The 128,494-nt window shown below is 46.4% G+C and overlaps 1 protein-coding gene across 1 annotated transcript; it reads right to left on the reverse strand.

Moving 5' to 3' along the window:
* Positions 1-12,389: 12,389 nt before the first annotated feature.
* Positions 12,390-109,907, reverse strand: LOC137532589 (cathepsin K-like). The gene is made up of 8 exons (XM_068253255.1): positions 109,753-109,907; positions 98,273-98,399; positions 84,310-84,432; positions 66,762-66,917; positions 49,858-50,076; positions 37,422-37,587; positions 24,575-24,680; positions 12,390-13,259 (listed from the first exon to the last, which is right to left on the reverse strand). Exons 2-8 carry the CDS (start codon positions 98,393-98,395, stop codon positions 13,160-13,162), a joined length of 993 nt encoding a protein of 330 aa, XP_068109356.1. The 5' UTR covers positions 98,396-98,399; positions 109,753-109,907; the 3' UTR covers positions 12,390-13,159.
* Positions 109,908-128,494: the final 18,587 nt, after the last annotated feature.

The raw sequence follows: 128,494 nt of genomic DNA on the forward strand, positions 1-128,494 counted from the left end.
TTGCTGCCTCATCACCTCAGTCTCCATGGCTACTTGACTCCTCCCCCTCACTAGCCTTCAACTGTAAAACTCAACTGTTACTTCCTCCCTGCACATGCCCAGCTTCTCTCTCTTCTTTCCTGCTCATGGGCTCCACCTGACAGCACCTGCAGGTTCCCTTTACAGCAGCACTTTCACAAAAAGTAAATGCATCTGTAACCCTTGGTGTGTGTGTCTGTTGCAATGACACACACACAGGGTTACATTCACCCCCTTTTTTTCAAATTGTAGTCCCTACAATTTTTCTTTTAACCAAGTCACAGTGTCTACATATAATCCGAACTGTTCAGGAAGTGGGGAATGTTGAGTATTTTTCCATTTTGACTCGTGGTCTAGTTCTGTTTGTGTAGAGCACCTTTGCTCTCCCTTCTCTGACTTCTCAAACTCTTTGCCTTGAGCTACCTTGACGTTTGTAAGCTGAATGGTTTCCGATGAACACTGTGTCCGTTTAGAACGCTTGAGCCGTTGAGGTTGTAGCATCGGTTGCCAATACGATTCCACTTCCTTTCTTCGAGAAGTATCTGTTCTATGTTGTAATACTTCATCTCCTACTAAGAAGTCGTTAATCATTACTTGCTGACTAGGTCCTGGTATTTCTCTATTTATCCGACTACTTTCACAGTCTTCAGCCTTCTGATGGCCTAAATCTTCTGGTGCTCTACCCTGAGCATGAATAATAGGTTCATCTGGATTCTTACTTTTGTTTCCTTCATTAGTTCCAGCTTCCAGAAAACTTTCAGTATCACTTGTTGTTCTTCCTGGTTGAGGAACAGATGAATCTGGATCACACCTCTGTCTAAATTCTTCATATAAAGTAGGTTGTACAGGGTATTTTGCTCCTCCTTGTTTCTGGCTGTACAAGAAGCTCTTCAAGTGATAATCACCATAGTGTCCCTGAGGCTTATATGGTCTCCAACGTCTTGCATCCTTGCTACCTTGAACTGGAGTTCCACCAGGGCCAGTTAAATTAGCGGCTTCTGTACCTTTCCGTCCTTCCACAACGTCAAATTCAACCAAATCTCCATCTCTTAGACTGCAAAGATAATGCCTGGGGTTGTTCTTCTTCATGGCAGACCAGTGCACAAACACATCTTCTTTGGTGTCATTCCGATTTAAAAATCCGTATCCATTTCGCACATGAAACCATTTGACAATGCTTAGAACTTTGGTTGCGATGACCTTATTTTTTCTCTTTAGCTTATCTTCCTTCCATTTCTCTGAAGCCTTCATCTTTTGTCCTGCCATGCGGACCACCACTGCAGAATTCCTTGATTTTCTCTGAAAACCTCTTCCACAGTCTCTTGCAGTGTGATCACTATGGTGACAGATCCAACATCCTGATTCCTCCGTGTTTCTATATCTCCACCTTGAATGTTCTGTTCTGAGTTCAGTTTTCTCCATGTTTTGTTTCATTTTGGCTAACTCTTCACTTAGTTCTTTGAGTGTTGTTTTTATTTCTCTCAATTTCCCCTGAGTATTATTGGTTATGAATTCAACTGCTGAATTTGTATGAGTAATCATAGTGGTGTTTTGTTGCAGTGTTCCCAGCTGATTGGTTTCTTCCTCCTGACTGAGCTTGATAGCTAAGCTTTGAAGTGTCCGGAAATTCAAACTTGGAGAATATTCTACTTTCTGTTTTAAGGATCTTTTAATAAAGTTGCTCCTTAATCCCCATATAAACTGATCTCTCAGCCACACAGCAGAATCTGTGGTAGTTTGTCCTCTTTCCTTTTCCTCTTTTATCTGTAGTCCACTCATTATTTCTTGTAAGGCATTGGCGAACTGAGGAATATTTTCGTTATCCTTCTGAATTCTGTCAACAAATCTCTTTCTCCATAAATGCAGCTCTGTAGGATCTCCATATATGTCTACCAATACCTCGATAATTTGTTTCAGCGATACTGGTGTGGGCAATTTAGCATTAATTACTGTTCGTTGAGCATCTCCCTCCAAAGTTATAACTGCTATTTCCATATGCAGCTCTATGGGCACTTTATAAGCCTGCACAGCACTCTCTATTCTTTCACTCCACTCTCTCAGGGCCATATTATAACCATTGAACCTTGGTAGGTATGCAGCTAACATCCCAATAGCAGTCATGGTCAACACTGATGTGTAGCTTGCTGACCATTCTCCTGCAGCCTGAGTAGCTGAAGCATCATTTCTGGTGGGTAGTGTAGGCTGAGACTCCATCTTCCAGTTTTAAGGCACTTAGGTAATATCCTGCCGACTGTACGCCAAATGTAACACCTCTATAATGCTTTAACTGTAAAGAAATCCTCCAGACACCAATCAAGTTCTTTTTAAGAAATATTTGTATTAAATGATATGGATAAAAAAATAGTTTAGTGACAAAACATTCATAAACTTCTTATCTTCAGCCTGTTAGGATCAGGGCTAGTTCAGGAACCATATAAGTAATTCAGTTTATTAGCATTTACTTGCCAGAATTTTCCATACACAGCACTCTGCTATTTGTCACTTCTTCACTGCTGTCTTTTAAAAGTGGATCTGAATTCTTGCATAGGACAGAAGGGAAAGTAGAGAAATGTCTGGTGGTTACCTAGCAACATCCAGGATGAGACAAATATGTTGAATTGATAATTGTGAATGATCACTTAATGTATAAGAAGCACCGCTGTATTCTCTGTATTTTGTCTGCCAGCTGTTGTCACACAATCTCTTCAGACACTGCACTGCAGTCTTCACTCCTTTTCTGTAATCCTGTCACTTGTTGCTCTGTGTCACTCTTGTATGCATTGCTGTCCTGTTGTCTCTGTGTCACTGTAATGTCTCTGCTGTTTTCTGTTATCTCTCTCTGTTACAGGTACATTTTGATATCCTGGTCTGTCTTTCTATTTTGCTTACTGTTTCTCTTCTGGCTTATCTCTCCAGTATTGCTGCTCTTTACTGGCCTGTAGCTGTGAGTGGTCTCTCTCCTCTCATGTAATGTCTGCAGCTCTTTTTTTCTTCCTTAGTTCAGTTTCCGGTAAGTGCTTACTTGTCTGTGCCTCTGCCTTGCTCAGACCGTCTCACCAATGGCTGGTCTCTTCCCGTGTCTCTACTCTATTTCCTCACAAATCAAGCGTATTTCTTGCTGCAGTACAGTATAGTATCGTGACACACTTTATTTCTTGCTGCCTCATCACCTCAGTCTCCATGGCTACTTGACTCCTCCCCCTCACTAGCCTTCAACTGTAAAACTCAACTGTTACTTCCTCCCTGCACATGCCCAGCTTCTCTCTCTTCTTTCCTGCTCATGGGCTCCACCTGACAGCACCTGCAGGTTCCCTTTACAGCAGCACTTTCACAAAAAGTAAATGCATCTGTAACCCTTGGTGTGTGTGTCTGTTGCAATGACACACACACAGGGTTACATTGGCACAAAGTGGCGGACCTGTTACCAACTCAACAGAAGGCGGAAAGGATGCAGCACTTGCAGAACAAGCTGTCGATGATGCTTTACAATGCGTTTAAGGGTGATGTGGCTGCACAACGCAATCAAGGTACCACTGGCAGTAACCCTCCTCCTCCCAAGTCCACGCAGGCAAGGACAGGACGCTCCAGCGATCTCAGGGTGATGTCGAACATGCGGACATTCTTTAGTCCAACTCCTCGCCGTAGTCCTTCTGGATCCACCCTCCACCAACGCCTGGACCGGCAGGTAGCCGACTACCTGGCCTTGAGTGTGGATGTAGACACTGCAAGCAGCGACGATGAACCCTTGGACTACTGGTTGCGTAGGCTTGACCTGTGGCCAGAGCTGTCCCAATTTGCCATACAACTTCTCTCTTGCCCTGCCGCAAGCGTCCTGTCAGAAAGGACCTTCAGTGCAGCTGGAGGCATTGTCACTGAGAAGAGAAGTCGCCTAAGTCACGACAGTATTCAGTACCTGACCTTAATCAAAATGAATGAGGAATGGATCACGGAGGGCTACTGCATGACCGAAGACTAAGTCAGTCCCCACACACAGCATCTCTGCCTGCAGGCCGCTTGACTGCCTTCTCCGCCACCACCAACAGGGTCCAGGACTCTAGGCGGATTCCTGAATTTTTAAGGCCGCTACACTAATTTTTCTGGTGCGTGTACATGCCTGCCTAATTTTTGTCACTGCGCTGCACTGCGGGCGGCTGCAACAAAAAAACAAAAGGCATGTACATGTGCCCATCCCCCTTTGTGATCATTACCTTGCCGCTGTGAAGGGGCTTACGTATAACAATGAAGCAATGACCGCCGGCTATTTGAGTGTCTCGGGTGGGGCTGGGACACAAAAGATAATAAGGTCGTTGCTTCATTGTGGTCAGACCAAATTTGATCAGCTGGACAGTCACTGTTGTTCTATCATTGAGCTACCACAGCCCGGCGACCACATGGGCTTGAAAACCGCCACGGCGTACACTCTCGCCACGGCGCGCACCAGTCCAGCACGGCTGTCACTACGCAAACAGCTGTTTGCGGTGCGTTACACAGTGAGTTTGGTGTATCAGTGTGAAGCAGAACTCTAATTACACTCCCTGATTGATGTATACACATGCAAGATGTTTGAAAGCACGTTAGGCCTGCAATTTAGCATTCAATGTGATTTCTGCCCTTAAAACGCTGCTTTGCGTCACATCCAGATTTTTCCCCGGGACTTTGGGCATGTATCCCACTCCGCCATGCCCCCCTCCAGGTGTTAGACCCCTTGAAGCATCTTTTCCATCACTTTTGTGGCCAGCATAATTTTTTCTATTTTTCAAAGTTCGCATCCCCATTTAAGTCTATTGCGGTTCGCGAACTTTTCTGCGAACCGAACCTTCCGCGAAGGTTTGCGAACCTAAAATCGGAGGTTCGGCCCATCTCTACTCCCTGCTTGCCATCGGTCACCAGGTTGACGCAATGGGCTGTGTAAGTAATGTACCTGCCCTGACCGTGCTTGGCAGACCAGGCATCCGTGGTCAGATGGGCCCTTGACGCAACACTGTGTGCCAGAGATGACACCACTTGCCTTTCTACTTCACGGTACAGTTTGGGTTTCGCCTTTTTAGAGAAATAATTGTGGCCTGGTATCTTCCACTGCGGTGTCCTAATGGCCACAAATTTTCGGAAGGCCTCAGAGTCCACCAGCTGGTATGGTAACAGCTGTCGGGATAACAGTTTCGCCAAGCCAGCTATCAGACATTGGCTTCTTCCGCTCAAAGATTTCCCTCACGGACACCTGGCTACTGCTATCGGCAGAGGAGCTGGAGCCACCCAAGGTGAGAGGCGGAGTGGAGGAGGTTGGCTGTGATTGTGAAGGTGCAAGGGAGAAAGTGGCTGAAGAAGATGATGCACCTGAAGGAGGGAGAGGAGAAGGAGGGTGGCTTTGCTTTTGTGTGCTGCTTTTGCTCAGGTGGTCTTCCCATTGCAGTTTGTGCCTTTTCTGCAAGTGCCTTCGTAAGGCAGTTGTCCCTACATGGGTGTTGGCCTTTCCACGGCTCTATTTTTGTAGGCAGAGAGCACAGATGGCATTGCTCTGATCTTTGGCATGCACACTAAAAAATTTCCACACTGCTGAGCCACCCTGGGGTGTGGGCACTATGGTGGCGTCAGCAGCTGACGTTGAAGGGCATGTTGGCTGGCTGTCCATAGGTGGCGATACATGGCGCCGGACACTGCCACCAGCTGTTTCTGATGATGAGCTCCCCATGCTTCTTTCAGCAACTCGTCTCCTCCTACTCCTCTCTGACTCCCCCTCTGAACTGTCCCCTTGGCCATCTTGTCTCTTAGGATCCCACGTGGCATCCGTATCATTAGGGATGCTCATTCGGAAATGCAATTTCTGAAATTCCGATCGGAATGCAAGTGTGTTAGGCGGATTTCCGCCAGAAATCGCGGAAATTCTGCCCGACTTTAACATTGATTTTCTCAAAAACTATAAGGTATTTTTGAAAACTTTTTTTTTTCATCTTGTTTACAAGATTCAGTTTAATAAACCCTGAAAATTTGGTGCTTCTAGGACTTACGGGGGCTTTGCTATTAACCGCTAAAGTCGGCTGATTTTTACTGTAATGTAAAAGGCAGAAAATCTGCATCTGCCTATTTTCTGCATTTACATTACAGTAAAAATCCGCCAACTTTAGCGGTTAATAGCAAAGCCCCCGTAAGTCCTAAAAACACCAGGGTTTATTAAACACAATCATCTGAACAAGATTCAAAAAAAAGTTTTCAAAAAGACCTTATAGTTTTTGAGAAAATCAATGTTAAAGTCAGGCGGAATTTCCGCGATTTCCGGCGGAAATTCCGCATTGGAATGCGAAAAAATTGGTAGCGGAAAGCGGAATCGGTATTTGGCAATGATGGAATGCGGATTTACCACGGAATCAGAAATTGGCATTTCTGACCATCCCTACGTATCATCATAATCATCCTCCCCAGCTTTGCTTGTATCAAACACCGCCAAAACTGCATCAACAGCAGGTACTTCATCATCCTCCTCCTCACACGTTACGTCCATAGTGTCGCCTAACGCAGACATATGAGGAGGTGTAACTAGCTTAGCGCCTTCATCTTGTTGTAACAATAATGGCTGTGAATCAGTGATTTCCCCACCAAATAACTCCTGCAAAGTGTCAAATGTAGTGGATGTGGTACTTGGAGTAGTGCTGGTGACTGCGGAAGATGAGGTGTTCTGTGTTAAATAATCAACCACGTCCTGACAATCTTGGGAGTTAATGGGACGTGCCTTCTTCTGAGCACTGTACTTTGGGCCAGGGCCGCACGAAATCAGGTCAGCACAACCTCGAACAGACCTGCCAGGTGGCCTGCCTCTGGGTCTGCCTCTGCTTGTTGTTTTGTCCATATCGGGGAGGATGCAGTGAAAGGTATGCACTGACTTGACTAATACAATGTACAGTCACGCAGGTGCAGTGAAAGGTATGCAGTGACTGGTATTACAATATAATGTGCAGCTGTTACACAGGTGCAGTTGACAGGTATGCATAAACTGATATATTACACAGCGTGCGGTCACACAGGTACTGTGAACAATTATGCAATGACTAGAATTACAAATTTGCAGCTGTCACACACACAGGTACCATGAACAGGTGCAGTGACTGGTGGTATATAACACTGCGTGCGCTCACGTGTGCAGCTGTCACACAGGTGCAGTTAACAGGTATGCACGGACCGGTGTACTAAACAGCGCGCGGTCACATACCGGTGCAGTAAACAGGTATGCAGGGATTGGTATTACAAATGTTCAGCTGTCACACACAGGTCCCGTGAATAGGTGCAGTGACTGGTAGTATATTACACTGCTTGCGCTCATGTAGGTGCACTAAACAGGTTACAGGAATGCACTGCAGTGATTGGTATTACAAATGTGCAGCTGCCTGTCACACACACACACAGGTACCGTGAACAGGTGCAATGACTGGTGGTATTAACAATGCGTGCACTCACGTAGGTAAATGGGAATAGGATTACAAATGTGCAGCTGCCTGTCACACACACAGGTAGTCACTCACTGAATGTGCTGGGCCTGGCAGTGGCACAGTAGGAATTACCACCAAGGGGGCAAAGGCCAGCTGTGACTGACTGACAGGGCTGTATATAATGCAAGTGGGCCACAAAAAAAAAAATAGATCACAAGAACAAGATTAGCTCTCAAAAGAGCTGTTGAGGGGTGAGTCCAATGCCTGATGCTGCCTGCCTTTTATAAGGGAGGGTGGGGCTCCAGGAGGGAGTCTAGCCTGATTGGCTACAATGTGCCTGCTGACTGTGATGTAGAGGGTCAAAGTTGACCCTAATGATGCACTATGGGGGCGAATCGAACTTCTGGAAAAGTTCGCGGTTCTCCGCAATCACGAACCCTGAAAGTTCGCCGGTTCACGTTCGCCGGCAAACCATTCGAGCCATCTCTACCTATGCAGAGGGAAGGTTCTGGGTCCTAATGAGCCTTCCCTCTCCTCTCCCGGTGCCCTCTGTGCAGCGCAGAATCTCTCGTTTGAATCCCCCGCCGCGGGGGACTTTGGAAGTCTTAGGGAGCCAAGTCCTGCCGAAGACAGGCGGCTCTATATTGCGCATGCGGGAATGTGCGAGAGAGGGCACTCGCGCGTGCACAGTATGGAGCAGCCCTAGTGCTTTCAAAGACTTTCCAAAGCCTCCTTTGGCAGCGGAACGAGCAGCATTTGACCAAATTAGTCAAATACTGCTCCCGGAGACTGCGCTGCACCGGGAGAGGGTAGGGGAGGCTCATTAGGACCCAGAGCCTTCCCTCTTTATAGGTAAGTATCTGGCCTTTTTTAGTAATGGTCCCCAATGATTTTAAATTCAGTGCCTGGGCTAACCCACAAACTTTAACACCTCTTTCTACTGTTTTTTGTTAGAAACCTTGTACAATTCTTATGCTTTATATGCACGTTAAAACAAAGCTATCAAGTTGAAAAATTTTCTTGACATTGGTCCATTCAATACATATAGATAAACTACAACACAGAGTTTTTTTAGAATAAAAGAGTAATTTTCCTGTAAGGAGACCTAAGCTAAAATCGATCCATATATTTATAGGTTTTTAATTGGCTGAAAATATTTCCAAACTTTGTAAGGTTGCAATTCAGGGAGACAGCACCCAAGTGTGACTGCCTGGGAGTATGTCAGTGCCTGGCCTTGACCAGATTGCTCCGACGGTCACAGACCAACCAAAGGTAAGAAAGTGGTGTCACTCCACTGGCTGCAAATAATTGCTTTATTGCGGAACAGTGACTCTACATGTTACGGACAATCAGGTCTTTTATCAGGTGCACCTGATGAAGGACCTGCATGTCTGTAACATGTACATGGGCGTCCGCACTTCGGGTAAATTGGGGCGGCTGCACCCCCCCTGGCCGGCCGCTGCACCCCCCCTGCACCCCCCCCCTACCCCCCCCCCCCCCCCGCCGAATCAGTGGCGGCACCCCTCGGTAATCTCCCCACCCGACTCAGCGCAGTGAAGGGGGAGCATTTCTGTACAGTGGCGGAGAAGGGAGGACGTCTCCCCCTTCCCTCACCTTGGGGCTCCTGCTTATTCGCTCCCACTCCATCATTGGGCGGCGGACCGGGCGGCAGCGGAACACTTCCTCTACTTCCTGCACGCGAGAAAGGCTCTGTGCGCAGCTGGTCTTTTCTAGGCAGTGACGTCAGACCAGCGACGGACAGATCTCCCTCTCGTGCAGGGAATAGAGGAAGTGTTCCGCTACGCTGCCGCCCTCTGCCAGCCACTTAATTATGGAGGGGGGATTGCCGAGGAAGGGTGAGCCCCAAGGTGAGGGAAGGGGGGGATGTCCCCCCTTCCCCGCCACTGTCCCTACCGGCCGCTGCCGCACGTCACTAGACTCACTACCTAAACTATGGGGGTCCCTGTCACTACCTAAACTGGGGGGTCCCTGTCACCTGAACTGGTGGGTACCTGTCACTACCTAAACTGTGGGGTCCCTGTCACTAGTCACTACCTAAACTGGGGGGCTCCTGTCACTACCTGAACTGGGGGGCTCCTGTCACTACCTAAACTGTGGGGTCCCTGTCACTACCTGAACTGGGGGTCCCTATCATTACCTGAACTGGTGGGTACCTGTCACTACCTGAACTGGTGGGTACCTGTCACTACCTAAACTGTGGGGTCCCTGTCACTAGTCACTACCTAAACTGGGGGGCTTCTGTCACTACCTGAACTGGGGGGCTCCTGTCACTACCTAAACTGTGGGGTCCCTGTCACTACCTGAACTGGGCGGCTTCTGTCACTACCTAAACTGTGGGGTCCCTGTCACTACCTGAACTCAGGGGCTCCTGTCACTAACTAAACTAGGAGGCACCTGTCACTATGTAAACTAGGAGGCACCTGTCACTACCTAAACTGGGGGGGCCCTGTCACTACCTAAACTGGGGGGTTCCTGGAGCTACCTACACTAGGGGGAACCTGTCACTACCTAAACTATCCAGGCTAGCCAGCCCAGCATCACCGCCACCAGGCCAGCCCAGCATCACTGCCAACCAGGCAAGCCCAGCATCACCGCCAGCCAGGCCAGCCCAGCATCAACGCCAGCCAGGCCACAGCATTACTGCCAGGCCTTTCAGCTCACACATCATCCCCAAGCCAGCCAAAAACAGTATTGCCAGGCCAGCCAAGCACAGCAGCCAGTAGAGGAGAATGCAGAAGCCAGGTGAGAGGTGTCTACCATATTAAGGGGCATTCTGCCTATTTATTTGAAATGTTGTCTATTTATGTGCCTCATGGCTGCTGAATTTATCTTGTTAGGGGCCTCATGGTTACTGAATGTGTCTTGTTGTGGCCTCATGATTGCTGAATTTGTCTTGTTGGGGGCCTCATTATTTCTGTATTTGTCTTGTTGGGGGCCTCATGATTTGTTGAGGGCCTCATGATTGCTGAATTTGTCTTGTTGGGACCTCATGCTTGCTGAATGTGTCTTGTTGGGGGCCTCATGATTGCTGAATTTGTCTTGTTGGGGGCCTTGTGTTTGCTGAATTTGTCTTGTTGGGGGCCTCATGATTGCTGAATTTGTCTTGTTGGGGGTCACATGAATGCTAACTGCGAGACTATGGGAACAGCTGAATCATCATCATATGAGACAATAGCATTAAACCTACTTTTTTAGCTTTTTAAAACAGAAAATTAAAACTGGGAGGTTCTAAAAAGATAAACACATTTTTCAGGAGTAGGATGGATGAAATTGTTTATCTTCACAGTTTATTTTCAACTTGAATTTTCCAAAATGTTCATGTATGAGTTAAAATGTTTGTATTTAGTCTATCGTGTTGGCACTTTGCGATAGATAAGTGACTTTTCGGTGGCAGTTTGGGCACTCGGCCTCCAAAAGGTTCGCCACCACTGTCCTAGTCTAATGTCCCACCATTCCACAGTTCATGTAAATTTGGCTTCACCCACAACCACACCCACATTCTGGTCCATGACCACACCCATTTTTCGGCACGGCGTGCTACACGCGCCACACAACATACCCCCAATTACTTACGTGGCGCTCGTAGCGCACCGCACCGCTTCCCCCCTCCTTTTTGCCCCCCCTTGGAAAATTTTCTGTGGACGCCCATGAACATGTCCGCAGTTGAAAACATTACCAACCTGTTGGGAGATCTCAGTAAGATTTTCTTACTCTTGAACACAGAAGCCTGTGCAGTTAGTTGTATAAACAAGAGTCACATAAAAAAACAACAAAGAAACTGTGACATTTTGAAAAAGAAGCACAGAGAGAACAGGTTCACAAATAGCGCAATATGTCACCAAATGGAGTAATGTTTGGTAAAAGGAAAAGGGTACCCACAAAGGTAGGTTGCAGAAGAGGCGACCAACCACTTAAGGCAGGTGGAGATTCACAAACTCGACTCCAATCGGGTGTCTAGAAGGTACTGGATGCGGTCGCTTTCTAAGGAAAAACAGCTGGTATTAATTGTGGCTATGCGACGTAGGACCAATAACACCCCTCCGAAGGAGGGTGAAAAGCGCAACAGGAGGCACTCAGCTACACAGACTATTGTGGCACTACATTTGACTTGAGGAAGTGGGCTGAGACCTACGAAACACATTGCAAGTGCCTATTAAAATGTATTTGTTCTATGAAGTTGTCATCATTGAGGTAAGCCACATCTCTTTTTTTTCCCTTCTAGTTGGTTTCAACTCAGTTTTATACACTTTTGGGCGCATCTTACCTCCTGTTGTGATTTAATAAAAAATCTGGACGCCCAACATTTCAAACCAATTACTTTAAAGTACCGGTAGCTTTATTTAGCAGCACTCAGATGTTGCTACTTATCACAATTAGGATGATAAGTGAAACTGAATTAGTACAAAGGTGAAATGGAGATAAAGAGATTAGAACAATTCAAACATGTTTGTCTTTTTTCTTTGTAGTGCCTCTAAATGTATCCCACAACTACATATTTGGGGCAGATATAAAGGGGAGTTACACCACCAGCTACACAGGGGCCCAGGGCTGTGGGGAAGGGCCAACTTCTTATCCTCCTTTCCTCTGACACAGGATCTGCCCTCCTCTCAAAGCAAGTGTTAATGTGACCACACTTGTTATGTGAGGAATTGAACACACCAATTATGGGAGGGGTTATGGTGACCACACCTATTATGGGAGGGGTCATGATGACCACACCTATTATGATTCCAGGTAGATAGGCATACTAGCTATGGGAATAAAGAGGGGATAAAGAGGGTTCCATCAAGGTTTTGGTGGAGGGCCCTGTGGTTTGAAGTTGATTACCCAGTTTGGGGCATATTACCAGGAGGCCAATAAATACTACTAATGCTCTAATCTGCTTTAAAAGCAACTCTACAACAGCAAATATAATAACGAACAAACACAGTCTTATTTGTATTCTTCTTTAATTTTGCACAAGTTCTGTAATCCGTGATCATACAAAATTCATAATGGAGAAAAGAAATTCTAATTGTCTTCAGCATTTGGTAACCCTCAAAATTATAAAATCTAAGAGTTCCAGACTCTTAAGGCAAAGACGACCGTGTACAAAAATATAACACAAAAAAATGTATAAAAAGCTTAAAAAATTTTCCTTTTGAGATATTTAGTGCTTGGGTAAGGCAGCAAGCATAAATATATTCTTACTGAACTTCCACTTCCCCGAGCCAGAGACATTTTACTGAATTACATACATTTTCCATATACAGTATATGTAGGAAACTTATTTTAAAAAATATGTTCTCAAGCTTTTAGCTATTTACTTGGAAATGTGTCATATTTGTTCTAATTCTGGCAGTTAGGGCAGTTAGTACATTTTAAGTAAGATTGTGATTTTTCATACAACATATACATGTTTATAATACATGTCGCTTCAGGTATCCTTTAAATACTCTGATTGAGTGGAATTCTATGATTATATTATATAACTCTTGATTGCAGTTTACGGTGAACACATTCTTAACTCTTTGAAAGGATGGCATCTCTATGTAGTGATTCCTAGTTTGTTTAAATTTACAATTTGTGAGAATAACCATATAAAACCATTACAGAGAAAAATGTACATTGTGAGTTAAGAGAGGAGGCTTGTATTGACATTGGAGGAACCCCAAAGTTGACCAGCGTAGATTGACGTCCTCTTCAAGTATGCAGTGTTCAGATCACATGATCGGGTAGCTGGCAAGGCTAGCAATGCCACAGGCATTATTCTTATCTCTGGCCATAAGGATATAGCCTTTATCACCCCAGTCCTCACCCCAGCTGCAGAGAAAAAACAACTACAGTCAGTTTACATATAGGAGCATATCACAATTACTGTACATAGGTGTTACTTGGGCGCCTATGGCACCAGGGAAGTTTGGATGCTGTCATAGGCACCAATTTTAATAGCGAAATATCAGCTATTTGTAGGCGCAATTTGTATAGCGGGCAGCCCCGGCTCCCAAATATCTAGTTATAGCTACTGATTGCAGCTATTAACCTCCTTGCCGGTTCAATTCCTATTTCAGGCAGCGCAGAAGGTTTTTTTAAGTTTTTTTTTTTTTAAAATCATGTAGCGAGCCGAGGGCTCGCTACATGATAGCCGCTGAGCGGCGGCATCCCCCCACCCACTCCGATCGCCTTCGGCGATCAGAGTATGCAGGAAATCCCGTTGAGAACGGGATTTCCTGCAGGGCTTCCACGGTCGCCATGGCGACGGGGCGGGATGACGTCACCGACGTCATGGACGTCGGGACGTCATAGGGAATCCCGATCCGCCCCTCAACGCTGCCTGGCACTGATTGGCCAGGCAGCGCAGGGGTCTGGGGCGGGGGGGAAGCGGCTCGGCGCGGCGGATTGCGGCGGATCGGCGGCGAGCGGCGGCGATCGGAAGTTACAAGCAGCTAGCAAAGTGCTAGCTGCTTGTAACAAAAAAAAATTATGCAAATCGGCCCAGCGGGGCCTGAGCAATCCTCCTGCGCAGGTTACCCCGAACTGAGTTCGGGATAACCGGCAAGGAGGTTAACATGGGTGCCTTTGGTGACACCCAAACCTCCCCAGCACTCCATATTGGCATGAATTGTGAAGGGAGGAGGATAGTTAGGGTTGGGGATCAGTTGCAGGGTTCTGTTACGTATTGGTTTGGATCGTCATTTGGGTTAGGCTTCAAATGTGGGGTTCGGTTAGGCATTGGTTGGTGGGTCAGTTAGTGTTAGGCATCCATTAGGGAGGTTAGCTATGGTTGGGCATCCATAGAGGGAGGGTTCAAGTGGGAAAGGGGCCAGGTTAGGTGATAGTAAAATATCTGGAAAAATTACTGATATTTTACTATCCAATTTACCGATACATTGAGCCTAATAGTAGAATATCGGTAATTTACTGATATTCTACTAGCGGCTTTCTCTGGCACCCAAATTACCACGGCATCCTTTTACATGTACGTGTGTAATACAGACATTAGGGATGTGGTAATAAAATGGACAGAGAGCAATTCTCCTGAAGATACATACACAGCACAGCACTAAATTGGACGTGCATGAAAAAAGGGTGCCGTGAAAAAAGGGCCCGACTTGATAATGAAATGGATAACGAAATATGATAATGATAAACTTAGTTGTCAAGCTTTGTTAACGATAAATACCGTTGTAAAAACAGACGAGAAATAATAACAAAAAGATATTAACATTAAATATCGTTACGTGATCCAACAATACGGCTTAGCCCAACCCTACCCTCACACAGAACCCTCCCCTGGTGGTGCCTAAAACTAACCACTTCCCTGGTGGCGCCTAACCGTAACCACCCCCCTGGTGGTGCCTAACCCTAACCACCCCCCACAGTGGTGCCTAACCCGAACTCCCCGGTGGTGCCTAACCCTAACCACCCCCCCGCCAGGTGGTGCCTAACCCTAACCACCCCCCTGCCAGGTGGTGCCTAACCCTAACAACCCCCCCGCCAGGTGGTGCCTAACCCTAACCACCCCCCCCCTGGTGGTGCCTAACCTTAAACCCCCCCCCCCCAGTCTTGCCTAAAACTAACCGCCACCCGGGTGGTGCCTAACCCTAACCACTCCCTCTGCAGAAATACCCTTTTACACATAGTAACGATAATATCTTTGATAACGTTAAATCTGTACATATACACAAAATAATATGACAAAAACTATAATGTTGCAAGCTTCTAAAACGATAATAACATACTTCAAAAGCTATAATGTTGTAATATTTATCGCGGCACCCTTCTTTCAGCTTCTTTCACCGTATTAATGATAATTTATTAGTCTATGGTCTATGGCGGGCCCTTTTCGTCCACCCTCAGCCAGCGCCCTTTTTTTCTTGCTACTATTGGACCTGTTCATTTTCTAGTGTTTAAACATACGGAATGTAGCTGACAGATCACTGATGCATCCAATAACATAACAAGTAAAAAGTAACTAAGCAGTTCGGGCTGACCCAAAACCACTAGGAAAGTATAGGGGACTAAAAGAGACTGAAAAGCCCTCCTACTAAAAAGAGATGCTTAGTGTGATGTGCCTTCTTAAAACAGAAGTTACTTGCGATAATTCAGCTTTAAGTGAACATCTGTGGTTACCCACAATGCACCGCTACTGAATATGCAAACAGGCAGTCTGCATGTGGGGTTGATGTGGCTCTGTAAAATTGAAACCTATAGGCTTGCTGTACACCATTGGTTCTGGATGTAAGCCTGGCTTCAGGGGCATAAAAAGAAAATTTGCATATTCAGCAGTGGTGCATTGTGGGTAACCACAGATGTTCACTTAAAGCTGAATTATCGTAGGTACCTCCAATAACATAAGTTTCACTTTTGCTATAAGTTTCCAGTCCCTTGTACAGCCTCCCATAGTCCCATTGATTTCTGTTCACTATAGTAAATGCAAAGTTATTTGCATTGCATGTCGGTACTTTTTGCATGGCATATAGAAAACTATCGCACATTTGTTTTCGCAATAAATTTATTCCTAACTGGCTCCATTCTGTAGCTCCTTGCTGCCAGGAAAGTGGGATTTGCTTCCGCAACAGAGAACTGTCGTGCAACTGACTGTGCCCACCTCCTCCCTCTGCTGAGAGCGGTTAACCTTTTGTTTCCAGGACTGCAGCTCAGCAGTTCTTCCCTGTTCAGCGTGTAATAAAGGATTTAAATCTTCCCTCACTTTTTCCACTCTGTTTATAAAAGCCATGTGCATCTTTCACCACCCTGCCTGCAATAAAGTAAACTGAATTTTAATGCTTTATGTTTAAATCTTTTTCAAAGACACTGGGGAGGTTGTGGGAAGGAACAAGAAATAACACTTAGGTGTGGTCTCAGTGCTGGTCACAAAGAGTTATGGCCCGTACTCACGGGCTGCAGAAGTGGCCTGTCGCCAGCACACGTGAGCGTGCTAGCGACAGGCCGGCGACAGCTTCTCTCCAGGTCCCTCCGCGTACACACGCGGAAGAGGGACCAGCGGCGAGACGGAAGCTGTCGCCGACGTTCCTCCTCCCCCCGCCGGAAGCTCCATTAACCTCTATGGAGGTTGCTGTCGCTAGTCCGCGTACTCACGCGGACTAGCGACAGTTGCGGCGGAGGTGCGGCGGCGACTGTTGCCATGCGATTGAAACTTTCAATCGCATGGCGACAAGAGCGACGGGCGACAGTTCGGGGTGCGCGCGCGTGCAACGGCCCATACTCACGGGCGACCTGTCGCCGCAACACGCGCGCGCCGCGTGTTGAGGCGACAAAAGTCCCTCGTGAGTATGGGCCATAAATCATTGTTGGTCAAAATGATTAAGAATGATTGTTTCAATTCGCAAAGGTTTGGTGGTTGAAGGTGGGCGGGGCATGATGGTATCTATGCCGGGGGCCTAGATCAGTATAGCTGGAGGGAGACCTGGGAAAGCGGCTCTTGTGGAATGGTGTAGTATGGATTTTTAATAGATTTCACGATGAAATCTATTAAAAATGGAGGTGCAGTGTAAGGCAGTAATAGAGCGTAGGCAGGGCCGGCCTTTGACCTGAGCGACCGGTGCGATCGCTCAGGGCGCCGGCTTCCAGGGGGCGCTCGTGCCACCTGACCTGGCCGCATGTGTTTTAATAACTGCAGGGCCCCGGCTGGGTCCGTCTCGCTCCGCCCCCTGGTGCGCTGCTGGGGGTGATGGTGCAAACATGCCCGTGTGGCCGCCGTGATGGAGGGGGGAGCCGCGGGGAGGGCAGCCCGACCTCTCCCTCCCTTCCTCTCCGGGCACCCTCCGTGCTCCCCCCCTCCGATCCGATGCAGACTGCTAAGGGAACAACTCACCTTCCTGGTTCCGATCGCCGGCTCCTCTCACTTGCTGCTGGTCGCCTCTTCTACCTAGCCGCTGATGCACAATAAGCTTCCTGCTTAACAGGAAGTTTATTGTGCATCAGCGGCTATGTAGAAGAGGCGACCAGCAGCAAGTGAGAGGAGCCGGCGATCGGAACCAGGAAGGTGAGTTGTCCCCTTAGCAGTCTGCATCGGATCGGAGGGGGGGAGCACGGAGGGTGCCCAGAGAGGAAGGGAGGGAGAGGTCGGGCTGCCCTCCCCGCGGCTCCCCCCTCCTCTATGGGGGGGGGGCTACCTACCTACCTAGGGGGGGGGGGGGGTGTTACCTACCTACCTACCTAATCTATACTGGGGGGCAGCTACCTATCTAATCTATACTGGGGGCACCTACCTATCTAATCTACACTGGGGGCACCTACCTATCTAGCCAATACTGGGGGCACCTACCTATCTAACCTATACTGGGGGTAGCTACCTATCTAATCTATACTGGAGGCACCTACCTGTCTAGCCAATACTGGGGGAACCTACCTATCTAACCTATACTGGGGGGCAGCTACCTATCTAATCTACACTGGGGGCACCTACCTATCTAGCCAATACTGGGGGCACCTACCTATCTAACCTATACTGGGGGCAGCTACCTATCTAACCTATACTGGGGGCAGCTACCGATCTAACCTATACTGGGGGCAGCTACCTATCTAACCGATACTGGGGGCACCTACCTATCTAATCTATACTGGGGGCAGCTACCTATCTAACCTATACTGGGGGTAGCTACCTATCTAACCTATACTTGGGGCACCTACCTATCTAATCTATACTGGGGGCAGCTACCTATCTAACCTATACTGGGGGCACCTACCTATCTAACCTATACTGGGGGCACCTACCTATCTAATCTATACTGGGGGCAGCTACCTATCTATCCTATACTGGGGGTAACTACCTAACTAATCTATACTGGGGGCAGCTACCTATCTAATCTATACTGGGGGCAGCTACCTATCTAATCTATACTGGGGGCATCTACCTATCTAATCTATACTGGGGGCAGTTACCTATCTAATCTATACTGGGGCAGCTACCTATCTAACCAATATTGCAGGTACCTACCTATCTAACCTATACACTGGGGGCAGCTACCTATCTAACCTGTACTGGGGGCACCTACCTATCTAACCTATAGCTGGGACAAGTATACTGGCTACCTATACTGTGGGCACTCATCTGGCTAACCTATACTGGGGGGGATCTGTAGCTGGACACTTACACTAAGGGGGGGGGGGGGGGGATCTGCTGCTTAAATACACTATAAGGGGATCTGCGACTGCAAGACTAGTAGCCTAAGCCCATATACACTAAGGGGGGGATCTGGTCTTGCATATGTAGGCAGATCCCCCCTTTAGTGTATATAGGCTTAGGCTACTAGTCTTGCAGTCGCAGATCCCCTTTTAGTGTATTTAGGCAGCAGATCCCCCCGCCATCCCCCCCCCCCCCCATTAGTGTATGTGTGTGGTGCACTCACACTCGAAGAGGATGAATGTGGGGGGGCACCAAAATCTGGTTACGCTCAGGGCGCTGTGAAACCTAAGGCCGGCCCTGAGCGTAGGTATGTGCGCGCCGCCGGTGGGCTGGGCGCAGGGTGAGCCGAAAGACATCTCACCCTGCTGCCACTCAAATCCCCAGGGAAATACTATTCCCTCTCCGAGTCGTCGTGTGTTGGAGGGAGGTGTAAGTCAGGGTCCAGTGATTGCCGGAGACTTGAATTACCCCGCAGTCTAATATTACTTCTATGGGGTGACTCATTTCGGTGCTGAAGGCAATGCACCGAAACCACCTGCTTCGATGATAGATGCCTCTCTGATCAGAATTGGTTATCCTGTTGAAATGCTTTAAAGCGGTATCGTCACCATAAAAATCAAATTTCAACAGCAACTGGTCTGAGTGTATTAAGTGATAAAGATGCTAATCCTGCATTCAAAACTTTCAAAACTATTTCTGCTGTTATGATTTGGAGTTATCACATACTTAAGGAACAATGGCCCTTTAGTAGTCCGTGCCAAAGAATTGCATGCTGGGGGTTCTTTTTATCTATAATCTATTCCTCCTCTTCCCTTTAGTTCCCTGCCTGCTGCTTATCTGAAACCTAATCCCCTACTCACTTGTGTTTCCAAGCCAGGCTGAGGCGACTCAGCGATTGGAGGAGACAAGAAAAAAAGTAAAGGGCAGAAATGACATCACGAGTTAGTCTTAACTGTGGGCAAAAGACATGGCCCCCACTAGGAACAGAATTCTCGTCATCTATATACAGGATCTTCTCAAAAAATTAGCATATTGTGATAAAGTTCATTATTTTCTGTAATGTACTGATAAACATTAGACTTTCATATATTTTAGATTCAAATACACACAACTGAAGTAGTTCAAGCCTTTTATTGTTTTAATATTGATGATTTTGGCATACAGCTAATGAAAACCCAAATTTTCTATCTCAAAAAATTAGCATATTTCATCCGACCAATAAAAGAAAAGTGTTTTTAAAACAAAAAAGTCAACCTTCAAATAATTATGTTCAGTTATGCACTCAATACTTGGTCGGGAATCCTTTTGCAGAAATGACTGCTTCAATGTGGCGTGGCATGGAGGCAATCAGCCTGTGGCACCGCTCAGGTGTTATGGAGGCCCAGGATGCTTCATTAGCGGCCTTAAGCTAATCCAGAGTGTTGGGTCTTGCGTCTCTCAACCTCCTCTTCACAATATCCCACAGATTCTCTATGGGGTTCAGGTCAGGAGAGTTGGCAGGCCAATTGAGCACAGTAATACCATGGTCAGTAAACCATTTACCAGTGGTTTTGGCACTCTGAGCAGGTGCCAGGTCGTGCTGAAAAATGAAATCTTCATCTCAATAAAGCTTTTCAGCAGATGGAAGCATGAACCCACTTTTGAACCAGAAACAGAGGCAGAAGCGCCTGACCTGGGCTACAGAGAAGCAGCACTGGACTGTTGCTCAGTGGTCCAAAGTACTTTTTTCGGATGAAAGCAACTTTTACATGTCATTCGGAAATCAAGGTGCCAGAGTCTGGAGGAAGACTGGGGAGAGGGAAATGCCAAAATGCCTGAAGTCCAGTGTCAAGTACCCACATTCAGTGATGGTCTGGGGTGCCATGTCAGCTGCTGGTGTTGGTCCACTGTGTTTTATCAAGGGCAGGGTCAATGCAGCTAGCTATCAGGAGATTTTGGAGCACTTCATGCTTCCATCTGCTGAAAAGCTTTATGGAGATGAAGATTTAATTTTTCAGCATGACCTGGCACCTGCTCACAGTGCCAAAACCACTGGTAAATGGTTTACTGACCATGGTATTACTGTGCTCAATTGGCCTGCCAACTCTCCTGACCTGAACCCCATAGAGAATCTGTGGGATATTGTGTAGAGAAAGTTGAGAGATGCAAGACCCAACACTCTGGATGAGCTTAAGGCCGCTATCGAAGCATCCTGGGCCTCCATAACACCTGAGCAGTGCCACAGGCTGATTGTCTCCATGCCACGCCGCATTGAAGCAGTCATTTCTGCAAAAGGATTCCCGAACAAGTATTGAGTGCATAACTGAACAAAATTATTTGAAGGTTGACTTTTTTTGTTTTAAAAATACTTTTTTTTATTGGTCGGATGAAATATGCTAATTTTTTGAGATAGGAAATTTGGGTTTTCATGAGCTGTATGCCAAAATCATCAATATTAAAACAATAAAAGGCTTGAACTACTTCAGTTGTGTGTATTTGAATCTAAAATATATGAAAGTCTAATGTTTATCAGTACATTACAGAAAAGAATGAACTTTATAACAATATGCTAATATAAAATCGTGTGTGTGTGTGTGTGTGTGTGTGTGTGTGTGTGTGTGTGTGTGTGTGTGTGTGTGTGTGTGTGTGTGTGTGTGTGTGTGTGTGTGTGTGTGTGTGTGTGTGTGTGTGTGTGTGTGTGTGTGTGTGTGTGTGTGTATGTGCCGCGATCACGCGAAAACGGCTTGACCGATTTGAACGAAACTTGGTACACAAATCCCTTACTACCTGGGGTGATATGTTCTGGGGGTCTCGCGGCCCCCCTGCACACGTGGGCGGAGCTACAAACAGCAAATCAGATTTCACCCATTCAAGTCAATGGAAAAAAATGTGAAAGGCTGCCATTCTCACAGTAATCAAGCCAGAGTCCCCACACATGGCCCAGTTGGTCACTTGGTGACCGAGGTTACAAATCCAGGAAAAGTGGGTGGAGCATAAAACTGCCAATCAAATTTCAGCCATTCATTTAAATGGGAAAATGTAAACTGCAGCCATTCTTAGACTGTTAATCGCAGGCTTCTCAAACTTGGTACACTTGGTCACTGGGTGATTACGCTTCAAGAAAATGGGTGGAGCCTACAACAGCCAATCAAAATTCACCTATTGATTTTCAAGGGGAATATTTAAACTGCTGCTATTCTTACACTTTTAATGGCAGAGGCTTCAAACCTGCTACAGTCGGTCATTGGGTGACTGGGGTCCAAATTCACTAAAGGGGCGGGGCCAAATACAGCAAATCAGATTTCCTTGGTGAATAAACTGCTTCCATTCACATATTTTTTTATGCCAGGAAGTGGAACCTGAAAGCTCACAAACTTGGTCATTGAGTGACTGTGTGTGTCAAGGTAACAAAAAGTGGGCGGAGCCCAAACAACTTTTATTGGGAAAATATATACTGCAGCCATTTTTACACCGTTAATGGCAGGGTTCTCAAACTTTGCACAGTTTGTCACTGGGTGACTGAGATTAAGATTTTGGAAGGTGGGTGGAGCCTACAGCAGCCAATAAAAATTCACCTTTTGATTTTCAAAGGGAATATTTCATCTGCTACCATTCTCTTATACTGTGAAAAACAGATTCCTCAAACCTGGTACAGTTGGTCGCTGGGTGACTGGGGTCCAAATTCCGAAAGGGGCGGAGCCACAAACAGACAGATTTGTTTATTTTTCAATGAATATACAAAGTATTGATACCAAGGACCCCAAAGCCGATAAACTTGATAATTGAGTGACTGTATGTCAAGGTTAGAAAAAGTGGGCGGTGCCAACAACTACATTTTTAACATGGCAGGGTTCCCAAACTTTACACAATTGGCCACTGGGTGACTGGGATGAATATTCAGAAATGTGGGTGGAGCCTACAACAGCCAATCAAAATATACCTATTGATTTTCAAGGGGAATATTCCCATTGCTACCATTCTCAGAGGCCTCAAACCTGATACAGTCAGTCATTGAGTGACTAGGGTCCAAATTCACTAAAGGGGTGGAGCCACAAACAGCCAATCAGATTTGTTAGATTGATTTCAGACATTCTGTTATTGGCAGGGTTTTCAAACGTGACACAGTTGGCCACTGGGTGACTGGGACTAATATTCAGAAAAGTGGGTGGAGCCTACAGCAGCCAATCAAAATTCACCTTTTGATTTTCATGGGGAATATTTACATTGCTGCCATTCATGCACTCTTAATGGCAGAGGCCTAAAATCTGCTACAGTCAGTCACTGGGAGACTGGGGTTTAAATTCTGAAGGGATCAGGCCAAAAACAGCCAATTAGATTTGTTTAATTTCAATGGCAAAATGCAAAAATGTTCAAATTCAGTAAAGGTGCCGAGCCAAAAACAGCCAGATTTCTTTGCTGGATAAACTGTTTACATTAGCACAATTTTGATGCCAGGAACCCAAAAGCTCACAAACTTGGTCATTGAGTAGTGACTGTGTGTCCAGGTTACAAAAAGTGGGTGGAGTTAAAAACAGATTTTTCTGGGAAATTGTAAACTGCAGCCCTTCTTCACTGTTAATGGCAGGGTTCTTAAACTTAGCATAGCTGGTTACTGGGTGACTGGGATTAATATTCAGAAAGGTGGGAGGAGCCTAAAAATGGCAATCAAAAATCACATGTCACTTTTCAAGGAGAATATTAAAATTGCTGCCATTCTTGCACTTATGGCATAAGCCTCAAACCTGGTACAGTTGGTCATTGGGTCACTGGGGTTCAAATTCAGAAAAGGGGACAGAGCCACAAACGGTGAATCAGATTTGTTTCATTTCATGGGAAAATACAAATTATTGATGCCAAGGACCCCAGAGCTCACAAACTTGGTCATTGAGTAGTGACTTTGTGTCCAGGTTACAAAAAGTGGGCGGAGCCAAAAACAAATTTCACTGGGAAAGTGTAAACTGCAGCCCTTCTTACACTGTTTATGGCAGGGTTCACAAACTTTGCCCAGATGGTCACTGAGTGACTGAGATTAATATTCAGGGAAGTGAGTGGAGCCTATAATAGCCAATCAAAATTCACCTGTTGATTTTCAAGTGGAATATTTAAATTGCTGCCATTTTTACACTGTTAATAGCAGATGCCTCAAACCTGCTACAGTTGGTCATTGGGTGACTGGGGTTCAAATGCTGGAGAGGGGCTGAGCCACAAATGGCCTATCTGATTTGTTTAATTTCTATGGGAATATACAAATTATTGATGCCAAGGACCCCAAATCTCACAAACTTAGTCATTGAGTGTTTGTGCGTTAGGGTTAGAAAGTCGGCGGAGCCCACACCAGTCAAATACATACCCGGGCAATGCCGGGTCATCAGTGGGTGGAGACAAATACAAATTTCACTGGGAAAATGTAAACTGCAGCCATTCTTACATTGTTAATGGCAGGGTTTTTAAACTTTGCACAGTTGGTCACTGGGTGACTAGGATTAATATTCAGAAAAGTGGGTGGAGCCTACAAAATTAGGCTCCACCTATTGCTTTTCAAGGGGAATATTTAATTGCTACCATTCTTGAACTGTTAATTGCACAGGCCTCAAACCTGGTACAGTTGGTTATTGGGTGACTGGGGTTCAAATTCAGAAAAGGGTGTGGAGCCACAAACAGCCAATCTGATTTTTTCATTTCAATGCAAATTATTGATGCCAAAGACAGCAAAGCTCACAAACTTGGTCATTAAGTAATTGTGTGTTAGGGTTAGAAAAAGTATGCAGAGCCAACACCAGCCAAATACATACCCGGGCAACGCCGGGCAATCAGCTAGTTTACTATATAACATTCACTGAAATTAAAACGTGGACAGTATAATACATGTGTTATGTAAGTAGATCAAGTATTCATCTACTTATACATGTGTTTTTCCCCTGGCATAGTATGACTGATCCTACTGCTTTAAAATAACTATTTTTTTACAGCTGTACAAATGAGTAATTAGCAGCAGTCTGGTAAATACCTATTCTTCACTATCCAGTGCTTGGATTTCTTCTGTGCACCATATCCTACAGCTAGGACAGCGTGGTTTATCTCTTCAGGACTACATTCTGGATCATAGTATACACCTGTATGATAGGTACAGAAACAAAACACATGTCAGGCAAGCATGAGTTACAACAGCAGACATTTTAACTTTAACCTCCTTAGCAGTAATCTCGAGTCAGGCTTGGGACACAAATCCCCAGCTCAGACCAGTACTCCCATGCCTGATTGAGTTATATGCAGGAGCTGCTGCAGATCTCTCTGAGGTATGTTTTTGTTTCTTGTTTTTAAGGTCTAAAAGCTTGTTAAAAAAATTGCATGGCTTTTAGACTCTAAGGCCCGGTTCACATTAGCGGTTGCTATCCGGAATCGCCGTGCCGGAGCCGTGCCGGAGCCGGACCGCATGCGGACCGGACGAAACGGACGCACGGCATAGCAATGAAAGTCTATGCGACCGTTCACATGCGTCCGTTTCGTCCGGACCGGAGCCGGACCGGATCCGGACTCCGGCGTCCGTTCCAACATGCGCTATTTTTTGGTCCGGCTGGTCCGGCTGACGTATCCGGACCGGAGCCGGAATGTTGCATCCGGCCAATGGAAACCAATGAGAACCGGAGAGCGCACAACACACTGGCTATAAAAACCGGATGTTGTACCACACTTCCTATGCAGACTCTATGGTATGGTGGCCATTTTGGATGGGGACCACATGGCACCAGCGTTCACAGAGTGGAGCAGCAGTGACTTCATGCTGGAGCTGTTTGGCAGCAATATGGAGCAGGATCAGTCTGATAGCGAGGGGGTGAGGCCCTACACATCAGAAGACCTCATCCTACAGGTGCAGCAGGTACCAGCCCTGTGGGACAAGGGGGATGCGGACCACAGCAACATCAAAAAATGCAGAGGCCTGTGGAAAAAAATTGCCAAGCTGTATGTGGAGGACTTTGAGAACTTGAGCAAGAGACAGCAAGGCACAGAGGGTATGTTGACTAGAAGTTTTTTTTTTGGGGGGGGGGCTTGTGGTTTAAGCTTGTGATGTATTCAACTTTTGCTATGGATTTGTGTCACCCACGTGTTGCCCACCCACCCGTGGCCCACCCACCTGTTCCCCACCCACCTGTACCCCACCTGTGATGTATCCCACCCACCTGTACCCCACCTGTGATGTATCCCACCCACCTGTACCCCACCTGTGATGTATCCCACCCACCTGTACCCCACCTGTGATGTATCCCACCCACCTGTACCCCACCTGTGATGTATCCCACCCACCTGTACCCCACCTGTGATGTATCCCACCCACCTGTACCCCACCTGTGTTGTATCCCACCCACCTCTACCCCACCTGTGATGTATCCCACCCACCTGTGTTGTATCCCACCCACCTGTACCCCACCTGTGATGTATCCCACCCACCTGTACCCCACCTGTGATGTATCCCACCCACCTGTACCCCACCTGTGATGTATCCCACCCACCTGTACCCCACCTGTGTTGTATCCCACCCACCTCTACCCCACCTGTGATGTATCCCACCCACCTGTGTTGTATCCCACCCACCTGTACCCCACCTGTGATGTATCCCACCCACCTGTACCCCACCTGTGTTGTATCCCACCCACCTGTGATGTATCCCACCCACCTGTGATGTATCCCACCCACCTGCGATGTACCCCACCTGTGTTGTATCCCACCCACCTCTACCCCACCTGTGATGTATCCCACCCACCTGTGTTGTATCCCACCCACCTGTACCCCACCTGTGATGTATCCCACCCACCTGTACCCCACCTGTGATGTATCCCACCCACCTGTACCCCACCTGTGATGTATCCCACCCACCTGTACCCCACCTGTGTTGTATCCCACCCACCTCTACCCCACCTGTGATGTATCCCACCCACCTGTGTTGTATCCCACCCACCTGTACCCCACCTGTGATGTATCCCACCCACCTGTACCCCACCTGTGATGTATCCCACCCACCTGTACCCCACCTGTGATGTATCCCACCCACCTGTACCCCACCTGTGTTGTATCCCACCCACCTCTACCCCACCTGTGATGTATCCCACCCACCTGTGTTGTATCCCACCCACCTGTACCCCACCTGTGATGTATCCCACCCACCTGTACCCCACCTGTGTTGTATCCCACCCACCTGTGATGTATCCCACCCACCTGTGATGTATCCCACCCACCTGCGATGTACCCCACCTGTGCACATAAAACATACACAATGACCAATTATTATACATCAATTTATTGTAAAAAATTAATACATTTAAAATCACTCAAACTTGAAACTCCAAAATAAACACATTTCAACAAAACATATTAAAAACCAAACATTCACCCTCGTCCAGGTGGTGTGGTAAAATAAAGTCTCAGTTGGTCCCTGTTCCGCAGTGACACTACCCTTGGCCTGGTTGCATACCTCCGCAGGGGCATTAGTGGAAGCACATTCGGGGGTTCCGGAGTCTCTCTTTCCTCCTGCCGCACAAAGTTGTGGAGGATGCATGCTGCCTTCACCACGACAACTGCGTTGCCCGGTTTCAGCAGCATGGGCGTGTGGAACACCCTCCACTTTGACACCAGGATCCCAAATGTGCACTCCACCATTCTCCTTGCACGGCTCAACCGAGCATTGAAGTGTAGCTGGCTGGCATCAAGTCCCCTGTCTGGGTACGGACGCATTACATGGTCGGACAGGGCGAAGGCCTCGTCCCCCACAAACACATAGGGGTAGGCCGGTGCCCTTGTCCCAGGCCAGGGTCTGTCACGGGGGAGACGCAGTCTGCCTTCCTCCATCAGCCGGCAAAGGGTCGTACGCTGGAAAATTCCAGAGTCATTGGAACTACCGTACGACCCCACATCCACGTACACAAACTTGTAGTCCGCATCTGCCACTGCCATTAGAACAATGCTGAAGTATTTTTTATAGTTGAAATAATGGCTGCCACTCCCCACGGGTTTCTGAATCCGGATGTGTTTCCCATCCAGTGCGCCAACACAATTAGGAAACTTGCACTCGGTCCAGAAGCCCTGGGCGATCTCCTCCCATTTCGTGGTGTCCGGCACAGGCATGTATCTGGCCCTCAGTCGCGTCCAAAGGATCCTCGAAGTCCTCACGACGATGCCTGCCACCGTGCTCTTCCCAATATGAAATGTGACATGTAGCGATGTATATGTTTGTCCAGTTGCAATGTACCTACAAGAGAAATAATCGAAATCAATTTTTCATGTCGTTACAGGAGAAAGGTACAAGACAAGGTGGCGCAATATACGGGATGCATATGTGAAATGGCTACGGAAGAAAAAACTTGCCGAACGAAGTGGCAGTGGCGGGGGAAGGCGACAAAAAGACTACCAATTTGCCAAGCAATTGTCTTTCATCAATGCAAGCCTTGAACCTAGACTGTAAGTACCACTACTGTGGGCAGGAACTGAGAGCTCATTTACCATGACTTCGGCCATGTATTGCTATGGCCTCAATTCCCATGGCTAGCGAACTTTTCTCACAAGCTTTATCAAATGTTGGGTAGAAACGGGTGATAAAGTGATTGCTAGTGTTTGCTAGCTCTGTGAATTGACGCCACATGCTGTTTGGCACACCAATAAATATTTTTTTTATCTACAGGACTGAAGACAATTTGGAGCAAGAGGAACCGACCCAGGAGGCACGGTTCAGCAGTGAGGAGAGCTTGGTGGATGATGACGTCGCCGATGTAACCTATTTCCCCGAGGCGAGGAGTAGGAGGAGGGAGTCCTTCATCACAACTCCGTCCTTTGATGATGACTTGGCAGAAGAGAGCTTGGATGTTGAGGTTGCAGGACCGAGTGTGGAAGAAGCTGAACCTCCACAATCGACCGCTATGGAAGCTCCAGGGGAACAAGAACAAAGTGAGGAGCACCGAGAGACTGCAGCACAACCAGCGCGCAGGGCAACCCCGACACAGGCCAGAGGACGGGAAGATGCTGCCACACCACCAGTGAGGACCACCACACCAGTGAGGCGTCGAGGTACCCTCCCCCCAACAAGGAGAGAGACAGAGTCCGAGATGTCCGGGGCTGTCTCCGGACTTCTCGGGATTCTTCAGAGCCACCAAACTCTCATAACCCGGCAGTTGCAAGATGAGGACAGGGGCCATATCATGGAGCAGTACAAGTCCCACATCACTTCACTGCAATGTGAGCTCGACGCTGTACATGGGCACTACAGGGACGAGCTTAAAATGATGCATGAGATGCACAGAGGAGAAATCGACCAACTGCGTGCGCAGCATCATCAGTCGGTGGGCCAGCTGCAGAACATGATGCAGCAAATGCATCAACAAAGCAAGGAACTACTGAAATTGCAGGCACACCCGTGTTTTCACACTGTGATGTCTCTAATACCATATCTTGAAAAGGTGCCTTCACAAAACCTGATGGCGTGCCATTCCAATTTGCTGGAGGTGATTAAACAGCACATGGACACGCCATTATTGCAACCACCAATTTTTAGACCCCCACAACCAACAGCGGTGCCCACCTGGCAATCATCACAGATGTACACCGGCTACAGAGGCAGTCAATATGGGCCACCGCTGTCAGGGTCCAGCTCAACCCAGACCAGCACCCAAGAGAGTCCAGATTTCCAGGCAGCAACTCCCACCTTTTCTAGTAGTGGTGCCGATACAATTTGAAAAAAAAAGTCAAATTGTTCCTGGACATGCTCCTCTGAATACCTCCGATCCTCGGAGGAAGGATACCATCACAGGGCTTTTTAACTTTTGGTTTTGCTGGACTTGAACTTTAGGGCCTGGTGTCCCCAAAAGACACTACCTGGGTCACAACCTTGTGCCTGTTGCACTGCACCTGTAGTCCTGCACCTGTGCCTTTGATTCCTCTTGTTCCTTACTTTGTTGATCCTAATCACTTGCACAAGACCCTTGGAGCCATGGGTGAAGGACACCTTCACTGGTCGGTGAGAGGCCTAGCCTTTTCACTGACCTGTGTCCTTCATCCATGGCTCAGAGGGTCCTGTGCCAGTCGTTAGGTTTTAGAAGCACTAACTAATTTAGGGCCTGGTGTCCCCAAAAGACACTACCTGGGTCACAACCTTGTGCCTGTTGCACTGCACCTGTAGTCCTGCACCTGTGCCTTTGATTCCTCTTGTTCCTTACTTTGTTGATCCTAATCACTTGCACAAGACCCTTGGAGCCATGGGTGAAGGACACCTTCACTGGTCGGTGAGAGGCCTAGCCTTTTCACTGACCTGTGTCCTTCATCCATGGCTCAGAGGGTCCTGTGCCAGTCGTTAGGTTTTAGAAGCACTAACTAATTTAGGGCCTGGTGTCCCCAAAAGACACTACCTGGGTCACAACCTTGTGCCTGTTGCACTGCACCTGTAGTCCTGCACCTGTGCCTTTGATTCCTCTTGTTCCTTACTTTGTTGATCCTAATCACTTGCACAAGACCCTTGGAGCCATGGGTGAAGGACACCTTCACTGGTCGGTGAGAGGCCTAGCCTTTTCACTGACCTGTGTCCTTCATCCATGGCTCAGAGGGTCCTGTGCCAGTCGTTAGGTTTTAGAAGCACTAACTAATTTAGGGCCTGGTGTCCCCAAAAGACACTACCTGGGTCACAACCTTGTGCCTGTTGCACTGCACCTGTAGTCCTGCACCTGTGCCTTTGATTCCTCTTGTTCCTTACTTTGTTGATCCTAATCACTTGCACAAGACCCTTGGAGCCATGGGTGAAGGACACCTTCACTGGTCGGTGAGAGGCCTAGCCTTTTCACTGACCTGTGTCCTTCATCCATGGCTCAGAGGGTCCTGTGCCAGTCGTTAGGTTTTAGAAGCACTAACTAATTTAGGGCCTGGTGTCCCCAAAAGACACTACCTGGGTCACAACCTTGTGCCTGTTGCACTGCACCTGTAGTCCTGCACCTGTGCCTTTGATTCCTCTTGTTCCTTACTTTGTTGATCCTAATCACTTGCACAAGACCCTTGGAGCCATGGGTGAAGGACACCTTCACTGGTCGGTGAGAGGCCTAGCCTTTTCACTGACCTGTGTCCTTCATCCATGGCTCAGAGGGTCCTGTGCCAGTCGTTAGGTTTTAGAAGCACTAATAATTTAGGGCCTGGTGTTCCCAAAAGACACTACCTGGGTCACAACCTTGTGCCTGTTGCACTGCACCTGTAGTCCTGCACCTGTGCCATCGGTTCCTCTTGCTCCTCACTTTGTTCTTGTTCCTAACCACTTGCACAAGACCCTTGGAGCCATGGATGAAGGACACCTTGACTGGTCGGTGAGAGGCCTAGCCTTTTCACTGCCCTGTGTCCTTCATCCATGGCTCAGAGGGTCATGTGCCAGTGGTTAGGTTTTTAAAGCACTTCAATTTATTAGGGCCTGGTGTCCCCGAAAGACACTACCTGGGTCACAACCTTGTGCCTGTTGCACTGCACCTGTAGTCATGCACCTCTGCCATCGGTTCCTCTTGCTCCTCACTTTGTTCTTGTTCCTAACCACTTGCACAAGACCCTTGGAGCCATGGATGAAGGACACCTTGACTGGTCGGTGAGAGGCCTAGCCTTTTCACTGCCCTGTGTCCTTCATCCATGGCTCAGAGGGTCATGTGCCAGTGGTTAGGTTTTTAAAGCACTTCAATTTATTAGGGCCTGGTGTCCCCGAAAGACACTACCTGGGTCACAACCTTGTGCCTGTTGCACTGCACCTGTAGTCATGCACCTCTGCCATCGGTTCCTCTTGCTCCTCACTTTGTTCTTGTTCCTAACCACTTGCACAAGACCCTTGGAGCCATGGATGAAGGACACCTTGACTGGTCGGTGAGAGGCCTAGCCTTTTCACTGCCCTGTGTCCTTCATCCATGGCTCAGAGGGTCATGTGCCAGTGGTTAGGTTTTTAAAGCACTTCAATTTATTAGGGCCTGGTGTCCCCGAAAGACACTACCTGGGTCACAACCTTGTGCCTGTTGCACTGCACCTGTAGTCATGCACCTCTGCCATCGGTTCCTCTTGCTCCTCACTTTGTTCTTGTTCCTAACCACTTGCACAAGACCCTTGGAGCCATGGATGAAGGACACCTTGACTGGTCGGTGAGAGGCCTAGCCTTTTCACTGCCCTGTGTCCTTCATCCATGGCTCAGAGGGTCCTGTGCCAGTGGTTAGGTTTTTAAAGCACTTCAATTTATTAGGGCCTGGTGTCCCCGAAAGACACTACCTGGGTCACAACCTTGTGCCTGTTGCACTGCACCTGTAGTCATGCACCTCTGCCATCGGTTCCTCTTGCTCCTCACTTTGTTCTTGTTCCTAACCACTTGCACAAGACCCTTGGAGCCATGGATGAAGGACACCTTGACTGGTCGGTGAGAGGCCTAGCCTTTTCACTGCCCTGTGTCCTTCATCCATGGCTCAGAGGGTCATGTGCCAGTGGTTAGGTTTTTAAAGCACTTCAATTTATTAGGGCCTGGTGTCCCCGAAAGACACTACCTGGGTCACAACCTTGTGCCTGTTGCACTGCACCTGTAGTCATGCACCTCTGCCATCGGTTCCTCTTGCTCCTCACTTTGTTCTTGTTCCTAACCACTTGCACAAGACCCTTGGAGCCATGGATGAAGGACACCTTGACTGGTCGGTGAGAGGCCTAGCCTTTTCACTGCCCTGTGTCCTTCATCCATGGCTCAGAGGGTCATGTGCCAGTGGTTAGGTTTTTAAAGCACTTCAATTTATTAGGGCCTGGTGTCCCCGAAAGACACTACCTGGGTCACAACCTTGTGCCTGTTGCACTGCACCTGTAGTCATGCACCTCTGCCATCGGTTCCTCTTGCTCCTCACTTTGTTCTTGTTCCTAACCACTTGCACAAGACCCTAGGAGCCATGGATGAAGGACACCTTGACTGGTCGGTGAGAGGCCTAGCCTTTTCACTGCCCTGTGTCCTTCATCCATGGCTCAGAGGGTCCTGTGCCAGTGGTTAGGTTTTTGAAGCACTTTAATATTAGGTACTGGTGTCCCCGAAAGACACTTGGGCAGCTATGCCCTGCAACTCTTCCAGCACAAAGTTGGTGGTTGGTGTTCCTTAAAACTGACCGGGCTATACCATTGATATGTTATTTTTTTGTCTTCCATGTTGGAAGAATGTTTCCATGTTGGAAAGTGGTTGTTTTTGCAATAAAAAAATTTGTTTTTACATACCTCAGTGTGATGAGTAGTTGTTCTTGTGGTGTGACTGCTCTCCTGAACGTGGTATCCTTCTTCCTAAGGTCATCCTTCACCATCTCCAAAAGGGTATCAAACCTGTCAGGAGATGTAAAGGAAGAAGCTGTAAAGTATGTTGTGGGACAAGGTGTTGGGTGGAGGATGGGGGAGGTGTGTTTACAGAGGTTTGGGAGTGTTGTGGAGGGTGGGGGTGTAGTGTATAGCTAGGTATACAGGGGTGTGGGGGTCAGGGTGGTGTGTTTAGCTAGGTATACAGGGATGAGGTGTTGTGGGGGTGAGGGTGGGGTGTTTAGGGATGGTGGGGGTTGGTGTATTTAGGCCTAGATACTTTCAGGGGAATAGACATCCGAGTGTAGCTGTAGAACTTCTGTGGGTGTCGTCTGAGGTCCCGGTAGAGGGCCTGGAACTCTCCCTTCCTCTGCCTCCTGGCTAGTAGAGGGTGCACCCACCATCTCCTGCGAGGAGCACGCCTTCTCCCCACATAGTAGTAGGTAAACAACAGGAAGGAGAGAATTCCCAGGTAATAAGCGTAAAAAATGACTGGATCCATGGTCCCAACTGCTGTCTCTGTATCCAAGGATGGTCTCCACACGTCCAGCTGTCTCCAACAATGACCCCAGAGCTTCTGCTGACCTCCCAGAACCCCAGGTATTTATACAGGTTGTTATCTCTTTAAGAATCCGGATCCGGACCGCAACCGTGTTCATACCGCACGGAAACCGTATGCAACCGGACCGGATCCGGACCGGATCCGGACAGGAACCGTACGGTTCAGGTCCGATCCGGCTCCGGTGCGGTCCGGACATCCGGTGCGGTTTTCGCAAAACCGCAAGTGTGAACGGGGCCTAAATCTGGAAATAACCATAAGCCAGGGAGGTTAAACTGCCGAATGATGAATGAGATCCTCTTGTCCTAAGTGTTCCTCCACTGTTGCAGATTTCTGGAATCTCCTATGGGCATGCCCCTCAATTGCCAATTTCTGGAGGCACAGTGTACACCTCTTTTCAGAGATGTTGGACAAGCCCTTGGACTGCCACCCTATGTGTTGCCTTTTGGGTGTTTTTGGGGAGAACCAATTCACTCAGGGTCTGGGAGACTGTAGAACTATCACTCTACAATGGCTGGCAACAACATCTCCCCAGTTCGAAGATTGGATTAAAAGTGTTCACGTAATCCCGCTTCTGGTTAAACTGGTATTTACACATAGAGGATGTCCTCAAAAGTTCTCTAAGGTATGGTCGGGTTGGCAGAATTTTCCATTCACAATGCTGGACTGCCCTACTGGGTAGAGCCTGGTGCATATACTACTAAACTGCAAGATTATGCTCCTATTGCATTAAATCTTATTCAGCCTTTACTTTTCTACTATTTTACCCTTTTTGTGGAATGTGCTGTTTTGTGTTTGTCATGTTTTTGTTCAGTTTTTAGGATTACTGTGGTTAGAGGTATATGGAAGCTGCCATATTTATTACCTTTTAAGCAATACTAGTTGTCTTACGGCCCTGCTGGACTATTGCTAGGTGCAGTAGTGTCTGAATCCCACCAGAAACAAGCATGCAACTAATCTTTTTAGATCTGACAATAATGTCAGAAACTCCTGATCTGCTGCATGCTTGTTCAGAGTCTATGGGGTGGATTCATCATTAAGCTGCACTGCTACAGCAGCTGCCATAGCGTGCACTTCTAACTAACGCAATGCTCCATTAGTTTAACGAGCACTCAAATTCATTTAACGCTCGCTCCACTGAACCTGCGCTGAGCCCCGGCGGGTCCAATGGCTTAAAAGGACGAGATTCTTGCACTTTGATTGGCCCAATAGGCTGACTGTCACAGGCAGCCTACTGGGCCAATCAAAGTTGAGTTAATGGATCGCTCGTTAAACTAATGGAGCATAGCAGTGGCAGTGCAGCACACACAGCTTAATGAATCAACCCCCATGGCTAAAAGTATTAGAGACAGGATCAGCAGGACTGCCCGCCAACTGGTATTGCTTAAAAGGCAATAAATATGGCAGGCAGCCTCCATATACCTCTCACGACAGTTGTCCTTTAATCATATTGGATATGCTCGTCCAGTGTTTCTCAAATCTGTCCTCGTGACTCCCTAACGGTGCATGATTTGCAGGCAACCTAGATGGATTCCATGTAGCTGAGACACTAATTACCCCACCTGTACATAGGCAAGGTTGTCTGCAAATCATGCACCATTGGGGAGTCACAAGGACAGGTTTGAGAAACACTGTGCTAGTCCCTCAATAGACAAGACAAGACACAGAACATTAATATCCCACTTTTCTTCTGGCGGACTCAAAGCTTCAGCCACTATGGTATTCTCTATAGCAGGGCTTTTCAACCCTGTCCTCAAGTACCACCAACAGTGCATGTTTCTTGGAAATCCAGAGAGGTAGTTAATCAGCTCTGCTGAGAGTCTGAGACACTAATTACCTCACCTGTGCATGTTTGGGGTTTTCTGCAAAACATGCACTGTTGGTGGTACTTGAGGACAGGGTTGAAAAGCCCTGCTCTATAGGCAGCAGCAGTGTTAGGGAGTCTTGCCCAAAGGTCTCCTCACTGAATAGGTGCTGGCTTACTGAATAGGAAAAGCCAAGATTCAAATCCTGGTCTTTTGTATCAGACGTAGAGCACTTAATCAGTACACTATCCAGCCATTATTTTATGCTGGTATCCAGATGCACCCTTCTTGTGTTTTGTGATAACTTGCTATACCTGCAAGGACTATGCAAATTCCAATTGTATATTTCAATTGTGCTCACCCGCTCATCCTATTTGTTGAGTACTATGACTATGTTTCTTACCTTTTGCCAATAAATGTGTTTAAAAAAAAGTAACGAATGAACCCATTTTGAGGAGCGTTCCAGAGTGAGGCCTGACCCACTTTCCCCCGACATGTGGCAATGCTGCAAGCCACTGGCCACGGCTCGTTGAGGAGAGACTCGCATTAAATTGGTTTATGAGAATTTATTTAATATGCATTTTATAAGCACGTTTACACATTAAAAGGGTAATTGCACCAGGGGAACTCCTTTTACTTTCTTTTCCTATTTAGCACCCTGTGATATTCCCATCCCATGAGGCCACATACTAGAGGCTGCCCTTTACTACATAGAGCTGTTTACTATTGTCAGGATCTGACTGACTATCCTTTGTATGCATGAGGTATTTGACTTACTGTTTTTCATTCAACTATAAAAAAATCTTCCTCCCTTCACTGGCCTGCATGGCTTTGCCACTGGTGGCTATCATGTGAAAGGGGGAACATTTATTGTAGAGAGGGTGTGTCAGGAAATGATCAGCCCTCTGAACCTGAGCCCCCCAAAAGGCACCTACAAGCAGGGCTGGATTATTGGAAAGGCTACAAAGGTCCAGGCCTTGGGCAGTTGTAGCCCCAGGGGGCACCTGGATACGGAAGAGGGGGTGCTATATAAGAAAGAGGGGGCAGAAAATGAGAAGTAATAAATGAAAAGGAGAAGCTGAAGCCCAATGGAGCAGTTTATGAAAGAGTAGGGCAGTACATGGATGATACACATGGAAGACGGGCTGCACAAGGAATGGGAGGGGCATTGCTGCACATGAAAGGGAAGTTACAATCTACTGGGCGTTGGAGCAGAAAAAGTATAAATATGGCCTTGCCTGCAAGGGCTGTTACTCTGGTAGTTATTCTTCTGCCTACACATTTGTATGCCTTAAAAGGGATTTGGCATCACAGTACACCTTTTTCTCTTTTTATATTAGTCATAATAGTTGTATTACATCACACTAGGTTGGTCATGTGTCCTTTAACCACTTAAGTACCAGCCGTCTCTGCCCCCTTAAGGACCAGAGACCGCTGGTACAAGAACGACGGCATACCGTCGAATCGCTGTGCATAGCCGCCGCAACCGCCATCATAGCCGCACGCCGGGATCCTCAGGACATAGACTCTGCCATCTCTATGACGGCAGAGTCATGTGAGCCGGTCAGGAGCCGTTTTCAATGGCTCCTGACCGTGTCTATCAATGTGAGCCAATGGGAGCGGCTTACATTGATAGACACGGCCAGGCGTCAATGAAATCGGCTCCTGCCCGGCTCACATGGCTCTGCCGTCATAGAGACGGAGGCGGGAAATGTAGGGTTTGAGCGGCGCAATTGGCGGGGAGCGACAGAAACGGCGAATGTGCGCTGCGGACGGCGATTGAAATCTGTGCCCTGCCAGCCAGGAACCCACCAAAACAGGGCGTAGATTTCAATCAAGGTGGTCCGAAAGTAGTTAAGGACTTGGCAGCAGGTTATGTAATAACCTGGCAACAATCTCTGGAAGCAGAGATGCATAGGAAGCGGAAGTCAAGTAACTGTTGCACTGATAAGGAGAGGTACCAATATGTCAGACAAGCTATGGCCAAGATTGTCAGTGTTTAGTCTGGAAAGCTGCAGCTTTATGATATATGTACCATGAAAGAATGAAGTACATTAGTTCAAATGTCCTACTCATTAGAAGCAATCAAATTTCAAGGTTATTTTTCAGAGTGCATGTTACATGATGAAGGTTTGAATACTGTGCTTGCCTGATTTTTAGAAGTTTGCTTTTCCATTAGGAACACTTACCTGTACTGTAAAAGTGGAAGGTGCTCAGACTGGCATCAATACCCACAGATACAGGCCCAACGCTGCACACTGCCTTCTTCAATGCCTTCTCATTGCCCTCCGGTACTTCTTTGAAGGATTTACATTTGGCAGCCTTGCCTTTGGCAGTGTAGTTACAAGCCTGATCCTAAAAGCAACAAAAAATTGAATGTGATTTTATAAAGTGTACATTCATGGGATCAGAAGTAAAATCTGCTTAGCACATGCTCAGATTAACAAAATCTCTGTAAAGACACTAAAAGCACTTAGTACTTATGTATATACTGTAAAATATACATTTATTTTATTTATTTATTGTATTTATAAAGCGCCAACATATTACGCAGCACTGGACATTAGGTTATACAATACAATACAATACAATAACATTTGTAAAGCGCTTTTCTCCCATAGGACTCAAAGCGCATAGTTGTGTCTCAGATTAACCTGCTGAGCGGTCTGGACGAGCTCAGCTCGTCCAGTACCGCCGGAGCCTGCCGCTCAGGCCCTGCTGGGCCGATTTGGCTCAAGTAAAAAGCAGCACACGCAGCCGGCACTTTGCCAGCCGCGTGTGCTGCCTGATCGCCGCCACTCTGCGGCGATCCGCCGCGAGCAGCAGCGAAAGAGGGTCCCCCCAGCCGCCTGAGCCCAGCGTAGCCGGAACAAAAAGTTCCGGCCAGCGCTAAGGGCTGGATCGGAGGCGGCTGACGTCAGGACGTCGGCTGACGTCCATGACGTCACTCCGCTCGTCGCTATGGCGACGAGGGAAGCAAAACAAGGAAGGCCGCTCATTGCGGCCTTCCTTGTTTATTCTGGGCGCCGGAGGCGATCGGAAGAACGCCTCCGGAGCGCCCTCTAGTGGGCTTTCATGCAGCCAACTTTCAGTTGGCTGCATGAAATAGTTTTTTTTTTTATTAAAAAAAAACCCTCCCGCAGCCTCCCTGGCGATCTTATCAGAACGCCAGGCAGGTTAATACAGGGTTGCAGGCTGGGTTGTGTTACAGAGGAGATAGTCAGATGTTCATGAATGCCAGACTAAAGAGGTAGGTTTTCAGTTTAGACTTCAATGCTTCCAGGGATGGAGCTGTCCTGATTGGGTGTGGCAGGGAGTTCCAAAGTGTAGGGGCAGCATGACAAAAGGCTCTGTCTCCATAAGTTTTGAGGTGGACTCTGGGGGTGACCATGGTGTTGCGTCCTTTTGATCTAAGATTGTGGGGGGTGTGATGCAGTTGCAACAAGTCCTTCAGGTATCCAGGGCCCAGATTGTGCAAGGATTTGAATGTCAGTAAGCCAATCTTAACCACTTGAGGACCGTGGGCTTTAACCCCCTTAAGGACCAGGCACTTTTTTCCATTCAGACCACTGCAGCTTTCACGGTTTATTGCTCGCTCATACAACCTACCACCTAAATGAATTTTGCCTCCTTTTCTTGTCACTAATAAAGCTTTCTTTTGGTGCTATTTGATTGCTGCTGCGAGTTTTACTTTTTATTATATTCATCAAAAAAGACATGAATTTTGGCAAAAAAATGATTTTTTTACTTTCTGTGCTGACATTTTTCAAATAAAGTTAAATTTCTGTATACATGCAGCGCGAAAAATGTGGACAAACATGTTTTTGATTAAAAAAAACCCATTCAGTGTATATTCATTGGTTTGGGTAAAAGTTATAGCGTTTACAAACTATGGTGCAAAAAGTGAATTTTCCCATTTTCAAGCATCTATGACTTTTCTGACCACCTGATATGTTTCATGAGGGGCTAGAAGTCCAGGATAGTATAAATACCCCCCAAATGACCCCATTTTGGAAAGAAGACATCCCAAAGTATTCACTGAGAGGCATAGTGAGTTCATAGAAGATATTAATTTTTGTCACAAGTAAGCGGAAAATGACACTTTGTGACAAAAAAAAAAAAAGTTTCCATTTCTTCTAAATTGCGACAAAGAAAAATGAAATCTGCCACGGACTCACCATGCCCCTCTCTGAATACCTTGAAGTGTCTACTTTCCAAAATGGGGTCATTTGTGGAGTGTGTTTACTGTCCTCGCATTTTGGGGGGTGCTAATTTGTAAGCACCCCTGTAAAGCCTAAAGGTGCTCATTGGACTTGGGCCCCTTAGCGCAGTTAGGCTGCAAAAAAGTGCCACACATGTGGTATTGCCGTACTCAGGAGAAGTAGTATAATGTGTTTTGGGGTGTATTTTTACACATACCGATGCTGAGTGGGAGAAATATCTCTGTAAATGACAATTTTTTATTTTTTTTTACACACAATTGTCCATTTACAGAGATCTTTCTCCCACTCAGCATGGGTATGTGTAAAATATACCCCAAAACACATTATACTACTTCTCCTGAGTACGACGATACCACATGTGTGGCACTTTTTTGCACCCTAACTGCGCTAAGGGGCCTAAAGTCCAATGAGTACCTTTAGGATTTCACAGGTCATTTTGAGTAATTTCGTTTCAAGACTACTCCTCACGGTTTAGGGCCCCTAAAATGCCAGGACAGTATAGGAACCCCACAAATGACCCCATTTTAGAAAGCAGACACCCCAAGGTATTCCGTTAGTAGTACGGTGAGTTCATAGAAGATTTTATTTTTTGTCACAAGTTAGCGGAAAATGACACTTTGTGAAAATAACCAAAAAAAATCAATTTCCGCTAACTTGTGACAAAAAATAAGTGACCCCATTCTGACAAAAAACAAGTGACCCCATTTTAGAAAGAAGACACCCCAAGGTATTCCGTTAGGTGTATGGTGAGTTCATAGAAGATTTTATTTTTTGTCACAAGTTAGTGAAAAATGACAGGGGGAGTACACTGGGGGGGGGTCTGAGGGGGGGTCTGGGGAGAATCTGAGGGGTGGGGGGTGATCAGGAGGGGGCAGGGGGCAGGGGGGGATAAAAAAAAATAGCGTTGACAGACAGTGACAGGGAGTGATTGATGGGTGATTAGGGGGGTAATTGGGTGCAAACAGGGGTCTGGGGGGTGGGCAGGGGGGAGGGGGGTCTGAGGGGTGCTGTGGGCGATCTGGGGCAGGGGGGCGCTTCCGTATGGCCGGCGGGATGTTGCGGCGGGTGAGCGGAGACAGGCGCCGGCAGAGGATCGCGTCACGGATGACGTGAGCGCTCCGCCCATGCCCCTAAAAGGGCCGCCGCCTCTGTGGGTGAGCTGGTCCTTGCGGGCTCCACTTCCCGGCCGCCCCTGTGCGTTAGGCGGTTGGGAAGTGGTTAAACAGAATTCTCCATTTTATCGGTAGCCAGTGGAGTGAGGTCAGGGTTGGTGTTATGTGGCAATGGCGGGGTTGGCTCGTTAACAGCCTTGCGGCGGCATTCTGTACTATTTGCAGACGGCGTAAGTCTTTCTTATGCAGGCCTGTGTAGAGGGCGTTGCAGTAGTCTAACCTTGATGTGACGAAGGCATGGACTAGGGTTGGAAGATCCTCTGAAGGAATTAGGTGTTTAATCTTGGCAATATTCCTTAGATGAAAGAAGGAATGTTTCACAACAGCTGAGATTTGATTCCTGAAGCTTAATTTCCTATCAATCAGTACTCCCAGCTGCGCACACAGTCTGAGTTTTTCAGGTCTGAGCTCCCTATCCTTAGCGGTGTTGGTTGAGACTGGGGCTGCTTTGCTGTTGAGCCCTGGCCCTCGATAACAAGAACCTCAGTTTTGTCAGCATTAAGTTTTAGCCAATTAATATTCATCCACTCCTGAAGCTCAGCTAAGCATGAGTTTATTTGTGGAGTAGGGTCTGTGATGCCAGGTTTGAATGACAAATATAGCTGGGTGTCATCAGCATAGCAATGATATGTCAGGCCATGTTTTTGTATGATTTCTCCAAGTGGCAGCATGTATATGGTGAAAAGTAAAGGGGATAATATTGCGCCCTGAGGTACACCGTATTTTAGTGGTACAAGGTTGGAGAGGAAGGGCCCTAAGGCTACCCTTTGTGTTCTGCCAGCCAGGAAGGAGTTGAACCACTGGAGTACAATGCCATCTATGCCACAGTACTCTTGTAGCCTGTTGAGCAAGATTTCATGATCGACTGTGTCAAAAGCCGCTGAGAGGTCGAGCAAAATCAGGATGGAACATTGACCCTTGTCTCTTGCAATGAGCAGATCATTGCAAATCTCGGTGAGGGCTGTTTCACAGCTGTGATATTTCCTGAAGCCAGATTGAAGAGGGTCAAGGATGTTGTTTCTGGAGAGCCTGTCTTCAAGTTGGAGGTAGACAGCCTTTTCAATAACTTTTCCCAGAAAGGGGAGGTTAGAGACAGGTCTGTAGCTGTTTAGAGCATCTGGGTCTAAGGATGGTTTCTTGAGTAGTGGCCTGACGATTGCTTCTTTCAGAGTAGAGGAAACCACCCTTCTTGTAAGGAACCGTTGACTATTTTGTGGAATGCCGGTGTAAATAGGTCAGGGCATTTCAACATGAACTTAGTGGGGCCAGGGTCCAGATCGCAGGTAGTATGGCGAAAGTTTGAGAGGATGTCCAAGATGTCTTTTTCAGTGATTACTTTAAAATCAGACCATGGTGGTAGGCTATTTTTGCACCTGTTATATGGCTCTGCATGGGTTTCTTGGGCTGTGAATTGAATGGCAGATCGTATGGAGGAGACTTTGTCTGAGAAGAAGTGGGCAAATTTTTCGCACAGTTCCTGTGAAGGTCTGATGCTGGATTTCCTGCAAGATGGATTGCAGAGACTGTCAACCGTGCGGAATAGTTGGGCAGGTCTGTTGGCTGCATTTGCAATTTCGTGAGACAGGAATAAGGACTTCTTTTTGCTAATCGCCGTTTGATATTTTTTCAGGTGAGCAGTTAGGGAAAGTTTGTCATCAGGGGACTGGTGTTTGCGTCACCTTCGTTCCAATCTGCGTCCCTGTTTCTTTAGTTCCTTTATAGAGTTGTCAAACCAGCGAGCGTGATGTAATGGTGCGGAACGTTTTATCTTTAATGGAGCTATGGCGTCAAAAGCGGCTGAGACATCGTGGTTATATTTAAGGACCATGGGTTCAAGGCCCAAGTTGTGATCTGTCAGTCCGCCTAGATTGAGGCTGTTCTGCAGGTGTTGGGGTGTCAAACCTTTCAAGGAACGATATTTTATTAGTTCTTTCACTTGGTGTTTTGTAGCCGGTGCTGTAAAGGAGAAGTGGACAGTGTGGTGGTCTGACCAAACTACTGGATCAATTTCCACATTGGATATTAGGAGTTCTGAATGGAAAATGAGGTCCAGAGTGTGTCCTTTTTTGTGGATAGGGAGGTTGATGGCTTGAGAGAAGCCCAGTTCATTCATGGAGAGAAGTAGCTCAGTTCCAAATTGGGAAGAGTGTGTATCGAGTATCGACCCATGCGTTAAAGTCTCCCAGAATTATCCACCTAGGGTGTTTCAGTGTTATGCAAGATACAAGTTCTGCTATTTCCTTGAGAAAAGCTGAGCCACCATTAGGGGGTCGGTAGACAAGCAGTATGTTTATTTTTTTCTCAGCTGAGAGTTCGGCTGCCAGACATTCAAAAGAGTGGGTGGGGGCAACAGCAAGGTTAGGTTACAGGCAATATTTAGGGGTGACATACAGCCATATGACAATACAGGAATACAAGAAAAACCAGATCACACAGTACAAGGTAATGCTGCTTAGTCAGTCACTGGATGGGAGCATGGAGATTAGGCAGTTTGAGTTCATGGGTGCACAGTAATGGAGGTATGTGATCAGGTAGGACACAAAAGGAGGAGGACCCTGCCCAAAGGCTTACAATCTAGAGCATACATATGCTAAACTTAGAAATCAAGCAGCCGAAAAGTTAAAAGATACAGTCAGCTCACCCTCATTGGTTTCTGCTTATCTGATCTGCAGGTTTAAAGAGAGTCTGAAGCGAGAATAGATCTCGCTTCAGACCTCATAGCTAGCAGGGGCATGCGTGCCCCTGCTAAAACGCCGCTATAGCGCGGCTTAACGGGGGTCCCTGTTCCCCCAAACCCCCTCCGTGCAGCGGGGGAGCGCTTCCTGGTTGGGGCAGGGCTAACCGCCGCAGCCCTGCCCCATGCGCGTCTGTCAGACGCGTATCTCCGCCTCTCCCCCGCCCCTCTCAGTCTTCCTTCACTGAGAGGGGCGGGGGAGAGGCGGCGATGCGCGTCTGATAGACGCGCTGGGAGGCAGGGCTGCAGCCGTTAGCCCTGCCTCCAGGAAGGATATCTCCAGCGACCATTTTCCGACCAACATTTGCGGGGGGTGGGTTGGGGGTGAAGGGACCCCCGTTAAGCCGCGGGATAGCGGCGTTTTAGCAGGGGCACACGTGCCCCTGCTATATATAAGACCTGAAGCGAGATTTAGTCTCGCTTCAGTGTCTCTTTAAGTACAGTGACTCATGGCTATACTTTAAATCGATATCCTTTAAATGTATACACTTATGTATACACTGCTGACCATATGGTCTGCAAATATATCCCTGGCGAGACTGATGCTGACAGGCAAACTAGTATCTCCCTATTTAGAATCTCTATGAAATGTTTATTAAAGAATGCTGCTAGAGAATACAGAGGCCCAGCTGCCAGATACAGAGAAGCTACCATCTATTAGAGATGGCTCGAACCTCCGACTTTCGGTTCATGAACCTCGAACGCGAACTTCTGCAAAAGTTCGGTTCGCGCAAACTTTTGCGAACCGCAATAGACTTCAATGGGGAGGCAAACTTTGAGAACTAGAAACATTTATGCTGGCCAGAAAAGTGATGGAAAAGATGTTTCAAGGGGTGTAACACCTGTAGGGGGGCATGGCGGAGTGGGATACATGCCAAAAGTCCCGGGGAAAAATCCAAATTTTATGCACAGCAGGGTTTAAGGGCAGAAATCACATTTTATTACTAAATTGGAGGCCTAACGTGCTTTAAAACATCTTGCATGTGTATACATCAATCAGGGAGTGTAATTGGTGTACTGATTCACACTGACAGACCAAACTCACTGTGTAGCGCACCGCAAACAGCTGTTTGTGTAGTGACGGCCGTGCTGGACTGGTGCGCACCATGGCCAGAGTGCAGGCGATTGCGGTTTTCGAGCCCATATGGTCGCCGGGCTGAGGTAGCTCAAGGACAGAACAACAGTGACTGACCAGCTGATCGAATTTGGTCTGTCCACAATGAAGCAACGACCTTATTATCTTGGGTGTGCCGCCACCCCCCGAGACACTCATATCACCATCGGTCATTGCTTTATTGTTATACGCAAGCCCCTTCACCGCGGCAAGGTAACGATCACGAAGGGGAATTGACACATGTACATGCCTTTTGATATGTTGTTACAGCTGCAGTGCAGCCAGAAAAATTAAAAAGAAATTTTAAAATTAAAAGCAGGCATGTACACGCACCAGAAAAATTACTATAGCGGCCGCTGCTAGCAGCGGCCTTAACAATTAAGGAATCCGTCTGGAGTCCTGGACCCCGTTGGTGGTGGCGGAAAAGGCAGTCAAGCGGCCTGCAGACAGAGATGCTGTGTGGGGACCGACTTAGTCTTGGGGCAGGCAGTCACACGGTGTGCAGGTAGAGATGCTGTGTGTGGGGACTGACTTAGTCTTCGGGCAGGCCTGACTGTGCTTTGCAGACCAGGCATTAAGTGGTTAGATGGACCGTTGACCCAACGCTGTGTGCCAGAGCTGACACCACTTGCCTTTCAACATCACGGTACAGTTTGGGTATCGCCTTTTTTGAGAAATAATTGCGTGATTGTATCTTCCACTGCGGTGTGTGGCTTTGCTTTTGTGTGCTGCTTTTCTTCAGGTGGTCATCCCATTGCCCGTTTGTGCTTTGTAATCATGTGCCTTCGTAAGGTAGTGGTCCCTACACGGGTCTTGGTCTTTCCACGGCTCAATTTTTGGTAGCAGAGAGTACAGATGGCACTGCTCTCATCTGAGGCAGACACACAAAAAATGTTTCACACCGCTGAGCCCTGGGATGATAGCACTTTGGTGATGGCTGCCAACAGAGTGTTAGGTGGGGTGCCAGAATCAGAGCAGGAGGAGGAAGATATGTCACGCTTCCGTGCGGAAGTTGAGGAAGATGAGGTGTTCTGTGTTAAATAGTCAACTACGTCCTGACAATATTGGGGGGTGATGGCACATGCCTTCTTCTGAACACTGTACTTCGGTCGAGGGCCGCACGAAATCACGACAGCGTGACCTCGAACAGACCTTCCGGGTGGCCTGCCTCTGGCTCTGCCTCTTATTTTGTCTAATACGATGTGCGGTTACACAGGTGCAGTGAAAAGGTTGCAGTGACTGCTGGTACAACAAAGTTGCGGTTACGCAGGTGCACTGAACAGGTATGCAGTGACTGGTATCAATACAATGTGCAGCTGTCACACACACAGGTACCATGAACAGGTGCAGTGACTGGTATATAACACTGCGTGTGGTCACATAGGTAGGTGCACTGAACAGGTATGCAGGTATTGGTATTACAAATGTGCAGCTGTCACACACACACAGGTACCATGAACAGGTGCAGTGACTGGTATATAACACTGCGTGCGCTCACGTATATAGGTGCACTGAACAGGTAGGTATGAAGGGATTGGTATTACAAATGTGCAGCTGTCACACACACACAGGTACCGTGAACAGGTGCAGTGACTGGTAAATAACACTGCATGCGCTCACGTAGGTAGGTGCACTGAACAGGTAGGTATGCAGTGATTAGTATTACAAATGTGCAGCTGTCACACACACAGGTAGTCACTGAATGTGCTGGGCCTGGCAGTGGCACAGTAGAAATTACAAAGGGGCCAAGGGCCAGCTGTGATTGACTGACAAGGATGTATAGGTGTCTGTGGGACACACACACACACAAAAAAATAGATCACAAGAACAACATTAGCTCTCAAAAGAGCTGTTGAGGGGTGCTTTTTAGTAATAAGCATCAGCAAGGAGCAAGCTAACAAGCCTAACAAGAGCCTAACTAAGCTTTCCCTATGTCGCTCTGCAGCAAGCTCTCCCTTCTCTAATTACTGCAGCCACACAAGTGAGTGAAATGGCTGACGCTGCCTGCCTTTTATAAGGGAGGGGGGCTCCAGGAGGGAGTGTAGCCTGATTGGCTACCCTGTGTCTGCTGACTGTGATGTAGAGGGTCAAAGTTGACCCTAATGATGTAGTATAGGGGGCGGGTCAAACTCGCATATAGTTCGCGGTTCACCACGAACGCGAACCCCGAAGTTCGCGTGTTCGCGTTCGCATGCGAACCATTCAGGCCATCTCTACCATCTATTTACACCACGGTAATAGCATTATATGCTATTTAGATGTTATTCAAAAACCTGTGTGCTTTAGGTGGGGGGAGTGGGGTAAGCTTTCTCCACCTATAAGTATGCCAAAAATGTCAGTCAAGGCAGAACAGGAGGATGTAAGTGATACACCAGTACTGGCCCACACTTAAGAAAAAAATCAAATGTGAATTTATTTTTTACACTGCCTTAGCATTCATTTAATATTTTAGCAACTCCTGGGGAGATTTTAAATGTGATAACTGCACTTCCGTTTTACTCACTGGCATTTATTTTAAAAAAAGACACTTTGCAGATTTTCTGGCAACAATGCCAGTAGTACAGGAATTCCAAAATATTCCCCTATTGTTGCTCATAACTGCCACAGAGTAGATTTTGGCCTCACTTTTGTTTTCCCCACTTCTATACTTTATGGACTTATTTCAGCCAATCATCAGTCACTCCCTTGCATCAGTGTAGTTCATTGCTGACCACACGCACTATGCCACCTCACTTTTCAATGGGCCTTCTGGCTTTAAACGGCACTCCTGAACCCTTTAATCTGGAGCTAGCTTCCAATACAACTGCTCAGTCAGATCTGAGACTTGGGTTGTCTGAAAGTGCCCTACAGATTCTCTACAACTCTGCACTCCAGCACCATAACCATCAACTGGGGCAATAGTACACCTCTCAATCTCCCCTGCATAAGAAACCAGTTCTCCTTTACCATGCACCATTTCTGCCCCAAGGACAACTTCCTTGTTGCTTCCTATGCATGTGTGAAAGCACCCCTCCCATTCTATCTGCACCACCCTCCTCTGTTCGTAACATCCTTGTACAGCAGCCCTTCTCTTTCATGTACAGCTCCCTTGAACAGCATCTTTCCATTTCCATATGTTGCTCCCCGTTTGCAGCTGCCCCTTTTTATTTGTAGGCTTCTCTTCCATAATCAGCAATCTCTTTTCCATGTCCAGCTGTCCCATTAGGCAGCAGCTGCCCAAGGCTCGGTGGCCTTTCCAGAAATTCAGCCCTGATGCTTACATTTCCACCCATCTCCCGGCCTTGAAGATAAATTGATCACTTGGTCCATCCATTCCCTTCCAAACACACTATCACAAATAACCACACAGAAACAAAATGCAGGACTGCAACTGCCTTATGACATTTTATGAGTCATTTATCTCCTCCTAAAAATAAAGTTATGGCCTTGCACTCAGATATCAGATCTGCTCTTCACTCCTACTGGTGGTTCAGATCTGCATAGAAGGTGTATGTCTCCGAAGCAGTTCAGACACAGGGAAAGTCAGTCACAGTCCAGCATTACTGCTTATCAGTACACATGGAGGTCACACTAAATTATTAATTTCCAGTGTTAATACAGTGCCAACATATTTTGCTGTACTTTAACAGTTCACATCACTGGCTGTCTCTCAGTGGAGCTCGTAGTTTTCATCAGCTCAATGGCTACATGAGTTACCTGATCATAATAACTAAAGCTGCCCACAAATATTAGTTACACAAATGTATTGCCTCAGCTCTAGTCAAACATCAAGGATCTGCCTCAAACACACTTTAAAGTGCAAGCTTACCATGCAACAAATAAGACTCAGATTCTCTAAAGTGTATTCCGCTTTAAAATGAATTCAAGTTTAATTTCTCATAAAAGCAGGTAAACAAACGGTAAAATCATCAGACAAGGCCATCACTTACTTCTGGGCCCTTATGACAGGGACCCTATTAGCAAATGCACATACAAATGTAAAGGACACCCTCACCTTGTCCAACTGCCATTCACCCGATCAGTTTCGCTATGGCATCATCAGGGGTGTTTATGATGGCGTCATCAATACTAGCTGATTACCTCTGAATCTAGTCAGTGACAGCTGAGGTGTGAAATGGGTTTATTATTTTGGCCAGTGTTAGACCTGTGCAGGCATCCCATGACTGAGCTTGAAAGTGTTGATCAGATCGAAATACATTTTCATGGTCCAGCACAATCAACCTCAAGGCATTTAAAAGTGTATGCTTGTTACAGAACCTATTTTTTTATTTGCCTTCACTTGGGGTCAGAACCTTGGAGACCCACACCAGTTGTTTAACATATGTCCTGTCCCTACAATAAAGGGTGACAGCTCTTGCCCTATGTGTAAACATATACAGAATAGCTTTCTGTATAGCAAGTGGCATAGCCACAAAGCTATGGGCCCAAATTCATAATATAAACTTGGTCCTTCTGCATCTTGTCCCCTGACCCACTACAGCAGCTCTCCTTCTCCCTCCCACCACATGTTGGTGGTTTTGTGGTAATGATTAGCACTATTTATGCTTCAAAATGGCAACCATTAATAAACTGCTCCTTATTCCCTTCTTGCACCTCCCTAGCCTCACAGCTGTCCTCTGGCAAAGGATTCCACTGCTTTGTATATGTGAAGATGTAAACACGAAAATGATGCCAAATTTCAAAATCAACTTTCCAAGCAGAGCTGTGGGGTCTAACCAGGGTGCAGGGAAAAGTTTATAAACAACTGTCACAATGCAAAGCACACATTGTAGTAATTATTACCAGTGTAGCCAGTGGCGTAGCCAAGGAACTATGGGCCCCAGTGCAGGTTTTACATTGCCCCCTCCCCCCAAGCACTTATGCATAACAATTGATAGGGCGCACCAAAACCTGCTAAGGGCAACCACAGTGTCAGAGGTGCAATAAGGGTATGGGGAACAGTTTGTCAATGATCACTACTATTCCAAGCATCTATAGAAGTGATTATTACCAGCACATGACCAATAGAGTGCTAATACTGTGGTTGAGGGAGGCCAAGGGCCCCGGTACGGACGCAACCTCTGCACCCCCTATTGCTACACCACTGAGTATAGCACCAAATAACAACTGATGCAGTGGCAGAAAGAGGATCCCTGCCCTGGGACCCACAGGAGCCACACTTCAGCTGCACTTTGGTGACTCATCAATCGCGATTCGCAATTTACAGTGGGCCCCAGGCAGCACTCTGAAGCCACCGCACAGCTATAATTGCAAATTCAGCAACCAGCAGTCCCTACGTGGTTGTGTACAGTCAGTCAGATTATTTAATAGTTTCCCTGCATCCTGAATCTGACTGGTTGCTCTGAAAAAGCACAAATTGTTATTTGTGTTGGAAGAACTTACCACACCAGTGTATGGATATGCTTCTTCAGAGTCAATGCCCTTATTGTCCCTCACATATTCAAATGCGTTTGTCATGTAGCCTCCTCCACAGCCGTCATTCTTCTTCACACAGTCTACCAGGTTTTGGGGACTCAACACCACCAGCCTCTTGGTTGTCTTCTTCAATTGACCCTCCAGAGCCCCTACTGAGCTAAATGCCCAGCACGACCCACAATCACCCTGTAGATGAGAAGACAGAAGCATTCCATTAGCATGCATTAGATTAGACCGTTGTGGTGTGAAACTCTTCATTATGCTTCAAATTGTATAAGTCTTGATCCCTCAGAACAAGGGCTGGATTTACAGCTCTGGAGCCTATAGGCACAGAAGTTCTGGTGCCTTTAACTCCGCCCCTCCGCTTAGGCCACACACCCCAAGTCAAGCACCCTATTCTTAGGAAATAAAACCACACAAGGTAATGCAAAAATTACAAATTTAAGTAGAGAATGCCGACAATATGCAGATTTGACTATATATACGCCGATACAGTATTACCAACACATCACAATTATTCACAAGGACGTGGTTGGTAGATTTTAGTGATCAATAGATTCTAGTGATAGGAAGGTGGTGGTAGTACTCAATATGGATGGTCACAGAGTTGATGCAAATGTGGTTGTTACTAGTCTGGTTGTTATTAGTCTGCAAATTGAGAGTGAACCCAATCAAAACCAGCTGCAATTACATTTGATTCATTCCAATTTTAATTCGGTGTTGGAGGATAGGTCAATGACATTGGTGTACACCTGTACAAACTAGTTTTTAATCGATCACCAATGAACATTTCAGCTGAGATAAATCAATTGCACAGGTAGCTTTATAAGGGACTATACCACTACTCTGCATGTGGCAAATCAGATTCAGACAGCTTATAACTATGTACCTGACTTGACTATCTTGATTAATTGTTCCCAGGGCTTGATTTACCGTAAGGCACTATAGGCATGTGCCTACATGCACCTGATGATGGAAAGGCAGCTCACTCCCGTCCCTGAGTACCTCCCTCCCTCCTTCCCTATGCAGAGTCTTGCTGAGAGTATACATGGTTACTCACCCAGCTCTCAGCATTCCACTGATGAGATCTCCCTTCAGTCAGGGGCACCTCTAGCTACTTAGTAATGAAGTTCCTCTAGCTCCCTAATACTAAGGGGCACCTCTATCTATTTAATTCTAAGGGTACCTCTGGCTAACTAATACTAAGGGGCACCTGTAGCTACCTATGGTGGGCAAGGAAAGTAAGGGAGAAGTGGCAGCTGGGACAGCCAGCACACTTATGGTGCAATTTGGTGTGTGTTTGTAGGTCCATGAAGGGCAAAATCTAAGGTGCCAAGACATCTGTGCCTATAAGCTCCTGTGAAGTAAATTCAGCCCTGGCTATTCTAATGGCAAGTTGGTAGCCATCAGTTGATTCTAGTGCAGGCTGGTAGTGATTGGTCAATTCTAGTGGCAGGCTGGTAGTGATTGGTCAATTCTAATGTCAGGCTGGTAGTGATTGGTTGATTCCGATTCTTTTGGCAAGCATGCAGTGATCGGTCAATTCTAGTGGGAGGAATGAAGTGATTGGTAGTTTCTATTGCCAAGCAGGTAATAATAGTTAGAAAGGTAGAAGGTGACAGATGACAAGCAGCGATTGATAACAATAACATTTCTATAGCGCTTCTCTCCCATAGGGCTCAAAGCGCTTAGGATCTCAGATTCAGTAATTGGTAGTAGGATAAAATGGTTAACACAATAAAATTATATTTCTACAAATACCAAACTTAACAGTGGGTTTGGTCTGGATTTAAACACGTCGAGAGATGGAGCTGTCCTGATCTGCTGCTCTGCTGATAGTGAGTAGACGACTAGTAGGTAGGTGCTGCCCCGCCAACTAAGTTCCGCCACTATAAAAATCTAGAACTTCCCTAAGTGTGATCAAAATAAAAATCCTCCACCGCCTTTTTGGTAAGTGTTACCAGAATAAAATTCTCTTTCATCCACAGTTTGGTAAGCAGACACTCACACTCACTGTTGCTACTGAATTAGGCACAACTATGTTTAATTGACCTGAGGAAGCGGGCTATTACCCTTGAAACACGTTGTCGTACCTGTTTGTGTTGAAATAAATATTTTTCCTATATGTCAGTGTCTTGTCATCTGGAGAGCTAAGCGTTTGCCTCTTCAGATCCATTGCGGGCATATATTGCACATAGCTTGTAGATATACCAGGGCGCCACAGTCCACCACCACAGTCAATAGTATAGTCAATAGTATAGTCCTAGACCTCCAGAGGAGGTATTATAACCTTGCAGTCCTGAACTATAAAGTTTTTTGAGGAGAGCGACCATCAAGCATCCAGCTTGATAACCCAAACGGGGATGGTTATTTCTCCCGCAAGCCTATATGGTGGTCGCAAGGATTGCAACCCAACTTTGTGAGTATAATCAGAATCAGAAACAGAATCATTTATTTTGCCAAGTACAAACGGGGGGTTGTACCCAGAATTGTATTGGTTGGCTCATACAGGTTCTGGAAGGATGGAGGGATAATGTCCAAAAGCCAAGAGCTGAGGCTACCATGCCAGGGTGCCAGCAGTCACACTTGGCAATCATCTGTCATCCCTAAGGAGACATGGGGGGGGGAGGCAGAGGGAAGCGAAGGCACAGCAGTGATGACCCAGTGTTTCATGAAAGAAACCTGTGGTAATGGCTGATGCTGCTGAGAATCCTACACAATAATACACTACACACTATTCCTGTTCCCTACACCTAATGGTACTGCCCCATTGAACTCCCAGTCTCTATCATTTTCTCTAGGGGGCACAATACAGTACCCTTCATAGAATCTTCCAATCCTTTGGTAAGCAGGACCAGTATTAAGTTCAATTCCCAGACTCTACGGGGAAGGGAGTTTAAGGGGTGTCACTCCCCCCCCCCCACACACACACACACACACACATCTGAATAGCAGAGCACAAATACCTACTCAAAGTCTGGGTACTCTGTTCTCCTCTTCACTGCAGCCATTCAGCAGGCAGCAATGTTCTTACATGGGCTGCCTATGTTACATGACATGCATTCAGGAGCCTGATGGAGGATTGCTGCTGCATGCTAAATGGCAGCAATAAAGAAAAGGCAGGGGGGCCCAGAGCTGGAGTTGGTATTTATGCTCCAGTACTCTGCTATTCAGATGGGAGAGGGAGGTGGGCTCTCAATCCCCAGTCCCTTCTGCAGTTACAGTAGTGGGGGCTATGGTCAAACCATTGCATACCTGCAGCCTAGACAACAACCCCCTCCCTCCCCTGACTTTATGAAGTACAGGGTGGCACACAACCTTATGTGCCTCTTACTCTATATCTGTTGTGTGTGTCTTCTCCAGCTTTACTGAAGTCTGTATCCCCTGCATTCACATATGAGAGCATTACCCATACAGCATCAAATTCAGGCAACACAGGCTTTAACCTCCTTGCCGGTCTAAAAAATCCGGCAAGGAGGCAGCGCCGCACTTTTTTTAAATTTTTTTTTTAAAATCATGTAGCGAGCCAAGGGTTTGCTACATGATAGCCGCTGAGCGGCTGCATCCCCCCACCCACTCTGATCGCCTTCGGCGATCAGAGTATGCAGGAAATCCCGTTGAGAACCGGATTTCCTGCAGGGCTTCCCCGGTCGCCATGGCGACGGGGCGGGATGACGTCCCGACGTGGACGTCGGGACGTCACGGGGAATCCCGAACCGCCCCTCAGCGCTGCCTGGCACTGATTGGCCAGGCTGCGCAGGGGTATGGGGCCGGGGGGGGGGGCGGCTCGGCGCGGCAGGGAGCGGCGAATCGGCGGCGAGCGGCGGCGATCGCGTACTACACGCAGCTAACAAAGTGCTAGCTGCGTGTAGGAAAAAAAAAATTATGCAAATCGGCCCAGCGGGGCCTGAGAAATCCTCCTGCGCAGGTTACCCCGAGCTGAGCTCGGGATAACCGGCAAGGAGGTTAATAAAGCCGTAGAGGACACACACAGCAGAGACTGAGCAAGAGATGCATGGGGATCATGGTGCTGCCTGTAAACTTGTGCCTGTGACAGGTAGCAGGGTCGGTCTTTTGTGAATCACCCTGTATAAAGCTAGCTTGCAGCCTAAATAAGAACACCCCTCCCCATGAGCGGCTTTAACCACTTCACTACTGAGGGGTTTTGCCCTTCTGTACAAGAGCAATTTTCACCTTCCACTCATTCACCTATAACTTTATTACTACTTATCACAACAAAACAAACAATATCTTGTTTTTTACGCCACCAATTAGGCTTTCTTTGGGTTGTACATTTTGCTAAGAAGTATTTTATTGTAAATGCATTTTAATAGGAAAAATAAGAAAAAAAATGAATAAAATTCATAATTTCTCAGTTTTCGGCCATTATAGTTTTAAAATAATACATGCTACCGTAATTAAAACCCACACATTTTGTTCGCCCATTTGTCCTGGTTATGAAAGCATTTAAAATATTTCACTAGTGCAATGTATGGCACCAATATTTTATTTCAAAATAAAGGTGTATTTTTTCAATTTTGCGTCCATCACTAATTACAAACCCATAATTTTATAAATAACATTAATATACCCTTTTGACATATATATTAAAAAAGTTCAATCCCTAAGGTAACTATTTATGCATTTTTTTATTATATGTATATCATTTATTAGGGTACTATTGGATCGTGTGGAAGAGAAGGAGTTAATTTTAAATGTATGTGTGTATGTGTGTGTGTGTGTGTGTGTGTGTGTGTGTGTGTGTGTGTGTGTGTGTGTGTGTGTGTGTGTGTGTGTGTGTGTGTGTGTGTGTGTGTAGGGGTGGGGGGGGGGGGTTAAAGGACCTCTATTGCCAAAATCATAAAATTTAAAATACTTGTAAACACATAAAAATAAGACGTCTGTTTCTTCCTGAGTAAAATAAGCCATAAATTACTTTTATTGTATGTTGCTGTCACTTACAGTAAGTAGTAGAAATCTGACATTACCAACAGATTTTGGACTAGCCCATCTTCTCATGGGGGGGGGGGTTCTCAGGGTTTTCTTTATTTTCAAAGGCACTTAGTGAATGGCAATTGCTAGGTCCAACTGCCAAATAAGTGTGCAGCGAGCAGGGAGGCTGGACAACATTTTTATACAAATCTTTTTCAGGGAATGTCTTTAAAAATAATAAAGGCCATGCTGAGAATCCCCCATGAAGAGATGGACTAACCCAAAACCTGTCGGTAATGTCAGATTTCTACTACCTACTGTAAGTGACCACAACATAGGAGAAAAGTAATATATGGCTCATTTTACTCTGGAAGAAATGTACTTCTTATTTGTATGTGTTTTAAATTTTAAGATTTTCGCAACAGTTCCTCTTTAAAATAAATGAATGTAGGTGTAATTTTACTATTTGGCCACAAGATGTCTTGTGACTGTAAGTAAGCTAAACAGGAAGTAATGCGTGGACGTGTTACTCCGGAAGATACAATGATTGAGGCATCTCATTGATGCCGGCGATCACTTACACGGGGACTTATATTAATGAATGGGAACTTTGTAGCCATTAATTCATCATCCCGCTAATGGGCCGCGTCGAGTACCTGTTCCAGAGCAAACGGCAGCCATCCACCACAACAGACGAATACCTATGTCCCTGGGCAGGAAATGAAGTCCTGCAGGACGTAGATATACCATCTGTAACCACTTAAGTGGTTAGTCGGTTGGCGGGGGTTAAAAATAGCATTGTGCTCGACCAAGTTCAGGCATCAGGGTTCGTTAAGGTTCCAACAGGATGGATCTTTAACGATGCTCAAAAAAGACTTTCAGCCACAGTACTCACATAACAATCGTTAACTGAAACGGATGTTTCGACCAACGGTTACAATTACTGCATGTGTGTACATAGCTTAACTCGAGCCCCCTCCCCAATGGCACCCAAGCAGACACAAAACACACACACACACACACACACACTGCAGACACAAAACACACACCCTAAGAGATAAAAAAAATACTTCTCCACAGCCTTTCACTAGCATCTTCCAGAGTATCACTGCAGACGTAACACATACACACACTTACACACTGAACTCACAACACACACACTGAACTCACAACACACACACTGAACTCACAACACACACACTGCAGACACAACACACACACAATGCAGACACAACACACAGCAAACACTGATTAGCAGGAAGTAGAGAGAGTAAGCGGCACATGGATGAGGCCAGCGGCAAGTGATCGACTCTTGGAGCGGGAAGGGAGGTGAGTTACTCATACACAACTTCCCACTGCGCTTACTCTGTCAAAAGGGGGGGGGGACATGGAGGGGGGCCCCAGGAAGAGGGACGGAGGGAGGGAAGCTACCTATACTGAAGGCACCTATAACTAGCTACCTATACTGAAGGCACCTATAACTAGCTACCTATACTGAAGGCACCTATAACTAGCTACCTATACTGGAGGCACCTATACCTAGCTACCTATTCTGTGAGCACCTATACCTAGTTAACCTATACTGGTAACACCTATACCTAGCTACCTATACTGAAGGCACCTATACCTAGCTAGCTTATACTGGAGCCACCTATGCCTAGCTAACCTATACTGGTGGAACCTATACCTAGCTAAACTATACTGGCAGTACCTATACCTAGCTAACCTATACTGGGAGCACCTATAGCTAGCTACCCATACTGGGGGACACCTACAGCTGGCTACCTATACTGGGGACACTTATGCCTGTCTACCTATACAGGGGGCACCCATTCCTGTCTACCTATACTGGGGACGTAGTATGGGTTCGCGAGTCCACAGCGGGGTGAAGGGGGGCACAATTTTTACACCCTCTTCCTGGGTGCAATTTAGCCTAGAAACTGCCCTGGTTATGCTCCTGATCACTACCTAGCCTCAAGCTCTCCTGACACGTGGTTCCTGAGAGCAGCCTTCACATAGGGACAGAAATAAAATGTCAGCTTGTTAAGTTAGGTTCACCGTATAGCAAGTAGACAGAAGCACAGGATGGAAAAGTGAACCAGCTATACTTAAAAGAGCACCACCAACTCAAATTTCCAGCAGTCTGCATAAAGATTTTTTTCTCTAAATACAATGCAATAATTTTGTTATCCAGGTATATCCAAATTAAAAAATACGCTATCTTTTCACTTGATTATTTTTTTTTTTAGAAGACATTTTCAGATCTTCAGGTCTTCAGATCTGCCAGGGTCAAAGAGCATGATGTTTCTTAGTACTGTGCAGGTACTCCATTGTCTCTAGCCTATACTCTAGCTACGCTAAAAACTCATTATTCAAATCTCTCTTTTTCTTCAAACTCAGAAATACACTAAAGAGAATTTTATCGATATTCTACTAGCCGAAATCGGGCACCCAAATTTCCTTGCACCCCTATTTCATGAGCGCCCTTTATATACATCTACCTCTTTTGCTTTTTGATTTAATATTGTTTTTTTTTCATTTTTGTTTCTTTGGGTTTTTCAAAAAAAACAAACAAAAAACTAAAACTAAATCCAAAGCTGAATAAATGTAAGAATATTTTTCCAAAGATGTCTCTCATATTTAGGGATACATCTTTAACAACCATCTTACATGAGGAGGATATGTGGGGTGAGGTGGTGGTTTCATCCTTGATAATGAGCGACATCTGTGGAAGGAATATTGTAACATTATATGTAGTTGCATTGATTTTGGTGATCATATCCTAGTTTAAGATGCATGTGACATAGGTCACAATGGTGGGTGAAGGTATTCCCTTCTTCCTCCTGCTTTCTTTTCTTCTGTTCTTCCTTCTCCTCTTCTGTCCCCACTCATTCCATTCTTCCCCTCTCCCCTTCTTTATCCCCCCCCCCTTTCCTTCCCCTTTCTTTTTTAATCCCTACCTTCTTCAGGAGGTGTTTGGCCCGTAAATAGGCAGTTATTTTACCTATAAGGAGAAAAGGAGACATCTGGTAAGGGGTCGCGCCTCTCAGCCGCAGTATGGTCTGAGGCGGCGACAGAGGTAGAGTCAGCTGACACTTAGGCAGGGGTTTATGAAATAAATAATAATGTATAGATGCTGGCCCTGGCTGGGATTGGGCCCTGGTCTCTCGCGTCGGTGGCGATGCTCTTGGCCACTGTGCTATAGTTGATACAGTCAGGATGTTTTGCTGGTTAGTACTGGTTACTCAGCTGACATGTATTGCCACCCGTGTCAGCTGATCTCTCTCTCAGCTGATACTTAACAAGAATAACGCCTGCGTGTAATTGGCTGTTGTGTGCATGTGGCCGGCCACTGATTGGATGCTGTCAGTATTTAAACCTTGCTGTGAAACTTGCATCTTGCCCGTGATAGCTCTAGCTTGCTGGTTGCTGGGTGCTCTATACTGCACTTTCTTGTTGTATTGGATTACCTGTCTGTTATTGGACCTCTTTCCTGGATTATCGTTATGACTGTTTGCTGCCTGGTTTGACCTCGGATACGTTTTTGACCTCTCTTTGCTTAGCCCTTCTGTAATGCAATATATCTGATCACCCGTGTATGACCCTGGACTGTTACTGGACTTTGCTAACTCTGCATCCTTGTTTGGCCTGGAAGTTTATTCGCTCACCCTGCATTCAGCTCCAATACCTTGCACACTAAAGGCCTGGGTGTAACCGAAGTCGGGTAGGTGTTGTCTCCTCACCTCCCGTTCAAGCAGGGACGCGCCACATGGGGTAAAGCGTGTGGAGGTAGATTGGGGCATTGGAGCTGATTCGTGGATGGATATTCCTACAAATCTGACACATCTAAATAATTACATGTCTATATTTGAACCATATTAGTGGTAAGTTTGGAGTGGCAAGGCTATCCGTAGTTGTAAGTGGTGCATAACCTGGGTGTCAAGCCACACCCTAAACCTTTTGCTTTATTTGAATCATAGGAAAAGCCTCAAGTGGGCTTGAGGGAATTGGGATGGGGGCATCCCTATTCCCTCAAGCCCACCTGATGCTTTTCCTATGGTTCAAATATAGCAAAGGTTTCAAGGTGTGACTTGAAACCCAGGTTATGCACCCACTTACGACTAAGGAAAGCCTTGCCACTCCAAACTTACCACTAATATGGTTCAAATATAGACATGTAATTCTTTAGATGTCTCCTTTTCTCCTTCTAGATATAATAGCTGCCTATTTACAGGCCAAACACCTCCTGAAGAAGCAGAGTTGACTTCACGAAATGGGTCAAGCCAAGTGCTTGTCCCTGCAGAATATAATTAATATTGTCTATATACTATATTCTGTGAGCCTAGATTCAGAGACAAAATATTTTCTTGACCACATGAAAAGTAATCTGTTTTTCCTTATATGGATTGCAAATAAGTGTTGATATACTTGATGTTCAATACCAGGACCAGATCATCTGGTTCCTTTTTAGGATGATATTTGTTTGTAATATAATCCACTGTTTTTTTTTATTATTTTAAATAGAATTGAAGTTTACTGATGAATGACATATGACTTTATGATATCAATATTCATTTACACAATCCATCCCCAATAAACTTCCATATACCTACTAATTTATTTACTAAATACTGCCGGGGAGGAGGAAATATACACTCAACTACAATATATGTATTTGGGGTGCAATGAAAATAGGTCTATTTAAAAAGTATAATTATTTAGTTTTATTATAAGTGGTGCTGGATTTAGTTTTATACCTCATCTTTAATGACTGAGCATTATTTGACCGTCAGTTTGGTTTTAGAATTTAGAATTTTTGACAACAACACATGGGCCTCAATTCACTAAGCTTATCTCCTGTCTTTAATAATGTTTCTGGAGTTATCACCATGATGATAAGGCACGTAGAATTCAGGAAACATTTTACCTCAGGCAAACCTTAAGTTAACTCTTCTGTCTTTAAGTTAAGGTGAGATCTCTAAAGTTAACTTTTCAATCCCTCAATCCTTAACTTACCTCCAGAATTCTGAACATAACTACAGAGGAGGTAACTTAACTACAGAGGAGGTAACTTCAGGAATGGAGAGATAAGATAACTCCCTCACTGTGTGGAAGTACGTTTTCTCTTGCCTTATTATCTCCAGCATGCTCTTAGTGAATTGAGGCCATTGGTTAAGTTACCTCCTCTGTAGTTAAGTTACCTCCTCTGTTGTTATTTTCAGATTTCTGGAGTTATTTTAAGGATTGAAGAGTCAACTTTAGAGATCTCACCAAAGACAGAAGAGTTAACTTTAGGTTTGCCTGAGGTAAAATGTTTCTTGAATACTACATGCCTTATCACCATGGTGATAACTCTAGAAACGTTATTAAAGACAGGAGATAATCTTAGTGAATTGAGGCCATTGACTATTTTGCTCTGGATTGTAGTGTAGTGGGGCTCAAAAAGATGAACTTAATGGATGCATGTCTGTTTTGAGCCTAAGCAACTATGTAACGAGAAAGTACACCCTTTTGAGAATAGTGAGGTGCACATTTTGGATACAGAACAAAACTATTTCACAAGAGTGGTAAAAGAGGCAATCAATGTCAGAATGTACAACCATTCCTAAATAAGAAATGAGGCATTTGACACCATTTATCATCAACATGTAATGCTATTTTATGATCTCTACATGGGCATTTCAAGACAAATAAACCACTTGAGCCAAGCTAGCCAAATAGCTAGGCCAATGGCTGGAATAATTAGACTAATTGTACTTAGAAGACTCTGGTTATCTCCTTAAGGTGCCCATACATCAGGCAACTTTAGCGGCCGATCGACCAACCAATTAGATTATTATTTTAGAATTGGTTTGAAATCGGTGCCGCCAAGTGCAGGCCAAGATCAACGGCCGAAATTGGTCACGTTAGTTGATCGTGCTTGGTACAAAATGTCAGGCCAAAGTTGGTTGATCGGGTGTGCGGCGGTATGGCGGCCGATTTCAGAGCGAGCTACGAAGCGATGAAACCCCCACCACTGCCACCATAATGTATTAATGTGCCCCCGTATGTGCATTTATACATTTCCTGTCCAGTGCCTGACTCCACACGGTGTCCGTAACCTCCAGGCGGCCTCGGTACACGCCACTGGCGCATAGTGTCTAACGTCGGCGCATAGCGTCTGGCCTGTACGCCTGTACGGAGTGCCGCCCAGATGTTACGGACACCTAGTTGAAGGCTGACACAGAACAGGTAATGTATAAATGCACACACGGGGGGGTACGCATTTTTACATTAGGGGCAGCGGCGGAGTGGAGGCAGCGGGCTCAGCCGTTTCCCTTAAGGGCCCATTCACACTAGAAATCGCTAAATGCAATCGCAAACGCTGAGCGATTTCTGGAGTTTTCCAGCATTTTTTCCTAGAGATTTACCAGCGGTTTTTCACTGTACAGAAAGCGCTTTTTTCAGCGATTAGCGTTTTGCGATTTCTTTCTAGTTCAATAAGCTGGTGGGCTGCTTCACTTCACTGCTGGGAATTGTGAGCACTAATTATATTACATTGCTGTTTGTATATTGTTTTTTGCTGCTGCAATATCTGGTGGATTGTCTGTGTGGTTCATCTGATATTAAACAGCAAGTGTCAGTTTTTAAAAGTACAAATTTTTTTTTCTTTTCCCTCTAGTTTGTTTTGCAGCAGGCAATTGGCTAGGGGGAGGGACTAGCTGCAACAGGAGGTATTTGGTCAGCTTCAGGACTCAGTACTGAGCTTGCTCAGTCTGTGGCTTGCTCACTAAGTGGCTGCGACACAAGTGGCATAGGCGTTACAACACAGGCACAAAGAGAGTGGTGAGAGGAAGTAGGTAAGGACAAAAAAAAAAAAAAAAAACCTTCAATCAATATTGTGGTTTTTTGCATTGGTTAGAATGTGCTAGGCACGTTGTGGTGTAGTCTTTAAATTTTGAGGACTCCACCCCAACTTCACTCACTCCACCTCCACTCCTCCACCCCTCCCGCCCCTCCTCCTCCCCCTCCTCCCCCCCTCCCCCTCCTCCCCCCCCCCCCCCTCTTCACTCACTCCCCAACTTCACTTACTCTCCCTTTCCTCCTCCCCAGCTACACTCACTCTCCCATTTCATCTTTTACCACCACAGTTTACTTTAAATAATTTTTCCCCACACAAAAGTCATCATGTTGGACTATGCTGTACAGTGTACATCCTGCAACATGTATGCATGCCTTGATCAGCGGATTGAGGGTGTTTACTGTTGCCCTGGGTGTGTGCGTGTTGCTCAGTTAGAGGCGGAAGTCGCAGAGCTAAATAAGCATCTCGCAACACTGAGAAGCATACACAACATGGAGAAGAGCTTGGATCTCACGATCCAGACACTGGATGGAACCGTTGAAGATGAGGAGGGTGGAGTACAGCCGGACCAAGAAGCAGAGGCAGCCGCTAGTTGGGTCACAGTTAGAAGGGGTAGGGGAAAAAGTGGCAGGGAGGCTAGTCCCGAGTTGTCCCTCACTAATAAGTATGCTTGTTTGCGTAATATTGGGGAGGATGATTCAGGAGTAGCAATGCTGCAGCAGGATGTGCTCCTTAGCAACCAAGGGGCAGACTGCTGTAACGAGAAAGGGAATAGGAGTGCAGCTAAGGCTAGACAGGTACTGGTGGTAGGGGATTCAATTATTAGGCGCACAGATAGGGTAATCTGTCGAAGAAACCGCGAATGCCGTACAGTCTGTTGCCTCCCGGGTGGTCGGGTTCGGCATGTAGCGGAAAGAATTGACAGATTACTGGGTGGGGCTGGGGAAGACCCGGCTGTCATGGTACACATTGGCACCAATGACAAAGTTAGTGGGAGATGGAAGGTCCTCAAAAATGATTTTCAGGTACTTGGAGATAAACTTAAAGCAAGGACCTCCAAGGTGGTGTTTTCTGAAATACTGCCAGTGCCACGTGCTACATCTGAGAGACAGAGGGAGCTTAGGGAGTTAAATAAGTGGCTGAGAAATTGGTGTAGGAAGGAAGGGTTTGGGTTCCTGGAGAACTGGGCAGACTTTGCAGTCGGCTACAGGTTCTACAGCAGGGATGGGCTGCACCTTAATGGGGAGGGTGCAGCTGCATTGGGGGAGAAGATGGCTAAACGGTTGGAGGAGATTTTAAACTAGGATCTGGGGGGAGGCGGGAGGATAAAGTCTCAATACGTAGACAAGATGAGGTAAAAAGACAGTGGGAACCTATCATTATGGAGGGTGGAGAGGGGGGTGGGGACAGTGTAAAGATTAAGGAGGTTGGTAAAAATTCAAGTAGCCAATTTCATGTAAACAAAATTGGTAAATGTGGTGGTAAAAATATAAAGTGCATGGTAACCAATGCTCGGAGCCTTGCAAATAAAATAGACGAACTAGAGTTCATTCTGAATGACAAAGGCTATGACATTGTGGGAATAACCGAGACATGGATGGATGAAAGCCATGACTGGATAGCTAATTTAAAAGGATACAATGTGTTTAGGAGGGATAGAACAGGGAAAAAAGGTGGAGGGGTTTGTCTCTTTGTTAAGAATTCTCTTACAGCTGTCCTCAACGATGAGATGGAGGAAGATTGCGAAGATGTGGAGTCCGTTTGGGTAAATATTCATGGTGGAAATAAAAGTTGCCAATTGCTTATTGGGGTATGCTACAGGCCACCTCTTATTAATGAAGCTGCAGAACTGCGATTACTACAGCAGATTGAAAAAGCTGCAGGTAAAAATGAGGTCATAATTATGGGCGACTTCAACTTTCCAGACATTGACTGGAGTATTGAGGCTACCCATTCTGGTAAAAGCAGCAGATTTCTGGCAGCACTACAGGACAATTACTTGACTCAAATGGTAACTGAACCAACTAGGGGGAATGCGTTACTGGATCTGATCATTTCTAATAGACCAGATAATGTATCAAATGTGCAGGTTCAAGAACATTTGGGAAATAGTGATCACAACATGATAACGTTTGAGCTGGTGACTGATAGGCCACGGGGCAGCGGGACCACTAAAACTATGAACTTTAGAAAAGCAAAGTTCACTCAAATTAGGCAGGCACTAAGTTTGGTGAACTTGGATAATGTACTACAAGGGGAAGACACTGAAGGGAAATGGCAAGCTTTTAAACTTATACTCAATCAATACTGTAGTATGTATATCCCATATGGAAACAAAATGTCTAGGAATAAAAAAAGGCCTCTATGGATGAATAGAAAGGTTAAAGATAAAATGAAGAGGAAAAAGAATGCCTATAAGGTCTTAAAACAGGAGGGGACAGAGGCTGCACTAAGCAATTATAAGGAGTGCAATAAAAATTGTAAAAAAAGAAATTAGGCAGGCAAAGATTGAAGCTGAAAAACAAATCGCTAAGGATATCAAATCTAACCCAAAAAAGTTTTACAAGTACATTAACTCTAAAAAAAGAAAGGTTGACTGTATAGGACTCCTAAAGGATGAGGATGGGAACTCAATGGTGGATGACCAAGGTAAGGCAGAGTTATTAAATGCTTTCTTTGCTTCTGTCTTCACAAAAGAAACAGCACTGTTGCAAACTACAGAGGCGGAAGAGTCTCAATCTTCTAACTGTAATATTAAATACTTAACGCAGGAAGAAGTGAAGGCAAGACTAAATAAATTAAAAATAGACAAGGCACCGGGCCCGGATGGCATGCATCCTCGGGTCCTAAGGGAATTAAGTTCAGTTATAGATAAACCCCTTTATCTTATCTTTTGTGACTCTCTTGCAACTGGCAGAGTCCCAGTGGATTGGCGTACAGCCCACGTTTTCCCATTATTTAAGAAGGGCAAAAAATCTGATCCAGGAAATTATAGACCTGTAAGCTTAACATCAGTTGTATGCAAACTATTTGAGGGGTTACTAAGAGATACTATACATGACTTCATAGTAGAAAATAATCTTATTTCTCAGCATCAACATGGGTTTACTAAAGACAGGTCCTGTTTGACTAACATGCTCAGCTTTTATGAGGTAGTGAATGCTAATATGGATATTGGGAATGCTGTAGATGTGATATACTTGGACTTTGCAAAGGCCTTCGACACTGTTCCCCACAAAAGTCTGGTGCAAAAGTTGAGGATGCAAGGACTGGGGAAGAGTCTGTGTTCATGGATAGGGAACTGGCTAATGGACAGAAAACAAAGAGTTGTGGTCAATGGATCATACTCAAAATGGGAGACTGTTAGCAGTGGGGTCCCACAGGGGTCTGTTCTGGGTCCAGTGCTCTTCAATTTATTTATTAATGACCTAGTAGATGCAGTAGTGAGCAATGTTGCTATTTTTGCAGATGATACAAAATTGTGCAGAATCATTAACTCTCAGGAAGATAGTGTCATATTGCAACAGGATCTGGATAGGATGGCTATATGGGCACATACATGGCAGATGAAATTCAATGTTGACAAATGTAAGGTCATGCATTTTGGACGTACTAATGGTCTAGCACCATACAAAATAAATGGGATACAGTTGGGGACATCAAACTTGGAGAAGGACTTAGGAGTACTCATTGACAACAAGTTAAATAATCGTACTCAATGCCAAGCAGCTGCAGCTAAAGCTAACAAAATTTTGGGATGCATTAAAAGGGAAATAAAAACTCGAGATGCTAGCATAATATTGCCCCTGTTTAACTCTCTAGTAAGGCCACATCTGGAATATGGAATTCAGTTCTGGGCACCACATTACAAAAAAGATATTGCAGTTTTAGAGCAGGTGCAGAGACGAGCAACAAAATTGATGCGTGGGATGGAAGGTCTCACTTATCGAGAAAGGTTAGATAAACTGGGTTTATTTAGTCTAGAGAAAAGACGCCTTAGAGGGGATCTAATTAACATGTATAAATACATCAGAGGGCAATATAATACCTTGGCGGATGAGCTTTTTGTCCCTAGGCCTTCTCAAAGGACTAGAGGACATGATCTGCGCATGGAGGAAAAACGTTTTAGCCATTTATTTAGGAAAGGGTTCTTTACAGTAAGAGTGATTAAGATGTGGAATGCATTGCCACAGGAAGTCGTTATGGCAAACTCTATACCTGCATTTAAAGGGGGCTTAGATGCTTTCCTTGCGTTGAAAGACATCCATGGCTACAATTACTAGGTAATGCCTAATGATGTTGATCCAGGGATTTTATCTGATTGCCATCTGGAGTCGGGAAGGAATTTTTCCCTTTAGGGGCTAATTGGACCATGCCTTGTAAGGGTTTTTTCGCCTTCCTCTGGATCAACAGGGATATGTGAGGGAGCAGGCTGGTGTTGTACTTTATACTGGTTGAACTCGATGGACGTATGTCTTTTTTCAACCAAAATAACTATGTAACTATGTAACTATGTAACTATGTGTCTAAGTCTTCCATAAACAGGAAATGGCATCTGCAAAGGAAAAAGAGGAGTTTTGTGGGTAAACTGCAATGTTTGATGGGATAATTGCTGGAAAAACTCTGTTGATTGTGAACAGGCTATCGCTTCCAGAGCGATTTACCAGCGCTCCTATGCTTAACATTGAAACGCTAATCGCTCAGAATCGCTCATAAAATGCTGCAGGCAATGCATTTGCATTTCAGCAAATCGCTTAGATGAGAACACTTCCATATACTCTTCATTGTACAAGCGTTTTTCAAAACAGGAATCCACATGCAGTATATGGGCAGCTTCGACAAAGAGACAAATTTATCTCTAATCTGATTCGAATCGAAGTTATTTGTCTCTTTGTTGAATCTGCCCATAATCTTCTGATGTATGGGCACCTTTAGGCTCATTAGATCTGAAGACGTCTCCTGTAGAAGTAAGTAGACAATCTTCTACACCACAAAAAGTGTCCAAATGAAGCTACCTTATTTTTCCTTTAGATAAATAAAAATAAGACAGCTGCAAATATCTGCAGATACATGGGAAGCCATGGAGTCTTGACAATACCTGATTCCGAACAGGTGTAACATAACCCTTCTTCCTGTAGTCTACAGAGTCTGCAAGCTTCTCTAGCTCATTAGTCTCATCTTCTGTGGCATTCCTTATTCGGTTCCGTGCTGGAACTTTGAGACCCGTCATCTTCCTCACAATCTCCTCACGGGTCTGCCAAGAAAAAAAACACAGGTTAAGACCTCATAGCACAATAGAGCAATATACATTGGGGTACTAAGCTGCCACTTAAAGAACTGGGGCTGGGTTCACACATAAAAGGTGTGCAGTGGTTGGATAGCGTACTGGTAAAGGGCACCGCCTCTGACCTAGGAGACCTGGGTTTGACTCTTAGCTCTTCCTGTTCAGCAAACCAGCAATTCAGTATGGAGTCATTGGGCAAGGATCCCTGCTACTGCCTACTGAGAGTACTACTAGTGGCTGCAGCTCTCAAGAACTTTGTGTCTGGCTGGAGAAAAGCACTATACAAATGTTGGAATTATTATTAGGGCCCTTTTACACTTAATGCATTGGTATGCGGTAGTGTGCGTTGGTACGCAGTTTTTCCATAGCAGTGCATTGTGAAAACGATTTCAGTTAAACTGCGTATAGTGGGAAACATGGGCAATACTTTGAAAATCATTTTTTTTTTTTTGGAGGCTGGGTGCACACATAGCAGAGGTCACATTTTCTGTCATATGCGGGGGGGTTTTGTGTGCGTTTTTAGTGCGTTTGCATTTATTTCTGCATATAGATTTTTCTAGTATTTTGCTTGCGTTTTTATGCATTTACAGTTCACATATGCAAAACGTATATGCGCTTTGTATGCATTTTAATATTTTGATTTATGCAAATCACTAGGAAGACAACAGGAAGAGGAAATACATCACAAAACAATAAAAAAAATGCATATAAAAATGCATGGAAAACGTATGAAAAACGCATGAAAAACGCATACCATTGCATTCGCATTGACTTTTATTATGTACGGTATTGATTTGTTTTTGAACAACATGCAACAAAACCAGCGTTTTTAAAAACACACGCATACAAAACGCATATGCGTAAAACTATACGTAAAACTGACAGGACAGGACTGGAACAGAACGGTACATATGCATGTAGGAATCCAGTCTTATGGTGCCCAAAACATAGTACAATTTTTTAAATTTTTTCAATTAGATAATTTTGTTTGATTATTCTGTGAGACTGAATATAAAGATTTTTCCAACATGTCCAAAAATCGTTTGTTCATTTTTCTTAATCTAAAAAAATGTTTTATTTTATTTTTGACTTTCCCTCGATTCGATCGTTTTGGTTTAATAAAAGGGAAAATCAAAGTGTTTTATTGTAACAGGTATGGGCACCATTAGCTGTGGCCTGGCTGAACTGCAAGCACAGTAAATATTTACCATATATTTCCTTAAATGCCCCAGGTAGCAATAGTATAACACTTATCCTTGAATTGCTTGCCATTTGGCTGCAGACGGAATGCGCAACAAAAAACCCTTGTTCCTAATATGCTGAGGAATTGTGAGTGATTTGCATTGTAAAGCATAATTTTCCACTCGATGACCACAACTTACTTGCATCCACTCTTCTTCAATCTTGTCTGATTAAAACTCTACTTCTCTACTACTCTCACACAGGTATGCAGAGATATCTGCAACCTGTATCTCCAGTCTCTACCAGTCTCCCTGCATCCCTGCTCACTTTTCCCTCTTTTTGTCACCCAGAGCTAGCAGCTCCACACTATCATAACACATTACTTTCTGCTTTTGATTCTGCTGCTCCTTCGTTTATGGCCTGTAGTGATTGCCCGAATGGTTCGCATGCAAACTTATTCACATGAACACCGCGGGTTCGCGTTCACAATCGAACGCAAACTTTATGCGAGTCCAACCCGCCCCCTATACTACATCATTGGGCTAAACTTTGACCCTCTACATCACAGTCAACAGACACATGGCAACCAATTAAGCTGCACTCCCTCCTGGAGCCCCCCTCCCCCCCTTTATAAAAGGCAGCATCGGCCATTTTCTCACTCAGTCTGCTGCTGTGTTAGTGAGATAAGGGAGAGAGGTTGCTGCAGAGATAGCGAAAGCTTAATTAGGCTCTTGTTAGACTTGTTAGCTTGCTCCTTGCTGATACTAATTTCTTAAAGCACCCCAAAACAGCTCTTTTGAGAGCTAATGTTCTTGTGATGTGTTTTTTTTTTGTGTGGCCCACTCACACTTGCATATACAGCCCTGTCTGTCGCAGCTGGCCCTTGCTAATTGCTATACTGTGCCAGGTCCAGCACATTCAGTGCCTACCTTTTCACTGCACCTGTGTGTGTGATAGCTGCACATTTGTAATACCAGTCCATGCATACCTGTTCACTGCACCTGCATGACAGCACACAGTTTTATATACCAGTCACTGCATTCCTGTTCACTGTACCTGTGTGTGTGTGTGTGTGTGTGTGTGTGTGTGTGTGTGTGTGTGTGTGTGTGTGTGTGTGTGTGTGTGTGTGTGTGTGTGTGTGTGTGTGTGTGTGTGCTACAGCTGAACATTGTGTTAGTCAAGTCAGTGCATACGTTCACTTCTTCCCCCCCAACATGGACAAAACAACAGGCAGAGGCAGACCCAGAGGCAGGCCACCCGGCAGGTCTGTTCGAGGTCATGCTGACGTGATTTTGTGTGGCCCTGGACCAAAGTACAGTGCTCAGAAGACCTCCCAAGATTGTCAGGACGTACTTGACTATTTAAAATAGAACACCTCATCTTCCGCAGCCACCAGCGCTACTACAAGCACCACATCCACTCCATTTGACACTTCACAGGAGTTATTTGGTGGGGAATTAACTGATTCACAGACATTATTGTTACAACAAGATGAAGGCGCTAAGCAAGTTACACCACCTCATATGTCTGAGTTAGGCGTCACTATAGACGTATGGTGTGTGGAGGATGATGACGTACCTGCTGTTGGTGCAGTTTATGAGGTGTCTGATACAAGCGAAGCTGTGGAGGATGATTATGATGATGACGATGATGATGAATTGATGATACTGGCATAGATGTCACGTGGGATCATAGAAGACATGATGACCAGGGGGGAAATTCAGAGGGGGAGTCAGAGAGGAGTAGGAGGAGACGAGTTGCTGAAAGAAGCAGGGGGAGATCGTCACCAGAAACAGCTCGTGGCAGTGTCCGGCGGCATATATCGCCACCTATGGACAGCCAGCCAACATGTCCTTCAACGTCAGCTGCTGACGCCACCACCAAAGTGCCATCATCGCAGGGCTCAGCGTAGTGGAAACATTTTTTGTGTGTCTGCCTCAGATAAGAGCAATGCCATCTGTACTCTCTGCCACCAAAAATTGAGCCATGGAAAGACCAAGACCCGCGTAGAGACAACTGCCTTACGAAGGCACATGACGAAAAAGCACAAACTGCAATGGGAAGACCACCTGAGGAAAAGCAGCACACAAAAGCAAAGCCACCCTCCTTCTTCTCTTCCTCCTTCAGGTGCATTATCTTCAGCCGCTTTCTCCCTTGCACCTTCACAGCCACCCTTCTCCACTCCACCTCTGACCTTGAGCGGTTCCTGCTCCCCTGCCCACAGCAGCCAGGTGTCCATGAAGGAAATCTTTGAGCGGAAGAAGCCAATGTCTGCCAGTCACCCCCTTGCCCTGCATCTGACCGCTGGCTTGGTGGAACTGTTAGCTCGCCAGCTGTTACCATACCAGCTGTTGGACTCTGAAACCTTCCGAAAATTTGTGGCGATTAGGAGTGGAAAGACCAAAACCTGTGTAGGGACAACTTCCTTACACATGATGACAAAGCACAAACTGCAATGGGATGACCATGTAACAATTGTGGAATACTTTCTGTGGTCAGTGCACAGGACGCGCGCTGACACTGCGGAAATCCTCCACAAGCGTATAATCTGAGAGAACCCAGCAAAAGTTGCAATGCACCTGTAGAAGGGAATTCCTTCCGGCAGATGGAGCCATGGAGTGCAGAGGAACAGATCCTCTGCACAGCCACAGATCCCAGTGGAATTGTACGAAGGGAAGCAATGCAGGGCAAGATAGCCCTTAAAGAGAGAGAGTACAGCGACAGGGTGTATGTGTGTCCACCAATCTAGTCGCCATCCAGCGACGATGAACACACAACCATGAAGATCAGGTGGGAAAGCAATCGCAAGAGATGGCGATTGCTAACAGCGACACAAGACTGAATAAGCACAGAGAAGGAATGTATGTATGTCCACCAATCTCGTCGCCAACCTGCAATGGCGAACACACAACAGTGGAAACCAAGTGAGAACGCAATCGCAAGAGTTGTGATTGCCAATGAGAATGAGCACAGGAACAGAATGTATGCACCAATCTAGTCGCCAACCCGCGACGGTGAACACACAACAGCAGAAACAAAGTAGGAACGCAATCGCGAGAGAGGCGATTGCCAGAAGTGACACAAGACTGAGCAAGACAGAGCACGAGAGTACCAAAGGCACAGCAAACAACAATGAGAAGATAAGGAAAATAACAAATGCTAGCTAAACGCGAACACCGCACTCATTCGCAACAGCGAATGCGTTCATGGCGCGGTCTCCGCACGTTAAGCGCAACAGAGACAAGCACGCCACCCTAACTAACCAACGCCACACAAACACGAAACAGAGAACGCGAACGCTTGCTTAATGGTTACCCCACCGAGCCTACAGCAAGCGTTCGTATCAGACAAGACAGAGAGAAGGAGCAGCCAGCAGCAACCGCAGCTCTGGCCTACACTCCCAGACAGAGTACAAAAGGAACCACCGCTGCTACCGCTAGAGCGAGTGCGATCCAGACAGACGAACAAACAGAAACAGGAATAGGTCAGATAAGATCCACCGCTCTTCCGCCAGAGCGAGTGCGATCTAGGTTCAGGGACAGGACAGGAAGGATCCACTGCTCTTTCCGCCAGAGCGAGTGTGAACCAAGTAGGGAAACAGAGTTAACAGGATCCACTGCTCTTTCCGCCAGAGCAAGTGCGATCCAAGTACAGAAACAGAGCTTAGTAGGATCCACTGCTCTTTCCGCCAGAGCAAGTGTGATCCAAGCACAAAAACAGGCTAGCAGGATCCAATGCTCTTTCCGCCAGAGCAAGTGTGATCCAAGTACAGAAACAAACGATTCACCATCGCCAACCACTGGCGACAGTGTAATCGCAAGGACAAACAGAAGAAAGAACAGGCAATACAATAATACAACCTGACTGTGCTATAGGGATGCCTAATGCAATCCCCAGGAATGCTCTAAGATAATCTTTAGCAGACAATAGCAAGGCTGACACTCCAGGAGTGTTTCAACAGTAACAAACCATGACCAGCCAAGGTTTGTGGGATCACATGGTATTTATGCTGCAAGCCTTCAAGGGAGGCGACTAGGCAATTTGCATAATCAGTATATGCAAATTCCTTAGCAGAGCAGGTCTGAAGCTTGCAAAGCAAAGACAGGTCTCTTATCCAGAGACCTGCATCCCACAGACTTAAGGAATGGTCAAACAGCTGTCTGCCTGTGCAGCCAGCTGAGCAGATCATTACAGACCACCTGAGGAAAAGCAGCACACAAAAGCAAAGCCACACACCGCAGTGGAAGATACCAGGCCGCAATTATTTTTCAAAAAAGGCGATACCCAAACTGTACCATGAAGTTTAAAGGCAAGTGGTGTCATCCCTGGCACACAGCATTCTGTACCATGAAGTTGAAAGGCAAGTGGTGTCATCCCTGACACACAGCGTTGGGTAAAGGGTCCATCTGACCAGGTCTGCAAAGCACAGTCAGGGCAGGTACATTACTTATACAGCCCATTGGGTCAACCTGGTGACCGCTGGCAAGCAGGGAGTACGTGGCTGTGCAGCGGACCTAGTTGTGACACCTCCACGGCTTGCAGGCAGGCCTGCTGCCACCTCCTCTCCTTCTCCTCCTACTCCTCCTGCTACTTCCTCTTCGCTGTTATCCTCCTCCTCCTCCTTGGCTGAGTGGCAGTGCTACTCTACTGGTGCTGCGATCTCCTCTCCAGCTACACACCCCCAGCTCCCCAGGGCCTATGCTGAATGCCAGGTACAACGCAGTCACGCCATCTTGGACATGTCTTGCCTCAAAGCCAAGAGTCACACTGGAGCAGCTCTCCTGGATGCTCTGAACAAACAGGTGGATCAGTGGCTGACCCCGCACAAACTGGAGATCGGCAACGTGGTGTGTGACAACGGCAGCAATATAATTTCGGCTTTGAGTTTGGGAAAGTTGACACATGTACCCTGCATGGCACATGTGCTGAATCTAATAATTCAAAGATTTGTGTCTAAGTACCCAGGCTTACAGGAGGTCCTGAAGCAGTCCAGGAAGGTGTGTGGGCATTTCAGGCGGTCTTACACAGTGATGGCACACTTGGCCAATATTCAGCAGAGAAACAACTTGCTGGTGAGGTGCTTGATTAGCAATAGCCCGACTCGCTGGAATTCAACGCTCCTGATGTTTGACTGACTGCTACAACAGGAGAAAGCCGTCAACCAGTATCTGTACAACTACAGTAAAAGGACATGCTGGCCGAAGTACTGGACACTCATGCAAAATGTCTGCAGGCTCATACAGCCGTTTGAGGAGGTCACAAACATGGTGAGTCACAATGAAGGCGCCATCAGCGACTTAGTCTTCGGGCAGGCCTGACCGTGCTTTGCAGACCACGTCGTCAGATGGACCCTTGACCTAACGCTGTGTGCCAGAGATGACACCACTTGCCTTTCAACATCACGGTACAGTTCGGGTATCCCTTTTTTTTAGAAATAATTGCAGCCTGGTATCTTCCACTGCGGTGTGTAGCTTTGCTTTTGTGTGCTGCTTTTCCTCAGGCGGTCATCCCATTGCAGTTTGTGCTTTGTCATCATGTGTAAGGAAGTTGTCCCTACGCGGATCTTGGTCTTTCCACGGCTCAATTTTTGGTGGCAGAAAGTACAGATGGCATTGCTCTCGTCTGAGGCAGACACACAAAAAAATTTCCACAACGCTGAGCCTTAGGGTGATGGCACTTTGTTGGTGGCGGCCGACTGAGTGTTAAGTGGGGTGCCAGAATCAGAGCAGGAGGAGGAAGATATGTCACGCTTCCGTGCGGAAGCTGAGGAAGATGAGGTGTTCTGTGTTAAATAGTCAACTACGTCCTGACAATCTTGGGGGTTGATGGCACACACCTTCTGAACACTGTACTTTGGTCCAGGGCCACACAAAATCATGACAGCATGACCTCGAACAGACCTGCTGGGTGGCCTGCCTCTGCCTCTGCCTGTTTTGCCAATATTGGGGGGGATGAAGTGAAAGGTATGCACTGACTTGACTAATACAATGTGCAGTCACACAGGTGCAGTGAAAGGTATGCAGTGACTGGTATTACAATACACTGTGCAGCTGTCACACAGGTGCAGTTAACAGGTATGCCCGGACTGGTATATTAAACAGCGTGCGGTCACACAGGTACTGTGAACAATTATGCAATGACTAGTATTACAAATGTGCAGCTGTCGGACACACAGGTACCGTGAACAGGTGCAGTGACTGGTGGTATATAACACTGCGTGCGCTCACGTAGGTAGGTGCACTGAACAGGTAGGTATGCAGTGATTGGTATTACAAATGTGCAGCTGTCACACACACAGGCACCGTGAACAGTGATGCTCATCCAGATTCCAGATACCCGAACTATCCAGCTAGCCGAACTTTTTTCTGGTATCCGAACCAGGATACAGATTCCATATACCTGGATAAATCCGGAATGCACTATCCGAGCTAACTCAGATACCTATTAGGTATCTGGAAATCAGTCCAGATACCTAGTTCGGATACCCAGATCTGGATAGCGTAACCACCATTGAACCATTGAGCCAATCAGAGGGCTTCCAGCCGAAGCCCTAGCAACCAATCACAGAGGGGAACCCTGGTCAGCCCCTCCAGTATATAAGGCAGGCGCCATGATGAGAATCTCGTCCTTGCTTGTGACTGCTCACTGAGAGACATCTCAAGTGCTGTTGGCTAAGCAAATGCTGTATTACTGAGTTAAACCGTTTTTGCTCCTAAACACTTGTACTACACCAGTATTTTATTGTTTTTTAGTTAGCTAGCTTGTATTTTGATTTTAGCCAATGTGACAGTCAGACTCAGTGCTGCTGCTGCTAGGCTAGGTTAGGGCCTGCTGTGTGCACAGGCTAGACCTGCTGCCAGCCTTAGCTACAGTATAGCTTGAAGGTTATTAGGGATTAGATTACTGTACTACTACTAGTCTTATAATGTGTTGTTAGTTGTTAGAGAGAGTACTACTACTGTGTTAGCTTTATTTACTACAGATAGTTACTGCAGTGCTGCTGTTAGAGTCAGTCAGTGTGTGACAGATAGACAGTTAGTGTGTGCTCCAGTCACTCTGTCAGTTGAATTTCTTCTAGTACTGCTACAACTATTCTACTACTACCAGTTATATATAGTTAATTTGTATTGAGTTAGCATACTTTAATTGCAGTGCTGTTACAGTGTGACACATAGACAGACAGTTATGTGGCAGTGTGTGCTACTCTGCTGTCACTCCATTAGTTGAAGTTCTACTACTGCTACTATCTACTAGTACTACTGATTTGAATAAAGTACAAGTACCCCACTTCATTTGGACACATATAAAGTTTTACTATGTCTGCTGGCACTGGCAGCCGGGGGAGGGGCAGCATGAAAAGCAAGGGCAAAAGGAGAGGGAGCAGCATTGCCGCCATCGTCGGCAGTTCTGCCGTGTCAGTGTCCATTCCGCCGCTAGCCACTGGCCGTGGACGCACTGGATGCCCAGCTGTTAGAGGGAGTCACATTGCAGAGGTGCAGCAGCGTGTAGTGGCCATTCTCCAGCAGGGTCGTCGGCACACATTGGAGGAGAAAGACACCGAGTCTGTGATGGAGCTGATGGTGCATGAGCAGGCCACCACCAGCTCTACAACAGAGATCTCTACCCACCACACAGAACAAATCTTCTGCTGCCAGTCTGCCACTGTCACTTTGCGCCACTTCAATAGCTGTATTTTGTTGAAAAAAAAAAAACTGTTTAATTTTTTTGAGATGTCTGGGCTGCAAACTGTGATGTCCCAGTTGTGCATTGGACACAATGTGGGCTACACGACTGCTGTCTGAAACCTCCTGATGTTAATTTACAGCCATTTCGGTTCGTATCCAGATATCTGGATTTATCCAGCTTTTTACTAGGGGTGGGACGGCGAATCCGGCGAATCCACGAATCCCTCGAATATTGAGAAATATTCGAGATTCGTGGATTCGAATCCCGACGCAATTTCCCCCTAAACGAATCCGCCGAATCCCGCTGCATCCCCGCACCACCGCCAATCCCCCGCTCGTCCTATTCCGACCCCCCCCCCCTTCCCGCGCCTCCTCCGCTCGCCGCTTGTATAGATGTGAGCATTGGCTCACCTAACACCTGCCCTGGATTCCCTACCTGCCGCCAGCGCAGAGCCGCAGACCTCTTGCTTCCTCCTCTGTTCCCCCTAGTGATCCGCTTTTGCATCGCGTCATCACTGAAGCGCCGGGCGGTTACTAGAGGGAACAGAGGAGGAAACAAGAGGTCTGCGGCTCTGCGCTGGCGGCAGGTAGGGAATCCAGGGCAGGTGTTAGGTGAGCCAATGCTCACATCTATGCAAGGGGCGAGCAGAGGAGGCGCGGGGGGGTCGGAAGAGGACGAGCGGGGGATCGGAAAAGGACGAGCGGGGGATGCAGCGGGATTCGGCGCTGGATCCCCTTGTTAGGTGAGCTGATGCTTTTTTTTTCTTTGTAGGGGATGAGCAGAGGAGACGCACAGAGGGAGGGGTACCCTAGCTAGCTATACTCAAGGCGTCTATACCTAACTAGCTACACTGAATGCGGCTATACCTAACTAGCTACACTGAATGCCCCTATACCTAACTAGCTACACTGAGGGTCCCTATACCTAACTAAGCTATACTGAGGGTCCCTATACCTAACTAGCTATACTGAGGGTCCCTATACCTAACTAGCTATACTGAATGCCCCTATACCTAACTAGCTATACTGAATGCCCCTATACCTAACTAGCTATACTGAGGGTCCCTATACCTAACTAGCTATACTGAATGCCCCTATACCTAACTAGCTATACTGAATGCCCCTATACCTAACTAGCTATACTGAGGGCCTCTATACCTAACTAGCTATACTGAATGCCCCTATACCTAACTAGCTATACTGAGGGTCCCTATACCTACCTAGCTATACTGAATGCCCCTATACCTAACTAGCTATACTGAATGCCCCTATACCTAACTAGCTATACTGAATGCCCCTATACCTAACTAGCTATACTGAGGGTCCCTATACCTAACTAGCTATACTGAATGCCCCTATACCTAGCTATACTGAGGGTCCCTATACCTAACTAGCTACACTGAATGCCCCTATACCGAACTAGCTATACTGAGGGTCCCTATACCTAACTAGCTACACTGAATGCCCCTATACCTAACTAGCTATACTGAATGCCCCTATACCTAACTAGCTATACTGAGGGTCCCTATACCTAACTAGCTATACTGAATGCCCCTATACCTAGCTATACTGAGGGTCCCTATACCTAACTAGCTACACTGAATGCCCCTATACCGAACTAGCTATACTGAGGGTCCCTATACCTAACTAGCTACACTAAATGCCCCTATACCTAACTAGCTATACTGAGGGTCCCTATACCTAACTAGCTATACTGAATGCCCCTATACCTAGCTATACTGAGGGCCCCTATACCAAACTAGCTATACTGAATGCCCCTATACCTAACTAGCTATACCGAGGGTCCCTATACCTAACTAGCTACACTGAATGCCCCTATACCGAACTAGCTATACTGAGGGTCCCTATACCTAACTAGCTACACTAAATGCCCCTATACCTAACTAGCTATACTGAGGGTCCCTATACCTAACTAGCTATACTGAGGGTCCCTATACCTAACTAGCTTCACTGAATGCCCCTATACCTAACTAGCTATACTGAGGGTCCCTATACCTAACTAGCTATACTGAATGCCCCTATACCTAGCTATACTGAAGACCCCTATACCTAGCTAGCTATACTGAGGTCCCCTATACCAAACTATCTATACTGAATCCCCTTATACCTAGCTATACTGAATGCCATTTTAACTAGCTATACTGAGGGCCCCTATACCTAACTAACTATACTGAATGCCACTATACCTAACTAGCTATACTGAATGCCCCTATACCTAACTAGCTATACTGAGGGCCCCTATACCTAACTAGCTATACTGAGGGCCCTTATACCTAGCTATACTGAATGCCCCTATACCTAACTAGCTATACTGAGGGCCCCTATACCTACCTAGCTATACTGAATGCCCCTATACCTAGCTATACTGAATGCCCCTATACCTAGCTATACTGAATGCCCCTATACCTAGCTATACTGAAGGCCCCTATACCTAGCTAGCTATACTGAAGGCACCTATGCCTAGCTAGCTATACTGAAGGCACCTATACCTAGCTAGCTATACTGAAGGCACCTATACCTAGCTAGCTATACTGAAGGCACCTATACCTAGCTAGCTATACTGAAGGCACCTATGCCTAGCTAGCTATACTGAAGGCACCTATGCCTAGCTAGCAATACTGAAGGCACCTTTACCTAGCTACCTATAGTGTGAGCACCTAGCCTGCCTACCTATACTGTGGGCAACCATTCCACGGAACGCAGGATTCGTTAGATTCGGGATTCGAAAGGTTCGAGATATTCGAGAACCTTTTTAGATTCGGATTCGTATTCGGATTCGAAGAAATTGTGGATTCGTCCAATCCCTACTTTTTACTATCTGGATCTGGAACAACCCAGATATCAAAGAGAGGTATCCAGATATCTGGATGTATGCAGATTTTTTACTATTTGGATCTAGAACAAACCAGATATCAAAAAGAGGTATCCGAGCACCACTAACCGTGAACAGGTTCAGTGACTGGTGGCATATAACACTGCGTGTGCTCACGTGGGTAGGTGCACTGAACAGGTAGGTATGCAGTGATTGGTATTACAAATGTGCAGCTGTCACACACACAGGTACCGTGAACAGGTGCAGTAACTGGTGGTGTACAACACTGCGTGCGCTCACGTAGGTAGGTGCACTGAACAGGTAGGTATGCAGTGATTGGTATTCCAAATGTGCAGCTGTTGCAAACACAGGTAGTCACTGAATGTGCTGGGCCTGGCAGTGGCACAGTAGGAATTACCAAGGGGCCAAGGGCCAGCTGCGACTGACTGACAGGGCTGTATATGCAACACAAGTGTCTGTGGGACACACACACACAAAATAGATCACAAGAACAACATTAGCTCTCAAAAGAGCTGTTGAGGGGTGCTTTTTAGCAATATATATCAGCAAGGAGCAAGCTAACAAGCCTAACAAGAGCCTAAAGGTGGCTACACACGATACAATAAAATGATCCGATTTTACAGCAATTCGATGAAAACGATCGTATCTCTCAAAAAAATCGAAAGCTTTTTTTTTTCATTCGACTGAAAAATCCGATCGGAAGTCCCGTTTTTTTCGATTTAAATCGATCCGGAATGCCAGATATTTGTGTTCAATTTCTCTAAAGATTGTATGGTGTGTGTTGGATTGTAAGTTTATTATTTCTTCCCTTGGAAATCAGAACCTTGAGGTGTCTGGAATCTCAGAAGGGTGGTTTAATCCCCCATTTTCCAGACATCTTGGTTCAACATAGTAGTTTTGATAAGATAACTGATATGTGGATATACTCTTCTAGTTGAACATCTATTTACTGAAGAATTATAATAAAATGAGCCATTTTATAAGCACTCAGAAATCTAATTTAATCCAAATTCAATCTTACTGAAGTAAATAGCACCTAGCTGAAGAATTATTTAGACTCTACAATGACATAGAATTGCTTTCTTCATCGAACTTATTAAGAAATCCAAATATTATTGTAGACAGACCTACCTAATAGATGTTGTACTGTATTGTACTGAAAGTGTTATTTTGATATAGACTATTATAAACTATGGTATGACTTATATTACTATGTAAACATTGTTTTTAAATTCTATTTTGCAACTATGTATATCCGTATATTGTATGTATTTGTATACATACTATGTGATGTTAAAGTTGACGCCTTTGCATATTGTCATTGTTATTATGACTGTATATAATTTTGAAAATCCTTTAATAAAAATTATTGAAACCGGATTGTAAGTTTATTAATATACACACCCTAGCAATTTTCTCAGAGTTTCCAATCATTTTTATCATAATTGGGGAAAAATTGAACATAGGTGTGTGGTACATTGGTCATATTTTTTAATTTGTTGCAATCAGTCAGAAAAATTGATTGCAATTCTTAAATTGAACAGATATTTAAAAAATTGTATGGTGTGTGGCCACCTTTACTAAGCTTTCCTTATGTCTACAGCAGGTTCTCTCCCTTCTCCCTTCTCCCTTCCCTGCCTGCCTTTTATAAGGAGGGGGAGTCCAGGAGGGAGTGTAGCCTGATTACATCATAGTCAACAGACACAGGGTAGCCAGAGGGTCAAAGTTGGCCCTAATGATGTAGATGTAGTATAGGGGCGGGTCGAACTTGCGTATAGTTCACGGTTCACCGCGAACACGAACCACCGAAGTTCATGCAGAATGTTTTGCGGTCGAACCGTTCGGCCCATCTCTACTCAAGAAACCTGCTAGTACTAACCTATCTCTTATTCCCTTCTCTTCCAAAGTTAAATCACCCCTCATCCATAGCTTATGACACATTACTAAAAATTAGCTGTGTAATTAGAGGCTCCTTTAACCACTTCAGCCTTCAGTCGTTTTCACTTTATGCATCCGAGCAATGTTCACCTCCCATGCATTATCCTATAACTTTATCACTACTTATCACAATTAACTGATCTATATCTTGTTTTTTCCGCCACCAATTAGGCTTTCTTTGGGTGGTAGATTTTGCTAAGAGCTACTTTACTGTAAATGCATTTTAACAGGAAAAATAAGAAAAAAACGGGAAAAAATCATTATTTCTCAGTTTTCGGCCATTATAGTCAGGGTCGGTGCTACCATAGAGGCAAAGGAGGCAGCTGCCCCAGGGCCCCAGAGCTTGTAGGGGCCCCCAGTGGCTACAAGAGGAAAAAAAAATTCAAATTGACCTTATAGTTTTTGAGAAAATCGATGTTAAAGTTTCAAAGGAAAAAAAATACACATTTAAAAACCTGCCGACTTTAACGGTTAATAGCAAATCAACCTTAAATTCTAGAAACCCTAAATTTGCAGGATATGTTAAGGAGATCATTGGGAATAAGAGGAAAAAACTATTTTTCAAAAAGACCTTATAGTTTTTGAGAAAATCGATTTTAAAGTTTCGAGGGGAAAAAGTATACTTTTAAATGCGATAAATGTCACTTTTAGTAGCAAAGCTAGCAGTGTAATTTTACATGTATCAAAAGAAAGAGCCATAAATTTCCTGACGGGGTTTCCAGGGGGTCCATACGCAGCCGCAGCGCTTTGGCCAGGGATCGCTATACAGCCGCAATATGGCTGTATGAAGATCCCTGGCATTTTTTTCCTATTTTCCCAATTTTTTTATGTTTAGAGTGTGGGAATTTTTTTTAAAAAAATTATGTGGGGTCCCCCCTGAAACTTTTTAACCCCTTGTCCCCCATGCAGGCTGGGGTAGCCAGAATGTGGAGCTCCGACCGATTGGTGCTTCAAACGCTGACTATACCAGCTGCAAAAAAGGTCCCTTAATGCCGATTTTTGTTCCGGGGTATCTGTTGGGGTGGGCCTCCCAGGTTTATTTTGCCTTGGGGCCCCATTGTTGTTTAAACCGGCCCTGATTATAGTTTTAAAATAATACATGCCTCCATAATTAAAACCCCATGTATTATATTTGCCTAATAGTCCCAGGTATTACACCGTTTAAATTATGTCCCTATCGTAATGTATGGCGACAATATTTACAAGCTTATAATAAAAAAAGAAATATTTCATCTTTACATGGATATTTAAAAAGTTTTAGACCCTTAGGTAAATATTTATGTGTTTGTTTTTTTTATTGTAATGTTTTTTTATTATTATTATTAAACATTTTATCTGGGTATTTTTGGGAGGGTGGGATGTAAATAGTAATTTTTTAATGTAAATATGTGTTTGTTTTTTGTTTGTTTTTTACATGTAGATGTAGTTTTACTTTTTGGTTGCAATGGCAACCTTGAGTTTGTTTACATGATGTCACTCTAAGCATAACATGTATGCTTAGAGGGACATAGGGGGTCGTAGGAGGCAGAAAGTCGTAGGAGGCAGAAAAAGCGAGGCTTCCAAGAGAAGCGGTCGCTTTTTCTGCCGGGAAAATGAATCAGTGATCGGGCACCATGTCCCGATTAATTGATTCCTGGGCTATCAATCCGTGGCCCGGAGCGTGCGTGCACGTGCGTGATCGGCCACGGGAGCGCACATGGCCTTCTGGACGTAGCCTCTAAGTCCAGAAGGCTTAAATGGTTAATGTGTATTTTGGGACACTGGGCATTCTTCACTTTTTCCAGTAGCAAAAAAGTTTCTGTACTGTGTTAGCCAATCAAATTAAGTAGGTAGAATTAACAAAGTTTTGTAAAAGCAATACCTTTTTAACGACTAACTGAATAGTTACAGTTAGAGTTAAATTATGCAAGCTTTCTAGATCCCTGAAAGCTTGCATAATTTATCTTTATCAGTAAGCCATTAAAAGGTATTACCTTTACAAAACTGTCCCGGTGGCATGCATGCCATGCTTCACACCGCAGCGGCAACCTGCAGTTCAAGTTGCACAGTAACAGCGCTGGCCGTATACAGGAAGTGATCTCTGTTTACCCTTCTGTATAAGGCCGGCGCTGTTACTGTGCTATTCACACTGCCGTCACCACTGCGGTATGAAGCATGGCATGCCGCTAGGGAGTGAGTGGAGCACACAGCACGGGGATCCAACTTTGCGAAGGAGGGGACCAAGAGGAGGAGATAATACAGCCGTGTGTGTGTGTGGGGGGGGGTGTCTGGCTATATACACCGGCTATATGGAGGGGGGCTGGCTATACATACTGGCTATATAGGGAGTTTGGCTATATACACTGGCTATGTGAGGGGGGTCTGGCTATATACACTGACTATATGAGGGAATCTGGCTATATACACACTGGCTATATGAGGGGTGGGGGTCTGCCTATATACACTGGCTATATGGGGTGGGTCTGGCTATATACATTGGCTATATGAAGGGGGGTGTCTGGCTATATACACTGGCTATATACAAGGGGGATCTGGCTATATATACGTTGGCTATATACAGGGGAGATCTGGCTATGTACACTGGTTATATACAGGGGGATCTGACTATATATACTTTCTATATATACTGGCATATCTTCCAGCTGCTCTGTACTCTGCATGGCTACCTATACTAGGTGCAACTATTCCAGACTACCTATACTGGGGGCAAATTTTCCAGGCTACCTATACTGGGGAACAAAGGCGCCAAAAGGATAAAACAATACAAAAAGTTTAAAACATGGACGTGGTAGAGGTGGATTCTTAGCCACTCCAAAGGACTCGACAATAGGCACGTGTTGACATATAACACTACATTTTTTTTCCACACTCCACAATATGGCAACGCGTTTCACGGGCATGACCCCGCTTCCTCAGGAAGTTCAGAAAGGAGTATATAGCGATTGCTGTCCGGGTCTGTACTAAGCGCCTCTTGGAGTGTGTAAATAAAATTTTGTGTTATCTGTCAACACGTGCCTATTGTCGAGTCCTTTGGAGTGGCTAAGAATCCACCTCTACCACGTCCAGGTTTTAAACTTTTTATATTGTTTTATCCTTTTGGTGCTTCTGTTCTCCAGCGACATATACCAGCCCACCCTTGGTGGAAGGGCGGAAAGCTTTATCTTTCTTCCTATCTACAGAGAGTGACTTCTTACTCCTGAGTGGGAACAGTCTTGTTCTCCCCACCTATTAGCACAGTGGTTGCCTTGAGGTAACCCTGGTTTGTAAGTTCTATGGGAGAAAAGCGCTATAGAAATGTTATTGTATTGTATTGTGTTGTACTGTACTTATCTCAAACTTATCTCCCTCCCCCATTCCAATACATACTACACTATATTGGGCTCTCGTGTCCCTGTGTTTATCTTCCTATACTGGGGGTTACTATTCCAGGCTACTCCTTTGGTGCTTTTTCATGGCAGATTTGAGCAAGGACTAGCTTGATAAATGTTTCATAGAGAATTAATAGGCTCAATATGCTGTGTGGACTCTTTGTTTTGTTGGGTTCCTACAATCACAAAAATAGACTATAGTGTAATAGTACCTCCTTATATTTTTTCTTTATAACAGGTTTGCTTTAAAATGGCCGTGTGTGTACTTGATTTGACCAATCAAAATATTATTGTAAATGGACAATCTCCCCCCTTATATAATTTTGGTAACTTACCATGTCTCCCAGACGATTCATGGCCAATTCATACGTGTGATGGCCTTGCAGAAACTCTTGATTATGGGTGGTGATCAGTTTGTAGTTCTTCTCCCAGATCAATCGTCTCATTACCTCTTCCAGCTGCAGGACAGCAAGAGAGAAAAACTGAAAATTAGACGTATATAGCGACTGACACTCCTCCATGTGCAAAAACCACCAGATTATTACATGGTTTAATGGGCTTATTTACTAAAAAAGAATCATAGTGTGCAGCAGAGGAATTAAGTTGTATTAATGGTAAAACTCCAGTAATAGTCAGGGGATTTTCAGAAAGGAAAACAAATAGCAGCTTGGCTGATTGTTTGACCACTTCACTGCAGCAAGCTAATAAATAGCAAAATACAATCTTTGTATTTTAGTATAATGTGTTAACTCATAGTCAGGGTCGGACTGGGCTACAGTAGTACAGTTTTTTTTCCCTCTGTGGGCCCCCCCCCCTCCAGGTCTCTGGTGCCCCCCCCCCCTCCTTGTCTGACAGACCTCCAATTGCTGCCTGCAGAATACAAATTCTCTTCTCAGTGCTGTAATCACTCATGCTGAGAGCAGTAGCATAGCTAAGGAACTGTAGGCCTAGATGCAAGTTTTACATTGGGGCCCCCCAAGCACTCTATACATAACAATTGATACGGCGCACCAAAAACTGCCAATGGCAACTACAGTGTCAGAGGTGCAAGAAGGGGATGGGAAATAGATTGTTAATGATTACCACTGTTCAAAGTATCTATAGAAGTGATTATTATGAGCAAAGGACCAATAGAGAGGTAATACTGTAGTTGAGGGAGGGCCCTTCGGGGCCCCTTTGGCCCAAGGGCCCCGATGCGGTCGCAACCTCTGCAATCTCTGCGGTTGCAACCTCTGCAAAGTAGGACATTACTTTATATTGATGGAGGGGACTCTATGCAAAGTTTCGCTGGGCAGCAGTGTCTCTGAATTACAATGCTGCTAAGATCATGTACATTTGGCCCTGTCCATAATACATCATGACCATGCCCACCTTCCGGTGCATGGTCACGCCCTTTTTCCACCGCAATCTTGGGATGTGTGGGCCTTAGGTTGAAATGTCTTTGGTGGGCCCCCAGTGTCCCAGTCCGACCCTGCTCATAGTTATCATGGGTGTTGCTAAGTGCTCAGGAAGCAAGTAAGCTCCTGCTCCCATGCAGGTGTCTGATTATAACTGCACCTATGCCAGGGACAAATTTACCATAAGGCGCTGTAGGCACATGTCTACAGATGCCTGATGATGGAAAGGTGGCTCACTCCACTCCGAGTGCCTCCCTCCCTCCTCCCCCATGCAGAGTCCCGAGCAAAGCGTAAATAAGAGGTTACTCACCCAGCTCTCGGCATTCCACTGACCAGATCTCCCTTCAGTCGGGGCACCACTAGATACTAAATATTGAGGGTACCACTGGCTAACTAATGCTAAGGGACACCTGTAGCTGCCTATGATGGGCAAGGGAAGGAAGGGATAAGTGACAGCTGGAACAGCCAGCACACTTGCAGTGCAGTTCGGGGGGGTTTGTAGGTTCATGGGGGGGGGGGTGAAGTCTAGGGGGCCAGGACATCTGTGCCTATAGGTTCCAGTGATGCAAATCTCTGGACCTGACCTGTGCACTCACTACAGAAGTAAAAATATCCAGATTGTAGACTCTGGACGGGAAAGCCACCCTCTGGTTTCTGGTCATCTCCACGACCAAAAATCAGCTTTTGCCAAGCTTCAAAGAATAGCCATTAACAAGGAAAAACATTCTGTAGCCCTAATTTGTAAAACATTCGTATCATTCTAAGAACCACGTATATACAGTGAGTATACCATCTGTCACGGAACAGCCGTGAGAAACGAGAACGCAATCGGTTTATTGCGCCGATTGCCATTGATTGTAGTCGGGCAAGCAATTAGAGACTGACATTCCTGTTTTTTTAAAAAGGCAGTTCCCCCCCCTTTGCCAGCTGGTAGGAAACCTGGCCCTGTGACTTGCTAATTAAGCCAGAGGTGTAACACTCAGATGTTAATTAACAAACCAGGAGTCTTTTCAGAGCCAAGGAAGCTAATTCCAGCAGGAGGCAGACTTAGCGGAACCATTCAGCCAGGATAGGGAAACATAGAGTTATGATCTTTACGCATGTTTTAGAAGTACCATACATCGGAGAGCTGTGGAAGTTATCTCATTCTGCTGGTCCGGATCTTGTGAGTATTTTGATATTAAATTGGGGCCACTGGCATAACCAGAACTCGGGGGATTCCACTGTTTTTTAACCGGGCATGCAAACATGCCCAAGTTGGGTATCATATGAACTGGCCTAGTCTGAGAAATATGAATATGTCCGACACACACAAGCAAGAGAACACAGCAATACATGCATCCAGCTACATTTAAGTCGTCAGCAGGTGCTTCAGTTGGACGCAAATCGCAAGATTGCGTCGCTTGCAGGACCGCCCCGTGCAGGCATCCCTCCCACAGGGGTCCCTCCCTAACCGCTCACCTGTCTGCCATGTCCTAGAGCTGAAAAAAACGTTTAAAAACACACAATTGGTTCGCACGATGGCCAGGGGCCCCAGACAGGTGAGCGGTTAGGGAGGGACCCCTGTGGGAGGGATGCCTGCACGGGGCGGTCCTGCTAGCGACGCAATCTTGCGATTTGCGTCCAACTGAAGCCTCCCACCTGAATGCTAATGGCTGCTAGATGTGGTATGGCAGGTAAAGGGTGTATGACAGTGCATCCTGATTGGCTGACGAGCACCTGCTGATGACTTAAATGTAGCTGGATGCATGTATTGCTGTGTTCTATTGCTTGTGTGTGTCGAATTTAGCATTCAGTATGGAGGCAGTGTTGGTGGGTTTTCTGGATGTGAGAGGTCCAGAGCCTGGGTGTGAAAGGTCCAGGCCCACCTGCACTCCCCTCCAGGTATCGCGCATTGGCCTTGGGGCCCCGGCCAGTGAGAGAGGTCCGGGGCCCCTGGCCATCGTGCGAACCAATCGTGTGTTTTTAAACGTTTTTTTTTTCAGCTCTAGGACATGGCAGACAGGTGAGCGGTTAGGGAGGGACCCCTGTGGGAGGGATGCCTGCACGGGGCGGTCCTGCTAGCGACGCAATCTTGCGATTTGCGTCCAACTGAAGCCTCCCACCTGAATGCTAATGGCTGCTAGATGTGGTATGGCAGGTAAAGGGTGTATGACAGTGCATCCTAATTGGCTGACGAGCACCTGCTGACGACTTAAATGTAGCTGGATGCATGTATTGCTGTGTTCTATTGCTTGTGTGTGTCGAATTTAGCATTCAGTATGGAGGCAGTGTTGGTGGGTTTTCTGGATGTGAGAGGTCCAGAGCCTGGGTGTGAGAGGTCCAGGCCCACCTGCACCCCCCTTCAGGTATCGCGCATTGGCCTTGGGGCCCCGGCCAGTGAGAGAGGTCCGGGGCCCCTGGCCATCGTGCGAACCAATCGTGTGTTTTTAAACTTTTTTTTTTCAGCTCTAGGACATGGCAGACAGGTGAGCGGTTAGGGAGGGACCCCTGTGGGAGGGATGCCTGCACAGGGCGGTCCTGCTAGCGACGCAATCTTGCGATTTGCGTCCAACTGAAGCCTCCCACCTGAATGCTAATGGCTGCTAGATGTGGTATGGCAGGTAAAGGGTGTATGACAGTGCATCCTGATTGGCTGACGAGCACCTGCTGACGACTTAAATGTAGCTGGATGCATGTATTGCTGTGTTCTATTGCTTGTGTGTGTCGAATTTAGCATTCAGTATGGAGGCAGTGTTGGTGGGTTTTCTGGATGTGAGAGGTCCAGAGCCTGGGTGTGAGAGGTCCAGGCCCACCTGCACTCCCCTCCAGGTATCGCGCATTGGCCTTGGGGCCCCGGCCAGTGAGAGAGGTCCGGGGCCCCTGGCCATCGTGCGAACCAATCGTGTGTTTTCAAACGTTTTTTTTTTCAGCTCTAGGACATGGCAGACAGGTGAGCGGTTAGGGAGGGACCCCTGTGGGAGGGATGCCTGCACGGGGCGGTCCTGCTAGCGACGCAATCTTGCGATTTGCGTCCAACTGAAGCCTCCCACCTGAATGCTAATGGCTGCTAGATGTGGTATGGCAGGTAAAGGGTGTATGACAGTGCATCCTGATTGGCTGACGAGCACCTGCTGACGACTTAAATGTAGCTGGATGCATGTATTGCTGTGTTCTATTGCTTGTGTGTGTCGAATTTAGCATTCAGTATGGAGGCAGTGTTGGTGGGTTTTCTGGATGTGAGAGGTCCAGAGCCTGGGTGTGAGAGGTCCAGGCCCACCTGCACTCCCCTCCAGGTATCGCGCATTGGCCTTGGGGCCCCGGCCAGTGAGAGAGGTCCGGGGCCCCTGGCCATCGTGCGAACCAATCGTGTGTTTTTAAATATGAATATGTGATGGTCATGTGTGTGAGGAAAGCGTAAGCCGAGATATGACAAATGTCATATTTGGTGGGCATAGAGCACCCAGCCAGGGGGCACACCGCCCCTGTCCAACCCCTGGGCTGTACTTGAGGCTCCACCCAAAGATGGGCATTGTTCAAAAGTGGTTGCAAGGGACTCCTCCCTGAGTCCTCCAAATTCCACCTTCCTGAGAGCACATTGCCAGCCAGAGGACACATGGTTGGCGGCCATCTTGTCTAAACTGAAAACAAAGGACGCATGGCTAGCGGCCATCTTGATTGGCCATCTTCTGTAACCTGGAACAAAGGACATTTTCCATGTTTGCGTGGATTTTAAACTTTGCTGGAACTGAACAAAAGGAATTCTACAAGTTTTCCCAGAACGGACATATTTCCACAAATCCTAAGTATTTTCTCCCTTTTATTTCATACTGGCTATTACTGTTTTAATAATTGTTGATTTTAATAATTGTCTGTATATATTAATTATTTATATTGCTTTCAATAAACCGACGCTATTGTCAGTTGTTGTTCTAGCTACCCTATTATTCAGCATACACAGAAACTGATCCCAGGTCTCTGAAGAGACGCTACTATTGTTTGTTGTTGGCTAGACAGAATACAGCGTGTTTTAACCGTTTTTATTTGTAGATCTAGGCACAGACAGTCGGCGGGCTCCTCTGTCCCATGGTAACGGAGGTGGTGGCAGGTATACCCTGGAATAGTGTGTAAAGCTGTAATTACCCTACCTCACAGGCTCCCTTCTGGTTTGTCTGTGGCCAATTCCCAACGGTTCCTGCGCATTGACTGTGACCAGAGTTCGCACGTTCCGTGTGCTGGCACCGTTTGGAAGGCCATTTGTGGTCTGACCACTTGGCCTCCTGTGACACCATCTAGTACTTTTCTCACCAACCTGTTGTACACCCGGTCAGACCCAAGCTTTGGGATCGGCTATAACATGTTTAATTAAGTCAGTGCATCTGGGTAAGTCCAAAAACTCGTACATGTAAATAAGGCGCACAATCAAAGGGGTGCTGGAGATGACCATTAGTAGATTATCGGTAAAATAACCCGCCCTAGTGGTGCACAACCTAAACCCTATCCCTCCCTGGATGCCTAACCCTAACCCTAAGATCCCTGTGGCGCCCCTAAGCCTGAGATCCCTGTGGCACCCTTGAGGGCAGTGGAAAGTCGAAACTAGTCGGGACAAGAGCAAAAATGCTGTATTGACACCAACCAGAGGGCTGTAGTACCACACGGGTGGGAAGCAATTTGTACCAGAGAGGGTGCTAAATTGGGTTAGGACCCTCATAACACCTTATGGTGTTAGCTGAATTTTATTATTGAATAAAGTGGATACAGTATATACTGCAAATCTACTGAGAGTACCCTCTCTGATCTTTCCTGCACTGGGTTTTGTGCATATAGGTCATGGTTGTGAGTCTTGTGACCAAGAGGGACCTCTGGAGTGGAGTGATACTCATACTTGTGTTGATCCTTGAATTATCAGCGCTGTGGCATACATATTTGTATAGATGCTTTTCAGGGAGTGTTTTTGAAAACAAACAAAAGATGCGTTGATATTCCACCATATGGAGATGGACTAATTCAAAATATGAGAGATTAGAGCTTTCAGATTATAATACCTATTGTAAATGACGGCTACTAGAGATGGCCCGAACTGTTCGACCGCTAACTTAGTCGCATGAACTTCGGTGGTTCGCGTTCGCGGTGAAACTCAAACTATATGTGAGCTCGACCCGCCCCCTATACTACATCATTAGGGTCAACTTTGAGCCTCTACATCACAGTCAGCAGACACAGGGTAGCCAATCAGGCTACACTCCCTCCTGGAGCCCCTCCCCCCCCACACACACACCTTATAAAAGGCAGGCAGTGTCAGCCTTTTCACTCACTCATGTGGCTGCAGTAATTAGAGAAGGGAGAGAACCTGCTGACATAGGGAAAGCTTAGTTAGGCACTCCTCATCCTCAAAAGCTAATATTGTTCTTGTGATCTATTTTTGTGTGTGTGTGTGCCTCACAGACACTTGTGTTGCATATACAGCCCTGTCAGTCAGTCGCAGCTGCTTGACCTTGGCCCCTTTGTAATTTCTACTGTGCCACTGCCAGGCCCAGCACATTCAGTGACTACCTGTGTGTGACAGCTGCACATTTGTAATACCAATGACTGCATACCCACCTGTTCAGTGCCCCGACCTACCTACCTACGTGAGCGCACGCAGTGTTATATACCACCAGTCACTGCACCTGTTCACGGTACCTGTGTGTGTGACAGCTGCACATTTGTAATACCAATCACTGCATACCCACCTGTTCAGTGCACCTACCTACCTACGTGAGTGAACGCAGTGTTATATACCACCAGTCACTGCACCTGTTTACGGTACCTGTTTGTGTGACAGCTGCACATTTGTAATACAAATCACTGCATACCCACCTGTTCAGTGCACCTACCTACCCACCTACATGAGCCCACGCAGTGTTATATACCACCAGTTGCTGCACCTGTTCACGGTACCTGTGTGTGTGACAGCTGCACATTTGTAATACCAATCACTGCATACCCACCTGTTCAGTGCACCTATCTACCTACGTGAGCGCACGCAGTGTTATATACCACCAGTCACTGCACCTGCTCATGGTACCTGTGTGTGTGACAGCTGCAAATTTGTAATTCTAGTCATTGCATAATTGTTCACAGTACCTGTGTGACCGCACGCTGTGTAATATACCAGTCCGTGCATACCTGTCAACTGCACCTGTGTAACAGCTGCACATTATATTGTAATACCAGTCACTCCATAACTTTCACTGCACCTGTGTGACTGCACATTGTATTAGTCAAGTCAGTGCATACCTTTCACTTCACACTGGCCATGTATCGCCACCTATGGACAGCCAGCCAACATGCCCTTCTATGTCGGCTACTGAATCTGATGCCACCATAGTGCCCACACCCGTGGGCTCAGTGGTGTGCAAATTTTTTTTGTGTGTCTGCCTCAGATTAGAGCAATGCCATCGGTTCTCTCTGCCACCAAAAATTGAGCCGTGGAAAGGCCAACAGCCTGGTAGGGACAACTGCCTTACGAAGGCACATGGAGAAAAGGCACAAACTGCAATGGGAAGACCACCAGAGGAAAAGCAGCACACAAAAGCAAAGCCACTCTCCTTCTCCTCCTCCTCCTTCAGGTGCATCATCTTCAGCCGCTTTCTCCCTTGCACCTTCATAATCACAGCCACCCTCCTCCACTCCGCCTCTCAACTTGAGCGGTTCCTGCTCCTCTGTACACAGCAGCAGCCAAGTGTCCGTGAGGGAAATCTTTGAGAAGAAGCCAAAGTCTGCCAGTCACCCCCTTGCCCGGCGTCTGACAGCTGGCTTGGCAGAACTGTTAGCCTGCCAGCTGTTACCATACCAGCTGGTGGACTCTGAGGCCTTCCGAAAATGTGTGGCCATTGGGACACTGCAGTGGAAGATACCAGGCCACAATTATTTCTCAAAAAAGGCGATACCCAAACTGTACCGTGAAGTTGAAAGGCAAGTGGTGTCATCTCTGGCACACAGCGTTGGGTCAATGGTCCATCTGATGACGGATGCCTGGTCTGCCAAGCACGGTCAGGGCAGGTACATTACTTACACAGCCCATTGGGTCAACGTGGCGACCGCTGGCAAGCAGGGAGTACGTGGCTGTGCAGAGGACCTAGTTGTAACACCTCCACGGCTTGCAGGCAGGCCTGCTGCCACCTCCTCTCCTTCTGCTACATCCTCTTCGCTGTTGTCCTCCTCCTCCTCCTTGGCTGAGTGGCAGTTCAACTCTACTGATGCTGCGATCTCCTCTCCAGCTACACAGTCCCGGCTCCCCAGGAGCCACGGCCTATGCTGCATGCCAGGTATGACGGTGTCATGCCATGTTAGACATGTCTTGCCTCAAAGTGGAGAGTCACACTGGAGCAGCTCTCCTAGCTGCTTTTAACAAACAGGTGGATTAGTGGCTGACCCCACACCAACTGGAGATCGGCAACGTGGTGTGTGACAACGGCAGCAATCTCATTTCGGCTTTGAGTTTGGGAAAGTTGACACATGTACCCTGCATGGCACATGTGCTGAATCTAATAATTCAGAGATTTGTGTCTAAGTACCCAGGCTTACAGGACGCCCTGAAGCAGTTAAGGAAGGTGTGTGGGCATTTCAGGCGGTCTTAAACGGCCATGGCACGCTTTGCCGATATTGAGCGGAGAAACAACTTGCTGGTGAGACGCTTGATTTGCAATAGCCCGACTCGCTGGAATTCAACGCTCCTGATGTTCAACCACCTGCTACAATAGGAGAAAGCAGTCAAACGGTATCTCTACAACTACAGTCAAAGGACAGGCTCTGGGAAGATGGGTATGTTCTGGCCAAAGTACTGGACACTTATGCGAAATGCCTGCAGGCTCATGCGGCCGATTGAGGAGGTGACAAACCTGGTGAGACGCAGTGAAGGCACCATCAGCGACTTGATCCCATATGCTTTCTTCCTGGAGTGTGCCGTGCGTAGAGTGGTGGATCAAGCTGTGGAGGAGTGTGAACAGAAACAGGAAGAAGAGTTGTGGGATCAATTCTCAGCAGAAGCAGATGATTCTTCAACACCTGTGGCAGCACAGAGGGGGGAGGAGTAGGACGAAGAGTCGTGTGGGGAAGAGGAGTCAGATGATGAGGAAGGTGTTTTTTTTTTTTTTTGAGGAGGAGGCGGAAGAACAACCGCAGCAGGAGTCGCAGGGGGCTTGTGCTGCTCAACTTTCCCGTGGTATTGTTCGTGGCTGGGGGGAGGAGGAGAACATCACTGAGGAAGAGCAAGAGGAGATGGATAGTACGTCTGCATCCGAATTTGTGCAGATGGTGTCTTTCATGCTGTCCAGCCTGTTGAGGGACCCCTGTATAAAAAAACCTCAAGGGGAATGAGCTGTACTAGGTGGCCACGCTACTTGACCCTCGGTATAGGCACAAAGTGGCAGGGATGTTTCCAAATCACCAGAAGGCAGAAAGGATGCAGCACTTGCAGAACAAGCTGGCAACTATGCTTTACAGTGTGTTTAAGGGTGATGTCACAGCACAACGGAATAAAGATGCCACTGCCAGTAATCCGCCTCCTCCCATGTCTACGCAGGCAAGGACAGGACGCTCTAGTGATCTCATAGTGATGTCGGACATGCAGACATTCTTTAGTCCAACGTCTCACCTTAGCCCTTCCGGATTCACCCTCCACCAACGCCTCGACCGGCAGGTAGCCGACTGGCCTTAAGTGTGGATGTAGATACTGTGAGCAGCGATGAACCCCTGGACTACTGGGTGCGCAGACTTGACCTGTGGCCAGAGCTGTCACAATTTGCCATCCAACTTCTGTCTTGCCCTGCCTCAAGTGTCCTGCCAGAAAGGACCTTCAGCGCAACTGTAGGCATTGTCACTGAGAAGAGAAGTCGCCTAGGTCACAAAAGTGTTCAGTACCTCATCTTTATCAAAATGAATGAGACATGGATCCCAGAGGGCTACTGCCCGCCCGAAGACTAAGTTAGTCCCCAAACACAGCATCTCTGCCTGCACGCCGTGTGACTGCCTGCCCAATGACTAAGTCGGTCCCCACACAGCATCTCTGCCTGCAGGCTGCTTGACTGCCTTCTCCGGCCACCACCAACATGGTCCAAGACTCCAGGCGGATTCCTGAATTTTTAAGGCCGCTGCTAGCAGCGGCCGCTAACAAAATCAGTGACAATTTTTTTTCTGGTGTGTGTACATGCCTGCCTAATTTTTCTGGTTGCACTGCAGCTGCAACAACAAAACAAAAGGCATGTACATGTGTCAATTCCCCTTCGTGATCATTGCCTTGCCACGGTGAAGGGACTTGCATATCACAATAAAGCAATGACCGCCGGCTACATGAGTGTATCGGGGGGGTGCTTGGGGCACACCCAAGATAATAAGGTCGTTGCTTCATTGTGGACAGACCAAATTCGATCAGCTGGACAGTCACTGTTCTGTCATTGAGCTACCTCAGCCCGGCGACAATATAGGCTTGAAAACCGATATCGTCTGCACTCTCGCTATGGTGCGCACCAGTCCAGCACGGCCGTCACTACACAAACAGCTGTTTGCAGTGCGTTACACAGTGAGTTTGGTCTGTCAGTGTGAAGCAGTACACTAATTACACTACCTGATTGATGGATACACATACAAGACGTTTTAGGCCCCATTCATACTGCACCCGTTTCCAACCGCGTTTTGGAAACGCGTGCGGGAGGCCGACATGCACGACATCAGACAGTGCATAGAGTGCACTGTCTGATGTTCACACTGCATGCGTTCTGGACCTGTGCGTTCCGGGAACGCATGCTGCACGCATTTTTTGCAAAAACGTGCGGCTGTCCCATTCACTTTTCAGTGATGGGATCAGCCACGCAACGTATACAAACGCGGATGGAGTGCGTTCGCATGCGTTGCGTTCCGCACGCATGGCCGTCCGCGTTTGTAATATGAACCGGGCCTTAAAGCACTTTAGGCCTCCAATTTAGCATGCAATGTGATTTCTGCCCTTAAAACGCTACTGTGCATCAAATCCAGATGTTTCCCCTGGACTTTTGGCATGTATCCCACTCCTCCATGCAAAAACTCAGATGTTAGACCCCTTGAAATATCTTTTCCATCACTTTTGTGGCCATTGAAGTCTATTGTGGTTCGAAAAGTTCGCGTGAACCAAACTTTTTGCGGAGGTTCGTGTTTGAGGTTCGCGAACCGAAAGTCGGAGGTTCGAGCCAATTCTAACGGCTACAGAGGAGGTAAAAGAAAAATAAACACTGAAAAATAACAGTGCATTTACTATAGGACAAGTGTATGTATGTGTACATATGGTTTTTGAATTTTTAATTTTAATATGTATAACATTAAAACGGTTGCAACTATTCCTGTGGAACAGATCCTGAGGAGCCCACCTCACAACAGTGCCTTCCAGCTGTCCCAGGAGCAGAGCGATGGACAGACAGAGTGGTGGGGACCAGGGCAGCCATCAGGGGCATAGGCAAACGCAGGGGGGATTACAGCTGCCCGGAATCCCCCTCAGACCAGGGCCGGTGCAGTGTCTGGGGACAGGCACAAGTTGAGACACCAGAATGTATGCAGGTATCCTGCAGCCTAGAGCACCATGCTGCTTCCTGCACTATGTGCCGCCCCCTTTCTTCCCCGGCTACAGTTGACTTTGGATGTAGCAGCAGCATATGTACAGGAACTAAACAGAGCACTGAGCCAGGTATGAGCACACCCCGTGCCCTGCTGTGTGAATGCTTCACTTTCCCCTTCATTAGCAATGTCGGCTGTCCTCATTATTATCTGTATCCAAACTGCTCCTAATCTATCCCGTTGCTGATCGGGAGCAGATTGGACATTTAGGAAATAATCGTCAGATCCTGTCAGTCGGACGGGAAATTGCATTATATGTACCCAGTATGTGTCATGTCACCATATCATTATACTGTAATGTGCGTGGCTGAGGGAGACCTTTCAGGAATCCCCCTCTTGAAAATCCTGGGTTTGTCCCTGAGGGGGGGCCAACTGACTCTGCAGTGAGGGGCCCAGGGCTTCTGGTGCACCACCCATACCAGGCTACCTATACTGGGGGCAACTATACCAGGCTACCTATACCGGGGCACCATCTATAGATGAATACCTATACTGGAGCACCTGTATCTTGCTGGCCTATACTGGGGCACCAGCTATACCAGGCTACCTAAACTGGGGCATCTACACCAGGCTACCTATACTGGGGCACCACCTATAGCTGGCTACTTATATTGGGGGAACCTATACCAGGCTACCTATACTGGGGGCAACTATACCAGGCTACCTATACCGGGGCACCATCTATAGATGAATACCTATACTGGAGCACCTGTATCTTGCTGGCCTATACTGGGGCACCAGCTATACCAGGCTACCTAAACTGGGGCATCTACACCAGGCTACCTATACTGGGGCACCACCTATAGCTGGCTACTTATATTGGGGGAACCTATACCTGGCTACCTATACTGGGGGCACCTATGCCTGGATACTTATACTGGGGGCACCTATACCAGGCTAGGGCAGGGGGACGAGCTGAGACAGAAGGGGACAAGAGGTAACACAGGGGGATAAAAGAGGCACAGGGGGAACAGAGGCGGACAAAAGAGGCACAGGGAGAAAAGAGATGAGACGGGAACATGAGGTCCCACAGAGGGAGACAAAAGAGGCACAAACTGAGGTGAGACAGAGGGGGACAAAAGAGGCACAGGAAGAAAAAGAAGGGGGCAATAGAGAACTGATAAAGGATATGAACGGACCTACAAGTCTCTATCTCATTTGTTAACTGGGGATTACCTGTATTTTGCTAGTATTTGGCTCCACCCACAACATGCTATGATCACGCCCACTGTTTGCTGCATCACAATATGCATGCCGCTTTCTTTAGTGTCTGAGCCATGCACATTTTTCGCTGCAGCGCACGGAAACGGGGGTGGGGTGGCTAGTGGGTGGGCCCAGGGAGGGGAGACAGGCCTGATGATGTGTGAGGGGCCCCAACAGTTCTGATGGTGGCCCTGGTGGGGACAGGTGAGCAGGGATCAGAGAGGAACTGACAGAAGGTGAACCGAGGTGCAGACCAGGGGGGCACAGGGGTGAACAGATCTAAGAATAAGGGGGGAGGGGGAACGGAGAGTGGAGGGGGAGGAATTTTGGACTTTGGCCGATTAACTTCAGCCTTTTTCCAGACTGACTGGCTAATCAAAAGTTCCCAGCATGTTGGACTTTAGTTGACCTCAACATGGAACATGCAAAGAGCTTCTCAAAAAATACCACCCTGAAAAGTACTCTGTAAATAATGTGCAAGTTTAAGCTCTGTAGAGCTCAGTAGGACTTCTCTGTAGAACTGTATTCTTAAAACTCTGTGCAATCTAGAGTCAAATGTATATGGAGAGAGTGCTTTCATGGACTTGTAGTTTTGGTCCAGGTCTCTGGACGTCCCTTCACAATGGTAGTGGAGATCCTTAGGCCTGTAGAGAGGGGAAACCGGGAGACCAATAGTGCAGTATCATTAGATAGATAAATCGGTGGGGAATTGTGGGTAAATTATACTCACAAGGATGGGTTGCAGTCCTGCAACCACCATATAGGCATGAAGATAACTATTCCCGTTTGGTTTCCCGGAACCTTCTGGAACAGGGTGGTTGTCTATCCTTCTGTGGGCCTTTCCACTGGTGAACTCCATGCACGAGTGGGAAGTGCTAGTTACGCCCTTTGGGGGTGTGGGTAATAACTGGTTTGAGGGTTTGAGGAGGCGCCCGGAACAGCTATAATAGTGGGTCTCAATGTAGTTACTATACAGTAATATAGAAAGAGGTATCTTACCTCCAATGAAGACTCACTCAAGTGAAATTAAGGAATCTTTATTATAGAACGGTTATATATTCTACAAAATGGTTGCCAGTAAACAAGCTGTTACCTGTCCATTATATTCCTTCTGATAGGTTCTTTTCCACTGTTCCCACTCCCAGTCCAGGCTGTCGTCCCAGAAGTGTGCGGCATTCAGGAGAGGAAAGGTGAGGAGCAGAACGTATAATAGCATTGTGCTGTAGAAAGATGATAATTATTTACAGATGATCTACACAATAAGAAAAACATAGTCAACATGTAACACAAACTTATATCACCAAAACAAACCAACAAAAAGTCATAAATTACCGTTAGTGTATTTTTTAGCCAATCACTCTTTAATTCTACTGTGCTCCACAGAATGATGAACCACACTAATGATAGAGTTATGTTGTATTTCCTGGCTAGCAGAGAAGTGGATGGGTTCCACACAATCAGGCCCGGCCCTCGACTTTTTGCCGCCTGAGGCAATTTTCAAATAAATCGCCGCCGCCCCCCTCCCCCCCCAAGCCGTGGGTGTGGGGGGCCGCCCGGCTGGAGGGGATAGCGGGCAGGAAGGGGGTATTGGGCCTAGCGGCGGGGAGGGGGTCGGACCCCCCCCCCCCCCCCCTCCCTCGCCTGGGTCCCCCGTCCTCCGCTCCCCTCCAGCTTTAAAAAGTTCCGTGCTGGCTGCAGCTATGTGTAAGAGGCAACTGGCGGGGATTACTCACCTCTTCCTCGTTCCAGGCCAGCGTGCGCTCCACTGACGTCACTTCCTGCGGCGTAGCAGGAAGTGACGTCAGTGGAGCGCACGCTGACCTGGAACCAGGAAGAGGTGAGTAATCCCCGCCCGTTGCCTCTTACACATAGCTGCAGCCAGCACGGAACTTTTTAAAGCTGGAGGGGAGCGGAGGACGGGGGACCCAGGCGAGGGAGGGGGGGGGTCCGACCCCCCTCCCCGCCGCTAGGCCCAATACCCCCTTTCTGCCCGCTATCCCCTCCAGCTCGGGCGGCCCCCCACACACATGGACGGGCGGGTGCCGCCCCCCCAGAAGTGCCGCCTGAGGCAAAAGTTTCACCCCGCCTCATGGGCGGGCCGGCCCTGCACACAATCCTTTGCAAGAATAATGCCTTTATTTAGTATAAGTGGAAATCTAACAACTAAATAGCCCCCTTCAAAGCCACATTTCGCTCTGGCATTCCAGTGGGGTGTATCTGTAGAGTGCTTCATTGGCACAGCCTGCCCACAAGATTAAGCTCATTTCTGATGGACGGCACTAATGGTGCATGATGTGGACGCACCTTTACAGTGAGAATAAAAGGAGCACAGGCTAGTACTATGTAGGATTAGGACTGTATAAGCATATGTTCATCTCATCATGTCACGTTAGGTACAGTACAATATAAGATTTTGATGAGATCGTCATTGTAGCCGCATAAGGGCTGGTTCACATGGATGTCTACCCCACGTTTATCACTGGCGTTCGGGCCTTAGCGTTAAATGCTGCCATTCAAGTCAATGGGGGCGTTTGTACCAGGCTTTTACCAGCGTTTGTGCGAACGAGGCGTTCCAATCCCAATTTTCCCTGGCGTTTGAGGCTACTTGTAGCATTCTGGGACGGTTAACCATCATGGCTAATGTCCCCCTGTGGGGACTAAAAAGCCGACTGCAACTGAAAGCCACGGAAAGCCGATGAAAGCCCGAACACATCGCTGCCGAGACGCCACTGAAAGCCGGGCAGAGGTCCGTGTAAACTAGCCCTAACACATTCCCCAAGCAGAGCAGTTGAAAGGGGTAGATGCTGTCACACGCACCATGAACATAACAATAGCCCCCCTGATCCCAGCCATCGCGGAGAGGCCCGTAGGCTAGAGGGGCTTATTCTTCTACTTTTACTGTCACTGGCCAGCAAGACGTTAGAGGCGACCAATAGCAGCAGCAGTGGGCTCAGCTGACAAATAGCAGAGCCACACTGCTGTGAGCATCACAACTGTCATCAGATTCATTCTTGGGGGTCCTCCCAGTTACTGGAAAGGGGGTGGGGGCAGGACAGCCATTGCAGCTATTTTCAATTTCTCTCTCTCCTCAGCCACCATTTATTTGCCATCATATCTTGTGGTAAAGCAAGAGAGGCAGAGTGCTCAGCTCACTGGGTCTCTGGCTGGAAGCAGGGCTGTCTGCAGCCTACCTTGAACTGCTATCTGGGGCAGAAGGGGTGCACAGAGGCTACCTAGTACTGCCACTGGTTGGGGTGAGGGGCATAAAGGCTATCTAATACTATTGTCTGGGGTGGGCCATAGAGGGTACATGAAGACTACCTAATTATGTTATTGAGGGGGTGGGCACAAAAGCTACCAAAAATTTCTGAGGGGTTCCCATCCAAAGTTTTTCTGGGGGACCCAGTGATGCTTCTGCCATGTAACATTTATCTGTTGGACAAGGGCCACACTTCCCACGTATGCTAGTAAAACAGCTTTTTTTACTCTTTGAATGAGGAATAACCTGTTTTTATATCTAGGACAGAATAATAAATTAGTTGCTTCTATTAACCACTTAAGGACCGCGGTGTTAAACCCCCCAGTGACCAGGCCTTTTTTCACAAATTGGGCCACTGCAGTTTTAAGGCCTTGCTGCAGGGCCGCACAACTCGGCACACAAGTGATCCCCCCCCCCCTTCCTTTTCTCCCCGCCAACAGAGTCCTCTGCTGGTGGGATCTGATCGCTCCCCCAGTGTTTTATATATATATATATATATTTATTTATTTATTTATTTTTTAAATACATTTTACAATTTTTTATTTTTTTAAACCCCCCCTCCCTCCCCCCACGAGCCAATCAGCGTGATTGGCTGTCATAGGCTTCAGCCTATGAAAAGCCCAAATTGTGACAGCACCACTGGAACTCGACGTGCAGCGATCAACCCTGGAGTGCACAGGGTATAGTATCAAATAAGATGTAAGGATCCGCACCATCTAAAATCAGCAATTTTATTAAGACTTCTTAAAATCCATAGCAGGTATTGGTAAGTGTGTGCCGGGTCACCATGACGCACGGCGTTTCTGAGTATAGCTCTTTCTTCAGATGGTACAAGCAACACACTCTAACATCTACTCGATTAAACCTCCTATATAAAGCAAACTGGAGGACCTGATGGAAAACTGCTAAGGCTTCAACATTTGCATATATGCATATTCATAAATCCTCGTTGTGCAATGCTATCTCCACATGTCATGAATAATACATATATATATAAATATAGATATAACATACAACATCAAAGTGCTTCAGCCTATAACAGCAGATCACTATTTTGCCTCACAGGGGGACATGGCTGTCCCCAGTACAGCGCTGCCTCAAATCGCAGTGCTGTACTAAGTTATTAGATGTCGGTTTCGCCATCTAAGGGCTAGTTCACACTGGGCACTTTGGTAGCATTTTGCTGATCGCCGGTGATCAGCAAAAAGCGTTTTTTTCACTGTACAAGAAAGTGATTTAGGACAGATTGCGTTTTGTGATTCTATAACACTGAAATGCAATCGCTCCAAAAACGCTCCAAAAATGCTGCATGCATTATCAGCAAATCGCTAATCACTGGCGATCGCTACAGTGTGAACACTACCATTGACTTGCATTAGCAGCAGCATTTTGCTGATCGCCAGTGATCAGCAAATCGCTGAAAAATCTCCGAGCGGCGATCGCCACTGGGAGACTGAAGGCCGGGCGCAGCTCCGTCATCAGAGCGGAGATGCGCGCGCACTCTCCAGCAAAGCCCATTCCAAGCCGTTCACACCAATCGGCGTGGAGCGGTCCTGGGGCTGCCGCACTGGAGCAGTCGGCAAGAAGTTAAGGGAAATCATAATGTGCTTCATGTTGATTCCAGTGTCGGTTTGCATTATTATTCTATTTTTTTGCACACCATTATCAGTCTATCTCATGTTCTCCTCGGCTGTACTGCATCATAGCTTATACTATATGTAATCCATGGTTTGCTATATGAATCCCCAGACAGCTGTATGCCCATAGTCCTGACTAGAGGCACCGCAGGCTACAGCAGTGTTTACATACATAATATGTCACCTGTTTGATTTTGTGGTTTGTGAGAGCTTAGTTATTTAGTAACTCTTATTTAGGGAACAGAGCATATGTGGTTCCATTTCAACTGTAAAGTGAACTGAAACCAGACCATCATGTGTGCATTCTCTTTGAATTATAGTCATAGGTTTCCATCACGGACACCCATGGTTTCGCTAACACAAAAAAGTTCCAAAAGTCACAGAGAAAAAAAAAATAACAATGATCTTTAAAGGGGCACTATGGCGAAAAATTGTAAAATTTAAAATATGTGCAAACATCAACAAATAAGAAGTACGTTTTTTCCCAGAGTAAAATGAGCCATAAATCACCTTTCTCCTAAGTTGCTGTCACTTACAGTAGGTAGTAGAAATCTGACAGAAGTGACAGGTTTTGGACTATTCCATCTCTTCATAGGGGATTCTCAGCAAGGCTTTTATTCTTTATAAAGATATTCCCTAAAAAGGATTTAAACAATGATGCTGGCCAGCTTCCCTGCTTGCTACACAGTTTTTAGCAGTTGAACAGAGCAACTGCCATTCACCAAGTGCTTTTGAAAATAAATAAACATCTAAGAACCCCTATTGAAGAGATGAACTAGTCCAAAACCTGTCGCTTCTGTCAGATTTCTACTCCTTACTGTAAGTGATAGCAAGATAGGAGAAAAGTAATTTGTGGCTTATTTTACTCTGGAAAATGTACTTCTTATTTGTTTATGTTTGCACATATTTTCAATTTTAAAAATGTTCGCCATAGTGCCCCTTTAAGATGTCTTTGTTTCCTAAGAAGTGATCAGAGTGACCTAAGCTCAGTTCGCACTCAACCGTCATCCAAATGAACAATGAATGACGGGTCCACCGAGAAGTGTCCCGTCGATGGTAAATACAGCGATTATCATCCATGTAGACCAATCCATCCTGTTAATTGGACAATAATTGCTATTAGAGGTTCGCATCGAATTATAACAAATTATCATTCCTTTGAAACTACTAATGCGGCTAGTAACGCACTTCCGGGTCATCATTTTTGCGCTTCCACTAACGACCCATCGTTGTGCCGTTTCAGAATTCAAACGGGACGTCATCTGTAGTGATGAGCAGAAATTACGCCCATGTATAATTGCGCATTGTAATATGCAATTCCGATTCGTAATGCAAAATGTTGGGGGAATAGCGTAATTCATTTCGTAGTTATGTGTTAGCATTCATAATTACGCATGAATTAACGCATAATTTACGGGTAATTTCATTTCAGGAGTGAATAGCAAAGCTCCCATACATGCTATTACTACCAAAATTGCTACATATGTTAAGAAGAATCGTGGGTACAAGTTACACAAAGAATTGTTCAAAAAGACCTTGTAGTGTTTGAGAAAATCAATTTTAAAAATACAAAAAAGGTTTTTAAACTGTCATTTTTCTGGGTTTAAAAAACTTTTTTTGCTTTTTTAAAATCGATTTTCTCAAAAACTACAAGGGGCTCGATTCACAAAGCGGTGCTAACCCAGTTAGAGACTTTAGGCGTGATAACCATTGCACCACACTGGTGAAAAGCCAGTTTAGGCATGATAAGTTTAGGTGTGATAAGTTTAGGTGTGATAAGTTTAGGCATGCTAAGTTTAGATAAGTGTAGATAGCGTGCAAAGTCCCGCACGCAAAGCAGCGCCATTAAACTCTATGCGAAGTGCACCAGACTTTGCTAGCGCAAAACTTTTGATCAGCTGTGCACTGCGGTGCTAACGCAGTTGGTGCTTAAACTTATCATGCCTAAACTTATCACACCTAAACTTATCATGCCTAAACTTATCACACCTAAACTTATCACACCTAAACTTATCATGGCTAAACTGAGTTTAGGCATGATAAAGGGCTTTTCACCACCGTGCTAACTGTTAGCACCGCTTTGTGAAACAGGCCCAAGGTCTTTTTGAAAAATAATTTTTTGACTTGTACCCACTATACAATTTTGGTAGTAGCAATATGCAGCATGTGTGGGGGGCTTGCTATTCACCACCAAAGTTGGCACGAAATTATGCGTAAATTACACATAAATTCATGCATAATTCTGAATTATTATGCAAAGTCAATTGAATTACGAATTTGTAATTACGTATAGGCGTAATTGTGAAAATTGACGCATAATTTGGCATAATCGTAACTAGCAAATTACGATCATCGCTAGTCATGTGTTCGTCACTAACTGTTGGGGTGTGCCTGTTTTTTAAGAACGCTAGTTGAGCGTGTATAAAGAGTCCTTTTTTTTTACGATAGTTCTGCTTCACTTAAACTTTGCTTCCCCTCAGGTTTTATTAGATCAGCTCTTAGCCGCCATTGAATGCATAGCCTGAGTCATGTTAGCATCACATCTGGTCCTAAGCTTGTGCTATGAATGATTCCCGTGTTCAGTGAGGGCATTCCAATTGGCAGATGATGGGGCGGGAATGTGGAACAGGCTTTGTTCTGAGATTATTTATACCAGGGCTGCTACTACTTTCAGACTTTTTTTCCAGTCCAGATGCGATACGTCTTCCGGTGCACTGAATTGCATCCAGTATGAAACGTTACAGAGACTTTTATTACCTTAGCGTCACCCTACGGTAAAATGGGTAACGCACAGCAATGAAAATGTCCCAGTGTGAAAGGGGCCTGGGGTTTAACCATTTCAGTGCCTTCTGCAAGAGTGAAACCTAGTAAAACTCCAGGGTTTTTTAGGATTTCCATAAATTGTAATGAAGATTTTTTTTTTTCCTTAAAGGTTATCATGCTGTGGCCAGGGCAGCAATCACAGGGGTACAAGAGGGACAGTAGTATGGGGCCCAGGAAGGGTCTGGGGCCCAAACAGTGGCAGTGGCACTCGTGCCTCTGCTGGCAATTATTCTACCGTGGCATAAGAGGAGTTGTGTGGTCATCTCCCTCTTCCCTGCTGTGTGATTGGTGAACACGCATCAATGCAGTGGGGAGGGTGTTATGGGCCCCAGGCAAGTTGCTTTGTCTATACCCCACATACCGAGGCTCTGCACCCACACAATCTACCTATCAGATTGTTATTTGGCGTGAGGGGGGCCCTGTAGGTTTGCCAAGTATGGGGCCCAGAAAATTCTGATGGCGGCCCTGGCTGTGGCTAATTATTTTTTAGAGCAGAGATGAAGTTCTGAGTTTAGTTCCACTGCACAATGATCAGGGGGGAATGGGAACATTTGACTTGGAGAGGCCTGAGCGCTGCTGGTGGCTACCCCCGACTTGTGCTTCCCAGGATCTCTGCACAATTTCTGGCAGCATAGAAATTCACCTGTGCCAATCCCCTTCCCCCCATCCTTTGCTGCTGGGGGAGGGGTCAGGGGGTTACTTTTGCCCTGGGAAGAGGGAACGCGGCACCAAATGCTTCATAAGGGGGGTGGTGGCTTACATCAGTTAATCCGCACATACAAAGCCCTTGCCCCTCACACATTCTAGGACAATCTGAGGCTGCTAGCCATAAATGGGCTACTCTACCAATTTTCTAAAGAACAGGGAAAGGATTGGCAGCACTCAGTCATGTTTTTAACTGTCAGCTAGTGATTAGGTTTAGCTTGTGATTAGGTCTCTTCCAAGAGAGCACGTCATTGTCGTGGAAGAGTCTAGTAATAAACAATCTGTGCACAGGATGTCCTTGAAGCCAACGTCCTCCTTTGCTGCATCTGGTTTGAATGCAAGTTGTGTAAATTGCCCGTGTGTGGGCTCTGCACATCTATGCAGCTGGTCAACTGGGGTGCAGCCTGTATTTGGGAGGGCTGCCAATATCTCCTGCTGTACAAAAATGTAAGTCTACTTAAGGCTAGCTGCATCCATGTGTATCAGTTTGCATTCAATTTATTTAGAGTATGGTTTAGTGCATAGTTTTTAATCTGATTTGTATTCAAGGTGTGTAATCAAATTTAGCACTGTTGGTTACATCTTTAGTTCTGCAAGGTGATCTGTGCGGAATGTTCGTTACTGATAGTTCTATGCCAGGCATGGGCAAACTTGGCCCTCCATCTGTTAAGGAACTACAAGTCCCACAATGCATTGCAGGAGTCTGACAGCCACAGTCATGCCTCATAAAGGCAAATGCATTGTGGGACTTGTAGTTCTTTAACAGCTGGAGGGGCAAGTTTGCCCATGCCTGTTCTATGCACAGAGGGAGATACTGCTTGCTTAGCAATTAGAAAAGCCATTATTTCCCACAATGCAACGAGGTTCACAGACAGCAAACTGTCATTATCTAATACGTTTATTTAGTTTATAACTATATGTACAGCTAGAAATAGAAAATTAGTAGCAAATTAAAGAATCTCATATTCTTTTTCAGTACAGGAAGAGTTAAGAAACTTCAGTCTATGCAAAAGAGCTTCTCTGAGCTCTCTGGCCCGACTTAGGTTGTCTACAGTGCTGTTTTCTGAAGCACTTATCTCAACTTGTCTTTCACAGTTTCTTGGTTGTTTAATGTTTTACTGCAGAAAAGTTCTAAGGGTCATTAGCTCTGCTCTGTTTCATAGTTCAGAATACAGCAAGTTAAAAAAAAAGCGATATAACTGAAAATAAAAATAAGAGACTCTTTTTTGGTACTGATGTTCTATTCCTTATCCGTACTACACATACAATTCATTATAATATAAGTGTCTTTTAGCTTCAGAGTCACTTTAACCACTTACGTACCAGCAATCGCTGGCCTTAAGGACCAGAGACTGCTGGTACCAAAAAACGCAGCATACCGACGAATCGCCGCACATACCTGCCGCTCTCACCAGTCACAACGATTTCCCATCGCCGCAAGCCCCTCTCTCTGCCGTTGCTATGACAGTCAGCAGAGCGCTGTCAGCTGGTCAGGAGCATCTTTCATTGGCTCCTTATGCTGTCTATCAGTGTGAGCCAATGTGATTGGCTCTCCATGATCACGCTGTCAGGAGCCAATGAAAGTGGCTCCTGAGTCCTGACCTGCTCACAGAGCTCTGCAGTCTTATATATGGCAGAGCGAGGGAATTGCGAGGTGAAAAAGGCAGCGAGATCGATGTAGCGTTGGGCAATCGGAATATTGAAGCAGTAGAATCTACATCCAGTCACTGCTGCAGCACCACCTGCTGGACATAGATTCGTACTGATTCGGTCCAGAAGCAGTTAAACTCACTGAATGTTACACAGTATTTCCAATAGTAGAAATGCATTTACATCAGCAATGTTTCAAAGCATATAATAATAAGAGGGAAATCAGCAGGAGTGTTGCTAGCACCAAAGATCAGAGGCACATGTCCCTCAGGCAGAGTCAGCTGTGGAGCCTCTATGAAGGCATGCTGGGAGCTGTGGTGCCTCAATGGCAGATATGCTGGGCGCTATGATGCCTTTATGGGGGCACGCAGGGAGCTGTGCTTATTCTATGGCGGTATGCTGAGTGCTGTGATGCCTCTATGGGGGCATGCTAGGTGATGTGATGCCTCTATGGGGGCATGCAGGGAGCTGTGGTTCTTCTATGGTAGCATGCTGGGAGTTGTGGTGCCCCAATACGAGGCCCGTGGAACCATGGGAGGGGGTCTTCTAGAAGGTCAGGGAATGCTATGGGGGGGACTGCCAGACAACCTGGCATCAGCCCAGCCTGCCCAGCAGAAAGCCAAACCAGCCAGCACAGAAGCCAAGTAAGGGCTTGTTCACATTATGAGCGTTTTGAGATTTCTTTATGCGCCAGCGTTTTTAAAAAAACACTTTAAAAGGGCTTGTGCAATGAATTTCAATGTTAGTGTTCTCACATGAGCATTGAGCTTTTTTTCCAGTCCCAAATGCGGGTCCTGCACCATTTTCTGAGCATTTGTGCTTCAATGCAAGGTATAGGAAAATTACTAAGTGCTTTAAAAGGCGCTTGTATAAGCGATTTTGTAAGGGATTTTCATTAGAAAGTACGTTAAAGATATTCAGTTCCAGGTCAGAGTTCACTTCCTCATTATCTGCAGAAAGAAAAGCTCAAATCACCAACAAAAGCGCTTAAAAGGGGCTTATAAAAATCGCAAAGGCTCAAAAAACCCTGGGAAAATGTATTTAAAAAGCACTCAGTGCTTGCGATTTATAATGTGAACAAAGCATTACTCTGCCTAGTTATGTTTAAGAGAAACTGCCTATTTATGTGATATGCTATACAGTTACGACTATGAGGGAACCAAATTAAATGTATCCTGAAAATATTTGTTAATTAAATGACACTTTACACAAACACCAATAAAATCCTGTCATTTGCTCTCACTCTTGTCTCCAGCCAAAGTCGATAAAGTTTGGGGTAGAGCTCCCTTTTATGGAGTACGGTAACTACTGTGTTTCAAGCTATCCATTCATTAAAGAATAGCAGAATAAAACAGTGAGATCAAGGCCCGGCTGCAGTGCGTGATGGCATAGAAACTCTAACCTACAGTGAATAACATCCTTTATCACTTCTACAGCTATAACAGAAAGTGCAATTCAGTCAAGAAGGCTCCACCAAATATGTTTATTTCTGCATGATTGCATGGCGTTTACTTACTGACTTCTATAATACTACTAGCTGGGAGGATTGCCATGCAATGTCATTATAAGCTTACCTATACATTCTCTAGAACATAATCCCTAGGGCAAGAATTACTTACACAAGAACTTACAAACAAATCACTTAAAGAGGAACTGTGGTAAAAAAAAAAAAATATATTTATATATATATTTTTCATGTCAAATATATAAATATATAATATTCATTTATAAATTATCTAATCAGTGTTTTCTAACTCTAAAATCTTTCCTTACCCTGATTTACATTCTGAAATTTATCACAGGTGGCAACATATTTAGTCCTGTCAGGTGATCGCTGCAGAATGTACAGAAGAACAGAAAAAAATATACCTGGTCTTCCAGAATGCTCAGGAAGGGGGGGGGGGGGTGCCACATAGCTAATCAGCCTAGGCTAAACATCACCGGGAGGGCAGGGCCACATTCAATATAGAGCAATATGTAGATAAGGGAAGCATTTCTGATGCTGAAACCAGGAAAATTACAGTAAAAGTGGGTATCATGAATAATTGATAGCATTCTGCTATACGTCACTACAGTGAATTTTTAACCACAGCCAAGCAATGTGTTTTGTTGCTATGGGAGGGAAGGAGAGGAGGGATGACATGCAGGTTGCAGCTCTGCCGGTGCCATCACTTAAATATCTGGTCTCTTTTTAAATTACCTCTGGGGACACGCTGAGTTCTAGGCCACCACAGTCCCTGATTATGCTGCACCCTGCTTGTAAAGCTGACCTTTGCTCAGATACAAGAAAAAACTTGTTGTAACTGTCACTTGGACAAAAGGAATAACAGGCACAAGAGTATCATTACATCCCAGTGTTCTGTTAAACTGCAGAAGCTCTGCTGAAACCGGAGTTCTGAGAGAGTCCACTGGAAACAGGCGTCAGAGCCAGAGAATATCAGTTTCAGAGGAGGCCCTGTAAAGGATTGGATACAAGTATATGTAAAATGCAGCCTGTACCTGGAGAGTGAGCGGTTTCCTCTTCTGCCTCAGGACTCTTCTGGCTGATTTCTGAGTCTGTTATGTGTTATTTAAACTGAGGGTTGATCCCTTCCAGGAAGTTCAGCTGGGGAATTCTAGCCAGAAGTGAACCAGGGGCTGGATTTGAAAATTCTGAACAATGAAACTCTGAACGTCGGCATTTTTTTTAATGTCACGTGGTGACGTAATATTACATTAAACAACATTGGTTGTGATGTCACACCTTGGGAGTTAGTTTCAGTTTCCTTGCCTTTTGGAGAAAATACTGAGGCATTAACCCTCTGCACAGTGCTATTCACTAAATCATGCATCTCTCTGCAGTTAAAACAGATATTTTGTTACAAGTGTTGTAAGACACGATAACCCATCCAATGCTGTGAAAGCGATCCCCTGTACTAAGGGGTCCCTACACTACCACCAATGTTTAAAGTGAAGGCGAAGGATTACAAATTATTAAACTGGAGGTAAAAATGTGAGCAGTGAAGTCTTACCAGCTGAGAGGCTAACCCTGACTGGGCTCTCCTGGGGCCTGTTTTCTATTTGGGCTTCCTGGTTTGGCTGTCCTGGTCCTTCCTCATCTTTTCCACCTTCTATTCTTATCACTATACTTATATCTAAATAAATAACTTACACCGACACCAGTTGGCATTTAAAATGGCCCTGACCTTTTATTGTTTTGGGTCTCTAACTAAATAACTTTATTAAAACACAATTAACAAAACAAAACTGCTGGACAACACAGGTAGCCCAATTAATAACCAGAATAAATACCAAGAACACATAACCAATAGCAATTTAATCCCAGTAATCGATCAAAATAAAATTTACAACCAGAAACCCCCAAAACAAGTCCGAAAGAAAGAAAGATGTAGAAACAGCTTTAACCCTTTCAATGCATATTGCTATCCTCCAGTTTACCTCATACCACACCAATAAATATAATAAAAGCCCATTAACTTTATAATATAATTTTAAGCCTTTCTAGCACCAGCATTCCCATGGCATCCAACACCTTTTAGTGTCTCCTTTCCATATGCCAGCTTTGGTGATGACACACACACAACTGGAAGTTAGTGTGCTACTTTTGTTTTAAACTGACTTCTTTAAACTTGTATCTAAACTCTCTTAGAGGGTCATCAGATGCTTGTGGAAAAAAGAGCCCTTTTCACTTTTCATAAAGTAGACCGGTCATCAAAATAGCAGGAAGGCAGATAGCATTCTGATGTGCCTTTGCTTATAGTCTGTAGAGCAGATTCATAAAGCAAGGCCTATAATAGCAATTGTTGTGATACCATGGAGGGGCACCCTTCTCAGGGCCGGATTTGTACTTTCCAGTGCCCTAGGCCCGCTGTCACCAACTGCCCCCCCCCCCCCCATTCTGTCCAACTCTGACTAGCGATTTGAATGGACTCTCTGTTTTGCTGCTTTGCCCCCGTGCCCCTGTTCAACAAAGAAGCGATGCATGCTCTATCCACTTCATGTAATTTCGCCCTTTACAGAAAATATCAAAGTTTTATACATACCTAGGGCTTCCTCCAGCCCCATGCACCTGGATCGCTCCCACGCCGCCGTCCTCGGTTTTCTCCCTCTTCGGTAGCATCAGCGGCCAGTCTGTGCAATAGAAGTGCGCCCTCCACGTATCTCTCCGGCAGCCGGAGAGATAGCATCCTTTGTGTCCCCTCCATTCTCCTGCAGTCAGCTCTTAAATTCCTGCGACTGATGCTCCAGCTACGCCAACTGCGCATGTGTGAGCGCAATCATGGTGCATGTGAGGACGAGACCAAGCATGCACAGTGTAGCTTCAGACTGCAGGAATATGCAGTGACCTATATAGCATAGCTCAGGCACATTTTGTCAGTTTTTTTTATCAATTACATTAGCTGCATTGAAAAAATGCACGTGTTTTCCTGCATAGAAACACACTTGATGTGCAGAAAACGTACGCAGAAAAAATTGTGCAGAAAACTGAAAGACAAGTGTGTCCCCTACCTTAAAGTAAACCTGTGACTTTAGCAAAGAAAGAAAAAGTCCTATAGTTACCTCGGCAGAGGGAAGCCTCTGGAGGACGTCCTCCTCAAGACCCCCTCCACTGCCCAGAACCCTCTAAAATGTTGTGGCTGCACTCCTGTCCATGAATGAGCATGGCCACCCTGCGTAGGCCCACTGATGGCCTGTGTCTGTGGACTACCATGGAGCAGCTTGTGCATCTAAAAAAAGGCCATGCACGAGTTGCTCCATGCTACTGCACAGGCCTGAGCTGTGTTGCGCCTGCGCAATGCAGCCGTGCTCACACAATTCAACGGGACTGTGGCTGCATGAATCTATTGGGCAAGTCCTTGTGGAATATGTTCAGAGGGTCCCAGCGCTGGCACAGGAGGATGGGGTAAGCTTCCCTCTATTGAGGTAATTAATTTGTGGAGTGATAGTCATGTCTAGGAGAACTCATGAAGAACAGGGCTGGCGCTTCCATAGAAGCAAAGGGGACAATTGCCCCAGAGTCTGTGGGGGTCCTTCAAGGTGCCCCCCCCCCCACAAACACACACACACTCCCCTCAAGCTATGGTGACCCATGGTAGCGGGGATGCTGTGTGTACACTCCGTATAGAATAAAGAGGGGGGGGGGGTTGGATCAGGCCTGGCAGATGGCTCAGGGGCCCTGGGGTTTATTTCATTACGAGGGGGACATCGGGGAGCCCCCAAGTTACTTTTATCCCATAGCCCTGTTGTAGCTAGAACCAGCCTTGATGGAGAATCATGTGATCAGCTGATATATTTGCAAAGTTCTGATTTGCAGTGATCACATCCTGCTTTAGCACATGATCAAACCGATTACATGCTGCTACTCCATGAGTTCTCTCATACTTGACTGTCACTAAATTTGGGCAATTTTTTCACTATAGGTACACTTTTAAGATGTAAAAAATATAATTACTGTACACTTCTTCAGATATGGTATAAAACCAAGGAGCTCATGATGCAGTGTCACACGTAGCAGCTATGTATAGTTAACAGTGGGTGAATGAGTCAACAAAAAAGAGATCACTGATAGAGATGGCCCGAACTGTTCGCCGGCGAACGGGAAACGGTGAACTTCCGTAGTTCGCGATCGCGGAAAACCGCAAACTTTTGCGGAAGTTCGATTCACCCCATAATGCATCATTTGGGTCAACTTTGGCCCTCTACATCACAGTCAGCAGGCACATTGTAGCCAATCAGGCTACACTCCTTCCTGGAGCCCCACCCCCCTTATAAAAGGCAGGCAGCGTCAGGCATTGGACTCACTCGTGTGCCTGCAGTAATTAGAGAAGGGAGAGCTGCTGCAGAGAGAGCTATAGGGAAAGCTTAGTTAGGCTCTTGTAGGCTTGTTAGCTTGCTCCTTGCTGATACTTATTGCTAAAAAAAAGCACCCCTCAACAGTTCTTTTGAGAGCTAATCTTATTCTTGTGATCTATTTTTTTGTGTGTGTCCCACAGACACTTGTGTTGCATAGACAGCCTTGGTAATTCCTACTGTGCCTTGTGCCAAGCCCAGCACATTCAGTGACTACCTGTGTGTGTGACAGGCAGCTGCACATTTGTAATCCCAATCACTGCACCTGTTCACTGTTCAGTGCACCTACCTACCTATACCTACGTGAGCGTACGCATCGTTAATACCACCAGTCATTGCACCTGTTCAGGGTACCTGCGTGTGTGACAGGCAGCTGCACATTTGTAATCCCAATCACTGCACCTGTTCACTGTTCAGTGCACCTACCTACCTATACCTATGTGAGCGCACGCATTGTTAATACCACCAGTCATTGCACCTGTTCAGGGTATGTGCCTGTGTGTGTTACAGGCAGCTGCATATTTGTAATCCCAATCACTGCACCTGTTCACTGTTCAGTGCACCTACCTACCTATACCTACATGAGCGCACACATTGTTAATACCACCAGTCATTGCACCTGTTCACGGTACCTGTGTGTGACAGCTGCACATTTGTAATACCAATCCCTGCATACCTGTTTACTGCACCTGTGTGACCGCACGCTGTTTAGTATACCAGTCTGTACATACCTGTTAACTGCACCTGTGTGAAAGCTGCACCTTGTATTGTAATACCAGTCCCTGCATACCTGTTCACTGCACCTGTGTGACAGCTGCACATTGTATTGTAATACCAGTCACTGCTACCTGTTCACTGCACCTGTGTGACCGCACGCTGTTTAGTATACCAGTCCGTGCATACCTGTTAACGGCACCTGTGTGACAGCTGCACATTGTATTGTAATACCAGTCACTGCTACCTTTCACTGCACCTGTGTGACTGCACATTGTATTAGTCAAGTCAGTAGTGCATACCTTTCACTTCTTCCCCCCGATATGGACAAAACAGGTAGAGGCAGAGGCAGGGGCAGACCCAGAGGCAGGCCACCCGGCAGGTCTGTTCAAGGTCGTGCTGACATGATTTCGTGCGGTCCTGGCCCAAAGTACAGTGCTCAGAAGAAGGCACGTCCCATCAACTGCCAAGATTGTCAGGACGTGGTTGACTGTTTAACACAGAACACCTCATTTTCCACAGCCACCAGCGCTACTACAAGTACCACATCCGCTACATTTGACACTTCGCAGGAGTTATTTGGTGGGGAAATCACTGATTCACAGCCATTATTGTTACAACAAGATGAAGACGCTAAGCAAGTTACACCACCTCATATGTCTGAGTTAGGCGACACTAGGGACGTAAGGTGTGAGGAGGAGGAGGAGGATGAAGTACCTGCTGTTGGTGCAGTTTTGGAGGTGTCTGATACAAGCAAAGCTTTGGAGGATGATTATGATGATGATACTTTCACGGATGCCGCGTGGGATCGTAAGAGACACGATGACCAAGGGGACAGTTCAGAGGAGGAGTCAGAGAGGAGTAGGAGGAGACGAGTTGCTGAAAGAAGCAGGGGGAGCTCATCGCCAGAAACAGCTGGTGGCAGTGTCCGGCGCCATGTATCGCCACCTATGTACAGCCGGCCAACATGCCCTTCAACGTCAGCTGCTGACGCCACCATAGTGCCCACACCACAGGGTGGCTCAGCAGTGTGGAAATGTTTTAGTGTGTATGTCAAAGATCAGAGCAATGCCGTCTGTACTCTCTGCCACCAAAAATTGAGCCGTGAAAAGGCCAACACCCACGTAGGGACAACTGCCTTACTAAGGCACATGCTGAAAAGGCACAAACTGCAATGGGAAGAGCACCTGAGCAAAAGCAGCACACAAAAGCAAAGCCAGCCTCCTTCTCCTCTTCCTCCTTCAGGTGCATCATTTTCTTCAGCCGCTTTCTCCCTTGCACCTTCACAATCACAGCCAACCTCCTCCACTCCACCTCTCACCTTAAGCGGTTCCTGCTCCTCTGCCCACAGCAGCAGCCAGGTGTCCGTAAGGGTAATCTTTGAGCGGAAGAAGCCAATGTGTCTGTCAGTCACCCACTCACCAGGCGTCTCACAGCTGGCTTGGCGGAACTGTTATCCCGGCAGCTGTTACCATACCAGCTGGTGGACTCTGAGGCCTTCCGAAAATTTGTGGCCATTGGTACACCACAGTGGAAGATACTGTACCAGGCCGCAAATATTTCTCCAAAAAGGCGATACCCAAACTGGATGAAGTTGAGAGGCAAGTGGTGTCATCTCTGGCACACAGCGTTGGGTCAAGGGTCCATCTGACCACAGAATGCCTGGTCTGCCAAGCACGGTCAGGGCAGGTACATTACTTACACAGCCCATTGGGTCAGCCTGGTGACTGCTGGCAAGCAGGGAGTACTTGGCTGTGTAGCAGACCTAGTGACACCTCCTTGGATTGCAGGCAGGCCTGCTGCCACCTCCTCTCCTCCTGTTACATTCTCTTCGCTGTCGTCGTCCTCCTCCTCCTTGGCTGAGTGGCAGTTCAACTCTGCTGGTGCTGCGATCTCCTCTTCAGCTACACAGCCCCAGCTCTCCAGGGCCTATGCTGCATGCCAGGTACGACGGTGTCACACCATCTTAGACATGTCTCGCCTCAAAGCGGAGAGTCACACTGGAGCAGCTCTCCTGGCTGTTCTGAACAAACAGGTGGATCAATGGCTGACCCCGCACCAACTAGAGATCGGCAACGTGGTGTGTGACAACGGCAGCAATCTCATTTCGGCTTTGGATTTGGGAAAGTTGACACATGTACCCTGCATGGCACATGTGCTCAGTCTCATAATTCAGAGATTTGTGTCTAAGTACCCAGGCTTACAGGACGTCCTAAAGCAGTCCAGGAAGGTCTGTGGGCATTTCAGGAGGTCTTACACGGCCATGGCACGCTTTGCCGATATTCAGCGGAGAAACAACTTGCCGGTGAGACGCTTGATTTGCGATAGCCCGGCTTGCTGGAATTCGACCCTCCTGATGTTCGACCGCCTGCTACAACAGGAGAAATCTGGCAAACAGTATCCAGGGGCGCCTCTAGCCATTTTGTCACTCCAGGCAAGAAAACCTGTGGCGCCCCCCCCCCCCCCATGAAAATAATCTTAAAGTACCCCTGACCCAGACCTTGGTCCCGATATTTTTAATATCGTTTACGTTATTGGTGCTGTGTGACTAGCACACACAGCACCATCCTCCCCCTCCTGTGCCCCCTGTAGACCCCATTCTGCTCAGTTGTAATCTTCGACTGAGCAGAACGTCAAATATGGACAGGGAGAAAGTGGCTGTTCCTTGTTCCCTCTGCCCATCCATAATGCAGCCCCTCCACCTGACGCTCTAGTTCCGCTCATGAAACACTGCATGCAGCGAGCCGCGGAGCTGCGCTGTGTGTGGACGTGATTATTGAGGTCGGATATCCTTCCAACCTCAATCACCACAAGACCGCACACAGCGCAGCTCCCCTGTGCGCTGTCTGCAGCAGATCATAACGGGAACTAAAGCGGCAGGTGGAAGGGGCTGAGTTGAGCATGGGCACAGGGAGGAAGAACTGCCACTTCCTCCCTGCCCATATGTGATGTCAGAACGGGGGCCGCAGGGAGTGCTGGAGGTGGGAGGATGACGCTGTTTGCTAGTCACACAGCACCAGGGAGGAAACCATATTATAAATACTGGCGTCAGGCGTACATTAATGCAGCAATGTTTCACCATAAAATAATCATAATGCTGCAATGTTTCAGCAGAAAATAATCTTAATGCAGCAATCTTTCACCAAAAAATAATGGTAACGTGCAGTATACGTTACCTGTCTGTGTCCACCAATGGCTCCGTCTCCGCACTGCCTCACATACACACGCCCCAGGTGCTTACCAGCGTATATGTGGGTGCCTGTGTGATGTCACATGCACACGCACGTATACGCCGGCAACCACGTAGGGCACATGTATGAGGCAGAAACGGACACTGCCAGGTAACCTATACTGCACTGGGAATCTGGGGACACAATTTCCATTATGGGATAGCGTCAGGCGGTGAGATGCGGCGTCACAAGTCCAATTTCTGATCAGTTTCAGCATGAAATTGATCGGGAATCAGACTGTAGTGTATGGGCAGCTGACAGATCTCTCTCTGATCAGATTCGTTCAGAGAGAAATCTGTCACTTGGTTAATCAGCCTATCATGGCTAGATGTATGGGCACCCAGAGCAAAGTCCTAGATAATTGCTCTTACTTTGTGTGCGCTTGTTCATCTCCCCCACCCTTCCCCCCCCCCACCCCCACTGTCAGCATGTATGCAGCTGTATATAGCTTCTCTTCCCCCCCCCCCCCCGCCCCCCCAGCACCTGAAGTCAGCGAGGGTTTTTATCAGGAGTGACGATCTCCTGGCAGTAGCAGAGCTGATAAGAGCAGGGGTCAGGAGATGTGTGTCAGTCTCTGGACAGGCAGCTGTGCACTGTGAGCTGCTCAGAGCTGTGTATATCAGCACGCAGTAAACAAATTGTGCGGCTGCTGCTAGGAGAGGGGCGGGATAGGCGATTAGGAGGAGGTGGAGTGGGTGGGACTCTAGTGATTTCCTGGCTGCAAGTCTATTGGCTAGGCCTGGGCGGGGGGCGTGGATACAGGATGCAGAGCACGTGGTGTAAATAAACCACGATCAGAGCAGCCGCAGCTGATTGTAATAGCGCCGATCAGCCGCAGTCTCCCCCGCAGCAGTGCGCCCCCCCTTCACGCCGCTCCAAGCAGCTGCCTTAAGTGCCAGTGGCTTTAGGCGCCCCTGACAGTATCTCTACAACTACAGTCGAAGGACACAGTCTGGGGAGATGGGGATGTTCTGGCCGAAGTACTGGACACTGATGCAAAATGCTTGCAAGCGCATGCGACCGTTTGAGGAGGTGACAAACATGGTGAGTCGCAGTGAAGGCGCCATCAGCGGCTTGATCCCATATGCCTTCTTCCTGGAGCGTGCCGTGCGTAGAGTGGTGGATCAAGCTGTGGAGGAGCATGTACAGGAATGGGAGGAAGAGTTGTGGGATCAATTCTCAGCAGAAGCAGATGATTCCTCAGCACCTGCAGCAGCACAGAGGGGGGAGGAGGAGGAGGAGGAGTCGTTTGGGAAAGAGGAGTCAGATGATGAGGAAGGTGTTGTTTTGGAGGAGGAGGAGGCGGAAGAACAACCGCAGCAGTTGTCGCAGGGGGCTTGTGCTGCTCAACTTTCCCATGGTATTGTTCGTGGCTGGGCGGCGGAGGAGAACTTAGCTGACATCTCGGAGGAAGAGCAAGAGGAGATGGATAGTACGTCTGCATCCAACTTTGTGCAGATAGCGTCTTTCATGCTGGTCAGCCTGTTGAGGGACCCCCGTATAAAAAAACTCAAGGGGAATGAGCTGTACTGGGTTGCCACGCTACTAGACCCTCGGTATAGGCACAAAGTGGCGGAGATGTTTCCAAATCACCAGAAAGCAGAAAGGATGCAGCACTTGCAGAATAAGCTGGCAACTATGCTTTACAATGCGTTTAAGGGTGTTGTCACAGCACAACGCAATAAAGGTACCACTGCCAGCAATCCTTCTCCCATGTCCACGCAGCCAAGGACAGGACGCTCCAGCGACCTCATGGTGATGTCAGACATGCAGACATTCTTTAGTCCAACGCCTCGCCTTAGCATTTCCGGATCCACCCTCCACCATCGCCTCGACCGGCAGGTAGCTGACTATCTGGCCTTAAGTGTGGATGTAGACACTGTGAGCAGCGATGAACCCTTGGACTACTGGGTGCACAGGCTTGACCTGTGGCCAGAGCTGTCCCAATTTGCCATCCAACTTCTGTCTTGCCCTGTCAGAAAGGACCTTCAGCGCAGCTGGAGGCATTGTCACTGAGAAGAGAAGTCGCCTAAGTCAAAAAATTGTTCAGTACCTCATCTTTATCAAAATGAATGAGGTATGGATCCCGGAGGGCTAGTGCCTGCCCGAAGACTAAGTCAGTCCCCGCACACAGCATCTCTGCCTGCATGCCGTGTGACTGCCTGCCGCAAGACTAAGTCGCTCCCCACACAGCATCTCTGCCTGCAGGTTGCTTGACTGCCTTCTCCGCCACCACCAACAGGGTCCAGGACTCCAGGCGGATTCCTGAATTTTTAAGGCCGCTGCTAGCAGCGGCTGCTATAATAATTTTTCTGGTGCGTGTACATGCCTGCCTAATTTTTCTGGCTGCTCTGCGGCTGCAACAACAAATCAAAAGGCACATACATGTGTCAATTCCCCTTCGTGATGGTTACCTTGCCGCGGTGAAGGGGCTTGCGTATCACAATGAAGCAATGAACGCTGGCTATATGAGTGTCTCGGGTGGTGGCACACCAAAGATAATAAGGTCGTTGCTTCATTGTGGACAGACCAAATTCGATCAGCTGGACAGTCACTGTTTTTCTGTCATTGAGCTACCTCAGCCTGGCGACCATATGGGCTTGAAAACCGCTATCGCCTGCACTCTCGCTATGGTGCACCCCAGTCCAGCATGGCCGTCACAACAAAACAGCTCTTTGTGGTATGTTGCACAGTGAGTTTGGTGTGTCAGTGTGAAGCAGTACTCTAATTACACTCCCTGATTGATGTATACACATGCAAGATGTTTTAAAGCACTTTAGGCCTCCAATTTAGCATGCAATGTGATTTCTGCCCTTAAAACGCTGCTTTGCGTCAAATCCAGATTTTTCCCGGGGACTTTTGCCGTCTATCCCACTTATCTATGCAAAAACTCAGATGTTAGACCCCTTGAAACATCTTTTCCATCACTTTTGTGTCCAGCATAAATGTTTCTAGTTTTCAAAGTTCGCCTCCCCATTGACGTCTATTGCGGTTCACGAAAGTTTGCAAGTTCACAAATGTTTGCGGAGGTTCGCGAACCTAAAACCGGAGGTTTGGGCCATCTCTAATCACTGATTAGTGGTTGTATTATAAATATACAGAACTGAGGTTATGCACAAAACAGAAAACTAGTCAGACTCTCTGTTCATGTGATTTAAGATGATACAGTCAGCAAACAAAGGAATTTCACGATTTCCTCTTTCACATGCAAAGTAAGCCTATTTTAAAAACTGTAAATTCCCATCTGCAGGTTTGACATATGTCCCGCGATTACACAACAGTGAAAACCAGAAGACAAACAAGCCTTCTGTCAATAATAACAGAGTGTAATTATTTTTAAATTTTGTAATTGAAAGGCTACATTAAATGGTATGAAGACAACATATGTGATACTGATTTTTTTTAAAGTGGACCTAAACTCAGAACTTAAAGAAAAAAATGTATTTGTTACAGCTGATACAAATTTTGCAATAAATCTGCAGTGTGTCTACAACCTGCTTTTGGATCCTTTCACACTGGCGCTGTGCGGCATTTTATCGCAGTCTACCGCTAGAACAATGAGAGTCTATGGGGAGTTCACATTGCCTGCCGTGAAGTGTGCAGTGCCGGAAGTACCCGATCTAACGTGAACGCATTCCTACGTAACCGTGCGGCTCCTGCGGCGGACCGGAAGTCTTGGAAGTCTTTGGTGACATGCGTGTTTTTAAACAGCCTGCCACAGTTTTACATGTCACCCATGCGTGGAAGCCTATTTTAGCAATACACTTCCGCACACATCATCAATGCAGCCACAGGAAGTGAGCGCTAGAGAGCGTTACTTCCTGCTTGGCCTGCTGCCAGACAGGGATTGCCGCGTTAGTACGGTAATCCCATACTAATGCGAAAGACACCGCCAAAGGCCTGTCTTTGGCAGTGCAGTCCCCAGACCGTACCGCACCAATCCACAGTGTGAAACCGGCCTCAATGGGAGCAGACATAGGGTTAACATCCTGTGTTTACAAATTTGCTGCTCTACTGAGGTAGCCAGCCGACAGTTGAGAGATCAAATTACTGTTGTGATTAGTCACAGATGAGGGGAAAAAAGACAGGCTAAACTCTCTAAATACACACAGGGTGCATTTCTTTATGTTTTCCTTCTGTCCTGTGCAAGAGTTCAGGCCCACTTTAAATGTATGCTCCTTTTGAATTTGATGTCAGCAACAGTATAAAAAGTGCAGTAGTAGCACATTTACCATTGTGTTATTTCACCTCTTTTTTTAATAACTCTAGGGCAGGGGTATGGAACCTATGGCTCAGGAGCCAGATGTGGCACTTTTGAACGCTACATCTGGCTCACATACGAATCAGTAGAGGTTGATTCACTGAGCTACACTGCTCAAGCAGCGCAGCTTAGTGTGACAGCACAAGTAAAATTTTCAAAGTAGGCATGCTATTGCTGTAGCATGCACCACTAACTTACTCGCACTCCCCCAAAACAAACTGCTGCTTCAATTGTCCCACACTTTGATTAGCCCAATAGGCTGCCAGTCACTTGACAGGCAGCCTATTGGGCCAAAGTGTAGGGATCACGTCCTACAAAATGAATAAACATCGACGTCAGCTAGGTAATTGTACAAGCTGTTAGTCGGTATTTCTACTTTGTGGCTCTTGGGGAAATTGCTGATGTTGGTGAAACCGAAGAGAAGCTGAAGACGTGTCTGACACTTCTGCTGCCCGGAGGACCAACTTTATACACATCACCATGGCAACAGGAACGTGAGCCCTACTGTCCCAGTTTAAAACATATTGTATGGCTCTCACGTAATTACATTTTAAAATATGTGGCGTTTATGGCTCTCTCAGCCAAGAAGGTTCCTGACCCCTCCTCTTGGCTATTATCCACTAGGAAATGCAATCATGTTTCTTTCCAACTGACACCACCGAGATTTGGAATGTGATCCAATTGCTATTGTGGTGCATTTTGAGTTTTTGTGATTTACGTGGAAAATTCCTGAATTGTGAAAAAAATTGCATATTGGTGAAATTGCTATGCAATGTTTACTGCGCTCCTATACAAAGCATAGGAGCTGAACTAAACAAACAACAGGGCAGGTCGCTGATTGTGCTGGAGAAAAATGTGCCACAAGTGGACTAATGGAAGCGGTCACTGCAGTTCCCATCAGTTTTATTGTACCAGAATGGTAGGGTTTCCGAATACACTTTAAGGGCCCGTTTCCACCGGCTCCTTTTCAATCGCACACAATTTGCCAATCACAAGGGTACCTCGATTAACAAGGCTGTGTTTCTTTTTTCTTTTTCCTCACTGTAAAGGTTGAGTATTTAGGGCTGTAAATTACACTATCACTTAACCACTTGAGGACCTAGGGCTTTCTACCCCTTAAGGACCGGCCACTTTTTTTCCATTCAGACCACTGCAGCTTTCACGGTTTATTGCTCGCTCATACAACCTACCACGTAAATGAATTTTGGCTCCTTTTCTTGTCACTAATAAAGCTTTCTTTTGGTGCTATTTGATTGCTCCTGCGATTTTTACTTTTTATTATATTCATCAAAAAAGACATGAATTTTGGCAAAAAAATTATTTTTTTAACTTTCTGTGCTGACATTTTTCAAATAAAGTAAAATTTCTGTATACATGCAGCGCGAAAAATGTGGACAAACATGTTTTTGATAAAAAAAACCCCATTCAGTGTATATTTATTGGTTTGGGTAAAAGTTATAGCGTTTACAAACTATGGTGCAAAAAGTGAATTTTCCCATTTTCAAGCATCTCTGACTTTTCTGACCCCCTGTCATGTTTCATGAGGGGCTAGAATTCCAGGATAGTATAAATACCCCCCAAATGACCCCATTTTGGAAAGAAGACATCCCAAAGTATTCACTGAGAGGCATAGTGAGTTCATAGAAGATATTATTTTTTGTCACAAGTAAGCGGAAAATGACACTTTGTGAGAAAAAAAAAAAAAAATTTCCATTTCTTCTAACTTGCGACAAAAAAAAATGAAATCTGCCACGGACTCACCATGCCCCTCTCTGAATACCTTGAAGGGTCTACTTTCCAAAATGGGTCATTTGTGGGGTGTGTTTACTGTCCTGACATTTTGGGGGGTGCTAAATTGTAAGCACCCCTGTAAAGCCTAAAGGTGCTCATTGGACTTTGGACCCCTTAGCGCAGTTAGGCTGCAAAAAAGTGCCACACATGTGGTATTGCCGTACTCAGGAGAAGTAGTATAATGTGTTTTGGGGTGTATTTTTACACATACCCATGCTGGGTGGGAGAAATATCTCTGTAAATGACAATTTGTTAATTTTTTTTACACACAATTGTCCATTTACAGAGATCTTTCTCCCACTCAGCATGGGTATGTGTAAAAATACACCACAAAACACATTATACTACTTCTCCTGAGTACGGCGATACCACATGTGTGGCACTTTTTTGCACCCTAACTGCGCTAAAGGGTCCAAAGTCCAATGAGTACCTTTAGGATTTCACAGGTCATTTTGAGAAATTTCGTTTCAAGACTACTCCTCACGGTTTAGGGCCCCTAAAATGCCAGGGCAGTATAGGAACCCCACTAATGACCCTATTTTAGAAAGAAGACACCCCAAGGTATTCCGTTAGGAGTATGGTGAGTTCATAGAAGATTTTATTTTTTGTCAAAAGTTAGCGGAAAATGACACTTTGTGAAAAAACACAATTAAAATCAATTTCCGCTAACTTGTGACAAAAAATAAAATCTTCTATGAACTCGCCATACTACTAACGGAATACCTTGGGGTGTCTTCTTTCTAAAATGGGGTCATTTGTGGGGTTCCTATACTGCCCTGGCATTTTAGGGGCCCTAAACCGTGAGGAGTAGTCTTGAAACGAAATTTCTCAAAATGACCTGTAAAATCCTAAAGGTACTCATTGGACTTTGGGCCCTTTAGCGCAGTTAGGGTGCAAAAAAGTGCCACACATGTGGTATTGCCATACTCGGGAGAAGTAGTACAATGTGTTTTGGGGTGTATTTTTACACATACCCATGCTGGGTGGGAGAAATACCTCTGTAAATGGACAATTGTGTGTAAAAAAATCAAAAGATTGTCATTTACAGAGGTATTTCTCCCACCCAGCATGGGTATGTGTAAAAATACACCCCAAAACACATTATACTACTTCTCCCGAGTACGGCGATACCACATGTGTGGCACTTTTTTGCACCCTAACTGCACTAAGGGGCCCAAAGTCCAATGAGTACCTTTAGGATTTCACAGGTCATTTTTGTTTCAAGACTACTCCTCGCGGTTTAGGGCCCCTAAAATGCCAGGGCAGTATAGGAACCCCACTAATGACCCCATTTTAGAAAGAAGACACCCCAAGGTATTCCGTTAGGAGTATGGTGAGTTCATAGAAGTTTTTATTTTTTTGTCACAAGTTAGCGGAAATTGATTTTAATAGTTTTTTTTCACAAAGTGTCATTTTCCGCTAACTTGTGACAAAAAATAAAATCTTCTATGAACTCACCATACTCCGTACGGAATACCTTGGGGTGTCTTCTTTCTAGAATGGGGTCATTTGTGGGGTTCCTATACTGCCCTGGCATTTTAGGGGCCCTAAACCGTGAGGAGTAGTCTTGAAACCAAATGTCGCAAAATGACCTGTGAAATCCTAAAGGTACTCATTGGACTTTGGGCCCCTTAGCGTACTTAGGGTGTAAAAAAGTGCCACACATGTGGTACCGCCGTACTCAGGAGAAGTAGTATAATGCGTTTTGGGGTGTATTTTTACACATACCCATGCTAAGTGGGAGAAATATCTCTGTAAATGACAATTGTTTGATTTTTTTACACACAATTGTCCATTTACATAGAAATTTCTCCCACCCAGCATGGGTATGTGTAAAAATACACCCCAAAACACATTATACTACTTTTCCTGAGTACGTCGGTACCACATGTGTGACACTTTTTTGCAGCCTAGGTGCGCTAAGGGGCCCAACGTCCTATTCACAGGTCATTTTGAGGCATTTGTTTTCTAGACTACTCCTCGCGGTTTAGGGCCCCTAAAATGCCAGGGCAGTATAGGAACCCCACAAGTGACCCCATTTTAGAAAGAAGACACCCCAAGGTATTCTGTTAGGAGTATGGTGAGTTCATAGAAGATTTTATTTTTTGTCAAAAGTTAGCGGAAAGTGACACTTTGTGGAAAAAAAACCAATAAAAATCAATTTCCGCAATTTTTTTGACAAAAAATAAAATCTTCTATGAACTCGTCATACACCTAACAGAATACCTTGGGGTGTCTTTTTTTCTAAAATGGGGACACTTGTGGGGTTCCTATACCGCCCTGGCATTTTACGGGCCCAAAACCGTGAGTAGTCTGGAAACCAAATGTCTCAAAATGACTGTTCAGGGGTATAAGCATCTGCAGATTTTGATGACAGGTGGTCTATGAGGGGGCGAATTTTGTGGAACCGGTCATAAGCAGGGTGGCCTTTTAGATGACAGGTTGTATTGGGCCTGATCTGATGGATAGGAGTGGTAGGGGGGTGACAGGAGGTGATTGATGGGTGTCTCAGGGGGTGGTTAGAGGGGAAAATAGATGCAATCAATGCACTGGGGAGGTGATCGGAAGGGGGTCTGAGGGGGATCTGAGGGTTTGGCCGAGTGATCAGGAGCCCACACGGGGCAAATTAGGGCCTGATCTGATGGGTAGGTGTGCTAGGGGGTGACAGGAGGTGATTGATGGGTGTCTCAAGGTGTGATTAGAGGGGGGAATAGATGCAAGCAATGCACTGGCGAGGTGATCAGGGCTGGGGTCTGAGGGCATTCTGAGGGTGTGGGCGGGTGATTGAGTGCCCTAGGGGCAGATAGGGGTCTATTCTGATAGGTAGCAGTGACAGGGGGTGATTGATGGGTAATTAGTGGGTGTTTAGGGTAGAGAACAGATGTAAACACTGCACTTGGGAGGTGATCGGACGTCGGATCTGCGAGCGATCTATTGGTGTGGGTGGGTGATCAGATTGCCCGCAAGGGGCAGGTTAGGGGCTGATTGATGGGTGGCAGTGACAGCGGGTGATTGATGGGTGGCAGTGACAGGGGGTGATTGATGGGTGGCAGTGACAGGGGGTGATTGATGGGTGATTGATAGGTGATTGACAGGTGATTGACAGGTAATCAGTGGGTTATTACAGGGGAGAACAGATGTAAATATTGCACTGGCGAATTGATAAGGGGGGGTCTGAGGGTAATCTGAGCGAGTAGGCGGGTGATTGGGTGCCCGCAAGGGGCAGATTAAGGTCTGATCTGATGGGTAACAGTGACAGGTGGTGATAGGCGGTGATTTATGGGTGATTGATGGGTAATTAGTGGGTGTTTAGAGGAGAGTAAACGCTGCGCTTGGGTGGTGATCTGATGTCGGATCTGCGGGCGATCTATTGGTGTGGGTGGGTAATCAGATTGCCCGCAAGGGGCAGGTTAGGGGCTGATTGTTGGGTGGCAGTGACAGGGGGTGACAGGGGGTGATTGATGGGTGATAGGTGATTGGCAGGTGATTGACAGGTGATCAGTGGGTTATTACAAGGAAGGATAGATGTAAATAATGCCCTGGCGAATTGATAACGGGGGGTCTGAGGGTAATCTGAGCGTGTAGGCGGGTGATTGGGTGCCCGCAAGGGGCAGATTAGGGTCTGATCTGATAGGTAACAGTGATAGGGGGTGATTGATGGGTGATTGATGGGTAATTAGTGGGTGTTTAGAGAAGATAACAGATGTAAACAATACATTTGGGAGGTAATCTGACGGCGGGTTTGCGGGCGATCTAATGGTGTGGGTGGGTGATCAGATTGCCCGCAAGGGGCAGGTTAGGGGCTGATTGATGGGTGGCAGTGACAGGGGGTGACAGGGGGTGATTGATGGGTGATAGGTGATTGGCAGGTGATTGACAGGTGATCAGTGGGTTATTACAGGGAAGAACAGATGTAATGAATGCACTGGTGAATTGATAAGGGGGGGTCTGAGGGCAATCTGAGCGTGTGGGCGGGTGATTGGGTGCCCGCAAGGGGCAGATTAGGGTCTGATCTGATAGGTAAAAGTGACAGGTGGTGATAGGGGGTGATTGATGGGTGATTGATGGGTAATTAGTGTGTGTTTAGAGGAGAGAATAGATGTAAACAATGGATTTGGGAGGTGATCTGATGTCGGATCTGCGGGCGATCTATTGGTGTGGGGGGGTGATCAGATTGCCCGCAAGGGGCAGGTTAGGGGCTGATTGATGGGTGGCAGTGACAGGGGGTGATTGACGGGTGATTGACGGGTGATTGACGGGTGATTGACAGGTGATTGACAGGTGATTGACAGGTGATCAGGGGGGATAGATGCATACAGTACATTGGGGGGGTGGTCTGGGGGGGGGTCTGGGGAGAATCTGGGGGGTTGGGGGGTGATAAGGAGGGAGCAGGGGGCGGGGGGGGGGGGGGGTATTAAAAAAAAATAGCGTTGACAGATAGTGACAGGGAGTGATTGATGGGTGATTAGGGGGGTGATTGGGTGCAAACAGGGGTCTGGGGGGTGGGCAGGGGGGGGTCTGATGGGTGCTGTGGGCGATCTGGGGCGGGGGGGGGGGAGAAAATCAGTGTGCTTGGTGCAGACTAGGGTGGCTGCAGCCTGCCCTGGTGGTCCCTCGGACACTGGGACCACCAGGGCAGGAGGCAGCCTGTATAATACACTTTGTAAACATTACAAAGTGTATTATACACTTTGTATGCGGCGATCGTCGGGTTAACATCCCGCCGGCGCTTCCGTATGGCCGGCGGGATGTTGCGGCGAGTGAGCGGCGACAGGCGGAGGCGGAGGATCGCGTCACGGATGACGCGATCGCTCCGCCCATGCCCAAACAAGGACCGCCGCATTTTGTCAATACGGCGGTCCTTGCGGCGTCTGCTTCCCGGCCGCCATTTGTCTATACGGCGGTCGGGAAGTAGTTAAAAAGTGGACCCAAATTAAAAATACAAGATTTCAGAAATAAAATCTATTTTCTAAATTATAATGATAAATAGCAGCCTTTTTTTCAGCTGCATGATGACAAATATAAAATATTTTACATTTATTGAAGGAACCCCTCCCTTCCTTTCAAATTTGCCGCGATTTTTCCGGCTAACTGGTGGAGGAGATAAAAAACAAAAACAAAACACAGGCTGCTACTGATAATGCCACAGGGGGAGGTGATCTCAGCTTGTGTGAGATTTCACAAAGACTACGCCCCTGTGAGGGAGGGTAGCTGATGACAAACACACCCATGATCTAAAACCTCCTACTAAGCTCAGAAGTAATGGCTGCCACCTGTATAGCTCTAGTTATGAAAAGAGAAGGGTGAAAAGCATACACTGAAATGCTCATAGGCTTAAAGGAGTGTTTTTTTATCTTTGTATGTGTCAGAGTGGTGTAACTAAATATTTTGAATA

The sequence above is a fragment of the Hyperolius riggenbachi genome, chromosome 9 (genome assembly GCF_040937935.1).
Source record: "Hyperolius riggenbachi isolate aHypRig1 chromosome 9, aHypRig1.pri, whole genome shotgun sequence".
In the NCBI taxonomy this organism is placed as follows: domain Eukaryota; kingdom Metazoa; phylum Chordata; class Amphibia; order Anura; family Hyperoliidae; genus Hyperolius; species Hyperolius riggenbachi.

Excerpts from the sequence above, each read along its gene's own strand:
- LOC137532589 (XM_068253255.1), bottom strand. The coding sequence starts at position 98,395 with ATGCTATTATACGTTCTGCTCCTCACCTTTCCTCTCCTGAATGCCGCA. Across the intron at positions 84,433-98,272 it reads AGAAGGAATATAATGGACAG|CTGGAAGAGGTAATGAGACG; the intron begins GTAACAGCTTGT and ends GCTGTCCTGCAG. Across the intron at positions 37,588-49,857 it reads CATATCCATACACTGGTGTG|GATCAGGCTTGTAACTACAC; the intron begins GTAAGTTCTTCC and ends TGTTGCTTTTAG.